At 44.1% G+C, this 144,179-nt stretch overlaps 4 protein-coding genes and 1 non-coding gene across 6 annotated transcripts; 3 read left to right on the forward strand and 2 right to left on the reverse strand.

Moving 5' to 3' along the window:
- Nucleotides 1–3,983: 3,983 nt before the first annotated feature.
- Nucleotides 3,984–14,526, reverse strand: LOC121536397 (centrosomal protein of 97 kDa). Of its 2 annotated transcripts, none has more exons than XM_041843661.2 (11): nucleotides 14,356–14,526; nucleotides 13,194–13,336; nucleotides 12,794–12,952; nucleotides 12,602–12,703; nucleotides 12,368–12,481; nucleotides 11,730–11,896; nucleotides 10,884–11,048; nucleotides 10,251–10,438; nucleotides 9,402–10,125; nucleotides 5,615–5,690; nucleotides 3,984–5,313 (listed from the first exon to the last, which is right to left on the reverse strand). In XM_041843661.2, the coding sequence occupies exons 1-11, from the start codon at nucleotides 14,411–14,413 to the stop codon at nucleotides 4,789–4,791; spliced, it is 2,421 nt and encodes an 806-aa protein (XP_041699595.2). In that variant the 5' UTR covers nucleotides 14,414–14,526; the 3' UTR covers nucleotides 3,984–4,788. The 2 variants fall into 2 exon arrangements, with proteins under 2 accessions (XP_041699595.2, XP_045062672.1); XM_045206737.1 differs by lacking the exon at nucleotides 14,356–14,526 and adding an exon at nucleotides 13,982–14,066.
- Nucleotides 14,527–14,597: 71 nt separating this feature from the next.
- Nucleotides 14,598–18,075, forward strand: LOC121536575 (60S ribosomal protein L24). The gene is made up of 6 exons (XM_041843955.2): nucleotides 14,598–14,662; nucleotides 14,789–14,864; nucleotides 15,179–15,289; nucleotides 15,873–16,009; nucleotides 16,382–16,445; nucleotides 17,949–18,075. Exons 1-6 carry the CDS (start codon nucleotides 14,658–14,660, stop codon nucleotides 18,027–18,029), a joined length of 474 nt encoding a protein of 157 aa, XP_041699889.1. The 5' UTR covers nucleotides 14,598–14,657; the 3' UTR covers nucleotides 18,030–18,075.
- LOC121537133 lies at nucleotides 15,423–15,602 on the forward strand. The gene has a single exon (XR_005994990.1). It is a non-coding gene; the product is annotated as a small nucleolar RNA SNORA23 (small nucleolar RNA).
- Nucleotides 18,076–23,678: 5,603 nt separating the features above from the next.
- Nucleotides 23,679–29,979, reverse strand: LOC121536576 (mitochondrial pyruvate carrier 2). Its single transcript, XM_041843957.2, has 5 exons — nucleotides 29,580–29,979; nucleotides 25,448–25,488; nucleotides 25,249–25,333; nucleotides 25,025–25,136; nucleotides 23,679–24,748 (listed from the first exon to the last, which is right to left on the reverse strand). The coding sequence occupies exons 1-5, from the start codon at nucleotides 29,671–29,673 to the stop codon at nucleotides 24,691–24,693; spliced, it is 390 nt and encodes a 129-aa protein (XP_041699891.1). The 5' UTR covers nucleotides 29,674–29,979; the 3' UTR covers nucleotides 23,679–24,690.
- Nucleotides 29,980–30,614: 635 nt separating this feature from the next.
- On the forward strand, nucleotides 30,615–98,120 carry LOC121536398 (DDB1- and CUL4-associated factor 6). Its single transcript, XM_041843662.2, has 20 exons — nucleotides 30,615–31,176; nucleotides 52,317–52,378; nucleotides 56,418–56,510; nucleotides 59,477–59,662; nucleotides 59,861–59,974; nucleotides 60,245–60,380; nucleotides 62,494–62,705; nucleotides 64,697–64,790; nucleotides 73,625–73,747; nucleotides 74,008–74,340; nucleotides 76,260–76,508; nucleotides 89,145–89,204; nucleotides 91,484–91,709; nucleotides 92,021–92,313; nucleotides 92,506–92,896; nucleotides 93,982–94,120; nucleotides 95,746–95,902; nucleotides 96,560–96,648; nucleotides 97,090–97,195; nucleotides 97,761–98,120. Exons 1-20 carry the CDS (start codon nucleotides 31,089–31,091, stop codon nucleotides 97,817–97,819), a joined length of 3,210 nt encoding a protein of 1,069 aa, XP_041699596.2. The 5' UTR covers nucleotides 30,615–31,088; the 3' UTR covers nucleotides 97,820–98,120.
- Nucleotides 98,121–144,179: the final 46,059 nt, after the last annotated feature.

Genomic DNA, 144,179 nt, shown 5'->3' on the forward strand with positions numbered 1-144,179 from the left:
GGGGCAATGGACGTTTAGGGTTTGGTGTTTAAGGGGTTTGGAATTGGCCTGAGGAGGGTTGTGGTTTGTGAAAGGGAGATAACATAAACACAGATGCATAAAGTGAGCATGACAGACAAGGAAGTGTCAGATGACCAAAGTTGGAGGGTCAAAAACCTGTGTAGGCATAGGGGTCGAAATAAATTAGGGTTAGGGTTAAGGTTAGATTAACGCCTCGATCACACCGACAGTGTCTTGCATTTTGGTACTCAGAAGTACATTCATTTCCAATGGAACGCTGCGTTTGCCTTGCAGCATTGCGTTGCAGAGGCAGTTGCAGTGCGTTCTGTGTGGTGCATATGTTGGGATTTTGGTAGCAGAAGGTGAATGTTGAACATTTGTTGCACACATATCCAGATGATGCCATTTACTGTACCATCGGTGTGATCGAGGCTTGTTAGGTTTAGGTATACAGTGCCTTCAGAAAGTATTCACACCCCTTAACTTTTTCCACATTTTGTTGTGTTACAGCCTGAATTTAAAATGGATTATATTGAGATTTTGTGTCACTGGCCAACACACAATACCCCATAATGTTAAAGTGGAATTATGTTTTTATACATTAATACAAAATGAAAAGCTGAAATGTCTTGAGTCAATAACTGTTTAACCCCTTTGTTATGGCAAGCCTAAATACGTTCATGAGTAAAAATGGGCTTAACAAGTCACATAATTTGCATGGACTCATTCTGTTTTAAATAATAGTGTTTAACATTATTTTTGAATGACTACCTCGTCTCTGTACCCCACACAATTACTTGTAAGGTCCCTCAGCTGTGTAGTGAATTTCAAACAGATTCAACGACAAAGACCAGGGAGGTTTTCCAAATGCTTCGCAAAGAAGGGCACCTATTGGTAGATGGGTAAAAAAAAAAAAATTAACCTTTGAGCGTGGTGAAGTTATCAATTACAATTTAGAATTCAAGGGGGGGGGGGGCAAAGTACGGCCCGCGCTGGGCACTTCAATCCGGCCCGCGAGACATTTTTTTAATGTAATAAATATTATTATATTTCAGTTACGATTTTTGGCCTAAATTTACTCATTCCATTATATACAAACAACCTCCAATAGATGGCGCTGTAGCCTGGCAGTGCGCTCTGAATTTGGGCCTAGTAGTCCGATTCAGAATGCGCTCAGTCATCATAGCCACTTCATTGCTTGATGACTTTGCCCCAACCAGGGGCTCTGACTTATATGACAGGGTGTCTGCCTGCTTGGAAAAAAATGAATATACCATGGAGCAAACTGACAAACGTCACAACAGATGGATCACCAAATCTAACCGGTAAAAACATTGGCCGAAAAGATTACATTTAAGTCATTTAGCAGACGCTCTTATCCAGAGCAACCTTACATTTAATGCATAATTTTTTTTTTCCTCATACCGGCACCCCGTGGGAATCGAACCCACAACCCTAGCGTTGCAATCGCCATGCTCTACCAACTGAGCTACAAGGGGCCAGTATGCAAAACAAGTAAAATTACAAGACAAAGTAAAAGAAGAAAGCCCTAACTCGTAGGAATTGATATTTCTTCACTGTATTATTCATCAGGAAGCCCTGTGTAAAGGTGTGTTAAAGCTGGAAAATGTTGTCAAAGTGGTTGTAAAACTTGTCAACTTAATACGGGCAAGGGGCTTAACCATTGTCAGTTCATTCAGCTGCTCAATGACACAGAGGCAGAGCACCAGGACTTGTTGTACCATTCAAATGTGTGCTGGCTTAGCTTGGGAAAAGTATTTAGCGGTGTGTGGGAACTGAGAGGGGAGATAGGTATGTTCCTTGATACGGTTGGTAAAGCTGACGACTTCTCAGACAGAGACTGGCGGGCAACTTTGCTTTCGGTGTGGACATATTGGGGCATCTGAACGATCTAAATGTGAAATTGCAGGGAAATTGTGTTTTTGTGCATTAACTTTGGCCGTGAAAGCATTCAAGGCCAAACTTATGTTGTTCTCCAGACAAATGAGCAGCCGGTCTCTAGCTCATTTTCCGACACTGCCCGCACTGAACGCGCCCACATCGCAGTCCCGCACTGAGACGTACAGTTGCACATCGACACCAGACTTTGATGCCCTTGCCAAGAGAGGTGACCAGACCCATTGTTCACATTAATAACCATGACTGGGGAAGGCAAGGATTATGCTTTTTCATGGTGATGGTTATGCAGTGAGAATTATCCAGCAATGCACTTGGATACAGGTAATAACTAATCAGTCAGATTTGGGCTGAGGTGATTGGATAACTGTAAATATGGCTCACAATGGAGACGAGAATTGTTCCTTAATATGCTTTCAAAAACAGACCATTCCAAATTAAATGGATGTTCTTACCATATGTTTCACTCAAATTTTAGAATAGTTTTTTTTTTACACATCTGCTGTTACATTTTGCATGTCTCCAGTCATATAATATATATCTATTTTTAAGTTTGCATATTGTGACTAAGTTTGATTGTACTTTACAAGAGTAGAGATGCAGGATCTGTGTGTGTGTTTGACTGTGTCTGTGATGTTATACGTTATATCCATTTTGTGAATTTGTTTTGAAAAATGAAAAAACAAGGGTAGAGATGGTACAAGGGTAGAATTGTTCTGCAGGCATATGTACACCTACAGTACACAAGTAGTGTGTCAATGTGAAAATGAATAAAGGCTTCACATGTTTTGTCACGCATATAGTATGTGGCCCTTCATTTGGTTTCAAAAACTCAATGTGGCCCTTGAGCCAAAAGGTTTGTCCACCCCTGCTTTAGATGGTGTATCAATTCACCCATTCACTACAAAGATACAGGCGTCCTTCCTAACTCAGTTGCCAGAGAGGAAGGAATTTCACCATGAGGCCAATGGTGACTTTAAAACAGTTACAAAGTTTAAGGAATGTGATAGGAGAAAACTGAGGATGGATCAACAACATTACTAACCTAAATGACACAGTGAAAAGAAGGAAGCTTGTACAGAATAAAAATACTCCAAAACATGCATCCTGTTTGCAACAAGGCACTAAAGTAATACTGCAAAAAATGTGGCAAAGCAATTCACTTTATGTCCTGAATACAAAGCGTTATGTTTGGGGCAAATCCAACACATGTAAAAGTGAGTCACCCAGTAAAATATTACTTGAGTAAAAGTCTAAAAGTATTTGGTTTTAAATATACTTAAGTATCAAAAGTAAATGGAATTGCTAAAATGTACTTATAATATGCCATTTAGCAGACGCTTTTATCCAAAGCGACTTACAGTCATGCGTGCATACATTTATTTGTGTATGGGTGGTCCCGGGGATCGAACCCACTACCTTGGCGTTACAAGCGCCGTGCTCTACCAGCTGAGCTACAGAGGACTTAAGTATCAAAAGTAAAAGTAAAATCAATTTCAAATTCCTTATATTAAGCAAACCATTGACGGATAGCCAGGGGCACACTCCAACACTTAGACATCATTTACAAACGAAGCATTTGTGTTTAGTGAGTCCGCCAGATCAGAGGCAGTAGGGATGACCAGGGATGTTCTCTTGGTAAGTGTGTGAATTGGACCATTTTCCTGTCATGCTAAGCATTCAAAATGTAACAGGTACTTTTGGGTGTCAGGGAAAGTGTATGGAGTAAAAAGTACATTATTTTCTTTAGGAATGTAGTGAAGTAAAAGTTGGCAAAATTATAAATAGTAAAGTACAGATATCCGAAAAAACTACTTAAGTACTTTACACCACTGTAAATGAGATATTTCTGTATTTCATTTTCAATACATTTGCAAAATAATTCTACAAACATGTTTTCACTTCGTCATTATGGGTTATTGTGTGTAGATGGGTGAGAAAAACAACATTGAGTCAATTTAGAATTCAGGCTGTAACAATAAAATGTGGAATAAGTCAAGGGGTCTGAATACTTTCTGAAGGCACTGTAGTTAGGGAAAGGCCATACTTAATTTAACGAACCAATGTTAAAGAAAACATTTTATTGTGTACACAAAGCACCAGATTTTTTTATTTTTACAATTTGCATTTGGCCTGGAGATACATTTCAGTGTCTAGTACAAACCATTCTTAGCAACTAAACTACCACCTCAGCAAGCTGTGATATTTACATTCACTCCAAATATCTAGTCCAGACCTGGTCCCCTCTCACTCACCTGCAGGAATACAAGGATAGATTGAGGCATTTAAATACAGGAGAAATTGGAATTACATTTGGAGCTGAGCTGTCTAGCCTGAACTGTCTAGCCAATCTGTTTCTACTTAAAGGTAACGTCACTTATATGTGAATTGTAGTTCTATCTGATACTCCTGGAGAATCTTGTCTTCCGACGTGCTACCACTTAACATCGGGACACACTGCGGATGACCATTAATCGCAGCAATATAAATTGCGTGTCGGCGTGTGGGGAAAAACCAGGGGTGTCGGGAGCTGCCGTTCCCGCGTCGCCCCAATGTAAGTGAAGCAAGCATTAGCCAAATTGACTGACAGATCATGACAATGAACAACGTAGCGTTGTTGAATGCAGGAACAGTCAGGTCTCCGGGCTAGCAGCAGTACAAGAGAATTAAAAGGGAGAAAAATCATCCGGGCTATACAAACATATCCACATCCTTGAGTCCATATACCACTACATATCATTACATGGATGGTAGTCAGTCAATTCTTAGAGGAGCTGTTAGAGCCATCAATAACATTCATCAGCACAGGTGGACTGATTTTATGGGCAGTCTCTTAGCCAATCCCAGAAGACCAGGAGAGGGACAGGCACTTCAGATTAGACCTCCCAGTGTGTGATGCTGCTTTGTGTCTTCGCTCTGGGCGGTGTTCTGAGTGTTGGAGTCAGGCTGTTCCATTTCAGCCGGTGAGAGGGGTGAGGGGGGCTGTGGTGTGCCTGTTCTGTCGCTGGCACCCCACTCCTCCGCCTCTCTCTGTTGCACAGAGGACAGGTACTGCTCCAGAAGACTGCAGTCCTGACTGTCCCCCCCACCACCAGGAGCCAGGGACCCCTCCACGGCCAGCGCCCGCACAGTCTCCAGAGAGTCGCCCGTCCCACAGCTCAGGAAGGAGTCTTCCTGCCCCGCCTGCTGTTCACCTGTGAACTGGAAGCCCGAGTCCGGAAAGGAGAGGTCTGTGCAGGCCGGGTCTGCAGTGCTGAAGGCAACATGCAGGGGGAGCCGAAGAGCTGGGGGGTCACAGAGCCCGGGGGTCAGGGCTGGAGCAGGAGATGACCCAGCCTGAGTCAAGCTGGCCAGCTGCCCCTCTACAGAACGTTGCCACTGCTGCATGGACTGAAGCTGCAGAGAGATGGGGAGAAGAGTGAGAAAGGTTGTGTGTGCATTAATCTAAATATGGTTGATACATTACCTTGTTTATCACTAATCTCAGTTAACCCAGAACTGAAGTTTTGAGTAATTGGTCAGATGCTTGATTAAGTTCTGGTTCCATCCATACGTGTGAGAAGAGATGAAGAGCTCCTCTGTCTTTGCAAGTTCATTTGTCCAACACGCATCCCGTTGTATCGTGACAGATCTACGGTACCATTTATGTTTCCATAGTTTCCATAGTCAGTCCATTGTGTATTACTGTATTACTGACCTGCCTCCATAGAAAGTTCACAGCCTCCTCCTGTACCAGTCTCTGTAACCTCTCCTCGTCATGCTGCTGATGCACCCTGTACACAAACAACAAAGTATTAGTTGGAAGTACTTTACGTATTCATTTGCCTGATATACACTACTGTTCAAAAGTTTGGGGTCACTTAGACATTTCCTTGTTTTCGATATATATATATATATTTTTTTGTCCATTAAAATAACATCAAATTGATCAGAAATACAGTGTAGACATTGTTAATGTTGTAAATGGCTATTGTAGCTGGAAATGGCTGATTTGTAATGGAATAGGCGTACAGAGGCCCATTATCAGCAACCATCGCGTTGTGTTTGCTAATCCAAGTTTATCATTATAAAACCCTTTTGCAATTATGTTAGCACAGCTTAAAACTGTTGTGAAGGAGGTAAAGGAGAAACGCTCACTAACAGGGAAGTAAACAAATTTGGGCACAACATTTGAGCGAAATTCGCTTTTTGTGGGTCTGGAAAATTTCTGGGATCTTTTATTTCAGCTCATGAAACATGGGACCAACACTTTACATGTTGCGTTTATACACTGCTCAAAAAAATAAAGGGAACACTTAAACAACACAATGTAACTCCAAGTCAATCACACTTCTGTGAAATCAAACTGTCCACTTAGGAAGCAACACTGATTGACAATAAATGTCACATGCTGTTGTGCAAATGGAATAGACAACAGGTGATTAGCAAGACACCCCCAATAAAGGACTGGTTTTGCAGGTGGTGACCACAGACCACTTCTCAGTTCCTATGCTTCCTGGCTGATGTTTTGGTCACTTTTGAATGCTGGCGGTGCTTTCACTCTAGTGGTAGCATGAGACGGAGTCTACAACCCACACAAGTGGCTCAGGTAGTGCAGCTCATCCAGGATGGCACATCAATGCGAGCTGTGGCAAGAAGGTTTGCTGTGTCTGTCAGCGTAGTGTCCAGAGCATGGAGGCGCTACCAGGAGACAGGCCAGTACATCAGGAGACGTGGAGGAGGCCGTAGGAGGGCAACAACCCAGCAGCAGGACCGCTACCTCCGCCTTTGTGCAAGGAGGAGCAGGAGGAGCACTGCCAGAGCCCTGCAAAATGACCTCCAGCAGGCCACAAATGTGCATGTGTCTGCTCAAATGGTCAGAAACAGACTCCATGAGGGTGGTATGAGGGCCCGACGTCCACAGGTGGGGGTTGTGCTTACAGCCCAACACCGTGCAGGACGTTTGGCATTTGCCAGAGAACACCAAGATTGGCAAATTCGCCACTGGCGCCCTGTGCTCTTCACAGATGAAAGCAGGTTCACACTGAGCACATGTGACAGACGTGACAGAGTCTGGAGACGCTGTGGAGAACGTTCTGCTGCCTGCAACATCCTCCAGCATGACCGGTTTGGCGGTGGGTCAGTCATGGTGTGGGGGTGGCATGTCTTTGGGGGCCGCACAGCCCTCCATGTGCTCGCCAGAGGTAGCCTAACTGCCATTAGGTACCGAGATGAGATCCTCAGACCCCTTGTGAGACCATATGCTGGTGCGGTTGGCCCTGGGTTCCTCCTAATGCAAGACAATGCTAGACCTCATGTGGCTGGAGTGTGTCAGCAGTTCCTGCAAGAGGAAGGCATTGATGCTATGGACTGGCCCGCCCGTTCCCCAGACCTGAATCCAATTGAGCACATCTGGGACATCATGTCTCGCTCCATCCACCAACGCCACGTTGCACCACAGACTGTCCAGGAGTTGGCGGATGCTTTAGTCCAGGTCTGGGAGGAGATCCCTCAGGAGACCATCCGCCACCTCATCAGGAGCATGCCCAGACATTGTAGGGAGATCATACAGGCACGTGGAGGCCACACACACTACTGAGCCTCATTTTGACTTGTTTTAAGGACATTACATCAAAGTTGGATCAGCCTGTAGTGTGGTTTTCCACTTTAATTTTAAGGGTGACTCCAAATCCAGACCTCCATGGGTTGATAAATTTGATTTCCATTGATAATTTTTGTGTGATTTTGTTGTCAGCACATTCAACTATGTAAAGAAAAAAGTATTTAATAAGATTATTTAATTCATTCAGATCTAGGATGTGTTATTTTAGTGTTCCCTTTATTTTTTTGAGCAGTGTATTTTTGTTCAGTATATATTCTGAAGCATGGCTAAAGACAAGGCTCTTTGTGCACTGCTTACAAAAGGCTAAATGTCTGCTCTTTCTCCTGACAATGGTTTTGTATGGAGATATATTTGCCAGTTTCTCTAGAAATCACAGGAGGTTGGGGAGGATAGCTCATGGTAATGGCTGGAGCGGAATAGGTGGAAGGGTATCATGGTTTACATATGTTTCCATATGTTTGATGCCATTCCATTTGCTCCATTCCAGCCATTATTATGGTCCGTCCTCCCCTCAGCAGCTTCCACTGCAAGAAACGTACTTCTCTAGCCTACCACCAAGTCTATAAACAAATCACCTAGTGACCATGCCTTCTAGTCAACAACATCCAGATATAGTAATGAACAACCATGAGCATATGACATTGTTTATACCACAAGCCATAGCCGCGGGAAGATGTTTGGGGGGCGCAGAAAATAGCCGCTACAGATCTCTATACCGGTCCGCTTATACAGGACGAGGCCCAGTGCAATACTTTTGTAAAAATACAAAAATAAAAATACAAAAATAAATATGTCTTATTATTCCGACTTTTCAGGGGGTGCTGCAGCACCCCTACTTCCCGCCTCAAGCAAGACTGGAGAACCCCAGGACTGGAGAACCCCAAGACTGGAGAACCCCAGGACTGGAGAACCCCAAGACTGGAGAACCCCAAGACTGGAGAACCCCAAGACTGGAGAACCCCAAGACTGGAGAACCCCAGGACTGGAGAACCCCAAGACTGGAGAACCCCAGGACTGGAGAACCCCAAGACTGGAGAACATTAAGACTGGAGAACCCCAGGACTGGAGAACCCCAAGACTGGAGAACCCCAGGACTGGAGAACCCCAGGACTGGAGAACCCCAAGACTGGAGAACCCCAAGACTGGAGAACCCCAGGACTGGAGAACCCCAAGACTGGAGAACCCCAGGACTGGAGAACCCCAGGACTGGAGAACCCCAAGACTGGAGAACCCCAGGACTGGAGAACCCCAAGACTGGAGAACCCCAAGACTGGAGAACCCCAGGACTGGAGAACCCCAAGACTGGAGAACCCCAGGACTGGAGAACCCCAGGACTGGAGAACCCCAAGACTGGAGAACCCCAGGACTGGAGAACCCCAAGACTGGAGAACCCCAAGACTGGAGAACCCCAGGACTGGAGAACCCCAAGACTGGAGCACCCCAGGACTGGAGAACCCCAGGACTGGAGAACACTGATGCGGTAGTCCGTGTCTACATTCCAATTCTCTACCCTTCTCGAGAAGTGTGCACTCGTACACTGGTCCTCTGTAGCTCAGCTGGTAGAGCACGGCGCTTGTAACGCCAAGGTAGTGGGTTCGATCCCCGGGACCACCCATACACAAAAATGTATGCACGCATGACTGTAAGTCGCTTTGGATAAAAGCGTCTGCTAAATGGCATATTATTATATTATTATACACGCCCCCTCATGTATTTAAAAGGAAAGGACTGGTGTGAGGAATATTGTGAAAACTCCCTCCAGCCATGTATGCACCAATCAAATGCTTTAAAATGCATGAGGGGGAGAGAACAAGTGCACACTTCTGGAGAAGGGCAGAGAATCGAAAAGCAGCCCTTGGATTGATTGGGGTCTCTTCCGTACCTCTCCAACTCTCCAGACAGGAAGACTATGTGCTCCTGCATCCTGCGCAGGCGGATCTCACACCGCACCTCTTTGGCCAGAGGGTGGCTACGCCGAGCCCACATTCCCCTCCACCATGCCTGGATCCTGACGGCTGCCCTGTCCGACTCACAGCGGCCCAGCCTATCACATCTCACCACCGCTTCCTCTTCCTGCTTAGATCTCAACCTCACCTCTGCAGCGCTGCAGTTTGAGTACGCTCCCTGGAGCGGAGCGCTGTCATTGGTCTGTGATTGGTCACCTGCCGTCACAGGTGGACTGGCGGTTGAGGTTAAGGTACAGGTGAGGTGGCTGTCAGCCGATACCCTTTCTCCCTTTGCCTCCTCCTCCTTCTCTCTATCCTCCTCCCACTCTCTCTCCCTCTCCCTCTCTCTTTCCAAGGGTGCGTGTTGGGTCTTTTCAGGAGGGGTCTTTTTGGGACGGATGGGGTGTTCAGGCGCCAGCGAGTCAGGCTCAAACGTCTCAGTTTCGTCCTCACTGTCGGAGCGGGCGGGGTCAGAGGTGACAGGTAGAAAGGTGGACTCAGAGGAGAGCAGGCTGCCGGTGATTTTATCTTCGTCCGTCTGGCTCTGGACGTCCTCCAGGTAAAGGCGCTCCTCCGTACCCCTGGGGCCACGGAGAGGAGGTGCGCCCGCCTGGGAGGGGTCGCAGCCCAGCCAGGTGTTTACCTGCAGGGTCACGGGCTCTGGACAAATGCACACACACAGAAGAGAGGAAAAGAGGAGATTTACACACCAGACACACACTGGGATTTATGGGCGTTACAGAAACAAAAAAAACACAAAACAGGTAGAGTTCATTATCTGCTACCTGTCTGTCTGGCTGGTGGGCCAGTCACAGGTGTCGTGGCTCTGTCTGCCTCTCTGGCTCCCCCTAGTGGGAGCACATGGCAGGGGCTGTGAGTCTCCACATCCAGCTGGGTGGGGCGGGGAGGGCTGGGGCGGGGAGGGCTGGGGGAACCCCCTTGGGTCTGCTGCTGGAGCTGCCTCTGGTGGAGCCTGGAGATATATACAGGACCCCTGGTTAAGTAATGGGATTCAAAGGAGAGAGGATCCCAATAAAAACAGTAATTTCAATGATTGTGCAAGCTGTGTCCAATCTGCTTAATATTTCTCATCTGCTTAAAATATACATTGCGGTTAAATTACCAAAACTAAGCAGAAAAGACTGCTTGATCCATTTTAGTGTCAGCTGGATTGTAACAATGGGGGTTGGATTTATAGCTAGAGCGATCACAGGGAGGAGAACACATCCACTGCCAGTGTGATAGCTGACCTCATCAAACAGCTGTTGGCATCACAGCCCAGTTGTAAATGTATTCTCCTCCCTCTGCCAGTTGTGAATGTATTCTCCTCCCTCTGCCAGTTGTGAATGTATTCTCCTACCTCTGCCAGTTGTGAATGTATTCTCCTCCCTCTGCCAGTTGTGAATGTATTCTCCTACCTCTGCTTGCTGAGGATCTTCTCCAGCTTGGCATCCTCGGCCGTCTCCAGGGCTGGCGTGGAGGTCAAAGGGCACACGGTGGCGAGGTACTGGACCAGCTGCACGTGCTGACCTGGCCGGTACGAGCGACCTTTGCCCTGGCTGTACAGCCACTCCGCCTTCAACCTGAGATCGCAGACAATATAGACATTATTGACCAGCAATGATAGTATTGAGTAATAATAATAATAATAATAATAATAATAATAATAATAATAATAATAATAATATGCCATTTAGCAGACGCTTTTATCCAAAGCGACTTACAGTCATGCGTGCATACATTTTTGTGTATGGGTGGTCCCGGGGATCGAACCCACTACCTTGGCGTTACAAGCGCCGTGCTCTACCAGCTGAGCTACAGAGGACCACATCGATGGTATATGATCACTTCGATGGTATAACTGCATAGTACGACACGGCAACCTTACAGTCACCAGTCCATTTCTCTACCCAGGGATTTACATTATGGTCTGAAAGGCACTCGCCATTTGGGCAAGTCAGGAGTAGATTTTGGTTGCCTGAAGATTATGATCACTTGCCCGAAAATGTAACAAGCTATTTTCACCTACACACAAGGGAGGAAACAGAAAGGCCAGACTACTGGAATTCTTTGCATTTTGTTTGTTACCAGTAAAATAAAATCACCTGCCCAATGGGGCAACCTCAGAGCTGGCTCAACATGCGCGACTGCTCAGATCACTTTCACCGGGCAATATGGCAAACCTTAATGTCAATCAATGCTACCCTCCTTCCCCTGCATAGTTAGCATTTTTAACTTCACCGGAGTTCTGGACCTGGTCTCACCCTTCTTTCTGTGACACCAAGTATCCGTCCAGGATCTTCAGGTTCAGGCACCAGCTCATGATGTACGGCCGGTAGTCGTATCCGGGCAACGAGGGGGTTGCCATGATGCAGGGGTTACTCATAATGGAGAGCTGTTCCAGGTCATGGAAGGGTGCCAGGTAGGAGACCTGTGGGAGGCAGGGAGAGAGAGAAAGAAATAGAGACAAGCAGGTGACAGAGAAGTAGGAGAGAGATTGTTGTTAAAAGCAGAGCAGGTGAGAGAGAAGTAGGAGAGAGATTGTTGTTAAAAGCAGAGCAGGTGACAGAGAAGTAGGAGAGAGATTGTTGTTAAAAGCAGAGCAGGTGAGAGAGAAGTAGGAGAGAAATTGTTGTTAAAAGCAGAGCAGGTGAGAGAGAAGTAGGAGAGAAATTGTTGTTAAAAGCAGAGCAGGTGAGAGAGAAGTAGGAGAGAGATTGTTGTTAAAAGCAGAGCAGTTGAGAGAGAAGTAGGAAAGAGATTGTTGTTAAAAGCAGAGCAGGTGAGAGAGAAGTAGGAAAGAGATTGTTGTTAAAAGCAGAGCAGGTGAGAGTACAAAGACAAAATGAGAGTAAAGAGAGAAATTAGAGAGTGCAAAGGGACAAAAAGGCGGGGTCTTTACCTCGTTGAGGTCTCTGATCTCATTCTCTGCCAGGGAGAGGATAGACAGATGGGGGGGCAAATGAGTGGGGACAGTCCGCAGCGTCGTAATGCTGTTACCATGAAGGAGAAGGGTCTGCAAGATAAATAGCAGCCTGTCAATCAACACCACAGAGAAACTGTCCTGCTTAATGCTCCTGAATTCTATCTGCATCCCCATAACTCTGAAAAGTCACGAGGCAAGACCTGTTCTCACCTTTAAGGATAACAGCTTGGTAAGATCACCAATGTTGGAGATGTTGTTTTCAGACAGGTCCAAGTGTTGGAGAGCCACACAGTTGTTGAGCTGCTCAATGACCTGAATGAAAAGTGGATATCCAAATGTCATGATCAGGAGCCAAAATGTACACATTATAGAGGGAGTACATTGTCCACTTTCTTCCCTCACCTTGATGTTGTTGCCTGCCAGGTTGAGCCACTCCAGGTGTGGCAGGTCTCTCAGACCTTCAATATAGCCAATACTGTTATTGGGCAGGTTCAGAACTCTCAGCTCGGTCAGACGACACACACCCATCATCCGCACCAGGCGGTTACCAGCAACTGATAGCTGCCCAGCACAGAACACAGGAAAGAGAGAGGCAGAATGAGACAGCAAGACAATATAGAGGGAACTAATCCAACCCAATGTGGTGCATTGCAAGTTTGCAACAACTAGTAAACGCCCATTTACAAATGATCTGAGGAATTCCACAATGTTCAACAATTAAGTTGACCTGATTCCATCAAATGTGCTTGGATGGAAAGGCAAATGTAGTCACACCACTGAGACCCAGTAAGAGGGAGTCTACCTGTTGGAGGCCTGGGCTCCTCTCCAGATGGTCCAGTTTCATGATGTGGTTCCGGTCCAGGATGAGTGTGTGTGTTTCATCAGAGCAGGTGAAACTGGGCTCCAGCTTCTGCAGACCCTGGGCTGACAGGTCCACCACTGGACCTAAAGGGGAAACAGAGAGAAACATAAAAACATGGGAGTGGATGGATGTAAAATATATTATGCACATGTTGGCAGTATCACCATGAACACGAACGATACATAGAACCAATATGAGTCATTCAGAGGAGGACAACGGCAACTAGGGAGGCTTATAAATCTACTATGTACATACTGTAGACACAGCCTCAAGCAAGATACAGAGAAGGATCCAACTGAAACATGGAAGCCATCTTGGAGAACTGCTGTTGATCACTATCATACAGTTTATTCATACTGGGCTGACTATTAGTCTGAAGGATGACGATGATTCATTCACCTTCACTCGGTTGATTGAGTAACTGATATAGCAGTGGGATTGTACATAAAGACATGCTGGGTGTGAAAATCCAGCATGGAATTTGGATTCTTGGTCAGACAGTGAAAACAATTTCACATTTGCAATACAGCATAGCTCTACTGAAAACAATCCAGTCCTCTACGCTTGACTCTGGACTATCAGATGATAACAGGATGGGTAGCTAGTTACAGTCAGTAGTTCCAACTAGCAAACGTAGGACAGAACCAATCATTGAAACATACGTATGTTCACAAAATCGTTGCCCTACAAAGTCGAACATCACACGAAGGGAGCTGTCATGCACTCACCAGTTGTGTCAAATGTCAAATCTGATACTCCCATTTCGCGCAAAATATACGAGGCTGCACCAAGCTCGCTACGCTAGCCTGCTTGCCAAAGCACAACTGTCTTGTCAGAGACCTCCGGCGAGTACAACAGAAAGAAGGCTAAGAATTGACCGGGATATGTAGTTCAAAAATGTCCGTTTGTCATTAAAGGACCACTATGCTTGGCTTTAAAAAAAACTACAATAAGCTTTACTGCAGTGCAGAGCGACACTGTTGATGATCCGGTGGGAAAGAGATCTCAAGATGTACACTTGATAGCAATCCCAATATGAAACAACAGAAAGCATGATGGTATTTTCAACGTGATCAAACATATCTATACAATTTTAAAATACCTTTATTTTGTTCAATTTGTTGATCGAATCCTTTGGCTTGACTTTCTATCATCGCCATACTTCCCGCTTGTGTCAACGCCAAGCAACCGATCTAGTTGCTGATTGGTCAAATACTTTTTTATGAACAAAATTCATATTTGAAAATCAAAATACTGATCCTGACTGGATGTAATGAAAAAAAGACATGCTGTGTAGATAAAAATCCGTGGATTTTTAAAAATAAATAATTAAGAAATCTTACCTATAACCTCGTTTCCGTTTCCGCTATCTTTCTTTCCGGTTTGGTGTCCCCCTCAGCAATCATGAAGTGAGTTTACGGAATAATATCTATTGCCATCAAATGTTTAAATTAACACTTTTACCAATAAAAATGTACTATTAAACACAAATACACGTTGATCTTCTATTCATGATTTATCTTAATCCGCTACAGGGTCGAGCTGTGCAGTTTCAGCGGGTACAAAATATACCCCGGCCATGGCGTCCGATACGCCAGGATAGACGGAAAGGTACGGGGATATGGCTACTCTAACTTCCTCTAATGCCATTTAGTAGTGTTTGGTTTCTCACGGTTGATCGCAATTAGCCGTGGCCGACATTGTGTTGAAATTGTTACAGTAGAACTGTTCATGGAGTGTTTGTACTCTGTTCTTGGCCTGTCCCGTGGACACTGACTATGCTATGTTTTCAGCTAGCTAGCTAACGTTAGCGTGCAAATCCGGCGTTATCCACGTCAGGTATAACGTTACAACTAGCTAGACATGTACATGTCAACGTTGCAAAATATGCTACACCTCACTAATGTGTAGTTTAACACCACCAGGTTTTCCAGTTCCTGAATGCAAAGTGTGAATCAGCCTTCCTGGCCAAGAGGAACCCCAGACAGATCAACTGGACTGTGCTCTACAGGCGCAAACACAAGAAGGGCCAGTCTGTAAGTACCTGGCTCGTTATTGTCAATCATTTCCCCCCCAAGCGCATAGAAGCAGTGGCTAGTGTGGTTACCTTTTGAATCACAATTATACAACCTTAGTTCTGACATGGTGTGCCTTTGTTTTTGGCTGAGGGTGTGACGGTGTGCGTGGTTGCAGTCTGCGTTATGTACTGTCGCCAGGCTGTGTTTTACAGCTTTTCGGCAGTGCTCACTCCACACACCTGCGGCCATAGAGCCACTGGAGATCATAGTACTGGCTCTGTGAAGTCTCTGACTCCTTACCACTGGTCAGCCTCCATACTCTCCTACAAACCTTATATGTGAGAAAGATGTTAGGGGTTTGCAGTAATGTGAATACATCTGTGTGATTGTTACTGTTCATTTTGCACAAAACGGTACTGTCAAGGAACATTCTTATAGGACTGGTTAATCTACACGAGTGACACTTACATTTCTGTGTTTTCTCCTATGTTGTGCCTATTGATATCTTAACAATCATCAACACTACCAAATTGCCCATACCTGATCCTGAATGTGGCCATGATGTTGCTGACTGCATGTTGTCCATTTCCTGTGCTAACAGGAAGAGGTGACGAAGAAGCGCACACGCCGTGCCGTGAAGTTCCAGAGGGCCATCACCGGCGCCTCCCTGGCTGAGATCATGGCCAAGAGGAACCAGAAGCCCGAGGTCCGCAAGGCCCAGCGTGAGCAGGCTATCAGGTAAGGGCCCGACTCAACCCCACCAGAACCATGCTTGACCAGAAACTTTGCTTTAGATGTAAAATGGCAGTGGCTGGCATGTTGGTGCCAAATAAGTGAACTGTGTACTGCTGTGGGGCATTGTTATTGTGTAGTGTTAAACAAATACGTTTCTGTCAAAGTTCTACATGTGAAGCACATGTAGCTGTTCACCCTGTGATGCTGTTTAAGATGGAAAGGTGAATTGTCAGTCTTGGGTTTTATTCACGAATAAAATGGATCATTAGTCTTTTTCACTCATCACTTGAGGTGTTATTTCTGCAGTCTGGACTCCTGTGTCTTGTTGTTTTGCATGTGTGGAATGGGCCTAATTTATATAGTTCTTGTCTCCAGAGCTGCCAAGGAGGCCAAGAAGGCAAAGCAGACAACCAAGAAGCCCTCTGCCGCTGGTGCTAAGGTAAGATTAATATAGCCATGTCCATATATATAATTTATGACTGTGTGAATCTGATTGGTCAGAAGCCGGTCAGAAAGCAAGAAACCTTTATGACCTGCGTTTATAAAACGCAGCAAGGTTCCCCTTTTTCCATTTATCTGTGAAAAATGCAGATTTCTACATTAAAGGGACAATCAGCAGTTGCTACATACATTTCTGGATTTATAATTGAAACGTTCTCATTGTTTCTTGAAGAATATCACTTATGTCTCATGAGCTTAGTTTAACTGTCGTTCCTAATAAAAACACAAAATAATACATTTTACTCCAATGTTTTGTAAACAAAGTATATGTAAAACAATATATAGCCTCAACATGGTTAACTATAATTGTAATATCATGGATGGTCAGTCCTTGCATCCAAAGCTCTGTGTATTGAGCTGCATTTCTTCAGCCCCATCCCTCAGCTTTTTACTGAAATGGGCAGGGGAGTAAGCGTTGTTTCAACTGCTCATTGCCCCTTTAAAGGTACACTCAGGCTTACAAAGTAAAAATTGGCAGTATTGGGTCGACTTCTGCAACAGAGCGTGTAGCAAGATGCTGCACATTCTCATCAGTTGTCACGTTGCAGAAGAGGGAAGGGGAAATGGCTCTTTAGGCACTCTCAATTGCATCCTCTTGCATCGCTCTTTGCAATATCTTTGGTTCACATTGCTGCTCTTGGCCACCTCGTATTACTGAGCCTCTGCCATAAATGGCACCCATGGTTTTAATTTATGCTTGGAATTCTAACGGTACCAAGTAGTTTATCAAGAGCTGTGATGAACTGCATAACCCTAGCACTCAGGTCCTCTCCCTCCCATCCCGGAGGACCTGAGCCCTAGGACCATGCCTCAGGACTACCTGGCCTGATGACTCCTTGCTGTCCCCAGTCCACCTGGTCATGCTGCTGCTCCAGTTTCCACTCTTCTGCCTGCGGCTAAGGAACCATGACCTGTTCACCGGACTTGCTACCTTGTCCCAGACCTGCTGTTTTCAACTCTCTCTCTACCGCACCTGCTATTTCAACCTCTAAATGCCCGGCTATGAAAAGCCAAGTGACATTAACTCCTGATGTACTGACCTGTTGCAACCTCTACAACCACTGTGATTATTATTTGACCCTGCTGGTCATCTATGAACGTTTGAACATCTTGGAGAAAAATCTGGCCTTAATGGCCATTTACTGTTATAATCTCCACCCGGCACAGCCAGAAGGGGACTGGCCACCCCTCAGAGCCTGGTTCCTCTCTAGGTTTCTTCCTAGGTTTCTGCCTTTCTAGGGAGTTTTTCTTAGCCACTGTGCTTCTACATCTGCATTGCCTGCTGTTTGAAGTTTTAGGCAGGGTTTCTGTATAGCACTTTGTGACATCTGCTGATGTAAAAAGGGCTTTATAAATAAAATGTGGTTGATTTAATTGGGATTCCAATGGTGGTTTAGTTTGTATTTTGTCTAATCTATCTGTACTTTGTCTCCCTCTGTAGGCCCCTGCCAAGGCTGCACCCAAACCCAAGGTGGCAAAGCAAATGAAGGTCAATGCACCTCGCGTTGGAGGAAAACGCTAACCCTTTTGGCTTCGTTGGTCATGAATAAACTTTCTTGGTAAACAAAGATGTTTGGTGTGTGATCATGTTTCAGTGCTTTTGTTTTCTATATTTATGTAATTGACAGTTGGCTGACCTGATTTGGTCATACACCCTAAACTGTCCTTCCTGACTTGTCCTTCCTTACTAGTGTTTAATGTTTTAATGTCACACAAATACAGTGAAAAGCCTTTCTTGCTAGCTCTAAAACCAACAATGCAGTTATCAATAACAATGTAATACTAAAAATAAGGTAGAACAAAAACACGAGACAAACAAATAAGGACACAAAGTAAGCAAACTATATTTATTTAACTAGGCAAGTCAGTTAAGAACTTATTTACAATGACTGCCTACCAAAGTGTCCTGCGAGGATGGGGGCTGGGATTTAAAAATATAGGACAAAACACACATCGCGACACCACAACACTACATAAAGAGAGACCTAAGACAACATAGCATAGCAGCAACACATGGCACAAACATTATTGGGCACAGACAACAGCAAGAAGGTAGAAACAATATATCACGCGAAGCAGCCACAACTGTCGGTAAGAGTGTCCATGATTGAGTCTGGATGGAGATAAAACTGTCCAGTTTGAGTGTTTTTATGCAGCTCGTTCCAGTCGCTAGCTGCAGAGAACTGAAAAGTGGTGGTCCTCTGTAGCTCAATTGGTAGAGCATGGCGCTTGTAACGCCAGGGTAGTGGGTTCGATACCCGGGACCACCCATACGTTAAAATGTATGCGCACATGACTGTAAGTCGCTTTGGATAAAAGCGTCTGCTAAATGGCATATTATTAAAAAAGGAGCGACCCAGGGATGTGTGTGCTTTGGGGACCTTCAACAGAATGGGACTGGCAGAACGGGTGTTGTATGTGGAGGATGAGGGCTGCAGTAGGTATCTCAGATAGGGGGGAGTGAGGCCTAAGAGGGTTTTGCGACGGGTTGCACAGAGATGAGCAATTTATAGAGTGCAGTGATGTGTCCTATAAGGAGCATTGGTGGCAAATCTGATGGCCGAATGGTAAAGAACATCTAGCCGCTCGAAAGCACCCTTGCCGATCTATGAATTACGTCTTCATAATCTAGTATGGGTAGGATGGTCATCTGAATCAGGGTTAGTTTGGCAGCTGGGGTGAAAGAGGAGCGATTACGTCTATATTTAATTTATAATGTGTAGGGATACTGGATCGATAAGAGGTAGATAGTGCCTTTAGAAAGTATTTAAACCCCTTGACTTATTCCACATTTTGTTACAGCCTGAATTCAAAATGTATTACATTTTTTTTCTCACCCATCTACACGCTACCCCATAATGACAAAGTGAAAACATGTTTTTATAAAAGTCTCTATGCTTTCTACAACTGGATTGTGCAACATTTGCCCATTCTTTTTTAAATTTTTTATCTTCAAGCGCTGTAAACTTGGTCTTGCCATAGATTTCCAAGTAGATTTAAGTAAAAACTGTAACTCGGCCACTCGTGAACATTCACTGTCTTCTTGGTAAGCATCTCAAGTGTAGATTTGGCCTTATTTTAGGTTATTGTCATTCTGAAAGGTGAATTCCTCTCCCAGTGTCTGGTGGAAAGAAGACAACCAGGTTTTCCTCTAGGATTTTGCCTGTGCTTAGCTCCATTCAGTTTATTTTTGTTTTATCTTGAAACTCACTAGTCCTTAACAATTATAAGCATACCCAGAACATGTTGCAAACAGGATCCATGTTTTGGAATATTTTTCCTTCCTTTTCACTCTGTCAGTTAGGTTAGTATTGTGGAGTAACTACAATGTTGAGCCATCCTCAGTTTTCTCCTATCACAGCCAATCAACTCTGTAACTGTTTTAAAGTAACTGTTGGCCTCATGGTGAAATCCCTGAGCGTTTTCCTTCTCCGGCAACTGAGTTAGGAAGGATGCCTGTATCTTTCTAGTGACTGGGTGTATTGATACACCATCCAAAGTGAAAGTAATAACTTCACCACGCTCAAAGGGATATTCAATGTCTGTTTTTTTTAGTTTTTTTACCCATCTACCAATTTGTGCCTTTCTTCGCGAGGCATTGGAAAACCTTCCTGGCCTTTGTGGTTAAATCTGTGCTCAACTGAGAAGACCGTACAGATAATTGTATGTGTGGGGTACAGAGGTGAGGTAATCATTCAAAAATCATGTTAAACATTATTATTCTATACTTATGCACATTTTTACTCCTGAACATTAGGCTTGCCATCAAAGGGATTCAATACAGCTTTTAATTTTCATAAATTTGTAAACATTTTGAAAAAAAAACATAGTTCCACTTTGACATTATGGGGTATTGTGTGTAGGCCAGTGACAAACAATCTACATTTAATCCATTTTAAATTTAGGCTGTAACACAACAAAACGTGGAAAAAGTCAAGGGGTGTGAATACTATCTGAAGGCACTGTATGTATAGGGGAAGGTGACTAGGCAGCAGCGTATATGATGATTGTATGTGAGTGGGTATGTGTGTGTAGAGTCAGTACAAATGTATGTGCATATTATGTGTGTGTGAGCAAATGATGGAGTGAGTGTGTGTGTGTTGGAGTATTAGTGTCCGTAGAGACTGCAAAAATAAAGATTACAATACAAAGGTCAATTTAGATAGTCCGTATAGACATTTGTTAGCTTTTTAGTTACAGTGCCTTGCAAAAGTATTCAGCCCCCTTGGTGTTTTTCCTATTTTGTTGCATTACAACCTGTAATTTAAATGGATTTTTATTTGGATTTCATATAATGGACATACACAAAATAGTCAAAATTGGTGAAGTGAAATGAAAAAAAAAAATAACGGAAAAGTGGCGCGTGCATATGTATTCACCCCCTTTGCTATGAAGCCCCTAAATAAGATCTGGTGCAACCAATTACCTTCAGAAGTTATATAATTAGTTAAATAAAGTCCACCTGTGTGCAATCTAAGTGTCACATGATCTGTCACATGATCTCAGTATATATACACCTGTTCTGAAAGGCCCCAGAGTCTGCAACACCACTAAGCAAGGGGCACCACCAAGCAAGTTGCACCATGAAGACCAAGGAGCTCTCAAAACAGGTCAGGGACAAAGTTGTGGAGAAGTACAGATCAGGGTTGGGAAACTTTGAACATCCCACGGAGCACCATTAAATCCATTATTTAAAAATGGATAGAATACGGCACCACAACAAACCTGCCAAGAGAGGGCCGCCCACCAAACTCACAGACCAGGCAAGGAGGGCATTAAAGAGACCAAAGATAACCCTGAAGGAGCTGCAAAGCTCCACAGCGGAGATTGGATTATCTGTCCATAGGACAACTTTAAGCCATACACTCCACAGAGCTGGGCTTTACGGAAGAGTGGCCAGAAAAAAGCCATTGCTTAAAGAAAAAAATAAGCAAACACGTTTGGTGTTCGCCAAAAGGCATGTGGGAGACTCCCCAAACATATGGAAGAAGGTACTCTGGTCAGATGAGACTAAAATTGAGCTTTTTGGCCATCAAGGAAAACGCTATGTCTGGCGCAAACCCAACACCTCTCATCACCCCGAGAACACCATCCCAACAGTGAAGCATGGTGGTGGCAGCATCCTGCTGTGGGGATGTTTTTCATCGGCAGGGACTGGGAAACTGGTCAGAATTGAAGGAATGATGGATGGTGCTAAATACAGGGAAATTCTTGAGGGAAACCTGTTTCAGTCTTCCAGAGATTTGAGACTGGGACAGCGGTTCACCTTCCAGCAGGACAATGACCCTAAGCATACTGCTAAAGCAACACTTGAGTGGTTTAAGGGGAAACGTTTAAATGTTTATCCAATTGAGAATCTGTGGTATGACTTAAAGATTGCTGTACACCAGCGGAACCCATCCAACTTGAAGGAGCTGGAGCAGTTTTGCCTTGAAGATTGGGCAAAAATCCCAGTGGCTAGATGTGGCAAGCTTATAGAGACATACCCCAAGAGACTTGCAGCTGTAATTGCTGCAAAAGGTGGCTCTACAAAGTATTTTTGAAAGAATAGTTATGCACGCTCAAGTTCTGTTTTTCTGTCTTATTTCTTGTTTGTTTCACCAATAAATTATTTTGCATCTTCGAAGTGGTAGGCATGTTGTGTAAATCAAATTATACAAACCCCCAAAAAATCCATTTTAATTCCAGGTTGTAAGGCAACAAAATAGGAAAAATGCCATGGGGGGTGAATACTTTCGCAAGCCACTGTAGGTATTTAGCAGTCTAATGGCATGGGGATAGAAGCTGTTCAGGAGCCTGTTGGTGTCAGACTTGATGCACCGGTAGCGCTTTCCGTGCGGAAGCAGAGAGAACAGTCTATGGCTTGGGTAGTTGGAATCTTTAACGATTTTCCGGGCCTTTCTTTCACACCACCTGATATAGTGGTCCTGGATGGCAGCGAGCTGGGCCCCAGTGGTGTACTGTGCTGTCAACACCATCCTCTGTAGCGCCATGTGATCGAGGGCGGTGCTATTGCCATACCAAGCAGTGATGCAGCCAGTCAAGGTGCTCTCAATGGTACAGCTGTATTAACTTTTTGATGGCCCATGCCAAACCTTTTCAATCTCCTGAGGGGAAATAGGCGTGTGGACCATTTTAAGTTCTTGGTGATTTGGACACTGAGGAACTTGAAGCTCTCAACTCTCTCCACTGCAGCCCCGTCGATGTGGATGGGGGCATGCTCGCCCCCCCATTTTCATGTAGCCCCCGTGTTGAGGGTCAGCGTGGCGGAGGTGATGCTGCCAACCCTCACCAGCTTGGGTCGGCCCATCAGGAAGTCCAGGATCCAGTTGCAGAGGGAAGTGTTCAGTCCCAGGGTCTTAAGCGTGGTGATGAGCTTGGAGGGGACAATGGTGTTGAACGCCGAGCTGTAGTCAACGAGCATTTTCACATTGGTATTCCTCTTATCTAGGTGGGTGAGGGCAGTGTGGAGAGCAATTGAGATTGCGTCGTCTATGGATCTGTTGGGGCGGTATGCAAATCGGAGTGGGTCTAAAGTGTCAACAGTCTGACTTAGTTGGTGTTAAGACTCAACTTCCACCTAGTACAGCCAGGGGAGTATGGGTCTCTCCTGAGTCTGGTTACACAAGGTTTCTTCCTTCTGGGGAGTTTTTCCTTGACACTCTGCTTCTACTGGCACTTTAGGTGTCTAGGTTACCGTAAAGCACAGGCTGCGTTTACACAAGCAGCCAAATTCTGATCTTTTTACTAATCAGATCAGCACTGAAAAAGATCTGATGTGAAAAGATCTGATGTGATCGGTCAGAAGACCAATTATTGGAAAAAATATCAGAATTGGGCTGTCTGTGTAAACGCAGCCTTAGTGACATGCTGATTAGGTGTTGTGTATACAAAGGTGGACCAATCAATGGTCAACTTTCTGTATTTTTCTTTTTGATCTAATCTTTAGCATGTAAAAGAGTTTTTCACAGTATAATAGTCTAGTTGGAAGACCAAGTAAAAACAGTAATTCATGTAGAGGCATGACTGTTTCAGTTTGTTCCACCCTTGTGGGACACTTATGCCAAGTCACATATCCAAACCTCAATTCACAAGTCAGGTCAAAACATATCTTCAACTCAAACAACCTATTTTTAACTATCATACACTTTCTGCCCAGGAATGAAACTGCTTCAGAATATGCCAAGATGTTTAATTCAACAGAACAAATATGGGCATATCCATTACATACAGACCTTTTTAAGATAGAACCTCTCCATACGTAAGTGCCTGTTCATGTTCCAGTGCATTATGGACCAATGAAATTTGCCAGTTATTGCTATAAAATCTCAGAGATCAATGAACAAAAGGACTTCTTAAATTCTCATCTAGTTACATTAACAGATTATGCGTCTCCCAACTACTGAGAACCAACTAATAGGAGACGAGGACCTTGACTACAGGGCCAATACAAGTTGTCCACGCTAGATTCATCCCCCAAGACTGCAACACATAGGACACATTACCAAGAAGTTCCTCCAAATGATCAGGGACAGAAAGGTGGTGATTTCATATTACTATTGGCAATTGAAAATCTACTGTTAAAAGCTATATGAAATGTTTTTTTAAACCTGATTTATTGGTTAAAGCATTTACAACACGTGGAAGGTTTAATCATCCTTGATGTACGGATATAGAAATTGTTACCAAAATGATTGATGAAAATAGTTGATGAATTAGCATATGGGATGAAAGTGACATCTAATTCAAAAATATTTTGGGAGACATTCTTTTAAACCACATTCAACACAGATCCAAGACCTTCATTGTTAGGAAACCACTCCATGAGGAATGATGATGACTACTCAAAGAAATTATGGAAAAAAGCAACACTTCCCAAAAAGTGCATGATAAATATGAATCATTAACAAATTAAATCAATTTAAGACCATACAAGTTGTTGCATGAAGTAAAACTTAAAAATACAACATCTTGTGCATAGATGACAAACATTTGAGTGTTTTGTAAGGGTTAATATTCCATTATAAACCTGAAGAAATCCAGACAAATTACATGATCTACAGCAAGGAAACATTGTTTTTTTCTACTGTAATATCGAATGAGGATGGAGGGGCTGAGAGGGACTGGGTTTGTGCCGGTGATTAACTCCCTTACGGTCCATGGAGATGGATTGGTGACAACACTCAAGACTCTGCAGGGGCAGCCTCCTCCTTTGCTAGTGCCTTCTTCCCTTGTTCATACCTGTAGTGTGAAAGGGGATAAGGGAAGAGAGGGGGAAAATAAACTTGAGGTTTATGTACATTTATTCAAATACATTTGCCCTTAAACTTCAAGGAATAAAAGCTAAATATTAAAAAAAGAAAACAAAGTAAAACAGAGTTTCTTATGAGCCTCCAGGTTGATTCCTAAAGAACTTACAAAAGGACAGAAAAAATGTACTGTGGCCGTTTAATGGCGAGCCAAATCTATAGGTCAGGTCTTCATTCTATTTCTGTGCTCTAAGAGAGGTTCACTTACTGGAAGATCCTGTAGAGCTGGGATATTCCAGCACTACCCACAAATAAATTGACAGCAAAGAGGTTCCAGTTCTTTGGAATGATGACCAAAGAGTATCTGGACCAGGTCAGACCTGAGAAAGTGGGAAAAGTGGTTAGTCAATGAGTGAAGTTGTTTATTTGACTGAAGGATTACATTTACACTATACCTGTCACTCACTGAATAATATAGGAACTCCACTATACCTGTGGCTGTCAGTACAGCAGACTGGGAAATGCTCAGTTTCTCGGCTGGTCGACTCATATCTGCCAGACCAGCCCCAACCAGCCCCTATAGAGATGAGGAGATGCATGTGACCTGAAATTTGTTTCATTAGACAATACCTTCCTACATGTTAACGTTTAGATAAAGCAATAGGTCAAGCAAAACAAATTCAGCCCTTACCCATTTGAACATTGGGGCCCAGAAGAAAATAGTCCTTGGACCTGGAATTAGAGAAGACACAATCCATGAGAAAATTGGTTACAGAACAGATGATGAAATATCATACGATTCTCAGCAAAAAAGTAACTTGTGTTGTCACAACAACATCATAACATCTGATAATCTTTCATGAATCGCTATTTGACCACTACCATAGACTTGTTTAACGGACATAACCACAGTGCTTACATCCTGACCAAGAGTTCTGTCAGTTGCACACTGAATGAAACATTATGGGACAGCGCTGACTATTCCTTTGACTGTGTTTAATTCAATGCAGGGAAATCTTAGACATTTAATACTTCATATGACTGATGCTTGTGGATGGGTAGGCCTAAACTATTTTCATTGTTCTGCTATCTATCCCATTGGTAACCAAATAAGGCTAAATGACCTCTCCTAAGTAACATCTCACACTCCATGAATAAGATGATACTCAAAGATTTATGCTGTTTTTTTTTGTTTTGTTTTTAAACACCTGTAACTGCAATTTCCTGCAATCTAGAGCAAAAAATGGCCTTAAATTATAACAAATAACGTTTTTTACATAGTGGTACAGCCAGTCCACAAGGTGGCACAGCGCCCTTCTTTGGGGAGGACAAAAAGCTTCCACATGCAATACGGTAAGAACACCACTGTCTGCTCTGAATCTAATCTACCAGTCTCCATCAGGAAACACTTGGCTCCGGCTGCACACTAAGGAGGAGGGAAGAGAACTCTGTTTTAGCCAATCATCTTGCAGGGAGTTGGGCTTAGGGCACCACCCCTCATGTGGTCAAAACGTTATTCCTTGGTAGCTGTGTTCTGTTCTCCAATAGCAATGATAGAGTGCTGACAACTTTAGTCTGAACTTTAGTCTGAATTGAAAGATAAACATTATTGACTATACAGGAAGAGTTCATGTAGTGATAAGTCAACACAACAAGAATCAAACAGAGAAAATCAGGGCATTAGTCCTCCTAGCCAGCAATCATTGTTTTACACCAATTTAAGTTACATTTCAAGCATTGGGCTAATTGTTTTTTTCTCCACATATATATTTTTACCAACAAGAATAGATGTAAAAAGCAAGGGTTGGCTGTGTCGGCTAGAGCCCTAATCTAAAGCCATGTTTACATTAGCAGTTTGAAGTGACTCAAGTCCTATTTTTTGGCATATCCAATTCTAAAATGTGTTATTTTTCCTGCAGTCTGAACAGCCAAAAAGCACATGGAATATGATAATTCAAGCCACATTTCAAAACCACCTTCGTAGTGGTTTTGATACAAATCTGATTCCTGGCCACACGACTTGTGTCTGAACGGTCAAATCCGATTTATTTGCCCTCAAGTGGTTTTTAGACTTATTTGGCATATCTTGTTGCTTGCAGCTCTGTTGACAGTTTGACAAGAATGTGGTAGCTAACTAGCTTGTTAATTGTTCACAAACAAATTAGTGAATGTGCTAGAAAGCTAAACAGCTACCTTAGGAGCTAGAAACAGAGCTGCCATGTCTATTGGTGCCATCTTGTACCTAGCTAGCAAGTTGACTGCTGTGGCTAGCTAAAACATACTTGTTTTGAAAGTTAGATTATCTTATCATTTGAGGCTATAAAAAAAAGTGTTTTTACACTATGGTTTTAACAATTCAAAGCAACTGGGAAACGTCCATTGCAGGCATTGTTGTCACCTTAGCTTGCTACATAACTTCTGAGTGATAGGAAGCACGAGCACCACCAATCAGCCTACACCACTGCGCACACACCCGTCATTACTATGACAACTAGCGTAGCCATGTCAGCAAATGACTGCTGTCTGAACACACACAAATCCGATTTGGTCACTTGTAAATTGCTGTTTGGACAGTCAGTATTCCCCCCCAAAAAAATATGAAGATTTGAGCATTAAGGCCTGCAGTGTGAACAAGGCTTAAGTATGCTTGCATCATGATCAAGCCATGTCAGGCTGTCACAATAAAGTCCTGATAATGCGAAATATTTTTAAATATAATTGAAAGGTTACCCCTTCCTATAAACATTTACATTTACATTTTAGTCATTTAGTAGACGCTCTTATCCAGAGCGACTTACAGGAGCAATTAGGGTTAAGTGCCTTGCTCAAGGGCACATTAACGTCATTTAGCAGACGCTCTTAGCCAGAGCGACTCACAAATTGGTGCGTTCACCCTATAGCCAGTGGGATAACCACTTTACAATTTGGGGGGGTTAGAAGGATTACTTTATCCTATCCCAGGTATTCCTTAAAGAGGTGGGGTTTCAAATGTCTCCGGAAGGTGGTGAGTGACTCCGCTGTCCTGGCGTCGTGAGGGAGCTTGTTCCACCATTGGGGTGCCAGAGCAGCGAACAGTTTTGACTGGGCTGAGCGGGAGCTATGCTTCCGCAGAGGAAGGGGAGCCAGCAGGCCAGAGGTGGATGAACGAGCATATAAACAAAATGTAACATTGGCAGCATTCAACTATTAGTGATAACCACAACAGAGCAGCATGCAGTTCAGCAAAAGATACACAGCATATACAGGTAACTGGCAAAATAAAGGAAACATCCACAAAGTGTCTTTAATAGGGTGTTGGGCCACCACGAGCCACCAGAACAGCTTCAATGCACCTTGGCATAGATTCTACAAGTGTCTGGAACTCTATTGGAGGGATGCGACACCATTCAAGAAATGCCATCATTTGCTTTTTTGTTGATGGTGGTGGAAAACGCTGTCTCAGGCGCCGCTCCAGAATCTCCAATAAGTGTTCAATTGGGTTGAGATCTGGTGGCTGAGACAGACAGACACACACTTTCAGACCAATTAGTGAGAAAAAAAGATCGGAATTGGGTTGCCTGTCTAAACGCAGCCAAAATAATGGGCATCTGGGCATTATTATACATGACCCAAAGCATGATGGGATGTTAATTTCTTAATTAACTCAGGAACCACACCTGTGTTGAAGCACCTGCTTTCAATATACTTTGTATCCTTCATTTACTCAAGTGTTTCCTTTATTTTGGCAGTTACATGTAGGCCTACATAGGATGCTATGCAACAGGTTTGACCAGTGTTACAGGTTTGGCCAATCATATAATTTTTCTGCCAAAGGCACATACAGGTAACTGCCAAAATAAAGGAAACACCAACAAAGTGTCTTAATAGGGGCCGCCACGAGCTGCCAGAACAGCTTCAATTTCTATTTAACTAGGCAAGTCAGTTAAGAACAAATTCTTATTTACAACGACAGCCTACCCCGGACGACGCTGGGCCTATGATGGTGGTGTAAAACACTCTCTCAGGCGCTGCTCTAGAATCTCCCATAAGTGTTCAATTGGATTGAGATCTGGTGACCGACAGACACACACACTTTAAACCCCCTATGCTCCTTTGAGACCCCTCTTTCAAAGTCACTGAGATCTCTTCTTCTAGCCATGATAGCAACTGGGCATTTTTATACATGACAATAAGCATGAAGGGATGTTTTATTTTCTTAATTACCTAGTTAACAGCTGTAGCTAAATTTACTGGTGTAGGACTGTTAAAAGACTGCAAATGTTGACAAGCAGTTTGCTCTCAACTTCTTCCTTCCATGTAGGGCATCACATTGATTTCCAAAAACATGCAACTACTCATTCTGTAAGGAACCATGCCAATGCTGAACATGCTATGCTTAGCTTCCATTCGCTTTGGTATTGCATTCCAGACAATCCTCTCATTCACACAAAGCTCCACGCGACCATCTGCAACCAATGATGTCTATGCCTGCAACCACACTCATTTAGCCAGTTACTGTGTACCATTGACTGCACAGTACTCAATGGGATAACTAATCTGCAAAACTGTTGGCATCGCTTTACAGATTTAGAGGCACCGCCATGACACATTTGTTTGGGTTTAAAACACTAAGAGCAGCGACATTAGATAGGATATTGGTTGCACACATCAAAATATTTAGCAAGGGATTCTTGACATCAATCACTAAGTAAGCCAAGGCCACTTCAGCAACAACAGCGGTCATTAGTGTGTACCGTCCTCAAGGGGTCTAGACGCACGCCAGTTGCTAATGATAATCTATGGCTAACGCTGGCTGTCACAGTGTCTAATAACATTTAAATTACCTGCAGGGTGATTGTAGAGAGGTCTCAGTTTTGCTGGCAACATTAGCCCGATCTTGTCTAGTAGTTTGTGATAAGAAGCTCTCATCGCAGCCATGTTTGCAAAAGGCTAATGTTGCTGTCTAACGTTAGCTACACTTGACCTAGCAAGCTAGCTAGCTTGCTAAATACGTAGCTACGAAGGAAAATTAGTTCGACTTTGACACTCTTGAGTATTGGTATTGCCCTATATCTCAAATTTACAGCAATGTTTTGTAGTCATAAAACGGTTCGGAAAAATCTCAAAGGCGCTGTCCTACTTTCGACCTTCTAATGCAAACCTATTGCAATGCAGCTAGCCTGCTATACTACAACAGTACTCATTCCTGGTTGCCTTGATTTGAGCGATTTCACAAGGTGGTGACTTTTCTTCACCGCGCAACCTATCTAGCACAGTACCGCAACAAGCCCATCCTAATTCCTATTGGTGTAGTGGGCCAATCCTCCTAACGTGATTGGTGTACCAGAGTCCAGGGCCATTCATTGAGCTACGGCAGATAGAGAAGAGCGGCACGCTCTACCATTTGTTCATCTATCTAAATAATCCAATATTAATATGATGCCACTTTACTACAGCATTGCGCAATTATAACTATATGATATATAATAGCCTCAACTGGATTTTCAACTAATTGTTAGAGACTGGAGTTTCTAAACCCAGAGGCGCAACATCGCGAGATTTCCGGGAACGTTTGCGAAACAGACCAAAAAGTCCAGGTCGGGGTTTGGGGTTTGAGAAGGAAACGAGAGAAGTGAAGAATTCTTCCTTAGATGTTTAATTTTCTCGAAATCGAAAGGCACAACCTAGATTCGAGCCAATGTCTTAAGTAGTTAAACATGTTATTACTCCAACTTCGTGAAAGTGACAAACTGACTCGTTTTAATTAGTCAAAAACAAACTTTATATCGAAGGAGTGCCTTTGATTTGACGGCCTGCACATGCGCAGTTGGCGCGAGACGATCGTTATACCGATGACGTACTTCTGCGCATGTGCTTAGTTAGCCAACGTCGCCTACAAGTGTGAGTGGCGATTTCTATTGGAGAGCCGTTTCTGTCTGTCTTCATACTGTACTGACTTTGTCTACTCCTTGCGGGCTGCGTCATACTGCTGCAATGTTGACGGTCTCGATTAATGGTCTCGAGCATAGAAATAGAACGTATAGAACGGCCCGCACACAATTGAGGAACCGCTTTATCGCGTTGTTTCAAGCAGGGAGTTCGACACAACAAGAGAGAGAAATAGAGCCACCCAAATAACAAACAGCATCAGAGGAATAAAGCGACCGAAGAGGGGGCGATAAGCAAAGCTGGATATAGCTTAGCACGCATGCTAACGTTGGCTTCTAGTTAGCTAGCTACGTCGCAACGGCCAAACGACCCCGCAGAGAACAACATCCAAAGGCGATAGTCAGAAGGCAGGGTTTACAACTGAATTTCAATGGTATTTTTAAATAAAAGCAGGTTCGAGCATTATGTCCTGCTCTGGTAACCTGGTTTGGGATGTTAACAAGCGCTCCATTGGATATAATGACCCGAATGCTGTCAGGATCAACTACTTAGGTAAGAGCTCCTGCCTGTGTCCAAAATCATTTGCAACAACACAGACACGGCTACAGTTAACGTCGGTCAGTTAGTTAGTTAGCTAGCTATGTTTTCGATTAGATTACTAACATGTGAAATACAAGCTGACAACAATGCAACAACATTGCAGCTAACTTGTTTCCCCAGTTTAGACACTAGTGGCGTTGATTTGTTTCATTGTAATGATAGCTTGCTATTTTGTAACAATACCCCTCCGCTTGCCACAGCTAGCTAGCTATGCCTTTTTAGGTAGCTATAGCTAACTAGCTAAGATGCACCATTGCTTATGTGCCAGTTCCCTTAGGTGAAAGTGGAGGTTGTTAAAATAACTAAGGTTACATTTAATTTGTGAATTTAAATATCCTCTTTTTATATTGATGTTTGATTGACCAATGCTTTCCTCACATAGGTTACACAAGTTGTAGCTGGAGGAAATGTATATATGCACCTGCTGTCTAGTGTCTACCCTTTGTCCTTACAAAATCAAGAATAATGACTGGTTATTTGAAGGTGTTTCTGCAGAATATAGAGAACGATTCTCAGGCCTAACGTTAGTCATTCGAAGTATTGATTATTGCAATTTGCCCAATTGCTAATCAAATTAGCAGAGCTGCCAACTCTCACGCATTGGCCTAGAGACACACATTTGAGCCTCTTCTCACGCTCACTCTTATCTCACGCATCGAGAAGTACTGGTTTTATTTTTCTAATTAATCAAGTGCATTAACTTTTCAACTGTGCTCCAAATCGTTTAGAAATCGGAGCATCGGCAACTGCAATTTAATAACATCACGAGCGGAACCTCATCATTATTGGCCTGTCTTGCCACAGCACTGTGAACCGCGGCACATTAAACCATATGATTGGTCTAGTTATGTAATGAATCAAGGTGATTGGATGCGCGTTTTAAAGAAAAGCCCCTCATGGGGGAGATGGATGCGCGTTTTATAGAAAAGCCCCTCATGGGGAGAGAGAGGGAGAGGGAGAGAGATCGATCGATCTCCGCTGAGTTTATAAAACTTTAGAAGGAGCAGCACGCTGTTTTATGTACAATGTCAACAAAATTAGTTTGCTGTTACTCCCTTCCCTATTGCAGAATGCAGCCTTTTCACAGCATGTACTAAAGTCGATTTAATCTACAGTTACATTAGTCCACTTAATTTTGTGTTTTGGCTGTGACAATGAAAAGGCAGCAGACAGACATACAGTATGTTTTAGCAGAGAAGTTTGGTAGGGTCAGTGGCGACCCGTCATTCAGGGCATGTGGGGCAGAGCTAAATGTTTATTTTTTTGTTGTTGCCTGTTTTGAATGTTATTTTGACATTAATACGTGTTGCATATCAGTTTGCAAACAATGTAAAACAATTTTTTTGAGTTAATAAAGCCGCATAAGAACATGGTGTCTTTTTTGCTTTCTTGAGTAAGGCCACTCCAAAATGCAGGTGTTTCAGCCTAGCTCAGTGCTTTCTGTGGTGGTGGAGCAGCCAGCGGAAAATATGAAGCGTAGGGGTTGGTAATGTTCTCTAGTTGCGCCGTGATTGGCTCAGTGTTGTGTCACTCATGGGGACACTATGTCACCGCAAAATATACAGGGAGAGCTAAAAAATTCAAGCCTCTTGGGTACTGCCATAGAGTTACATAGTGCCCATCCAAGAAGGCTCAAGGTCATTGGCCACAGATAAGATGACGTCAAATGACGTTATATCTACCGTTGCTTTGATTGGACTGGTCATGTCAACATCATACTTTCAAAATTTTAGCTAGCAAGCTAGCAGTCATCATCATCATGAATCAAGTAAACAATCTACTGGCCAATACTTTTTAAATCCTTGTCATATTTACATTTACGTAATTTAGCAGACGCTCTTATCCAGAGCGACTTACAAATTGTTGCATTCACCTTATAGCCAGTGGGATAACCACATTACAATGTTTTTTTTTTTGGGGGGGGGGGTGGGGTAAGGGGGGTAGAAGGATTACTTTATCCTATCCCAGGTATTCCTTAAAGAGGTGGGGTTTCAAATGTCTCCGGAAGGTGGTGAGTGACTCTGCTATCCTGGCGTCGTGAGGGAGCTTGTTCCACCATTGGGGTGCCAGAGCAGCGAACAGTTTTGACTGGGCTGAGCGGGAACTGTGCTTCCGCAGAGGTAGGGGAGCCAGCAGGCCAGAGGTGGATGAACGCAATGCCCTCGTTTGGGTGTAGGGACTGATCAGAGCCTGAAGGCACGGAGGTGCCGTTCCCCTCACAGCTCCGTAGGCAAGCACCATGGTTCAACTGGAAGCCAGTGGAGTGTGCGGAGGAGCGGGGTGACGTGAGAGAACTTGGGAAGGTTGAACACCAGACGGGCTGCGGGATTCTGGATGAGTTGTAGGGGTTTAATGGCACAGGCAGGGAGCCCAGCCAACAGCGAGTTGCAGTAATCCAGACGGGAGATGACAAGTGCCTGGATTAGGACCTGTGCCGCTTCCTGTGTCAGGCAGGGTCGTACTCTCCGAATGTTGTAGAGCATGAACTTACAGGATCGGGTCACCGCCTTGATGTTAGCGGAGAACAACAGGGTGTTGTCCAGGGTCACGCCAAGGCTCTTCGCACTCTGGGAGGAGGACACAACGGAGTTGTCAACCGTGATGGCGAGATCATGGAACGGGCAGTCCTTCCCCGGGAGGAAGAGCAGCTCCGTCTTGCCAAGGTTCAGCTTGAGGTGGTGATCCGTCATCCATACTGATATGTCTGGCAGAGATGCAATTCGCCACCTGGTTATCAGAAGGGGGAAAGGAGAAGATTAGTTGTGTGTCGTCTGCGTAGCAATGATAGGAGAGGCCATGTGAGGATATGACAGAGCCAAGTGACTTGGTGTATAGCGAGAGTGTATTGTGTATTATAGTTCAAACGTATCGGTGCTCATCGGCCATTGGACATAAACATTACACAACAAGTTGGAAATTGCAAATTCAACAATGAGTTGTTTTGGAAGGAATCGGTGACAGTGGCTAACTACAAGTATTGCAAAGCAATCACTAGCCTACTATTCAGTGGAGTGGGTGTGTGGTCCAAGTCTAGGTTTAAGGGTATTTTTTCCAAGCTGAAAAGGATAAACATTCAACATTGGCCATGCTGTCAATCCAGCATGACATCTGTCGCGTTCAAAACAACTGGAAACTCTGAACTGGGAAATCTCAGACTTCAGTGAGTTCAAGACAACTGGGAACTCGGGAAAAAAAGGAGCTCCGACTGGGGAAAATACTTTTGAACGGTCATCCAATTCGGAATTCCAAGTCAGGAACCTGGGCCTCTTTCTAGAGCTCTGACCTGAAGATCACTGACGTCATGATTCAACCTTGTTTTTTTTCCCGATTTCCCTGTTGTCTTGAAAGCACCATAAATCCAGAGAATGCCAGAATTTGATGACAAAATTTGCCCACGAAGGACCGCCGCGCCACCTTCCTGTTCAAGTGAGCACAACAAGGTGAGTCTAAACATTTATTGTATGCTGCTGCATAAATTATGTAATATGCCAGGGAGTTATGTATACTGTAGCTAAGGAATACTAAGTGTATGTTGTGTAGTAAGCTGTTAGTAGCCCATGTGCCTCACCCTCATAATTTAGCCTACTGTTCTGACTTGGTGGTGCACATGTAGCCTATAGCCTGTTTTTAGAGAAATGTCATCATCAAATATTGTAAGAGCTTTCATTGTCTGCTTATATGCCCCCTTTTATTTATCCTACGGTTCTGACTTGGTGTACAGGGAGAACACTGTATGAAAGGCCCATGTTCTGAATTCTGGTCGCTGTACATTTCAAAAGTGCTGAACAAATAGTTATATTGTCTATGTCCGTTTTAGCTCGCTCATTCATGTCTTAATCGAAATTACGGATTGCCTCTTATCCGCTCATCGTTCCCTTTTGCCATAGTTTGTACATCTCAATTGTCATCAGAAACCACATTTGTTTAAGAAAGTCAGCCATATCAGCTATGTTTTTTAAAAAGGCAGTAAATGAGGCTGAATTAACTGTTTTGCTGCCAGACAAGGCTCCGATGATAGCCAGGTGTAGCGGTGGTAAGGAATTCAGTCCATGGTGCTGAAAAGAAAGCTCTGATTTTGTGACATCTTTATGTTTATATCAGCCTCCTGTAGCTCAGTTGGTAGAGCATGGCGCTTGCAACGCCAGGGTTGTGGGTTCGATTCCCACGGGGGGCCAGTATGAAAAATGTATGCACTCACTAACTGTAAGTCGCTCTGGATAAGAGCATCTGCTAAATGACAAAAAAAAAAAGTTTGTGGGAACTGTTTGTCACAGTTATAGTGCAATTAATGTATTATTTAGTGTTGTGTTGTGTTGTGTAGTTGCTGTACTGGCATGCATCTAAAACAAATTTTTTTTTGGTGTACAGGGAGAATACTGTAAGAAAGGCCCATGTTCTGAATTCTGCTCGCTCTACATTTCAAAAGTGCTGAACAAATAGTTATATTGACTACGTCCGTCCTATCTCGCTCAATAATGTCTTAATCTAAATTACAGATTACCTCTTAAACGCTTGTCGTCCCCTTATGGCATAGTTTGTACATCTCAATTGTCAGTAGAAACCACATTTGTTTAAGCAAGTCAGCCATATCAGCTATGTTTTTTAAAAAGGCAGTAAATGAGGCTGAATTAACTGTTTTGCTGCCAGACAAGGCTCTGCTGATAGCCAGGTGTAGCAGTGGTAAGGATTCACTCCATGGAGCTGAAAAGAAAGCTCTGCTGTTGGGACAGCTTTATGTAGGCCCTAACAGTTTGTGGTCACCGTTATAGTGCAATTAATGAATTGTTTAGTGTTGTGTAGTGGCTTTGCTGGCATGCATCCCAATTTTTTGGGCGTCTTGTCTAAAGGACATTTGATTATCTATTTACTTTATTTACCAGATCAGTGGAACAATTCTCATTCTTAACAATGGGCTAAAATATAGGGTAATTAGTGTACTTGTCACCAAGAACACTACTATTATTCCCCACACTTATTTTATTCTGCTTCTTCCCAATTTTGCCAGTGTAATCACGTTTGAAATCTGATATGCCTAATTGTCTTTCAAAATGAATTGTATGAGGCTATGGACAGTTTTGAATAAGTCATACAAATAAGCATTGGATTTTAAATGCTCCAGGCCTCTCAAATAATTTTTGAATATTGTGCACATGCTAGGCAGAGATTGTAGGGGGACTCACAACTCATAAATGCATCATATCTTGTCTATGCAGAGTAAGATTTAGTCAAGGATCTTCAACTAGTAAAACACCTGAATATTGATATTCATTAGATTTTTCTAGAAAGTTGGGTGATTTGAGAAATTAATTGCTATAACAAGAACATTTTCAAACACCCAGCACTTGGGAAACATAGATCGGGGTGGCCAACCCTTCAAGAGAGCAAGCAGGATTTTCTTCCATCTCTATTTTAAAGAGTTCATCAAATTACAAAATACAAAATGTTTGTGTCCTTACCTTGAAAGCAGTCTATGGACAAGCAGACTGCAATCTATGATTTGGTTACCCACTGCCATCAACCATTCATATCCTGTACAGAGCCTTGGTGTAGTGGTAATACTCCCCGGCACGTGTCGCATACAACTTTTCACCTGAGAACAGGGATCAGTCCCTGCTTCCAACCTTCCCACTGTTTCTAGCATTTGTCTGTCTTCCTTAGCAGATGTTATTGCGAGTGTAGCGAAATGCTTGTGCTTCTAGTTCCGACAGTGCAGTAATATCTAGCAAGTAATATCTAACAGTTCCACAACAAATATCTAATACACACAAATCTAAGTAAAAGGAATGGAATAAGAATCTATAAATATATGGATGAGCAATGTCATTGTCAGAGCGGTGTAGGCTAAGATGCAATAGATAGTATAGAATACAGGATATACATATGAGATGGGTAATTACGATAGTATAGAATACAGTATACACATATGAGACGAGTAATGCAAGATATGTAAACATTATTAAAGTGGCATTATTAAAGTGACTAGTGTTCCATTTATTAAAGTGGCCAGTGATTTTCAAGTCTGTATGTAGGCAGCAGCCTCTCTGTGCTAGTGATGGCTGTTTAACAGTCTGATGGCCTTGAGATAGAAGCTGTTTTTCAGTCTCTCGATCCCAGCTTTGATGCACCTGTACTGACCTCGCCGTCTGGATGATAGCGGGGTGAACAGGCAGTGGCTCTGGTGGTAGTTGTCCTTGATGATCTTTTTGGCCTTCCTGTGACATCGGGTGCTGTAGGAGGATGGGCGATTCTAAAGAATTTATGCTCATGTTTAAAGTCAGTTTGAAGTAACTGAAAAGATTGTCATATCCTTAATGAATGAGGAAGACCCCATACAGCCAGAGCATAGGGTCCATGGTGTCTTGTGTATTTTCAAACCCCTCTTTTTTTGGGGGGGGTGGGGGGGTCGGAAGCGCTCAGTCTAGTCTAATTGACGTATACAGATAGAACATTCAACACATGCAGTAGACCCCCATACACATTAGCTCTCCCTCCTACCCAGCCAGTTCTCTGCGTATAGAGCGGTGGTGTGTGTGGGACGGGGCCAGGAGTTGAATAATTGATCATAATCCTTGACACCCTGCTGGATTTCAAAGAACTACAGCACAAAAATCATCATCGCTTTCTTCCGCCCACACACAGCTCTCCATTCATCTCAGTTAGGTTTCATGGGGGACAGATTTAATTGGGACACAACATGAGCACAGATTTGAGGATTCTGTAAGAAAAGCCCACAACCAAAGCTTTAAAGTCGGAGTGAGTGTTCAAAGGCACTGGCAATGCTGTTTGTTTTCCTTGACTCACAGGGAAAGAATCCGTTGATTCGGGGCAAATGGGCTACTCACAATATAACTCAGAGACTCTGAAATGAATCTGCTGGCAGGGGACAACTTTTGTGATAGCAAATTCATCAGGGACCCCCTCAAAATCAGAACACAACTCCGACTTTTTAGAGTGTGATTTTAAAAATGGCATACAAGGAGTTTAACAATGACTAACCAAGTCTCGGGCCCTGAGAAATAACATTTTAAGGCCCCCCCTCTTTGCATCAGAGAGGAAATGTTATAGTGTTCAATGTAATTTCTTGCAATTCTACACAATTTGCCAATTTGGGACAGAGAGACAATTCTGCAGTTTTAAACCTTCAATTAAAGTGCATTTATGTTAAAAAAAAATTTATTTGAGGGAATACAAGAAGTATTGAGTTGACAACTGGATAATTGATGGAGTACGGTGGATCCCTGTGAGCCTCCCTGTTGTTGTATCTAAGGGTAGTTAATATTGTAGATAAATAATATTACATTGCATTATATTGCACCCTCTAAACTTGTTCCGCGGACTCCTTGGCCAATTTGTTGAATCTGTTTTTACTAGCATATCTATCTATAAAATATATATATACACAGTGAGGGAAAAAAGTATTTGATCCCCTGCTGATTTTGTACGTTTGCCCACTGACAAAGAAATGATCAGTCTATAATTTTAATGGTAGGTTTATTTGAACAGTGAGAGACAGAATAACAACAACAAAATCCAGAAAAACGCATGTCAAAAATGTTATAAATTGATTTGCATTTTAATGAGGGAAATAAGTATTTGACCCCCTCTCAATCAGAAAGATTTCTGGCTCCCAGGTGTCTTTTATACAGGTAACGAGCTGAGATTAGGAGCACACTCTTAAAGGGAGTGCTCCTAATCTCAGTTTGTTACCTGTATAAAAGACACCTGTCCACAGAAGCAATCAATCAATCAGATTCCAAACTCTCCACCATGGCCAAGACCAAAGAGTTCTCCAAGGATGTCAGGGACAAGATTGTAGACCTACACAAGGCTGGAATGGGCTACAAGACCATCGCCAAGCAGCTTGGTGAGAAGGTGACAACAGTTGGTGCGATTATTCGCAAATGGAAGAAACACAAAAGAACTGTCAATCTCCCTCGGCCTGGGGCTCCATGCAAGATCTCACCTCGTGGAGTTGAGCAGGAGAACGGTGAGGAATCAGCCCAGAACTACATGGTAGGATCTTGTCAATGATCTCAAGGCAGCTGGGACCATAGTCACCAAGAAAACAATTGGTAACACACTACGCCGTGAAGGACTGAAATCCTGCAGCGCCCGCAAGGTCCCCCTGCTCAAGAAAGCACATATACAGGCCCATCTGAAGTTTGCCAATGAACATCTGAATGATTCAGAGGAGAACTGGTTGAAAGTGTTGTGGTCAGATGAGACCAAAATTGAGCTCTTTGGCATCAACTCAACTCGCCGTGTTTGGAGGAGGAGGAATGCTGCCAATGACCCCAAGAACACCATCCCCACCGTCAAACATGGAGGTGGAAACATTATGCTTTGGGGGTGTTTTTCTGCTAAGGGGACAGGACAACTTCACCGCATCAAAGGGACGATGGACGGGGCCATGTACCGTCAAATCTTGGGTGAGAACCTCATTCCCTCAGCCAGGGCATTGAAAATGGGTCATGGATGGGTATTCCAGCATGACAATGACCCAAAACACATGGCCAAGGCAACAAAGGAGTGGCTCAAGAAGAAGCACATTAAGGTCCTGGAGTGGCCTTCCCAGTCTCCAGACCTTAATCCCATAGAAAATCTGTGGAGGGAGTTGAAGGTTCGAGTTGCCAAACGTCAGGCTCGAAACCTTAATAACTTGGAGAAGATCTGCAAAGAGGAGTGGGACAAAATCCCTCCTGAGATGTGTGCAAACCTGGTGGCCAACTACAATAATATAATAATATGCCATTTAGCAGACGCTTTTATCCAAAGCGACTTAGGGTCATGCGTGCATAATTTTATTTTTTTGTGTGTATGGGTAGTCCCGGGGATCAAACCCACTACCTTGGCGTTACAAGCGCCGTGCTCTACCAGCTGAGCTACAGAGGACCACAAGAAAACGTCTGACCTCAGTACTTGGTGGCAAAACCCTTGTTGGCAATCACAAAGTCATATTATGCAGAGGGGTCAAATACTTATTTCCCTCATTAAAATGCAAATCAATTTATAACATTTTTGACATGCGTTTTTCTGGATTTTTTGTTTGTTATTCTGTCTCTCACTGTTCAAATAAACCTACCATTAAAATTATAGACTGATCATGTCTTTGTCAGTGGGCAAACGTACAAAATCAGCAGGGGATCAAATACTTTTTTCCCTCACTATATATATATATATATATATATATATATATACACAGACAGCTCTGGAAAAAATTGAGACCACTGCACATTTTTCTTAAATCAACATCTCTACATGTATGACAGCCATTCCATTCCAGTGTCTGTTGAATTCCAACACAGGCACACGTCATTCTACTGAATTAGGTACTGATTAGGTGATCACCTGAACCAAATCTTATTTAACGGGGAAAAGTATAAAAACCACTGCTGTGGTCATCACTATCCTCTTGCAATAGGACCAGCTGGATGGCAAAAACAGTGCTAATAGTACCTCAAAAGTAATATTAATCAAAAAATAACTATTGCCCATTCCAAAAAAGTTGCAAAGGAAAGTTTTGAGTGAGGAAAAGAAAGGTTCAATTCTGGCTTTACTGGCAGAGGTATACAGTGAGCGTCAGGTTGCTTCCATCCTTAAAATGTCAAAGACGGTGGTTCATAAGAACAAGGTCAAGCAGCAGACATTGGGGACAACAAAACGACAGAACAGCAGAGGGCGAAAACAACTCTACTGACCGGGATGACTGCCAACTCATTCGAATGTCACTCAACAACCGTAGGATGACATCAAGTGACCTACAAAAAGAATGGCAAACGGCAGCTGGGGTGAAGTGCACGGCGAGGACGGTTCGAAACAGGCTCCTAGGGGCAGGGCTGAAGTCGTGCAAAGCTAGAAAAAAGCCCTTCATCAATGAGAAGCAAAGAAGAGCCAGGCTGAGGTTTGTAAAAGACAATAAGGATTGGACCGTAGAGGACTGGAGTAAGGTCATCTTCTCTGATGAGTCCAATTTTCAGCTTTGCCCAACACCTGGTCGTCTAATGTTTAGACGGAGACCTGGAGAGGCCTACAAGCCACAGTGTCTCGCACCCACTGTGAAATTTGGTGAAGGATCGGTGATGATCTGGGGGTGCTTCAGCAAGGCTGGAATCGGGCAGATTTGTCTTTGTGAAGGACGCATGAATCAAGCCACGTACAAGGTTGTCCTGGAAGAAAACTTGCTTCCTTTTGCTCTGACATTGTTCTCCAACTCTGAGGATTGGTTTTTCCAGCAGGACAATGTGCCATGCCACACAGCTAGGTCAATCAAGGTGTGGATGGAGGACCACCAGATCAAGACCCTGTCATGGCCAGCCCAATCTCCAGACCTGAACCCCATTGAAAACTTCTGGAATGAACATGGTACCTTCAGGCGTTTGGAAATTGCTCCCAAGGATGAACCAGACTTGTGGAGGTCAACAATTTTTTTCTGAGGTCTTGGCTGTTTTCTTTTGATTTTTCCCATGATGTCAAGCAAAGAGACACTGAGTTTGAAGGTAGGCCTTGAAATACCTCCACAGGTACACCTCCAAATGACTATCAGAAGCTTCTAAAGCCATGACATAATTTTCTGGAATTTTCCAAGCTGTTTAAAGGCACAGTCAACTTAGTGTATGTAAACTTCTGACCCACTGGAATTGTGATACAGTGAATTATAAGTGAAATAATCTGTCTGTAAACAATTGTTGGAAAAATTACTTGTCATGCACAAAGTAGATGTCCTAACCGACTTGCCAAAACTATAGTTTGTTAACAAGAAATGTGTGGAGTGGTTGAAAAACAAGTTTTAATGACTCCAACCTTAGTGTATGTAAACTTCCGACTTCAACTGTATATATACTACCGTTCAAACGTTTGGGGTCACTTAGACATTTCCTTGTTTTTCCATGAAAACATACATGAAATGAGTTTGAATAGGAAATATAGCAAAATGCATAGGAAATGTAGTCATTGACAAGGTTAGAAATAATGATTTTGAATATAAATAATAATTGTGTCCAAACTTTGCTTTCATCAAAGAATCCTCCATTTGCAGCTATTACAGCCCTGCAGACCTTTGGCATTCTAGTTGTCAATTTGTTGAGGTAATCTGAAGAGATTTCACCCCATGCTTCCTGAAGCACCTCCTACAAGTTGGATTGGCTTGATGGGCACTTCTTACGTACCATACGGTCAAGCTGCTCCCACAACAGCTCAATAGGGTTTAGATCCGGTGACTGTGCTGGCCACTCCATTATAGACAGAATACCAGCTGACTGCTTCTTCCCTAAATAGTTATTGCATAGTTTGGAGCTGTGCTTTGTGTCATTGTCCTGTTGTAGGAGGAAATTGGCTCATATCAAGCGCTGTCCACAGGGTAGGGTATGGCATGGCGTTGCAAAATGGAGTGTTAGCCTACCTTCTTCAAGATCCCTTTTACCCTGTACAAATCTCCCACTTTACCACCACCAAAGCACCCCCAGACCATCACATTGCCTCCATCATGCTTGACAGATGGCATCAAGAACTCCTCCAGCATCTTTTCATTTGGTCTGCGTCTCACAAATGTTCTACTTTGTGATCCGAACACCTCAAACTTCGGTTCATCTGTCCATAACACTTTTTTCCCAATCTTCCTCTGTCCAGTGTCTGTGTTCTTTTGCCCATCTTAATATTTTATTTTTATTGGCCAGTTTGAGATATGGCTTTTTCTTTGCAGCTCTGCCTAGAAGGTCAGCATCCCGGAGTCGCCTCTTCACTGTTGACGTTGAGACTGGTGTTTTGCAGGTACTATTTAATGAAGCTGCCAGTTGAGGACCTGTGAGGCGCCTGTTTCTCAAACTAGACACACTAATGTATTTGTCAGTTGTGCACCGGGGCCTCCCACTCCTCTTTCTATTCTGGTTAGAGCCAGTTTGCTCTGTTCTGTGAAGGGAGTAGTACACAGCGTTGGATGAGATCTTCAGTTTCTTGGCAATCTCTAGCATGGAATAGCCTTCATTTCTCAGAACAAGAATAGACTGACGAGTTTCAGAAGAAAGTTATTTGTTTCTGGCCATTTTGAGCCTGTAATAAAACCCACAATTGCTGATGCTCCAGATACTCAACTAGTCTCAAGAAGGCCAGATTTATTGCTTCTTTAATCAGCACAAAATTTTTCAGCTGTGCTAACATAATTGCAAAAGGGTTTTATAATGATAAACTTGGATTAGCAAACACAACGTGCCATTGGAACACAGGACTGATGGTTGCTGATAATGGGCCTCTGTACGCCTATGTAGATATTCCATTAAAAATCTTCCATTTCCAGCTACAATAGCCATTTACAACATTAACAATGTCAACACTGTATTTCTGATCAATTTGATGTTCTTTTAATGGACCAAAAAATTGCTTTTCTTTCGAAACAAGGACATTTCTAAGTGACCCCAAAGTTTTGAATGGTAGTGTTTATATATGTATGTGTATGTATGTATGTATGTATGTATAACCTCAGCAAAATAAGAAATGTCCTCTCACTGTCAAATGCGTTTATTTTCAGCAAACTTAACATGTGTAAATATTTGTATGAACATAACAAGATTCAACAACTAAGACATAAACTGAACAAGTTCCACAGACATGTGACTAACAGAAATTGAGTAATGTGTCCCTGAACAAAGTGGGGGTCAAAATCAAAAGTAACAGTCAGTATCTGGTGTGGCCACCAGCTGCATTAAGGACTGCAGTGCATTTCCGCATGGACTGCAACATCTTTGCCAGATGTTATCCCACTCTTCCACCAAGGCACCTGCAAGTTCCCAGACATTTCTGGGGGGAATGGCCCTAGCCCTCACCCTCCAATCCAACAGGTCCCAGACGTGCTCAATGGGATTGATATCTGGGCTCTTCGCTGGCCATGGCAGAACACTGACATTCCTGTCTTGCAGGAAATCACGCACAGAACGAGCAGTATGGCTGGTGGCATTGTCATGCTGGAGGGTCATGTCAGGATGAGCCTGCAGGAAGGGTACCACATGAGGGAGGAGGATCTCTTCCCTGTAACGCACAGCGTTGAGATTGCCTGCAATGACAACAAGCTCAGTTCGATGATGACCATGACGGACCCTCCACCTCCAAATCGATCCCGCTCCAGAGTACAGGCCTCGGTGTAACGCTCATTCCTTCGACAATAAACGCGAATCCGACCGTCACCCCTGGTGAGACAAAACCGTGACTCGTCAGTGAAGAGCACTTTTTGCCAGTTCTGTCTGGTCCAGCAACGGTGGGTTTGTGCCCATAGGTGACGTTGTTGCCGGTGATGTCTGGTGAGGACCTGCCTTACAACAGGCCTACAAGTCCTCAGTCCAGCCTCTCTCAGCCTATTGCGGACTGTCTGAGTACTGATGGAGGGATTGTGCGTTCCTGCTGTCCCGCAGGTGTGATGTTCGGATGTACCGATCCTATGCAGGTGTTGTTACACGTGGTCTGCCACTGCGAGGACGATCAGCTGTCCGTCCTGTCTCCCTGTAGCACTGTCTTAGGCATCTCACAGTACGGACATTGTAATTTATTGCCCTGGCCACATCTGCAGTCCTCATGCCTCCTTGCAGCTTGCCTAAGGCACGTTCATGCAGATGAGCAGGGACCCTTGGCATCTTTCTTTTGGTGTTTTTCAGAGTCAGTAGAAAGGCCTCTTTAGTGTCCTAAGTTTTCATAACTGTGACCTTAATTGCCTACCGTCTGTAAGCTGTTAGTGTCTTAACGACCGTTCCACAGGTGCATGTTCATTAATTGTTAATGGTTAATTGAACAAGCATGGGAAACAGTGTTTAAACCCTTTACAATGAAGATCTGTGAAGTTATTTGGATTTTTACGAATTATCTTTGAAAGACAGGGTCCTGAAAAAGGGACGTTTTTTATATATATACATACATACATACATACATACATACATACATACATACATACATACATACATACATACATACATACATACATACATACATACATACATACATACATACATACATACATACATACATACATACATACATACATACATACATACAGTGGGGAGAACAAGTATTTGATACACTGCCGATTTTGCAGGTTTTCCTACTTACAAAGCATGTAGAGGTCTGTAATTTTTATCATAGGTACACTTCAACTGTGAGAGACGGAATCTAAAACAAAAATCCAGAAAATCACATTGTATGATTTTTAAGTAATTCATTTGCATTTTATTGCATGACATAAGTATTTGATACATCAGAAAAGCAGAACTTAATATTTGGTACAGAAACCTTTGTTTGCAATTACAGAGATCATACGTTTCCTGTAGGTGTTGACCAGGTTTGCACACACTGCAGCAGGGATTTTGGCCTACTCCTCCATACAGACCTTCTCCAGATCCTTCAGGTGTCGGGGCTGTCGCTGGGCAATACGGACTTTCAGCTCCCTCCAAAGATTTTCCATTGGGTTCAGGTCCGGAGACTGGCTAGGCCACTCCAGGACCTTGAGATGCTTCTTACGGAGCCACTCCTTAGTTGCCCTGGCTGTGTGTTTCGGGTCGTTGTCATGCTGGAAGACCCAGCCATGACCCATCTTCAATGCTCTTACTGAGGGAAGGAGGTTGTTGGCCAAGATCTCACGATACATGGCCCCATCCATCCTCCCCTCAATACAGTGCAGTCGTCCTGTCCCCTTTGCAGAAAAGCATCCCCAAAGAATGATGTTTCCACCTCCATGCTTCATGGTTGGGATGGTGTTCTTGGGGTTGTACTCATCCTCCGTCTTCCTCCAAACACGGCGAGTGGAGTTTAGACCAAAAAGCTCTATTTTTGTCTCATCAGACCACATGACCTTCTCCCATTCCTCCTCTGGATCATCCAGATGGTCACTGGCAAACTTCAGACGGGACTGGACATGCGCTGGCTTGAGCAGGGGGACCTTGCATGCGCTGCAGGATTTTAATCCATGACGGCGTAGTGTGTTACTAATGGTTTTCTTTGAGACTGTGGTCCCAGCTCTCTTCAGGTCATTGACCAGGTCCTGCCATGTAGTTCTGGGCTGATCCCTCACCTTCCTCATGATCATTGATGCCCCACGAGGTGAGATCTTGCATGGAGCCCCAGACCAAGGGTGATTGACCGTCATCCATTTTCTAATAATTGCGCCAACAGTTGTTGCCTTCTCACCAAGCTGCTTGCCTATTGTCCTGTAGCCCATCCCAGCCTTGTGCAGGTCTACAATTTGATCCCTGATGTCCTTACACAGCTCTCTGGTCTTGGCCATTGTGGAGAGGTTGGAGTCTGTTTGATTGAGTGTGTGGACAGGTGTCTTTTATACAGGTAACGAGTTAAAACAGGTGCAGTTAATACAAGTAATGAGTGGAGAACAGGAGGGCTTCTTAAAGAAAAACGAACAGGTCTGTGAGAGCCGGAATTCTTACTGGTTGGTAGGTGATCAAATACTTATGTCATGCAATAAAATGCAAATTAATTACTTAAAAATCATACAATGTGATTTTCTGGATTTTTGTTTTATATTCAGTCTCTCACAGTTGAAGTGTACCTATGATAAAAATTACAGACCTCTACATGCTTTGTAAGTAGGAAACCCTGCAAATTTGGCAGTGTATCAAATACTTGTTCTCCCCACTGTGTGTATATATATATATTCCCCTGCAGTACCCCATTTTGGGAACCACTGGTCTAGAGAAGCTAGCCTAGTCTCTTTCAACAGCTGCAGTGTCTGCAAGGAACAGAGTCCTATGAGTGTGGTACACCAGACTCCATGATCTTAGAGTAAACAGTAGGCGTATGACAGAGGAGGCTACAGTTCAGTTATGGGATCTGCAAAGTCAAAATGACCATAACAATCCACTCTTGCTATAACGACAACATGTATTGGGTTACTTCATCCCTTTTCCTCCTGATATTTCTTCATTGCCTGCAGCTCCGTAGTGGTTGTTTACAAACCTTCAGCTGTCTTCTCATGCACCCCAATCTTCCTGGGGTTGGCTCTCCATTACACTGACTGGCTTCCCAAGTGCGTGGACCAGGACTACACTGGTGTTTCTCTGGTAGTTTTGAGTTACTGGTTATGTGCGCTTAACTCAGACGACACTAACTTGAAACTGCTCAAGGCTTTTCCTTGAGCACCATTCACAAAAAGCTATGATGCCATGATTAAAACATTCTGTTATTTTTATATGCCTAGGCCATTTTCTCAATAGAAAATCTAATTCAATGTTTTCAATATTCTGTGCTTATGGTAGGCTGTGATTCCCATCTGTTGTGTTGCCCTCAGCTAACATGGATTTCAACAATGGGCCCCGTGTAGGTCAGTTGGTAGAGCATGGCGCTTGCAATACCAGGGTTTTTGGTTCGATTCCCACGGGGGGGGGGCCAGTATGAAAAAAAAAATATATATAAAAAAATATGTATGCACTAACTGTAAGTGGCTCTGGATAAGAGCGTCTGCTAAATGACTAAAATGTAAACATGTGCCCTTTTATCCCGTTTCATTGTGTGATGTCACACTTGCTGGTGGAAAAGAATCATCAGGTTCCATAGAATCTTACTGCCATTTGTTATTCACCCTTAAAGAGGATGATGAAATACTGTGCATTTGATCCTTGGACGTACAACGTCGTTTCTCATGTCGGATCATGTTGGCCTAAGCTCTACTAGGCTGACTGACATGTTGAAGAATCAGGGAGTTGTCCCTGTGAGGACTGAGGAGTGCACTGCCTCCTTCCAATTACTTTACTAATGCGCGCAGATTTGGTTATGTTGACATTGCCTTTTGAGACATCGTGCTTAGGCTGATCTAGTATACATCTGATCTCAGTGAGTCAGTAGTGAGGAAGTTGCTTTAAGAGCCATTGAGAGGAGTGATCTTATGCAGGTTTCACATCCTCATTTCCCCAAAGATATATATATATATAACAATTAGGCCAACTACATGCTTGAAAAGCTACAGTATCAACCATCATGCAGTGTGTAGCAACAAAGCTATGTCCATGGTATCCTTTGTGATATTGACTCAAAGATGCCTCTGCTCTCATAAACGTAATGGAATTGACAGACACTAAGTGCTGACCAGGCCATTCAGGATATCGACCATCTTCAAACAGCCCCAGACAGTCTCAGTTACTAATGGGATGCAAATATTAGCAGACATCTCCAGCTACAGCAGTGGTTTAAGCAGAGACTGTAGAGAAAGCGAAACATTCCACTCCCTCATTTTTTATTTCTTCTGTTCTACTTATTGCCCCTGCCCTGCGGAGGGGTTCCCCAGGGCGAGACTTCTCACTGGCAATTTTTTTTCTGGTCAGGAAGGGTGGGGCGAGTGGGAGGGGACAATAAGTAGGCCGGAGCCAGCTGTTCCGTCTCTCGCATGAGCATTCCAGATACTATGGAGGAACCGTGAGCTCATGTGGGAAAAGCACGCTCACGCGAGAGGAAACGCAAGGTAGGAAGCTACGTTGTAGTTAATTGCAGTCACCTGGTGTCCGAGGGCTGAATCAGTCCCTGATTAGAAGGAGAGGATGAAAACCAGAAGTGTTTATACCCCCCAGGACTGACGTTGAACAGCCCTGCTATATGCCATGCATGCTTTCTAGAGCTACTGGTATGCTAAATTAGCCTTTTCTATCTGTGGCCAAGTTAACCTAACTAATTTGTATTGAGTTGCATTTGAGTGAGGATCAGCAGGCCCAGGTGTGGGTCAGGTGGCTTATGGATTGGGATAGCCTAGCACTGCATTTAGCTTAGCACTGCAGTTAGCTTGACTAGGCTGGGTGTGTTGGTAGAGCTGTCATTGTCAATCGACAGGAGAGACCCTAGCATATAATCACACTAGTAAGAGGCTAAGTTTTGCACTGTGGAAGGGGGGCTAGCATTCCATTTGTGGAATATCAATCTCAACAAATGCCAGAAATATACTTCAAGGGAGAGGTAGGCCTAATCATAGTCTTAAAATGTTAAATTTTGCACAGTCCTCTTCACCCATGAGATTTAGTGAGATCAAATTACATGGTTTCAGCTAAATATGCTAATTCAAACATCATCATCACATGTTACTTTCTCATGACCAAGGCCTATCAGCAAATGAAAGAGACATTTTGGTCAGTTGTTTTTCCCTTTTTGGACGTTTGACTTTAAATATGGGAAGGTTGAAAGACAAAGGAGGGAAAATGGATACAATGGAGACATCTCTGCCTATTTTGTTGTATTGATATTTTGAGCAGTCTTCTCAAGTCTTCAATATTCCACTTCTCCAATGGTGAAAAATCTTTATATTGCTGCAGACGAAGCTGTTACTTCCAGAAAGTGTGACAGTCGAATGGCCAGCTTTCAGGCTTGTTTTGAGGACATCACTGACCTGGGAAGAGCTCTGTTGCCTTCCATGTTCTCTTATTGATTGAATCTATTCCTCAACACTCTCAAAATGGATTGGCTGTGAAAAGAATATGTCAGAGGGGTGTGGGTGTGTATGGCAACCTGGAATATTGATCTTGTCAGGCACGAACAACTTTGTTTTGATTTGAACAGCAATGCAGCAGCAATGCACTAGAACCCAATGCACTGGGGCGTTATTAGATTCTAGACTGTCATCGCTCTACCTGACAGGGTCAAATTGCATGAATTCTCTCCCAATGTTTTTTCCATACTATTTTAAAGCAAGTTTAATGTAAGGTGATGTATTTTAGAACCTGGATCTAGCCTAATACCGTTTAGGTTTGGGAGCAAGTTGACTCATAAAATAGCCTACTGCCAAACCTTTTTTAATGACTGTCTATTTGATGACAGGATACAGTCAGTGGAGGCAGCCTGCTCATTTGGTCCCTATCCCTGTAATGGTGACATCAGATGCGAGGGATGCTTCCTCAATATGAGTAATGCATTATAAGCTATGGGAAGACTGACTACAACGATTCTAACGTGTTAGTTCTTTCCCTGCTCCCTCTTTTTAAATACTAAGAGGAGTGGCAAGAAAACAAACTATTGCAAAACAAAACGGACTCTTACAAATGGTTCCAAAACTTCTGCTGTAGGTTATTGCCCATATAATTAGGAATTAGAATACTAGAATGGACTTGAAGCTTCTTATGATGGTCAGCCATGTTGGTCAGGGAGTTGGCCAACCATGGTTTGCCTGCCAATGTCGTGATAAGATATTGTGTAAAACAATGAATGTGAAGAATTAATCTGTACTGTATGTGTGTTAGCCAGCCAGTTTTAGAGGAATGATTCCATATATCTTTCAAATTAACTGCCAATATGCCAACATTCCACAGCCATACACTGGCCCAAATCAGTTGATGATAGGACTTAGACAAGTTGTAAATGCAACAAGTAGTGATATTGTATCATATAATAGCACTCACAGCTTTACAAGGAAACATTTTTCGAGTCATTTATGGTCTGTTTACATATATTTATACATAATTATATGACAGTATTTTAGGTTGACTATAATTCCATTAAACATATGTCTGATACATCACATGCCCAATTTACGTTTCCTGCATAAGTAAAAGCAGGAAATGCATCACTTATGCCTCTACTGCCATTCATTCCAATTAGACTGGTTTTGGATTTCTCCCTGACCAAGATGGCTGCTATTTTCGCCCCATTACTGAACTTTGAGGGTTAATGACAGAACCCCTCTAGTAATTTAATAGGAACTCTACCCTAGTTGATGATGCCCTTGTTGTTGAATTTCATTAATAAGTTTGAATGCTGACTGAAGTAGTCCAATGTTGTATGAAAGTCCTCTGTAGCTCAGCTGGTAGAGCACGGCGCTTGTAACGCCAAGGTAGTGGGTTCGATCCCCGGGACCACCCATACACAAAAAATGTATGCACGCATGACTGTAAGTCGCTTTGGATAAAAGCGTCTGCTAAATGGCATATTATTATTATTATTATTATGATTATTATATTATATTATATTATAAAGTAACATATCGTCCCATATAGATTGCAAAATAGTTGGGAAGAGATTTTTGACGTATCGATCCCATGGCATAGTGTTTATGAACTGATACGCAAAACGACACCGGATTCAAAACTTAGAATCTTTCAATTTTAAATTATTATATAAAATTCTTGCTACCATTAGAATGTTATTTATAAGGGGGTTACAATCTTCCCAGCTCTGCAGATTTTGCTGCGAAGAGACAGAATCATTAGATCATTTGTTTTGGTACTGTCCATTTGTAGCTTGTTTTTGGACACAGGTCCAGGAATGGCTAAAGGATTGCAATATTTACCTGGAGCTTACCTTGCAGATAGCATTACTGGGTGATCTGAAAAGTCATAGTCAATCGATCAATAATATAATAATACTTTTAGCAAAAATGTTTATTTTCAATTCACAATCTGTAGAAACAATGAGAATAGAAAGGTTCAGAACTTTTGTAAAACATCACAGTACAGTGGAAAAATATATGGCAAATAGAAATCCTATATGGATGGTGTTAAGAGATAGATGGGAGGTGTTGAATGGAGTTGAAGGATGGGACTAATAACAACTAACAACAAATAATAACAAGATAACTAATAATGTAAGCATACTGTGTCCATAATAAGTATATAGGTTGTAGGTTGGGAGCTTTTGTAAAAGAGCACAGTTAGAAAGATATGGCATATAGAAGCAAACCGGATGGACATCATGAAAATGATCAGAGAGGTTGAGAGTAGAAGAAGTTCAGGAGAAAAATAAACAAAATATAATTATTGTAAAATTGACTGTGTCCATAAAATGTAGATAGTAAGTATAAGCTGTAAGTAGAGGCCTAAGCATTGTCGTTCACTAGTTTACTCCAAGTAGGGAAAGGGTGGTGGGGTTGGAAAGTAATAAAGGGGAATATATATTTTTTTAAGGATATGTATGTATGTATGTATGTATGTATGTATGTATGTATGTATGTATGTATGTATGTATGTATGTATAAATATACATGGGGGATTGGAAGTGATGCAGACAATTACATAGATTGTAACTCTCATCAATCTGCAATATTAAGCTGATCTACCCAAAAAACAACAACAACAAAAAACATATCGTGGTAACAATTATGTTCTTGCTAATAAGGTCTTTCTTCTGTTTCTGCACAGGGAGAAGAGAATTTGTCCAGCGGCTGAAACTCGAAGCGACGCTCAATGTTCACGATGGCTGTGTGAGTACACATTACCCACCGTGTGTGGCTGTGGTGTACTCTGTGCACATAACTGTCCCTCCTTGTATCTTTAGAGCACGTCACTCTCCCCGCTCTGTCTGTCTGTCAGTCAGTGTGTGAAACCCTGTGTCAGACAGACAGAAAGTAGAGCTCAGCCAGGCACTGCTGTGACTGTGAGTGTTGAGCTATGGTCAGACTGTTGATACTCTGTAAACCTGAGGCATCCATATGGCCAGTCACCCGTCCTGTCACACTGTCACCCTGCCAATCACTCCTTCTACCACTGCACAACAACTTCAAACAGCCTGATGCTGGTTTGGGTCAAGGATTCTGTCCTTCTCATCCTGTCTGTTCAGTTGGTCGGAGGAAAATAAAGAGAAACGATAAAGGATTGATGAAACTTCTGAAATAGTACAAACAAAATGTCTGCCATACGGAATCCCCTCGTACAACTTGCTGCCACATTCCCGGATTGTAGGCTACATACACATAATCGTTCAGTTAAATTGCGTTGACTTTATTCTCTCAAACCAGTAGCTCAGAAGAGTTTATGCCATATCGCTCCCACCTACCAAGTCCTTATCAGTGCATATGAAGGATGCGAAGGAGACTTAAAGAAGCCATTTATTTTTTTACCGTCTGTCCGCTTACTGAATCGCGAGGACCTGTCTGTCTCCGCGAGGACCTGTCTGTCTCCGCGAGGACCTGTCTGTCTCTCGTCTTGGATACCTGAAGCCACTTGAGCTGTCAACCCCTGTCTCCCATCAACAGTGACGGAGGAAGAAGGGACCTCCAACGTGTGTTACTGGCGCCATTCTGACTCACAACCCCTATTAGGCCGGTACGAGTGACATGAGGGTGTGTTGATGCTGGTGGCCATCACTTTTCAGTTTCTCAAATCCCAGCACGACCTCTACTGCAGGAGATGTTTAAAGACTTAAGTTGGAAGAGATACATGTAGGCTAAATCTACTCTGTAGATAACATTACTGTACTGAAGTACTGGATCACAGTAGTAGCATAATGTATTGTCATGTCGGCTGTTATTACACTTGACTTGACTAAAATACCCAGTTCTTAATCAGCCCCTTTCCCCTTGTTTCTACTATTCAGATCTGAATTTCTAAAGTGGATTTAGGGGGAGCTTGTGCCATATTGCTGCGCACACCTATCCACTTTCTATAGATCTGCATCACAGGGGCACAACAGGGGCACAACAGGGGCACAACAGGGGCACAACAGGGGCACAACAGGGGCACAACAGGGGCACAACAGGGGCATCACAGGGGCACAACAGGGGCACACTGAGTGGTCTTGGTGGCATAAGGACTCTGACCTAGACACAGACACACAGTATTCCTACAGAGTGCCATCAAGTAGTATCAGTATTACAACACAACGGACAAAATAATGAGTGCTGCATGTGATGTGATAGGTCAATTTTAGGTTTAAGCTACAGTCTGCTTGAACAGAAAGATGGCGGTTGTTGTCATAGTGATGATGACGATGATCTCCTCAAGTTCATGTTAGCAACAACCTTCACTCACCACATAATGCTAGGCCAGAAGAAATGGAATATGCAAGATAAGAAATATGAAAAACATCTCCCACCACCAATGATATTAACGGCAACAGGTTTTTTTTCAGTGTGTAGCTTATTTATTACCCAATCTAGGCCAACATTTTTACAATACTTTTCTGAAACATCAAATGTTGTCCTTTTTCTAAGGGGATACCGGTGAACAGCAGTGTAGTCTTTCCTAGCATGCCTGTGTTGTCCTGGCAACTACTGAAACACAGTATTTACCCCTTTGGGAGAGACTTTAGCGTTCTTTATCAGTAACCTATAATCTGTCTGTTTCCAATGCATGCATCATGACATATCCCACATTTAGAGTGACCTGCCTTTTGTGTCTGTCTCTTTCTAATATAAACCATCCACCATAGCTCTAATTACAGCACGTGTGTTATTTTAGCACGAAACACACCACTCTTATTCAGCTAATGTATTTTCTCAGACAGTGCTGCGAGCAGTTTCTCTGAAAATGACAGCCGTTCTGTGAAAATGCAATAACATTTACAGTGGTTTGAAAGCTGTTCGACAAGGGAAGGACAGTAAAACATGACCGGGGATCAAATGGGGATTAAATCACCCAGAAATACTATTTGGGAATGGCAAGGTAGGGGGAGGAGGGGTCCAGTTGGGTTTGGCAATGAAGAGGGATTGTGTGACCAACCTTGTTGCACACTGATGGGGCTTGCCCTAGAAATAGAGGTAAGAGAGTGTATCAAACTCTGCTGGAGAACTTAATTAATTATTGATCTACGGTCGCGAAGACACGACGCCTAGAGAAGGCATGGATTGTGTGCTCTGTGTTGCAGATGTAGAATGTTCCATTATACGCTGAAGAAAAATATAAACGCAACATGCAACAATTTCAAAGATCTTACTGAGTTACAGTTCATATAAGGAAATCAGTCAATTGAAATCAATTCACTGACTGGGAATACAGATATGCATCTGTTGGTCACAGATACCTTAAAAAAAGGTAGGGGCGTGGATCAGAAAACCAGTCAGTATCTGGTGTGACCACCATTTACCTCGTGCAGTGCGTCACATCTTCACATAGAGTTGATCAGGCTGTTGATTGTGGCCCGTGGAATGTTGTCCCACTCCTCTTCAATGCTTGTGCGAAGTTGCTGGATGTTGGCGGGAAGTGGAACACACTATTCTACACCGATCTAGAGCATCCCAAACATGCTCAATGGGTGTCATGTCTGGTGAGTATGCAGGCCAGATTTTCATGCTAGCAGGAATTGTGTTTAGGTCCTTGTGACATGGGGCTGTGCATTATCATGCTGAAACATGAGGTGATGCCTGCAGATGAATGGCACGACAATGGGCCTCAGGATCTCGTCACAGTATCTCTGTGCATTCAAATTGCCATCGATTTAAAATGCAATTGTGTTCGTTGTCCGTAGCTTATGCTTGCCCATACCATAACCGCACCGCCTCCGTGGGGCACTCTGTTCACAACGTTGACATCAGCAAACCGCTCGCCCACATGACGCCATACACGCTGAATGCCATCTGCCCGGTACAGTTGAAACCGGGATTCATCCGTGAAGACCACACTTCTCCAGCGTGCCAGTGGCCATCAAAGGTGAGCATTTTCCCACTGAAGTCTTATGACGCCAAACTGCATTCAGGTCAAGACCCTGTTGAGGACGACAAGCACGCAGATGAGCTTCCCTGAGACGGTTTCTGACAGTTTGTGCAGAAATTCTTCGGTTGTGCAAACCCACAGTTTCATCAGGCATGTCCGGGTGGCTGGTCTCCGACGATCCCGCAGGTGAAGAAGCCGGATGTGGAGGTCCTGGGCTGGCGTGGTTACACGGCATCTGTGATTGTGAGGCAGGTTGGACGTACTGCCAAATTCCCCAAAACGACGTTGGAGGTGGCTTATGGTAGAGGAATTAACATTACATTCTCTAGCAACAGCTCTGGGGGACATTCCTGCAGTCAGCATGCCAATTGCACACTCCCTCAACTTGAGACATCGTGGCATTGTGTTGTGTGACAAAACTGGACATTTTAAAGTGGCCTTTTGTCCCCAGCGCAAGGTGCACCTGTGTAATGATCATGCTGTTTAATCAGCTTCTTGATATGCCACACCTGTCAGGTGGGTGGATTATCTTGGCAAAGGAGAAATGCTCACTAACAGGGATGTAAACAAATTTGTGCAAAAATCTGCAAGAAATAAGCTTTTTGTGCACATGAAACATTTCTGGGATCTTTTATTTCAGCTCATAAAACATGCGACCAACACTTTACATGTTGCGTTTTATATTTTTGTTCAGAATAGTTTGTTTCTCATCTGAACGTTCACCTGGTTTCTATGTGATCGAGGGACAGTGACGCATTGATGTTCCACCTTAGATTGGGTTAGGAATTCCACAGTTGTAGACAAAGTTGTTTTCAGTATTATTATGTGTGTAGGCCAAGAGTGAACTCACACAGTGTATTTTGTCCCAATCAGGTCAATACCATATCCTGGAACGACACTGGAGAGTACATCCTGTCAGGGTCGGACGATACCAACCTGGTCATCACAAACCCATACAACAGAAAGGTAAGGAGTTACTCTGATTTTAGTTCAGTTTATTTATTTACACAAAAAAGACAAGTGAAAATTAAACAGTGCAGGTAAAAAAACAAGATGGAGAAAGAAAAGTGTGCAGGTTAGGTTGGAAACACAAGAGGGCTTATATGAAAACCAGAGAAAAAACCAATATATACAAAACAGATTATTCAATCAAACATAAACAAATGTACTGTATGCAGATAAACCTTATATGACCTTACATCGCCACATCCTGTTATTACACAGTTACATGATCGACCTGGGGTGAAATTATCCTGTTATTACAGTTACATGGTCGACCTGGGGTGAAATGATAATGGATTGGATTGATAGATAGTGCTTTACTAGGTGCTCATTATATGGAGGAGAGCTCACCTACTGAAAGATATTTATCGCTGATAAAGATGGACAGAGAAAAAAACTGACTGAGTAGATATAAACCTCCCATCAGCTTAACCAACAGTCAAAGAAATTGGCTGGCGAGTGATTCTGAAAATCATAAGTAACAATTGCTGATCTAACCTATGTCTCTTGTGTTGATATGGAACATGACCTTGGCCAATTGGGTGCTTTGGAATCTCGTTTGATTCTTTCAGTGCCCGGCTATGCATCATGTATACCCGCTTCTATTTTACAATATTTTCCAATCACTTACACTACCGGTCAAAAGTTTTAGAACACCTACTCATTCAAGTGTTTTTATTTATTTTTACTATTTTCTACATTGTAGAATAATAGTGAAGACATCAAAACTATGAAATAACACATATGGAATCATGTAGTAACCAAAAAAGTGTTAAACAAATCAAAATATGTTTTATATTTGAAATTCTTCAAATACACACCCCTTGCCTTGATGACAGCTTTGCACACTCTTTGCATTCTCTCAACCAGCTTCATGAGGTAGTCATCTGGAATGCATTTCAATTAACAGGTGTGCCTTCTTAAATGTTAATTTGTGGAATTTCTTTCCTTAATGTGTTTGAGCCAATCAGTTGTGTTGTGACAAGGGAGGGGGGGGGGGGGGTATACAGAAGATAGCCCTATTTGGTAAAAGACCAAGTCCATATTATGGAAAGAACAGCTCAAATAAGCAAAGAGAAATGACAGTCCATCATTACTTTAAGACATGAAGGTCAGTCAATACGGAACATTTCAAGAACTTTGAAAGTTTCTTCAAGTGAAGTCGCAAAAAACATCAAGCGCTACGATGAAACTGGCTCTCATAAGGACCGCCACAGGAATGGAAGTCCCGGAGTTACCTCTGCTGCAGAGGATACGTTCATTCGAGTTGCCAGCCTCAGAAATTGCAGCCCAAATAAAAGCTTCACAGAGTACAAGTAACAGACACATCTCAACATCAACTGTTCATTCGAGACTGTGTGAATCAGGCCTTCATTGTCGAATTGCTGCAAAGAAACCACTACTAAAGGACACCAATAATAAGAAGAGACTTGCTTGGGCCAAGAAACACGAGCAATAGACATTAGACCGGTGGAAATTTGTCCTTTGGTCTGGAGTCCAAATTGGAGATTTTTGGTTCCAACTGCCATGTCTTTGTGAGACGCGGTGTGGGTGAACGGATGATCTCCGCATGTGTGGTTCCCACCGTAAAGCATGGAGGAGGAGGTGTTATGGTGTGGGGGTGCTTTGCTGGTGACACTGTCTGTGATTTATTTAGAATTCAAGGCACACTTAACCAGCATGGCTACCACAGCATTCTGCAACGATGCACCATCCCATCTGGTTTTGGGTTAGTGGGACTATCATTTGTTTTTCAACAGGACAATGACCCAACACACCTCCAGGCTGTGTAAGGGCTATTTTACCAAGAAGAAGAGTGATTGAGTGCTGCATCAGATGACCTGGCCTCCACAATCACCCGACCTCAACCCAATTGAGATGGTTTGGGATGAGTTGGAAAAGCAGCCAACAAGTGCTCAGCATATGTGGGAACTCCTTGAAGAGTGTTGGAAAAGCATTCCAGGTGAAGCTGGTTGAGAGAATGCCAAGGGTGTGCAAAGCTGTCATCAAGGAAAAGGGTGGCTATTTGAAGAATTTGTTTCACACTTTTTTGGTTACTACATGATTCCATATGTATTATTTCATAGTTTTGATGTCTTCACTATTATTCTACAATGTAGAAAATAGTAAAAATAAAGAAAAAACATTTTTTTGGAATTTAGCCAGGACACCAGGGTTAATGAGTAGGTGTGCTAGGTGTTCTAAAACTTTTGACGGTAGTGTATATTTGGTAAGCATCTCAGTCAGCAGCATACCACCCTGCATCCCGCTGCTGGCTTGCCTCTGAAGCTAAGCAGGGTTGGTCCTAGATGGAATACTGGGTGCTGCTGTAAGTGGTGTTGGAGGGCCAGCAGGAGGCACTCTTTCAGGGCAGTGATTGGGGACATTGCCCTGTGTAGGGTGCAGTCTTTCGGATGGGACGTTAAACCGGTGTCCTGACTCTGTGGTCAGTAAAGATCCCATGGCACATCGTAAGAGTAGGGGTGTTAACCCTGGTGTCCATACCATCATGGCCACCTAATCATCCCCAGCTTCCAATTGGCTCATTGATCTCCTCTCACCTGTAACTATTCCCCTGGTCGTTGCTGTAAATGAGAATGCTCTCAGTCAATTTACCTGGTAAAATAAGGGCAAAAAAAGAACAAGTCGGACACAGATCAACTGACCAGAATGTTTTTTCGGGATTGAGTTGACGAAGCATGGGAGAGTAGAACCAAGGTCTCCCTTTTTAGTCAGAAGAGGGAGCAACTCATCCCAGTAGTCTTCAATGCAGATGAGGAGGATACCAGGAGAGGGAGCCACTTTAGACTATTGGGACGCACCTATAGAACCGAGCCAACCCACACACACACACACACACACACACACTCTCACACACATACACACCACTGCAACTTGCTACACGCTCTCCTCTCTGAAACTCTCCTCAGGTCAAGGCAACCATACGGTCGGGTCACCGGGCGAACATCTTCAGTGCCAAGTTCATGCCTCAGACCAGTGACCAGCAGATCATCTCGTGCTCTGGGGACGGTATCATCTACTACACCCACACAGAGAAGAGCCCTGACATCAACAGGCAGTGCCAGTTCACCTGCCACTACGGAACAGCCTACGAGGTACTGTACACAAGGGTTTCTCAACTTGTTGGAACTATATTTTTTTGTGTGGCAGGTGAAATAAGTTGAGGGGAGCTACCCAAATGTTAATTTCTTTCACATTTTCCTTTTTCACCTTCTCCCTCCCTTTTCATTTCCTCTGCCACCGCCCTTTTTCCCTTCACCTCGTGCTGCTCCTTCCTCCTGTTCTCCTTATAGATTATGACGGTACCCAACGACCCCTACACGTTCCTGTCGTGTGGGGAGGACGGCACCGTGCGCTGGTTCGACCTGCGCACGAAGACCAGCTGTACTAAAGAGGACTGCAAAGACGTAAGGAAGGAGAGAAATAAATCAACGTTTTATTTTTCTAAATCTACATTTGTATTTGATTTTGAACATAGAACCTTCAAACAAAGAACAACAATCAAGACTTTTCTCTTACTTTTGATCTATTATTTGGCCTCTTGTGTTTAATGTCAGCATATTCTGCTTATTTTATATTCTTGTTTTTAAATCATATATCACACCTCTTTCCAGATCTCCAGATTATTCTTATTTTTGCCCACGGTGGTGGTGTTTACTGTCTCTCCCTCTCACCAGGACATCCTGATTAACTGTCGACGGGCGGCGACGTCTATTTCCATCAGTCCGCTGGTGCCCTATTACCTGGCGGTGGGCTGCTCCGACAGTTCCGTACGCATCTACGACAGACGCATGCTGGGCACCAGGGCTACGGGTAACAACCATCTCTGTCCTCTCATGGAGCTCTCCCACTCTGTTTACCGCTCTGCGTGTCTGTCTGTCATCTCTGTCCTCTCATGGAGCTCTCCCACTCTGTTTACCGCTCTGCGTGTCTGTCTGTCATCTCTGTCCTCTCATGTAGCTCTCCCACTCTGTTTACCGCTCTGCGTGTCTGTCTGTCATCTCTGTCCTCTCATGGAGCTCTCCCACTCTGTTTACCGCTCTGCGTGTCTGTCTGTCATCTCTGTCCTCTCATGTAGCTCTCCCACTCTGTTTACCGCTCTGCGTGTCTGTCTGTCATCTCTGTCCTCTCATGTAGCTCTCCCACTCTGTTTACCGCTCTGCGTGTCTGTCTGTCTTTGTTGTCCATCTCTGTCCTCTCATGTAGCTCTCCCACTCTGTTTACCGCTCTGCGTGTCTGTCTGTCTTTGTTGTCCATCTCTGTCTGTCTGAATTCCGATCAGTAGATATAGTGGTCTCCAGAAGTATTGGGACAGTGCCACATTTTTTGTTTTGGCTCTGTACTCCAGCACTTTGGATTTGAAATTATATTAATGACTATGAGGTTAAAGTGCAGACTGTCAGCTTTAATTTGAGGGTATTGTCATCCATATCGGGTGAATGTTTAGACATTTTGTACATAGTCCCTACGTTTTAGGGGACCAAAAGTATTGGGACAAATTCACTTGTGTGTGTTAAAATAGTCAAAATTGTAGTATTTGGTCCCATATTCCTAGCACGCAATGATTACATCAAGCTTGAGACTCTACAAAGTTGTTGGATGCATTTGCTGTTTTATTTGGTTGTGTTTCAGATTATTTTGTGCCCAATAGAAATTAATGGTAAATAATGTATTGAGCCATTTTGGAGTCACTTTTATTGTAAATAAGAAAACAATATGTTTCTAAACACTTCTACATTAATGTGGATGCTACCATGAATACAGACCGTCCTGGATGAATCATGAATAATGAAGAGTGAGAAAGTTAGACTCATAATTATCATACCCCCCAAAAAATGTTAGCCTCCCCTGTTATTGTAATGTTGAGAGGTTAGCATGTCATGGGGGTATGATATTTGTGCGTCTCTAACTTTCTCGCTCATCATTATTGACACTTCATTCAGGACTATCCGTAATCATGGTAGCATCCACATTAATGTAGAAGTGTTTAGAAACATATTCTATTCTTATTTACAATACAATTGACTCCAAAATGACACAATACATTATTTACCGTTCATTTCTATTGGGCACAAAATAATCTGAAAAACAACCAAAACAAACAGCAAATTCATCCAACATATTTGTAGAGTCACAAGCTTGATGTAGTCATTGTGTGCTATGAATATGGGACAAAATACTTAACTTTTTACTACTTTAATGCACATAAGTGAATTTGTCCCAATACGTTTGGTCCCCATTTTTAGGGGACTATGTACAAAAAGTGCTGTAATTTCTAAACGGTTCACTCGATAGAAATGTGTCACTGTCCCAATACTTTTGGAGCTCGCTGTATTTGATGGACTGGAAGATCAGTTAGTCGACAGGAAGAAATCCCCTGTCGTTATGTATTCTTCTCTCAATGCATCCATGCTCCTATCCACTCTGCTGTTAGGAATGTGCAATGAGCCATACTACTGGACAGTACTATCCGTCCATCGCCTGCCGCTGCTGTTCACTTGCCCCTATTCCAGAGAGCATCAGGACTCTGTGGCAGCCGGGTCTTTGGGTTGACAGACCAGGGCAATGAACCAGATGCTGTCCTCTTCGTCTGTCTCTAGTCTCTGTGCTGCCATCGCCCTGTGGGCCAGAGAAAGATGAATGTCTGTTCCATTAAACCCCCGACAGAGTCTATAGACAGTCTAGATGGCTGGGCTGTATCTGTCCGACATCATTGTGGAAGACAGACAGGATCTAGGATCAGTTCGTCCTACCCAAGCTCTGAACATAACCATTGGGGAAGAATAATGCAAAACTGACCTTGGATCAGAGTCTGGAGAGTTACGCCACTACTGACATCGTGTTTCACTTAACTCTGCTCCATGTCATTCCCCATTGCTTGCCTTTGACTGTCTCACTAAATTCTTTCCCCCCACCCCTCCCTCAGGGAACTACATGGGCCGTGGAACGACGGGCATGTGTGTGCGCTTCGTTCCGGCCCACCTGTCCAACAAGTCGTGTCGTGTGACGTCGCTGTGCTACAGCGGGGATGGGCAGGAGGTGCTGGTCAGCTACTCTTCAGACTATGTCTACCTGTTTGACCCCAATAATGACCAGGCCCGAGAGCTGAAGGGTCCGTCCGAGGAGAGGAGGGAGGAGGTGAGGAGAGGGCGGAAGAGGCGCCGCCATTTTGATTTGAGCTAATTATGAGGTGTATGTTTCTTTATGCAAATTGAATTTAGCAATTTGGTTTGGACAGTTCTCCATAAACAAAATAGATTTACACTGTTGTGTGCATATCATCAATTATCCTTGTCATTGTGCATAATTGCAGTGTCGGGCCTGAGTATAGCTGGTTGAGTCTGTTACTGTTAGTTGGGTACCATCTGTGATGCGGTACAGTGAAACGGACGGCAGGCAGGCAGGGTGAGGGCTGGGCACTGAGAGCCACACAGAGATCCACACTGCTGCAGTGCGAACAGGCTTCAGGGGATCACAGGGAGAAGACTACTGCACACACAGTCAGGCTAGGATACGTGTGTGTGCGCTGTGTATGCCCCTCTGTGAAAGTCTGTGTATACCAGGGGAGAACGACTGCCCCCTCTCATTGAAGCCGCGGAAGATCAAGGCCAACCGCAGTACTCAGGCATTTTTAGCAGATAACAGGACCCCCCATTATAGTGAATGGTGGTCTTCGTGGTCAATCTTGGTGTAAATAAAACAACGTTTTGAAGACAATCATGGTACCAATAATTGCTTCTAATACACCAGATGTATGTCCTTGAACCGATTTATCGCACACATAATAAGTTATAAGGATAATTTAGTTGATAGTGGCAGCCTGCAGTACCTCGGTTGGCCTTCAAATTAGTTACTCAATGAGAAGGGGGCAGCACTGAGCTATCCTGCAACGTCACTTCCTGGAGAAGCTCAAATTATAGCTCCGTGAGCTCAAACTTAACTGACTTCATTTGGCTTAAGTGAGCTATTGAGTCTTCATAGGAATGAATGGTGTCACGTGAGCAATGGCTTTGTCCATTCAAATATACAATCATTGGTGTATATGTACTTCAGTGTTTTTCCACACTCTGTGTGTATTAAAAACATTAAAGGTCCATTACATGAGTGATTGTGGGATTTTATCATGGTACCATGTTTATTGTCCATATGGGACTTTGCTGGGAGCATAAACACACAGATGGCCAGACAGAAATACACTCTCAAGCCAAGGGGATGTTGATTGTAAACAGACAGAGCTGGCTTTGTGTTGAGCGGCTCTCACAACTAAAGTGCTCTCAGGGCATCTCCTGTTAAAGCGTTGTGTGGTGGAAGCGCTCTCAGGGCATCTCCTGTTAAAGCGTTGTGTGGTGGAAGCGCTCTCAGGGCATATCCTGTTAAAGGGAGGGGGGTGTGTAAGAAATGTGCTGGATCACCTCAGCTGTTGGATAGTGTGTTCAGCTGTGCCTGGATTCACCCAGCTCTGTCTCCCACATGCCTTTCCAAATACAGTGCCCGGCGCAGGCAATTTTCCACCACCCACCCCACCAAAATAGACCAGGACGGGGACTGTAGGGCCTGCCAAGGAGTTTACCTCTTTCTCTCTCTCTTCTGGACCCTCCCTCGCTCTCACCCATCTCTCTTCCTCCTTTAACCATCATCTTGTTACTCCTGCGACCCTACTTGAGCTCGGTTCGCGTTCCCCTTCAGCCCTCTCACCATCTCACCTTGCTTTTTCTCTCTCTCCTTAGCTCCCCTCTGCTTTTTACCCTCTCACCTCCACCTGTCTCTCTCTCCATGCAGTTGTCATTTTCTATCTCTGGTCTCAGTGGAAGTTGTTCTCATTCTGTTCCACATTCTCACTCTCTCTCTCGCCACTGAAGCTGGCTGTCCCCCTCTCTCTCTGTCCCCAGGGGAGGAGCAGAGGCACCTGTGTTGGGTGACCAGGTCCCTGGCTCTAGGCCTGTTGTCCTGTGTGTTGGAGACGGCCAGAGGAAAGTGAATCCCCCACCTGTAGTGCAGAGAGAGGAGTGTTTGGGGGGGTCTAAGTAGGACAGTAACAGGTACTGTGCCATGTTTTGCTTGGCAGTGGGGCTATTTTTAACTGTGCTTAGACTTGACTGCATGTTCATGTTTTGTGTGTATGTCCTCAGCTGCGTCAACCCCCAGTGAAGCGTCTTCGTCTACGAGGTGACTGGTCTGACACCGGTCCCCGAGCTCGCCCTGAGAGCGAGAGAGAGCGGGACGGTAAGAGTACACAGAATCACGCTTACAACACACACACACACACACACACACACACACACACACACACACACACACACATTTTCTCTCTTACTCCCTTCTCTATCGCCTCCTGTCTCTCTCCCTCTCCTTCCAAATGCCAATTTCAATTCCATTAGGCTTTATTGGTATGAACACATAAGAAAAACAATAACACACACTCTCGCTCATGCTCTCTCACACTCACGCTTTCACTCACTCACTCACTCACTCACTCACACACACACACACACACACATATATATATTGTGATGTCACGAGAGGCTGTGTCCTGGAGGGACGTTACATCCCCCTGAGGTGGCTGCAAACCCAGACAGCTATGGCTCCATCTGCTGGTATGGTCGGCAACTCCACCCCTCTATGGCCAATCTTCCCACGCAGCTGAAACCAATCAGGGGCTGATGAGCTGAAGGTTTGTTGAAGGGAAGAGACACGGTCTCCAAGCTGGGCTCTCTGGAGGACAAGAGTGCTGCACGTCCACTTCCATGAGGAATATAAGGATTTGGAGATACTTACCTTTGGGAAATACTCACCTTTGGATATATGCACCTGTGGAAATACGTGTGGGAGATTTGGAAGGACGTTTTGCTGGGTTGGCCACTAGCTGCAACGTGGAATACAGTAAGACTGGGGAAAAGTTATTTGAGCGAGGGAGAGTTATGATTTTGGATGTGGAAGAGACATCCCTGAACTGTTAACCCTTAAGAGCCACCAGAGAACAGAATTGTGTTATACTTTCGTTAGTTTCCCAAGACCTTTAATAAAATCCTTGTTTTGGTTGAACCTGGTCTCCTTGCACTACTTGAGCAATCCCGCTGAAAGCTGTGTAGCCTCTCGTGACGTCACAGATGGTGGAGAATACAGGCACGCTCAGCGTTAATAGTGCATGTCAGAGGAGGATACCGAAGGTTTGATCACCCAGTTTTCCAAGTTGGCCGTAGGCTCCCCGCCGACTGAAATGGAGGACATATTGAAAGCCCTTGTTGCTGGCCAGCAAGCCCAGATGCAAGTAAACGTGGCTCTCTTGGAGGAGCAAAAGAAAGCCAACCTTCTGAAGGCAGAGGAATTGCAGTTGCAGAGACAGAGGGTGGTCCAAAATACCCGCCCAATAAAGGCAAGTGACTTTATATCTAAGATGGGAGCTACCGATGACATTGAGGCATACCTGCATGCATTTGAGGCCACGGCCACTAGGGAAGCCTGGCCCAAGCAACAGTGGGTTGGTCTGTTAGCCCCCTTTCTAACCGGGGGAATCGCTGAATGCTGTCCGGGGACCTGGGCCCTGACCAGGTTACTGACTATGATGCCCTGAAGTCTGAGATCCTCAGCAGATATGGACTCACAAAGTTTGGTATGGCCCAGCGCTTTCACAGCTGGACCTTCCAACCAGACCAACCTCCTCGGGCGCAGATGCATGAACTTGTCCGAATCGCAAGGAAATGGCTGGATCCGCAGAGGAATACAGCAGCGGCGGTGGTGGAGGCCGTTGTGGTGGATCGTTACCTCACGCGCCCTGCCTTATGAGGCAAAACGGTTCATCAGTCAACAGGCCTTGACCACGGCTGATCTGACCGTGGACGCTGTGGAAAAGTACCAGGCCACAGCGGAGATGCTGAATGCTTCCCGAAAAGACCCCAGGAGTGCGGCCCCACCACAAATGGGGAAAACCCGTCCAAAGGACCCCAAGGTCTCGAACCCCGCCGCGTCAGGACTTATCCCGGCTCCAGGGGGAGCCAGAAACCAGGCGGGTCCAAGAAGAGTACACCAGGAGGGGGGAAACTTCGACAGTGTTACCGGTGTGGGGAGATGGGACATATCTCCTGGCAGTGTGGGAAACCAGCCGATGAACCTATGCCCACTGCGGAGTCCTCCAGCTCAGCACCCACACACCGCTTTTGCCTCGCTCTTGGGAGTCGTAGATGGCGGCCCAGATCGACCCCCCACCTGCCCGGTAACTGTGAATCACCATGATGTGGAGGCCTTACTGGATTCTGGTAGCCGGGCCACCCTGGTGCGTAAGGATTTGGTGGGCCCAACGTGTCTGACCCCGGGGAAAGTCATCCCAGTTTCCTGTGTCCATGGGGACACCAGAGAATACCCCATTACTGAACTTACAATGACCAGCACACGGGGAACCATACACACGACGGCGGGGTGGTTGATTCCCTCCCCGTCCCTGTCCTAATTGGACGAGACTGCCCAGCCTTTTACCCACTCTGGAGAGAGTCTCAGGAGAGGATAACCCGAGTACCTCGGAAACGGAGAGGCAAGACTCATCCTGGGAAGGCTCCGGTGCAATCCTCCGAGTTACTCACTCCCGCCCGGGCTCTGATAGGGATGGCAGGTGCCCAGACCGACACAGAGACGGAGCTACAGAATCTGGACAAAGAACTGTCTGGTCTGAAGGGGACCGCTGAGAGGTATCGTTTGTTAAAGCAACAGTTAGACATGAAGACAGAAGAGTTAGATATCCTCCAGGCTAAACTCCAACAGAGCTCCTTCCCTAAGCAACAGGAGGAGCTGGAGAGGCTGCGCAGGACCATCGAGGAGTGTGAGGAGACCCTGCGCAGGGAGTAAGGAGGTCCAGAAGAAGGCAGAGGAGAAGTACAAGGTGTTGGAGAACAAGATGAAGAATGCGGAGGCAGAGAGAGAGAAGGAACTGAAAGCTGCTCAACAGAAGCTAAACTCTGCTAAAACCAAGGCTGATGCGTTTCAGTAAGAAACTCAAGGAGAGACAACAGGAGGCTGAGTCCCTGGTCCTAGAGTTGGAGGAGTTGAAGAGAGAGCAGTCTGGCAAGCACCACGGCAATGCGGACGCCCTCTCCCGGCGTGATGCCTTCTTCGCTGCCTTTACCCCGACGAGGACGTCGGTCCCGAGGAGGGGGATGTGTGATGTCACGAGAGGCTGTGTCCTGGAGGGACGTTACATCCCCTGAGGTGGCTGCAAACCCAGACAGCTATGGCTCCATCTGCTGGTATGGTCGGCAACTCCACCCCTCTATGGCCAATCTTCCCACGCAGCTGAAACCAATCAGGGGCTGATGAGCTGAAGGTTTGTTGAAGGAAGAGACACGGTCTCCAAGCTGGGCTCTCTGGAGGACAAGAGTGCTGCACGTCCACTTCCATGAGGAATATAAGGATTTGGAGATACTTACCTTTGGGAAATACTCACCTTTGGATATATGCACCTGTGGAAATACGTGTGGGAGATTTGGAAGGACGTTTTTGCTGGGTTGGCCACTAGCTGCAACGTGGAATACAGTAAGACTGGGGAAAAGTTATTTGAGCGAGGGAGAGTTATGATTTTGGATGTGGAAGAGACATCCCTGAACTGTTAACCCTTAAGAGCCACCAGAGAACAGAATTGTGTTATACTTTCGTTAGTTTCCCAAGACCTTTAATAAAATCCTTGTTTTGGTTGAACCTGGTCTCCTTGCACTACTTGAGCAATCCCGCTGAAAGCTGTGTAGCCTCTCGTGACGTCACAATATATATATATATATATATTTTTTTTGTTCAAAAATTCAAGCAGCTCGGCTTTGTTTGATGGCTTGTGACCATCCATCTTCCTCTTGATCACATTCCAGAAGTTTTCAATGGGGTTCAGGTCTGGAGATTGGGCTGGCCATGACAGGGTCTTGATCTGGTGGTCCTCCATCCACACCTTGATTGACCTGGCTGTGTGGCATGGCACATTGTCCTGCTGGAAAAACCAATCCTCAGAGTTGGAACAATGTCAGAGCAAAAGGAAGCAAGTTTTGGCTTGATTCATGCGTCCTTCACAAATACAAATCTGCCCGATTCCAGCCTTGCTGAAGCACCCCCAGATCATCACCGATCCTCCACTAAATTTCACAGTGGGTGCGAGACACTGTGGCTTGTAGGCCTCTCCAGGTCTCCGTCTAAACATTAGACGACCAGGTGTTGGGCAAAGCTGAAAATTGGACTCATCAGAGAAGATGACCTTCCTCCAGTCCTCTACGGTCCAATCCTTATGGTCTTTTGCAAACCTCAGCCTGGCTCTTCTTTGCTTCTCATTGATGAAGGGCTTTTTTCTAGCTTTGCACGACTTCAGCCCTGCCCCTAGGAGCCTGTTTCGAACCGTCCTCGCCGTGCACTTCACCCCAGCTGCCGTTTGCCATTCTTTTTGTAGGTCACTTGATGTCATCCTACGGTTGTTGAGTGACATTCGAATGAGTTGGCGGTCATCCCGGTCAGTAGAGAGTCGTTTTCGCCCTCTGCCGGTCTGTAGCTTTGTTGTCCCCAATGTCTGCTGGTTGACCTTGTTCTTATGAACCGCTGTCTTTGACATTTTAAGGATGGAAGCAACCTGACGCTCACTGTATCCCTCTGCCAGTAAAGCCAGAATTGAACCCTTCTTTTCCTCAATCAAAACTTTCCTTTTCAACTCTTGGGCAATTGTTATTTTTTTGATTAATATTACTTTTGAGGTACTATTAGCACTGTTTTTGCCATCCTGCTGGTCCTATTGCAAGAAGATAGTGATGACCACAGCACTGGTTTTTATACTTTTCCTCGTTAAATAAGATTTGGTTCATGTGATCACCTAATCAGTACCTAATTCAGTAGAATGAGGTGTGCCTGTGTTGGAATTCAACAGACACTGGAATGGAATGGCTGTCATACATGTAGAGATGCTGATTTAAGAACAATTTGCAGCGGTCTCTTAATTTTTTCCACGTGTGTGTGTGTGTGTGTGTGAGAGAGAGCGTGTGTTATTGTTCCAACTTCAACTATCTTAATATATATATATATATATATATATATATATATATATATATATATATATATATATATATATATATATATATACACACACACACAGTTGAAGTTGGAAGTTTACATACACTTAGGTTGGAGTCATTAAAACTCATTTGTCAACCACACTTTAGTTTTTGTAAATCGGTTATGACATCTACTTTGTGCATGACACAAGTAATTTTTCCAACAATTGTTTACGGACAGATTATTTCACTTATAATTCACTATCATATAATTCCAGTAGGTCAGAAGTTTACATGCACAAAGTTGACTGTGCCTTTAAACAGCTTGGAAAATTCCTGAAAATTATGTCATGGCTTTAGAAGCTTATGATAGGCTAATTTACATAATTTGAGTCAATTGGAGGTGTACCTGTGGATGTAGTTCAAGGCCTACCTTCAAACTCCTTTGCTTGACATCATGGGAAAATCAAAAGAAATCAGCCAAAGAAAAAGCCATATCTCAGACTGGCCAATAAAAAGAAAAGATAATGTATTTTTCTTTGCAACTCTGCCTAGAAGGTCAGCATCCCAGAGTCGCCTCTTCACTGTTGACGTTGAGACTGGTGTTTTGCGGGTACTATTTAATGAAGCTGCCAGTTGAGGACCTGTAAGGCGCCTGTTTCTCAAACTAGACACTAATGTATTTGTCCTCTTGCTCAGTTGTGCCTCCTACTCCTCTTTCTATTCTGATTAGAGCCAGTTTGCGCTGTTCTGTGAAGTGAGTAGTACACAGCGTTGGATGAGATCTTCAGTTTCTTGGCAATTTCTCGCATAGAATAGCCTTCATTTCTCAGAACAAGAATAGACTGACGAGTTTCAGAAGAAAGTTATTTGTTTCTGGCCATTTTGAGCCTGTAATAAAACCCACAATTGCTGATGCTCCAGATACTCAACTAGTCTCAAGAAGGCCAGTTTTATTGCTTCTTTAATCAGCACAACCGTTTTCAGCTGTGCTAACATAATTGCAAAAGGGTTTTATAATGATAAACTTGGATTAGCAAACACAACGTGCCATTGGAACACAGGACTGATGGTTGCTGATAATGGGCCTCTGTACGCCTATGTAGATATTCCATTAAAAATAAGCCGTTTCCAGCTACAATAGCCATTTACGACATTAACAATGTCTGCACTGTATTTCTGATCAATTTGGAGAAAAAAAAGTTTTTCTTTCGAAAACAAGGAAATTTCTAAGTGACCCCAAACTTTTGAACGGTAGTGTACATACATACACACACTCTCACACTCACTACTGGTCAAAAGTTTTAGAACACCTACTCATTCAAGGTTTTTTCTTTTATGTTGACTATTTTCTACATTGTAGAATAATAGTGAAAACATCAAAACTATGAAATAACACATATAGAATCATTTACATTTACGTCATTTAGCAGACACTCTTATCCAGAGCGACTTACATGTAGTAACCAAAAAAGTGTTAAACAAATCAAAATATATTTTGTATTTGAGGTTCTTCAAATTGCCACCCTTTGCCTTGATGACAGCTTTGCACACTCTTGTCATTCTCTCAACCAGCTTCATGAGGTAGTCACCTGGAATGCATTTCAATTAACAGGTGTGCCTTCTTAAAAGTTAATTTGTGGAATTTCTTTCCTTCTTAATGCGTTTGAACCAATCAGTTGTGTTGTGACAAGGTAGGGGGGGTATACAGAAGATAACTCTATTTGGTAAAAGACCAAGTCCATATTATGGCAAGAACAGCTCAAATAAGCAAAGAGAAACGACAGTCCATCATTACTTTAAGACATGAAGGTCAGTCAATACGGAACATTTCAAGAACTTAGAAAGTTTCTTCAAGTGAAGTCGCAAAAAACATCAAGCGCTTTGATGAAACTGGCTCTCATGAGGACCGCCACAGGAATGGAAGACCCAGAGTTACCTCTGCTGCAGAGGATAATTTCATTAGAGTTACCAGCCTCAGAAATTGCAGCCCAAATAAATTCTTCACAGAGTTCAAGTAACAGACACATCTCAACATCAACTGTTCAGTGGAGGCTGTGTGAATCAGGCCTTCATGGTCGAATTGCTGCAAAGAAACCACTACTAAAGGACACCAATAATAAGAAGAGACTTGCTTGGGCCAAGACACACGAGCAATGGACATTAGACCGGTGGAAATGTGTCCTTTGGTCTGGAGTCCAAATTGGAGATCTCTGCATGTTTTTCAACAGGACAATGACCCACCACACCTCCAGGCTGTGTAAGGGCTATTTTACCAAGAAGGAGAGTGATGGAGTGCTGCATCAGATGATCTGGCCTCCACGATCACCCAACCTCAACCCAATTGAGATGGTTTGGGATGAGTTGGACCGCAGCGTGAAGGAAAAGCAGCCAACAAGTGCTCAGCATATGTGGGAACTCAAGACTGTTGGAAAAGCATTCCAGGTGAAGCTGGTTGAGAGAATGCCAAGAGTGTGCAAAACTGTCATCAAGGCAAAGGGTGGCTACTTTGAAGAATCTCAAATGTAACATATATTTTGATTTGTTTAACACTTTTTTGGTTACTACATGATTCCACACTGATAACTCTCCACGTCTCCTCCATCTCCTCTAACTGAGAGCTCTAATCTCTCCCCCAGAGCCCTGCCACTGCCTCTCATTGCTAACGGGGCCCATCTCTGTCCATGGGGATCTCGTTAGCTTGAGCTCTCACTGACTCACAGCTTATACCGGGCCCAGTTGAGACTGTGATGAAGCTGCCGCTTGCTATCACAGACTTTTTATAGACGTTAGGGTAATGTAGATGTTAGTGTATTGTATAGGTAGAGTAAGGAGAAGGGAACTTTTTCCCCACTAGGTCAGCAGTTTTAATGTCTGGATGATGCAGTGGATTGGTAGTCCGCTGTTGGCTATTGAAGGACTTATGCATTATACGTCAAGCTATACCCTGATACCATTAACTCATTCTGGCCCAGGCAGCACTGTTCATACTGTCAGGGGTGGGACACAAGGATTCTCTAGACCAGGGGTCTCCAAACTTTTCTAGCATGAGAGTTACTTAAAAGAATTCAACATTACGAGGTACTAAGCACACTCTTCTCTTCTCCCCTTCAACTCTTCCCCGGGAGAAAGTAGTGCACTATGTGTTCTGTCAATATACCTGGTCAAATAATGGTTACAAAATAAAACTCTAAAGGGGGGTCCTATAAAATCTAAAATAATTCTCCCAAATTATGTTTTCTATTTTCCCAAATTATTTTTTCTCAGTTTTATTTTTCCAGGTTTTAGATATGTTTTGCTTTTCACACTGAAATTACAATAGTTCATAGAAAAACAACGAAATTGGATGTTCTGAGTCCATGTCAATGCTTAAATCACATCAGAAGACACTTATTTTTAAGGAAGAAAACGAACACATTTAGATTTTCGAGTGTAATTCCCCCTTTTAACTGCACAACTAGAGTGAGGAATGTGCCGGTCTAGCAATGCTGCTGATGCTGCTAATTTCATAGCAATGTCTGCAAATAACTAATAATACATACAAATGTATATACTTACTCATGATATACTTCTGCCAGGTAAGCCTACTTTGCAGTTAACATTTAATTGAGAAGGTTTTGGGGGATGTATTTCTGTCAAACCTCATGATTATCACTTCAACTGGCTACACACGGAGTGATCGACAAATGCACGCACCACACAGACAGACGTGCAGTATTGGCAGATATTGTGTTAGGTTTGGCTTTGTGTGGGAGCTTGCTGTGTCTGATACTTGTGAGATTTGTTTATGATAGTTTGCAGTGGAACACGTGGAAAATTGCATGTACTTTCAGAATAGTTTGGCGAGGAACTCATAGGTGGTCTGCGAGCTACTGGTATCTGGGGATCAACCTGTTGGAGACCCCTGCCCTAGACAGATAGTAAAGGGGGCAACAACAACAGTAACTTTGTGGGTTTTCAATGGAATGTTGTGCTGAGAAATGCAAGCCAGTCATGTCTCATTCATGCTAACTCGGTCTCTGACCTTTGACCCCCCCCGCCCCCACCCTCCAGGAGAGCAGAGCCGCAACGTGTCGCTGATGCAGAGGATGTCGGACATGTTGTCCCGCTGGTTCGAGGAGGCCAGTGAAGCCCAGGTGGGCCGGGGGACCACGCGCCCTCAGACACGCCCTAGAGGTGAGATACTGGGACAGGGTAGTGGTTGGCCTGATGCCACAGATCTATGATCTTATTTATTTATTTGGCCCTTTATTTCTGGAGCCGGGTTTGCACCAATGTTTTGTTTGAAGTGGGAAATTATAAAATGGAATCGAATGCAATCGAATGCAATGAATACAATTCGATACAACAGAATATAACTTTATGAAAAGACATGCTTCAGAAAAATCCCTCAGAAAATGTATGACAAAAAAACATATTTCATGCATCTCCTCCAGGCACTCTTCCTCGCATAGAGGGGACTTCTACAACCCCCACCATTCCAACGCTCCCTACAACACCCCCTCCACAAGAAGCCAGAGCCCCAGAGGGCTCCGTGGAAATGGAGGCCCCTGCCATCACCACTGTATCTGTACTCCTTCCCAAGTCCACCTGCTCCTCAGGGTCATCGTCTACGGTTACAGCACCTCCACCGTCAACCTCCTCACCCATGGAGGGCTCGGTGCCTCCCTCATCCGCCCTCACCTCCTCCCCAGACTCAGAGCAGGGGAGTCAGGCAGACACGGCTGTGACTCCGACGCCAACACCCACCACAGAGGCTGCTCTGTCTGGTAAGTGTCGCATAAAGAGATCACACACACACTGAGTACTTCAACCAAAACTGCCATTTTAGCTCTCCAGTCCGGTAAGATGTAATTTTTCCCATAAGAGGGCAGAGTCATCATATTTGATTTGAGGAGAGCCAACAGCTGACTCACAGTTAGGGTTGCAAAGGGAGGGTATATTACTGGAAACTTTATACGTTTACCAGTAAACTACCAGAATGTTAAATAGAAATTACCAAAGTTAGATTAGATTGTCATGGATTTTCTGTTAATTACCTAAATTCCTTTAAATTACCGGTAGCTTTCCAACCCTTCTCACAGTAAACTGGCACAAGCAGACCATATCACTGTGTGTGTGTGTGTGTGTGTGTGTGTGTGTATACAGTCTATAGGAGTGTGTGTGGGAGCTGCCTTACCCTCTCCTTCTACTGTTTCCATTATTTTCCTTTATTGCCTCTCGCCGATTACCCCTCCTCCTCTTCCTCCTCCTCCTTTCTTTCTCATCTCTCCACCTCTATACCCCTCGTCTCCCACCTCTCTATCCCTCGTCTCTCCACCTCTCTATCCCCCTCGTCTCTCCACCTCTCTATCCCTCTCGTCTCTCCACCTCTCTATCCCTCTCGTCTCTCCACCTCTCTATCCCTCTCGTCTCTCCACCTCTCTATCCCTCTCGTCTCTCCACCTCTCTATCCCTCTCGTCTCTCCACCTCTCTATCCCCCTCGTCTCTCCACCTCTCTATCCCTCTCGTCTCTCCACCTCTCTATCCCTCTCGTCTCTCATCTCTCCACCTCTCTATCCCCCTCGTCTCTCCACCTCTCTATCCCTCTCCTCTCTCCACCTCTATCCCCTCGTCTCTCCACCTCTCTATCCCTCTCGTCTCTCATCTCTCCACCGCTCTATCCCTCATCTCTCCACCGCTCTATCCCTCGTCTCTCCACCTCTCTATCCCTCTCGTCTCTCCACCTCTCTATCCCTCTCATCTCTCCACCTCTCTATCCCTCTCGTCTCTCATCTCTCCACCGCTCTATCCCTCATCTCTCCACCGCTCTATCCCTCGTCTCTCATCTCTCCACCTCTCTATCCCTCATCTCTCCACCGCTCTATCCCTCGTCTCTCCACCTCTCTATCCCTCTCGTCTCTCATCTCTCCACCGCTCTATCCCTCGTCTCTCCACCTCTATCCCCCTCGTCTCTCCACCTCTATCCCTCTCGTCTCTCCACCTCTCTATCCCTCTCGTCTCTCATCTCTCCACCTCTCTATCCCCCTCGTCTCTCCACCTCTCTATCCCTCTCGTCTCTCCACCTCTCTATCCCTCTCGTCTCTCATCTCTCCACCTCTCTATCCCCCTCGTCTCTCCACCTCTCTATCCCTCTCCTCTCTCCACCTCTATCCCCCTCGTCTCTCCACCTCTCTATCCCTCTCGTCTCTCATCTCTCCACCGCTCTATCCCTCATCTCTCCACCGCTCTATCCCTCGTCTCTCCACCTCTCTATCCCTCTCGTCTCTCCACCTCTCTATCCCTCTCGTCTCTCCACCTCTCTATCCATCTCGTCTCTCCACCTCTCTATCCCCCTCGTCTCTCCACCTCTCTATCCCTCTCGTCTCTCCACCGCTCTATCCCTCTCGTCTCTCCACCTCTCTATCCCTCTCGTCTCTCTATCCCTCGTCTCTCCACCTCTCTATCCCTCTCGTCTCTCCACCTCTCTATCCCTCTCGTCTCTCCACCTCTCTATCCCCCTCGTCTCTCCACCTCTCTATCCCTCGTCTCTCCACCTCTCTATCCCTCTCGTCTCTCCACCTCTCTATCCCTCGTCTCTCCACCTCTCTATCCCTCTCGTCTCTCCACCTCTCTATCCCTCTCGTCTCTCCACCTCTCTATCCCCCTCGTCTCTCCACCTCTCTATCCCTCATCTCTCCACCTCTCTATCCCCCTCGTCTCTCCACCGCTCTATCCCTCTCGTCTCTCTACTGCTCTATCCCTCTCGTCTCTCCACCTCTCTGTCAGAGTACAGCCCTCACCGGCTGCCGGTAAGTTTAGTGTGTAGGCGCTTGCAGCGGCTGCTCATGTTGGCCGACCCACCAGGACAGAGCCAATCCCCTTCCTCCACCGCAGCCACTGAGAGCCAATCACAGGGGGCTGTTGCTGCTGCCACCAAGACGGCCCCCCATACAGGTTACAGTCACTCTCCCATTGCTGACTACAAATGTATCTATAACTGGGCTAATAACTCACTAACTAGCAAAGGATATGAACAAATGTGCACACGTCGCTACATGTAGCTCTCGCTTTGATCTCAAAACAAGTGCATCTACTCACGACCGCTCATGCTGTAAAAACAGTCCAGTTCAAAGTGAATGGCACAGATCCATATATGGCAATGGTCTATTTGCATATAGGCCTACTGCAGCTCTGATTGGTTATGCCGCACCGGTTTGTGTAGAGTACGGGCTGAATCGTGCATGTCAATGGAATCATACTCTGATGCGTTCTACCTACAACAGTTTTGCATACGAACTCTTGCATAGTTAGTTTTGTTTTGGTATGTTGCATTGAAAATGACTAATATTGCGTTGATTCGATCACAATTCCCACAGAAAAGGAAAACGTTGATCGTGTTCATTGAACTTTCTAGAGTTTACCCTGTTAAGTTCATTCTCGTGCTTCTCTGCGCGGGCTGATATTTCTTCTGCGCGGCAGTACCAGGGGGAGCTGCGCGCCCGCTCATGCACGCAGCTTAGAGGGAACATTGCTCCTGTCCCCACACCCATACTCCCTTTTACCTCTTCTACCCAGCTCACCACTCCCTCTACCCAAAATTCCATATGCCCCTCAGACTTTTTAAATGTACTACAAACTCCACTCCGTTGATCTACGTGCGCGTGGGTGGAGTGGGATTTTTGGAGGAGCGGACATCTTTTGGTAACATGATATCCTCACCGGTCCCACTCCCATTCAAAGTCTCTTATTTTTTTTACTTTTCATTTTGTGTAAACCTTCCCTTGCTAGTAGTAGATAGCTGGCAACCTGGCTAGCTGGCTTTAGCCTGGCTAAAAACGTCAAGCTACAGTGCCTTCAGAAAGTATTCACACGCCTTGACTTTTTTCACATTTTGTTACAAAGTGGGATTAAAATGGATTTAATTGTTATTTTTTGTCAACGATCGACACAATACTCTGTCAAAGTGGAAGAAAAACTCTAACTTTAAAAAATAATTATTGCTGGAAAATAAAACACGAATATATCTTGATTAGATAGGTATTCAACCCCATGAGTCAATACATGTTAGAATCAACTTTTGGCAGCAATTACAGCTGTGAGTCTTTCTGGGTAATCTCTAAGAGTTTTGCAAACCTGGATTGTACATTATTTGCATATTCTTTAAAAAATTAATCAAGCTTGGCCTTGTGTTTTAGGTGATTGTCCTGCTGAAAGGTGGGTTTGTCTCCCAGTTTCTGTTGGAAAGCTGACTGAAACAGGTTTACCTCTAGGATTCTGCCTGTGCTTAGCTCTATTCCTTTTATTTTTATACTATAAAACGTCCTAGTCCTTGCCGATGACAAGCATAACATGATGTATCAATCACCATGCTTGAAAATATAAAGAGTGGTACTCGGTGATGTGTTGAATTTGCCCCAAACATAACCCTTTGTATTCAGGACAAAAGGTTAATTTCTTACCCTCTTTTTTTTTCAGTATTACTTTAGTGCCTAATTGCAAACAGGATGCATGTTTTGGAATATTTTTATTCTGTACAGGCTTCCTTCTTTTGACTCCGTCATTTAGGTTAGTATTGTGGAGTAACTACAATGTTGTTGATCCATCCTCAGTTATCTCCTATCACAGCCATTAAACTCTTTAACTGGTTTAAAATCACCATTGGCCTTAAGGTGAAATCCCTGAGCGGTTTCCTTCCTCTCCATCAACTGAGTTAGGAAGGATGCCTGTATCTTTGTAGTGACTGGGTGTATTGATACACCATCCGAAGTGTAATTAATAACTTCACCATACTCAAAGGTTATAATCAGTGTCTGTTTATTTGATATATAGTTTTTTTATCCATCTACCAATAGGTGCCCTTGGTGAGGCATTGGAAAACCTCCCTCCCTGGTCTTTGTCGTTGAATCTGTCCTTCAAATTCACTGCTCGATTGAGGAACCCTACAGATAGTTGTGTGTGTGGGGTACAGAGATGGGGTAGTCATTCAAAAGTCATGTTAAACACCATTATTGCAAATAGAGTTATTCTATGCAACTTATTATGTGACATGTTAAGCACATTTTTACTCATTTTTTTATTAATTTGTAAACATCTCTAAAACATAATTCCACTTTGACATTATGGGGTATTGTGTGTAGATCAGTGACACAAAATCTAAATTTAATCAATTTGAAAAGTTATGCTGTAACACAACAAAGTGGGAAAAAGTAAAGGGGTGTGAATATTTTCTGAAGGTACTGTAGCTAGCCTTTTTAGCTTCCTACATTGCCATATGAAATCAGATTTATAATTAAATATATATACAGTGGGGAGAACAAGTATTTGATACACTGCCGATTTTGCAGGTTGTCCTACTTACAAAGCATGTAGAGGTCTGTCATTTTTATCATAGGTACACTTTAACTGTGAGAGACGGAATCTAAAACAAAAATCCAGAAAATCACATTGTTTTGATTTTTAAGTAATTAATTTGCATTTTATTGCATGATATAAGTATTTGATCACCTACCAACCAGTAAGAATTCCGGCTCTCACAGACCTGTTAGTTTTTCTTTAAGAAGCCCTCCTGTTCTCCACTCATTACCTGTATTAACGGCACCTGTTTGAACTCGTTACCTGTGTAAAAGATACCTGTCCACACACTCAATCAAACAGACTCCAACCTCTCCACAATGGCCAAGACCAGAGAGCTGTGTAAGGACATCAGGGATAAAATGGTAGACCTGCACAAGGCTGGGATGGGCTACAGGACAATAGGCAAGCAGCTTGGTGAGAAGGCAACAACTGTTGGCGCAATTATTAGAAAATGGAAGAAGTTCAAGATGACGGTCAATCACCCTCGGTCTGGGGCTCCATGCAAGATCTCACCTCGTGAGGCATTAATGATAATAATAATAATAATATGCCATTTAGCAGTCTAAACTCCACTCGCCGTGATCATGAGGAAGGTAAGTGATCAGCCCAGAACTACACGGCAGGACCTGGTCAATGACCTGAAGAGAGCTGGGACCACAGTCTCAAAGAAAACCATTAGTAACACACTACGCCGTCATGGATTAAAATCCTGCAGCGCACGCAAGGCCCCCCTGCTCAAGCCAGCGCATGTCCAGGCCGTCTGAAGTTTGGCAATGACCATCTGGATGATCCAGAGGAGGAATGGGAGAAGGTTATGTGGTCTGATGAGACAAAAATATAGCTTTTTGGTCTAAACTCCACTCGCCGTGTTTGGAGGAAGAAGAAGGATGAGTACAACCCCAAGAACACCATCCCAACCGTGAAGCATGGAGGTGGAAACATCATTCTTTGGGGATGCTTTTCTGCAAAGGGGACAGAACGACTGCACCGTATTGAGAAGAGGATGGATGGGGCCATGTATCGCGAGATCTTGGCCAACAACCTCCTTCCCTCAGTAAGAGCATTGAAGATGGGTCGTAGCTGGGTCTTCCAGCATGACAACGACCCGAAACACACAGCCAGGGCAACTAAGGAGTGGCTCCGTAAGAAGCATCTCAAGGTCCTGGAGTGGCCTAGCCAGTCTCCAGACCTGAATCCAATAGAAAATCTTTGGAGGGAGCTGAAAGTCCGTATTGCCCAGCGACAGCCCCGAAACCTGAAGGATCTGGAGAAGGTCTGTATGGAGGAGTGGGCCAAAATCCCTGCTGCAGTGTGTGCAAACCTGGTCAAGACCTACAGGAAACGTATGATCTCTGTAATTGCAAACAAAGGTTTCTGTACCAAATATTAAGTTATGCTTTTCTGATGTATCAAATACTGATGTCATGCAATAAAATGCAAATTAATTACTTAAAAATCATACAATGTGATTTTCTGGATTTTTGTTTTAGATTCCGTCTCTCACAGTTAAAGTGTACCTATGATAAAAATTACAGACCTCTACATGCTTTGTAAGTAGGACAACCTGCAAAATCGGCAGTGTGTAACTAGGCAAGTCAGTTAAGAACATTCTTATTTACAATGACGGCCTACCAAGAGGCAAAAAGCCTACTACGGGGACTGGGATTAAAAATAAGATCAATAATATGCAGTGGCAAACATGATTATACTCGACGTGTAACCTACAACGTTATCCCAGTTTAATATGCTACTTGAATGTATTCACTCCCATATCAGCTAAAAATAGAATGTCATCATGTTTTGGTCATGGAGAATAAGCACAGATCTCGCAGCTGTTTTTACCAGTAGCCTTGAATCTCTAGTTATTACTTCTAAACAAAATACATTTTAGGGGGGATTATTGTTTGAACAGTCGCTGAGATTATATTAGTTTATCAATACAAAATAGGCTACTTTGATGCATAGCCTATAGATCAGATCAAGGAACCAAGCAAGCTTAATTGCCTACACAACACTGCCCCCACGGCTACGGAAGGAATGATATGGATATTAGAGTTTTCATGTGGCATGGGGGTACGTTGAATGTCGGGGGACACTATAAGGAGCCGCCCGCCCCTCTTGTGACGATAAACAACATTGCGACACTGTGTTCTCCTCTTTACCTCTCACACACCCAAACCCCCTCCCACCAAACATACACCCCCTGTATGGTGTGGCAGTGAGGTATTTGGCACCCTCTGGCTGTGCAACACTGCTTCTGCACATTTGGCACCCTCTGGCTGTGCAGCACTGCTTCTGCACCTCCTTGGCATCAACCGCAGTATGAAGGGGTTGTCTATGTAAAATATTGAAGACTATGACTATGGATGGTTAAGATTAAGATCTGATCAGCCAAGTGTATTTCTACAGATCTTCTAGGAGCTGATGTAATGACTGATGCAGACACGGTCTGTTAATGTTGTCCTAAGCTTCTTCACTCACTCTGATACACATCATGCTGTTATCTACTTGATCTCCCATATTTCCACCTCCAAACCCCATCCGTGGTGTCTGCACTAAGAGTGTGCAAAGCTGTTATCAAGGGTGGCTATTTGAAGAATCTAAAATATATTTTGATTTGTTTAACACTTTTTTTGGTTACTACATGATTGCATGTGTTATTTCATAGTTTTGACGTCTTCACTATTATTCTACAATGAAAAACCCTTGAATGAGTAGGTGTGTCCAAACTTTTGACTGGTAGTGTACATACATACAGACACAACCGTTCAAAAGTTTGGGGTCAGTTAGAAATGTCCTTGTTTTCGAAAGAAAAGCAAAATGTTTTGTTAATGTTGTAAATGGCTATTGTAGCTGGAAACTGCTGATTTTTAATGGAATATCTACATAGACGTACAGAGGCCCATTATCAGCAACCATCAGTCCTGTGTTCCAATGGCACGTTGTGTTTGCTAATCCACGCTTATCATTAGTGAGGGAGACACTATGGCCTATTTATTGCCTTACCTCCATAACTTACTATATTTGCACACACTGTATATAGATTTTCTATTGTGTTATTGACTGAACGTTTTGTTTATTCCATATGTAACTCTGTGTTGTTGTTGTTTTTATCGCACTGCTTTGCTTTATCTTGGCCAGGTCGCAGTTGTAAATGAGAATTTGTTCTCAACTGGCTTACCTGGTTAAATAAAGGTGAAATAAAAAATAAAACAGTAAAAGGCTAATTGAGCATTAGAAAACCCTTTTGCAATTATGTTAGCACAGCTGAAAACTGTTGTGCTGATTAAAGAAGCAATAAAACTGGCCTTCTTGAGACTAGTTGAGTATCTGGAGCATCAGCAATTGTGTGTTTGATTACAGGAATTAAAGGAATAGTACACAGCATTGTACGAGATCTTAAGTTTCTTGGCAATTTCTCGCATGGAATAGCCTTCATTTCTCAGAACAAGAATAGACTGACGAGTTTCAGAAGAAAGTTATTTGTTTCTGGCCATTTTGAGCCTGTAATCGAACCCACAATTGCTGATGCTCCAGATACTCAACTAGTCTCAAGAAGGCCAGTTTTATTGCTTCTTTAATCAGCACAACAGTTTTCAGCTGTGCTAACATAATTGCAAAGGGTTTTCTAATGATCAATTAGCCTTTTAGAATGATAAACTTGGATTAGCAAACACAACGTGCCATTGGAACACAGGACTGATGGTTGCTGATAATGGGCCTCTGTACGCCTACGTAGATATTCCATTAAAATTCAGTCGTTTCCAGCTACAAAAGCCATTTACAACATTAACAATGTCTACACTGTATTTCTGATCAATTTGAAGTTATTTTAATGGGCAAAAAAATTGCTTTTCTTTCGAAAACAAGGACATTTCTATGTGACCCCAAACTTTTGAACGGTAGTGTACATACAGTGGGGAGAACATGTATTTGATACACTGCCGATTTTGCAGGTTTTCCTACTTACAAAGCATGTAGAGGTCTGTAATTTTTATCATAGGTACACTTCAACTGTGAGAGACTGAATCTAAAACAAAAATCCAGAAAATCACATTGTATGATTTTTAAGTAATTAATTTGCATTTTATTGCATGACATAAGTATTTGATCACCTACCAACCAGTAAGAATTCCGGCTCTCACAGACCTGTTAGTTTTTCTTTAAGAAGCCCTCCTGTTCTCCACTCATTACTTGTATTAACTGCACCTGTTTTAACTCGTTACCTGTATAAAAGACACCTGTCCACACACTCAATCAAACAGACTCCAACCTCTCCACAATGGCCAAGACCAGAGAGCTGTGTAAGGACATCAGGGATACAATTGTAGACCTGCACAAGGCTGGGATGGGCTACAGGACAATAGGCAAGCAGCTTGGTGAGAAGGCAACAACTGTTGGCGCAATTATTAGAAAATGGAAGAAGTTCAAGATGATGGTCAATCACCCTCGGTCTGGGGCTCCATGCAAGATCTCACCTCGTGGGGCATCAATGATCATGAGGAAGGTGAGGGATCAGCCCAGAACTACACGGCAGGACCTGGTCAATGACCTGAAGAGAGCTGGGACCACAGTCTCAAAGAAAACCATTAGTAACACACTATGCCGTCATGGATTAAAATCACGCAAGGTCCCCCTGCTCAAGCCAGCGCATGTCCAGGCCCGTCTGAAGTTTGCCAATGACCATCTGGATGATCCAGAGGAGGAATGGGAGAAGGTCATGTGGTCTGATGAGACAAAAATATAACTTTTTGGTCTAATCTCCACTCGCCGTGTTTGGAGGAAGAAGAGGGATGAGTACAACCCCAAGAACACCATCCCAACCGTGAAGCATGGAGGTGGAAACATCATTCTTTGGGGATGCTTTTCTGCAAATGGGACAGGAAGACTGCACCATATTGAGGGGAGGATGGATGGGGCCATGTATCGCGAGATCTTGGCCAACAACCTCCTTCCCTCAGTAAGAGCATTGAAGATGGGTCGTGGCTGGATCTTCCAGCATGACAACGACCCGAAACACACAGCCAGGGCAACTAAGGAGTGGCTCCGTAAGAAGCATCTCAAGGTCCTGGAGTGGCCTAGCCAGTCTCCAGACCTGAACCCAATAGAACATCTTTGGAGGGAGCTGAAAGTCTGTATTGCCCAGCGACAGCCCCGAAACCTGAAGGATCTGGAGAAGGTCTGTATGGAGGAGTGGGCCAAAATCCCTGCTGCAGTGTGTGCAAACCTGGTCAAGACCTACAGGAAACGTATGATCTCTGTAATTGCAAACAAAGGTTTCTGTACCAAATATTAAGTTCTGCTTTTCTGATGTTTCAAATACTTATGTCATGCAATAAAATGCAAATTAATTACTTAAAAATCATACAATGTGATTTTCTGGATTTTCTCACAGTTGAAGTGTACCTATGATAAAAATGACAGACCTCTACATGCTTTGTAAGTAGGAAAACCTGCAAAATCGGCAGTGTATCAAATAATTGTTCTCCCCACTGTACATACATACATGCATGCATGCATACGGTGCATTCGGAAAGTACTCAGACCCCTTCACCTTTTCCACATTTTGTTACATTACAGCCTTATTCTAAAATTGATTAAATAGTTTTTTTCCCCCTCTCAATCTACACACAATACCCTATAATGACAAAGCAGAAACAGGTTTTTAGAAGTGTTTGCAAATGTATTAAACATTTAAAACTGATATCACATTTACATAAGTATTCAGACTGTTTACTCAATACTTTGTTGAAGCACTTCTGGCAACGATTCAATAAAATTTCAATCAAATTCTATTTATAAAGCCATTTTTACATCAGCAGATGTCACAAAGTGCTATACAGAAACCAAGCCTAAAACCCCAAACAGCAAGCAATGCAGATGTAGAAGCACGGTGGCTAGGAAAAACTCCCTAGAAAGGCAGAAACGTAGGAAGAAACCTAGAGAGGAACCAGGCTCTGAGGGGTGGCCAATCCCCTTCTGGCTGTGCCGGGTGGAGATTATAACAGTTAATGGCCATTAAGGCCAGATTTTTCTCCAAGATGTTCAAACGTTCATAGATGACCAGCAGGGTCAAATAATAATCACAGTGGTTGTAGAGGTTGCAACATGTCAGTACATCAGGAGTAATTGTCACTTGGCTTTTCATAGCCGGGCATTTAGAGGTTGAAATGGCAGGTGCGAGAGAGCCAGTTGAAAACAACAGGTCTGGGACAAGGTAGCAAGTTCGGTGAACAGGTCAGGGTTCCCTACTCCCGAGTGGCGCAGTGGTCTAAGGCACTGCATCGCAGTGCTAGCTGTGCCACTAGAGATCCTGGTTAGAATCCAGGCTCTGTCGTAGCCGGCCGCGACCGGGAGACCCATGGGGCGGCGCACAATTAGCCTAGCGTCGTCCAGGGTAGGGGAGGGAATGGCCGGCAGGGATGTAGCTCAGTTGGTAGAGCATGGCGTTTGCAACGCCAGGGTTGTGTGTTCGATTCCCACGGGGGGCCAGTATGAAAAATTTAAAAAAAGAATGTATGCACTCACTAACTGTAAGTCGCTCTGGATAAGAGCTTCTGCTAAATGACTAAACTGTAAATGTAAAATGTTCCATAGCCGCAGGCAGAAGAGTTGAAACTGGAGCAGCAGCACGACCAGGTGGACTGGGGACAGCAAGGAGTCATCAGGCCAGGTAGTCATGAGGCATGGTCCAGGCTCAGGTCCTCCGGGAGGGGAGGGAGGGAGGGAGGGAGAGAGCGAGGGAGAGAGAGAGAGAATTAGAGGGAGCATACTTAAATTCACACAGGACACCAGATAAGACAGGAGAATAACACCAGATATAACAGACTGACCCTAGCCCCCCGGCACATAAACAATTGCAGCATAGATACTGGGGGGTCGGGAGACACTGTCTTCTTGGGTATGACGCTACAAGCTTGGCACACCTGTATTTGTGGAGTTTCTCCCATTCTTCTCTGCAGATCCTCTCAAGTTCTGTCAGGTTGGACGGGGAGCGTCGCTGCACAGATATTTTAAGGTCTCTCCAGAGATGTTCGATCGGGTTCAAGTCCGGGCTCTGGCTGGGCCACTCAATGACTTTCAGAGACTTGTGCCAATGCCACTCTTGCGTTGTCTTGGCTGTGTGCTTAGGGTTGTTGTCCTGTTGGAAGGTGAACCTTCCAACAGGACAACAAGGTCCTGAGTGCTCTGGAGCAGGTTTTCATCAAGGATCTCTCTGTATTTTGTGCCGTTAATCTTTCCCTCGATCCTGACTAGTCTCCCAGTCCCTGCTGCTGAAAAACATCCCCACTGCATGATGCTGCCACCACTATGCTTCACTGTAGGGATGGGGCCAGGTTTCCTCTAGATGTGACGCTTGTCATTCAGGCCAAACAGTTCAATCTTTGTTTAATCAGACCAGAGAATCGTATTTCTGATGGTCAGAGTCCTTTAGGTGCCTTTTGGCAAACTCCAAGCAGGCTGTCATGTGCCTTTTACTGAGGAGTGGCTTCCATCTGGCCACTCTACCATAAAGGCCTGATTGGTGGAGTGCTGCAGAGATGGTCGCCACAGAGGATCTCTGGAGCTCTGTCAGAGTGACCATCGGGTTCTTGGTCAACTCCCTGACCAAGGCCCTTCTCCCCTGATTGCTCAGTTTGGCCGGGCGGCCAGCTCTAGAAAGAGTCTTGGTGGTTCCAAACTTCTTCCATTTAAGAATGATGGAGGCCACTGTGTTCTTGGGGACCTTCAATGCTGCAGACATTTTTTGGTACCCTTCCCCAGATCTGTGCATCGACACAATCCTGTCTCGGAGCTCTACGGACAATTCCTTCAACCTCATGGCTTGGTCAACTGTGGGACCTTTATATAGACAGTTATGTGTCTTTCCATGTCCAATCAATTGAATTTACCACAGGTGGACTCCAAGTTTTAGAAACATCTCAAGGATGATCAAAGGAAACAGGATGCACCTGAGCTCAATTATCGAGTCTCATAGCAAAGGGTCAAAATACTTATGTAAATAAAGTATTTCTGTTTTTTATTTTTAATAAATTTGCTAAAAAATTGAAAAACCTGTTTTCACTTTGTCATTATGGGGTATTTGATGAGGAAAACAATTAATTTTTATCCATTTTAGAATAAGGCTGTAACGTAAGGGGTCTGAATACTTTCCGAATGCACTGTACATGCATACAGTGCTGTGAAAAGTATTTGCCACTTTCAGATTTTCTGTATTTTTGAGAAAAAAAATGTATACTGAATGTTATCAGATCTTCAAGCAAAACCTACTATTAGATAAAGGAAACCTGAGTTTACAAATAATACAAAATTATACTTCTTTTTATTTAATTAACAAAGTTATGCAACACCCAATTCCCCTTTGTGAAAAAGTAATTGCCCCCTTACACTCAGTAACTGGTTGTGCCACCTTTAGCTGCAATGACTGCAACCAAATGCTTCCACTCTTGCATGCAGAACTGCTTTAACTCAGCGACATTTGTGGGTTTTCAAGCATGAACTGCTCGTTTCAAGATCTCAATTGGGATTAGGTCTGGACTTTGACTAGGCCATTCCAAAACTTCAAATTTGTTGTTGTTAACCGTTTTCATGTAGACTTGATTATATGTTTTGGATCATTGTCATACCGTTGGTATGACGTTCTTACTGTGGAATGCAGTGTTTGGTTTTCGCCAGACAAAATGGGACCCATCTCGTCCAAAAGGTTAACTCAAGTTTGCCAAAAAGTATCTAGAAGTACCTGGATGATCATCAAGACTCTTGGAATAATTTTCTATGGACAGATGAGTCAAAAGTATAACTTTTTGGACGACATGGGTCCCATTATGCCTAGAGAAAACCAAACACTGCATTCCACAGTAAGAACCTCATACCAACGGTCAAGCATAATAATAATAATATGCCATTTAGCAGACGCTTTTATCCAAAGCGACTTACAGTCATGCGTGCATACATTTCTACGTATGGGTGGTCCCGGGGATCGAACCCACTACCCTGGCGTTACAAGCGCCATGCTCTACCAATTGAGCTACAGAGGACCACAAAGGTCAAGCATGGTGGTGGTGGTGTGATGGTTTGGGGATGCTTTGCTGCCTCAGGACCTGGACGACTTGCCTTAATAGAAGGAATCATAAATTCTGCTCTGCATCAGAGAATTCTACAGGAGAATGTCAGTCCATTCGTCTGTGAGCTGAAGCTGAAGCGCAGCTGGGTCATACAGCAAGACAATGATCCAAAACACACAATCAAGTCTACATGAAAATGGCTAAAAAAGCAACACATTTGAAGTTTTGGAATGGCCTAGTCAAAGTCCAGACGTAATACCAATTGAGATGATGTGGCAGGACTTGAAACGAGCAGTTCTGCATTGAAGAATTCAAAATTCCTCCACAGCGACCAGTTATTGAGGGGGCAATTACTTTTTCACATGGACTTTGGGTGTTGCATAACTTTGTTTTATGAAATACATTAAATAAGTATGTAATTATTGTGTTATTTGTTCACTCAGGTTCCCTTTATCTAATATTAGGTTTTGGTTGAAGATCTAATCAAAACATTCAGTATCAAAAATATGCAAAAGTAGAGAAAATTAGAAAGAGGGCAAATACCTTTTAACAGCACTGTACAGACACACAGACATCATGTATGTGGCTACAATGATTCAGTTTTGTCTGTAGTCAAAGTGTTGCCCGTAGCCAGTTTTGTATGTAGTCTCCCATTTTATATGTATTGTTTGTACCTGAACATTTGAGCTTCAGTATTGGAGCGAGGCGTATTACTATGAGGTCCATCCTTATTCCACCACTTATTCCATGACTTACTCTCAAAAGGCTGATTGAGACAACTTGAGATGCCTGAAAAACTTGAACTACTGTGTAAATCTTCCATTGATATCAAACTATGAATCTCATGTGGGATATCTTTTGTGTTTTAGCACTGTACATGTGGCGCTAAGTACAGTATGTGTTCCATCTCCCACAAGCTTTCTGTAGTGAAATGGCTGTTCTATTCCCGTATCAATATCAACCTTGAGATGTTCTTCTCAGCGTTACACCAAACATCACCATCTGTTCATTTGGCTGTGTTTAACTCTTCTTCCTGCTTGGCCTTGGTCCACTTTAAGCTTTGTTTGACCTGAGCTTTGAACTTTTGTCCTCTGTGTGACCTGAGCATGATCGTATGAACCCTGGTGTGACCTCTGTGCCCGTTTTTTAGTGAGTCTTATTTGTGTTCCAGATTCTCCCTCGTCTGTGGTTAACAAACAGCTGGGATCCATGACTCTGGATGAGCAGCAGGGTGCGTCTCCTCTCCTCCCTTCTCTCTCTCTCTCCTTTTTCTTTTTTTGTATCTCTGTCTTCCTCCGGCCTTTCTCTCTGTCGTCTGTGTGGCATAACAAAAATATATAATAATTTGCATGAGCCTTCTGGCGTGCCCTCTTGCCCCGCCACCATCTTTACCATGAGACTTCCGGTGTGCCCCTTGCCCCTCCACCAGCTTTACCTGAGTGCATGTTCACTAGGCATGCATTCTAGTCCCTTTTGTCCAACCGAGTCCCCAGGGCAGAGACTGGTGTTAGCTATCTTCTCCGAGGCTCTCTTGTTGCGACTGTAGCTTGAGCTAATGTTAGGTCATTCCTCAGCCGTTAAGTATTGTTTTTATTTTGAACTGGTAACATAATCCAGAGCCGTATTTACGAACGGGCACACAGGGCACGTGCGCCTGGGCTCCAAACCTGGCCCTGACACAATCTTGCTCTCCTTCTGGCTTTTCACTCAGTCACAGCCGTGCTGTAGATCATCTCATGCTCAAACTGTTCCCTCTCAATGCGATCATCTCCTGTGTTGGCTTTTTTTTTACAGAATAATATAATAGGCCCTAGGATGACATTGACATTCCAAACTCATTTCTGATGAAATTTTGCGTGTGGTTGTAGTTTGAGAGGCTTGCATTTGATCCCTTATATTTCTGGTGTTCCCCTCTCACCTGTGTGATGTTTTGGTTCAGATCTGGGTCAAACACTGGCAAATACTTGAGGTGCGCTTGATTTAGCTTCACTGGCATACAGGGTGATCACTCTCCCATTTTCTTCTATTGTCACCATTGTGATGGTCAAGTTAAATCTAACCAAGTGCACCTCACGTTTTTTGAAAGTATATGAATCACCGTTATGTATTGCTGCTGTGGATTGATGGATAGCATTCCTCTCTACCTCCTATGTATGGAATGAAACTTGAAACGTTCTTGTGTAACAGACGGTCAGTAGGAGGTGTGTGTATAATGCAGCACTGCGGAGTACAGCCTTTTTTGCATTGCCATTGACCTACCTAAAATAACAACGCTGCATGTTGCCATCGCATGATATTGTCCTGTATATTAAAAAAACTAAACCGTGTCCCTGTCTTGTAAAATATCATCTAGTTGACATGTTTTTAACTAGCATAACTACAGACTGCATTATGCGAAGTGCTAACACTGAAATGGAATACAAAGTGGTATTATCTATTATTAGTCTCTACACAGTAGTTCAAAAGCAACTACCGGTAATCAATGTTGTTTTATCCCCAAGTCTGAAATGTATTGTAACACCTAACATGTAAACACAACGATGAATAACTCATGACATTTTTTATTTTAGTTATTTATATATATTTTATTATTATTATTTTGGGGGTATTTTACCCCCTTTTTCTCCCCAATTTCGTGGTATCCTATTGGTAGTTACAGTCTTGTCCCATCGCTGCAACTCCCGTACGGACTCGGGAGAGGCGATGGTCGAGAGTCGTGCGTCCTCCGAAACAACCCAACCGAGCCGCACTGCTTCTTGCAGTGCGGCTCTTCTTCCCGGAAGCCAGCCGCACCAATGTGTCGGAGGAAACACCGTACACCTGGCGACCGAGTCAGCGTGCACTGCGCCCGGCCTGCCACAGGAGTCGCTAGTGCGCGATGGGACAAGAACATCCCTGCCGGCCAAACCTTCCCCTACCCTGGACGACGCTGGGCCAATTGGTCTCCCGGTTGTGGTCGGCTGCGACAGAGCCTGGACTCAAACCAGGATCTCTAGTGGCACAGTTAGCACTGCGATGCAGTGCCTTAGACCACTGCACCACTCTGTTGAAAATGTATCGTTGCTAGTAGGGTTGCAAAATTCCAGGAACTTTAAATAAATTCCCTGGTTTTCCGGAAATTCTGGTCTGAGGTTTCCGGATTTCCTGCTTATTGCCTCCTGATTCCGGGATACTTTCAACCGGGATCTCGGAAACACCAGGGAATTTATTGAAAGTTCCTGGAATTTTGCAACCCTAATTGCTATAGTGGCTTTTATTTTGGTAACCAGGAGCCATCCAGAGGCAAAACTATTGTCATATACGGTATATTATGCAATAATCTCTCTCTCTGTCTCTCTCTCTCTCTCTCTCTCCCTCTCGCTGTCTCTCTGTGTCTCTCGCTGTCTGTCTCTCTCGCTGTCTGTGTCTCTCAATCTCTGTCTCTCTCACTGTCTGTGTCTCTCAATCTCTGTCTCTCTCGCTCTCTGTCTCTCTCTTTCTCTCTGTGTGTGTGTGTGTTCTCCCTCTCAGGAGCATCAGAAGCTGTGAGTGTAAGTGCTGGAGCGAGTTCAGTCAAAGTGAAAACTCTGTCTGGGTCTGCCAGTTTAACTGGAACTTCGTCTGGGTCCGGGGCACCCAGCAGCAGTACTGGACCTGGAGGTAGCCGAGCCAGCACGGCAGAACCCGTCCTGAGTCTACACTACAGCACTGAGGGAACCACCACCAGCACCATCAAACTGGACTTCACTGACGAGTGGTGAGCGTGCGACTCAGACTACACTGCTTAGAAAGCCAGAAGCAAAACTTCACACTATTCAAACTTTAGGAGGTGATTTTACAGACCCAGATTAAGCCTACTGCTGGACTAAAAGGCACACTCAATGGAGATTCTTAATGGAGAGCAGAATACTGAACATCGAGGGAAACTGACTGTTGATGTTCCCTGATTTTTACTCATCAAATTAATATTCACAAATTTAAATCAAGTGTCTCATCTTGGTGACGGAATGTTGTTCTTTGAGACCGACTCTTACCCTCTCTCCTTTGCCCACCCCCTGTTCTCTACAGGAGCCGCATAGCCTCCAGTTCCAGGGGCAGCGGAGCCTCCAGTTCCAGGGGCAGCGGAGCCTCCAGTTCCAGGGGCAGCGGAGCCTCCAGTTCCAGGGGCAGCGGAGCCTCCAGTTCCAGGGGCAGCGGAGCCTCCAGTTCCAGGGGCAGCGGAGCCTCCAGTTCCAGGGGCAGCGGAGCCTCCAGTTCCAGGGGCAGCGGAGCCTCCAGTGGAGAGCCCAAACTGTCAGAGGCAGCAGGGGCCTTCCAGACCAGAGAAGGGCCTTTGGCAGAGAGCTCTGCCTCTGAGTATGGTGAGGACTGGAGTGGCCTAGTGGCCATGATTGTTAGTGTTACTGTCCTCTACGGGATTCCATGTGTAGCACTGATCAGGAAAACTGCATTAGTTCCACTAGTTCTGCCATATTGCTCCCACCTAGACAACTGAGCCTCATATTGACCCTTTCTTCCTCTCCCCTCCTTCCTCTCCCCTCCTTCAATACCAGTGGCTGTGTCGGAGCCCCCCGACCAGAGCAGGTCTGCTGCTTCCCACTCAGACCCAGAGTGTGAGGCTGGGGGTGCCTCCTTCTCCAGCATCCAGGGCTCCACGCTGGCCCAGGCCCCAGCACAAGCCTCCTCTGTGGGGGATAGTGTGACTGCCACGCCCCTGGAGAGGAGCCAGGGTGTGGGTGCAGAGGACACCACTGGGGGGTGCAGGAGAGAGGAGCCTGCGGGGGAGGGGGGGCATGGGGGTCCGACAGGGCCAGGGGGGCAGGGGGTTCCAACGGGACCAGGAGGGCAGGGTCAACCCTCCCGTAGCAACCAGGACTCAGACGACAGCGATGACGACCCAATTCTTATCCCCTCTGCGAGGTACAGAGGAGGACAAGGACAGAGGTACGGACAACAACACACACACAGTATTTTGATATGTTGTTGTGGAGTATCACATTTAATGTCACGTCCTCTGTATATTGTCGTGAGGACACCTTTTCTCATTCTATGTGGTTATCTACTGTTAATGATTCTGATATAAACATAGGTCTAATTTCAGAGGATCAGCGGTAGGAGATAGGATGATCAGGTAACGTCTGTGTGCCCACAACTAAAACATCTAACCTGCAAGGAGTGCAGTGCTCATTGAAAAACTTTTACCTCCAAAACTACAGCTCCCATGAGTCCAAGCAAACCCCCCTGAGACACTACTGTAGTCTACAGGACATGGTGTTTGTAGTTTTCACCAGCAGGATTAAGCCTTGTTTGTGTGATGGGCACTTTTGTGAAACACTAATCGTGTGAGCATGCATATGCATGTGTGTACCACCATCATTCACTAAGAGGACAGCTATTAGCTACATTATCCCTGTTAGGTACATAGTGATGTCACAAGGGTAACAGCCAACACCAGAGATGCAACAACCAATGAATGAATGGAGCCCTACATACAGTGGGAAGAACAAGTATTTGATACACTGCCGATTTTGCATGTTTTCCTACTTACAAAGCATGTAGAGGTCTGTAATTTTTTATCATAGGTACACTTCAACTGTGAGAGACAGAATCTAAAACAAAAATCCAGAAAATCACATTGTATGATTTTTAAGTAATTCATTACTTAAATCCCCACTGTACCCTGGAGAAAACTGTAGTACCTGGCCTACTCATTGTTTGCTCACAACAAGAGTGATAAGAGAAGAAGAGAGAGAGGAGATAGATATTGGCTACAGTGTGAAGTGAAATAAGCACATTGTCACCTCTACAGTATGTGTAGGGTTGTAGAGTACTGGTGACGGTCAGTTAGCGTGGCATGTGAGGTAGTATTTGCTGCTTTTTTTTGCTGATTCTTTTCCCATGTGCTGTTTTGGTCGCTTCAGCGTCATCGAGGGGTGAATCAGCATGACGCTCAGAATTCACTTTCTTCTCTGCAGTGATAGAAATATATTTACTGTCAATACTGTGTATAACGTGTGTATGTGTCACAGACGCTCAGCTGCGGCCCGTATCCAGGAACTGTTTCGTCGGAGGAAGGAGAGGAGAGAGATGGAGGAGAGTGAGACCCAGAATATCAGGAGACCCTCAGTCAAAATGGTCTACAAGGGCCACCGCAACTCCAGGACTATGGTACGCTAATTTTCACTTCCTGACTTCGGTTACTTCTGGTTGCTCATTTCCAGCTGATTCTAGATCAGCTTCCCCCTTCACCAACCCCTACTGAAAACATAATGCGAAGAGCAACAAACTGACCCTGGGCCAGATGTAGAGAGGGATCCCAGCTGCTGAGCGAACTATCCTCCTGGTTTAATAGAATTAGATAAATAAATAAATATATACAGGACAAGTCAAAAGTTTGGACACACCTACTCATTCAAGGGACTTGCTTTATTTTTACTATTTTCTACATTGTAGAATAATAGTGAAGATATCAAAACTATGAAATAACACATATGGAATCATGTAGTAACCAAAAAAGTGTTAAACAAATCAAAATATTTGCGCACACTTGGCATTCTCTCAACCAGCTTCACCTGGAATGCTTTTCCAACAGTCTTGAAGGAGTTCCCACATATGCTGAGCACTTGTTGGCTGCTTTTCCTTCACTCTGCGGTCCAACTCATCCCAAACCATCTCAATTGGGTTGAGGTCGGGTGATCGTGGAGGCCAGGTCATCTGATGCAGCACTCCATCACTCTCCTTCTTGGTAAAATAGCCCTTACACAGCCTGGAGGTGTGTTGGGTCATTGTCCTGTTGAAAAACAAATGATAGTCCCACTAAGCGCAAACCAGATGGGATGGCGTATCGCTGCAGAATGCTGTGGTAGCCATTCTGGTTAAGTGTGCCTTGAATTCTAAATAAATCACAGACCGTGTCACCAGCAAAGCACCCCCACGCCATCACACCTCCTCCTCAATGCTTCACGGTGGGAACCACACATTCGGAGATCATCGATTCACCTACTCTGCGTCTCACAAGGACACGGCGGTTGGAACCAAAAATCTCAAATGTGGACGCATCAGACCAAAGGACAGATTTCCACCGGTCTAATGTCCATTGCTCATGTTTCTTGGCCCAAGCAAGTCTCTTCTTCTTATTGGTGTCCTAGTAGTGGTTTCTTTGCAGAAATTCGACCATGAAGGCCTGATTCACACAGTCTCCTCTGAACACTTGATGTTGAGATGTGTCTGTTACTTGAACTCTGTGAAGCATTTATTAGGGCTGCCATTTCTGAGGCTGGTAACTCTAATGAAATTATCCTCTGCAGCAGAGGTAACTCTGGGTCTTCCTTTCCTGTGGCGGTCCTCATGAGAGCCAGTTTCATCATAGCGCTTGATGGTTTTTGCGATGGTTCTTGAAATGTTCCGTATTGACTGACCTTCATGTCTTAAAGTAATGATGGACTGTCGTTTCTCTTTGCTTATTTGAGCTGTTCTTGCCATAATATGGACTTGGTCTTTTACCAAATAGGGCTATCTTCTGTATACCCCCACTACATTGTCACAACACAACTGATTGGCTCAAACGCATTAAGAAGGAAAGGCACACCTGTTAATTGAAATGCATTCCAAGTGACTACCTCATGAAGCTGGTTGAGAGAATGCCAAGAGTGTGCAAAGCTGTCATCAAGGGTGGCTATTTGAAGAATCTCAAATATAAAATATATTTTGATTTGTTTAACACTTTTCGAGATGCTTTGAAAGCATTTATAGTTCCTTTGCCTCCTCCAATTATTTATGTGTGTTGTCTGTAGATCAAGGAGTCGTGTTTCTGGGGGAACAACTTTGTGATGAGCGGTTCAGACTGTGGCCACATCTTCATCTGGGACAGACACACGGGCGAGCACCTGATGCTGCTGGAGGCCGACAATCATGTAGTCAACTGTCTCCAGCCACACCCCTATGACCCCAGTGAGTTACAGTACACCCCATACACCTTCAACCACGCCCCTACACCCCTTACAGCCGCACCCCTACGACCCCAGTGAGTTACAGTACACCCCATACACCTTCAACCACGCCCCTACACCCATTACAGCCGCACCCCTACGACCCCAGTGAGTTACAGTACACCCCATACACCTTCAACCACGCCCCTACACCCATTACAGCCGCACCCCTACGACCCCAGTGAGTTACAGTACACCCCATACACCTTCAACCACGCCCCTACACCCATTACAGCCGCACCCCTACGACCCCAGTGAGTTACACTTCTATATCTAGAGCCACACCTACAGTATACACCCACACCTCTGTAACCCCAGTGAGTAACACACACCTACCCTAGTCTCACCCCTACACCTCAACCACACCCCGGTGAGTAACACACCCCTACCCTAGTCTCACCCCTACCCTAGTCTCACCCCTACCCTAGTCTCACCCCTACACCCCTACCCTAGTCTCACCCCTACACCCCTACCCTAGTCTCACCCCTACACCCCAACCACACCCCGGTGAGTTCCCTAGCTACATCTTCAGCCTTGTATAAAGAGGCGATTATGTCACACCCCTTACCCCTTAACTGTCGTACCCTATTGCCAACAGTTTGTCTTCTGTCTGTTCCAGTTCTTGCCTCGTCAGGGATCGACTACAATATTAAAATCTGGTCACCGTTGGAGGCGTCGCCGTCCTTTAACAGAGTCCTAGCTGACGAGGTATGTTTGGTAAACGATTGATTCAACCTTAGTGACAGACAGCGGGTAGACTTGGGTTCACTTCTGTCTCATCCAGTAGAGGGGGTGGATTCCCCACTGTGTGAGACTTTCCCCATAGAGTCTCTGGTCCTCTACAAGAGCTCTAACAACAGCTGACTGGAGACGCCTTGCCCCAGGAGGCTTACCTATCCCTCCCTGTACCCTCCCTCATTACCCACCTCTGTTCTCTCACCTCCCTTTTTTTCTCCCCTCCCTATTAGCTTTTCTGTTCCCACTCCCACGTTACCCCTTCTCCGCCCTCCCTTACCATTCAACTGCTCTCACCAGTCCCACTCCCAACTTCAGAGGATGATAGAAATCACATTATCTTTTGATGTTTCTGATTTACTGGTAGCATTTGCTTTCTTTTACCTTCTCTCCATCTCCCTCTTTCCCTTTCAGGTGATCACGCGTAATGAGTTGATGCTAGAGGAGACCAGGAACACCATCACAGTCCCCGCCTCCTTCATGCTGCGAATGCTGGCCTCCCTTAATCACATAAGAACGGGTAGAGGCTTACTCAGTTAAATTTTGCTAGTAGTTTTTGTTATATTAACTTTCTCTTTCGTGAATTGATTCTACGGTGTTTTGGAAATCAGTTGACTAATAAACCAATAGAAAGTGCATGTGGAAGTATTTATGTACTTCTTGATGTACTTTTGGACCCTTGAGCCCGGGCTGAGTAAGCTTCTTACCGCTGAGATTTACTGGTTCACCCACTCAATTACTAGCCAGGTTGCCCGTCTCTGTTCAGCTATTACATTCCACTCCTTGTACTCTGTAATTCGCACAAAATCCAGCTGTATATTGAACGTTGAGATTACCAAAAGGCCAGTCCCTTTGGCAAAAGGAGTGGAATGTTACGAACTAGTACCCAGACTACTCAATTACCAGCAACCAGTTATGAAACTTCCACTGCAGTCCCCACAAGCTAGGTACAGTAGGAAATAGGTTTAGGGTTGCGTTCATCAGGCACAAAATGGAAGAAAACTGACTGAAATAGGGGGGGAACTACCTGGACTTGTCCAATAAGAAATGGGTTTTTTTCACACACTCACTTTGTTTTTCCTCAGATCGCTTGGAGGGTGACCGCTCAGAAGGTTCTGGACAGGAGAACGAGGGTGAGCAGTAGCTGCCCGGACACCATTTTATTTGAAAAAGAAAACAATTTTTTTCTTTTGCTCTAAAAAGCACTTGAAGATCTTGAGATTTGTACAAGTATTATGTAGAATATTTCCTTATCTGAGCATTAGTTACATTTTTAGCTCTTCTTTTTTAAGATGACTTTCTTACTGGTGTGTCTGTATGAGAACTGCATGTGAGGAAAAGTGTGTGAATGCAAGCGCAAAGCCAGACTCATATATGTATATGTATGTATGTATGTGTGTACAGTTGAAGTCGGAAGTTTACATACATTAGGTTGGAGTCATTAAAACTCGTTTTTCAACCACTCCACAAATGTCTTGTTAACAAACTATAGTTTTGGCAAGTCGGTTAGGACATCTACTTTGTGCATGAAACAAGTAATTTTTCCAACAATTGTTTACAGACAGATTATTTAACTTATAATTCACTGTATCACAATTCCAGTGGGTCAGAAGTTTACATACACTAAGTTGACTGTGCCTTTAAACAGCTTGGAAAATTCCAAGGAAAATCAAAAGAAATCAGCCAAGACCTCAGAAAAATTATTGTAGACCTCCACAAGTCTGGTTTATACTTGGGAGCAATTTCCAAATGCCTGAAGGTACCACGAATACTAATTGAGTGTATGTAAACTTCTGACCCACTGGGAATGTGATGAAAGAAATAAAAGCTGAAATAAATAATTATCTCTACTATTATTCTGACAATTCACATTGTTAAAATAAAGTGATGATCCTAACTGACCTAAAACAGGGAATTTTTACTAGGATTAAATGTCAGGAATTGTGAAAAACTGAGTTTAAATGTATTTGGCTAAGGTTCATGTAAACTTCCGACTTCAACTGTATGTGTGTGTGTGTGTGTGTAGCGATATGCCATCCCTATATATGTATGTATGTATGTATGTGTGTGTATATATATATAGAATATATATATATATATATATATATATATATATATATATATATATATATATATATATATATATATATATATATATATATATACACTTATATATATACTTATATATATATATACTTATATATATACTTATATATATATATACTTATATATATACTTATATATATACTTATATACTACCGGTCAAAAGTTTTAGAACACCTACTCATTCCAAGGTTTTTCTTTATTTTTTACTATTTTCTACATTGTAGAATAATCAAAACTATGAAATAACACATATGGAATCATGTAGTAACCAAAAAAGTGTGAAATTCTTAAAATAGCCACCCTTTGCCTTGATGACAGCTTTGCACACTCTTGGCATTCTCTCAACCAGCTTCACCTGGAATGCTTTTCCAACACTCTTCAAGGAGTTCCCACATATGCTGAGCACTTGTTGGCTGCTTTTCCTTAACTCTGTGGTCCAACTCATCCCAAACCATCTCAATTGGTTTGAGGTCGGGTGATTGTGGAGGCCAGGTAATCTGATACAGCACTCCATTGCTCGTGTTTCTTGGCCCAAGCAAGTCTCTTCTTATTATTGGTGTCCTTTAGTAATTGTTTCTTTGCAGCAATTCGACCATGAAGGCCTGATTCACACAGTCTCCTCTGAACAGTTGTTGTTGAGATGTGTCTGTTATTTGAAAACTGAAGCATTTATTTGGGCTGCAATTTCTGAGGCTGGTAACTAATGATCTTATCCTCTGCAGCAGAGGTAACTCTGGGTCTTCCATTCCTGTGGCGGTCCTCATGAGAGCCTGTTTCATCATAGCGCTTGATGGTTTATTTGAGCTGTTCTTGCCATAATATGGACTTGGTCTTTTACCAAATAGGGCTATCTTCTGTATACCCCCCCTACCTTGTCACAACACAACTGATTGGCTCAAACACATTAAGAAGGAAATAAATTCCACAAATTAACTTTTAAGAAGGCATACCAGTTAATAGAAATGCATTCCAGGTGACTACCTCATGAAGCTGGTTGAGAGAATGCCAAGAGTGTGCAAAGCTGTCATCAAGGCAAAGGGTGGCTATTTGAAGAATCTCATATAACATTTATTTTGATTTGTTTAACACCTTTTTGGTTACTACATGATTCCATATGTGTTATTTCATAGTTTTGATTTCTTCACAATTAATCTACAATGTAGAAAATAGTAAAAATAAAGAAAAACCTTGGAATGAGTAGGTGTGTCCAAACTTTTGACTGGTAGTGTGTGTGTGTGTGTGTGTGTGGGAATATTATTTAGATGATTTGTGTGTGAGAACGTTTAAAAGTGCAATATTATTTTTGTCAGGAGCAAATGAGCTTTGATCAGTGTTAAGGTGTGATTTATTGTTTGTAGCGCAAGGCTGAGAACTCAAATGTTTATACTTTACTTGCAGTTATGCATGTAAACATAATTATGCTTTAAGTAAACCATTTTGTTGTTGAAAAGGTAGTTCCTCTTTTTGCTGGGTCTGTAAGTATGTCTGTCTCAAAGGTATATGTAGGTCTTGTGATGACAGTTATTACACAAGACAGAACTCTGATCTCAGCACTGTTGAAGGATCCATCCAACAGTTTAGGGATCCTGAATGTCGCCCAGGTCACAGGACAGATTGCTTGTTTTGGTAGCTGTTGGCTGAAGCATTAACACGGTATGGCCCCTGTTTACTGTATAATGCGACCCTTCCTTCTCTACACTCACACACACACATACTGACACACGTCCCTACCATGGCATTCTAAGAGATTTAATTGGTTGCGGAGGATTGCAAGACATGGACATGATTCAACTGAATTTGGGAGGCATGTCAAACATTGTTTCCCAGCAATCTAAAACACAGAAGGCTTCTGGTATGTATAATTTAAAAAAAATAATACAACAGTACAAAAAGTCTGTAGAAATTACAAGTTGACAATGCCTCAAATTCTGGAGTATTGCTTTGCTCTTACGATGTAGTACCATACTCGGACAGTGACGCACAGACAAACACATACAGTGGGGAAAAAAAGTATTTAGTCAGCCACCAATTGTGCAAGTTCTCCCACTTAAAAAGATGAGAGAGGCCTGTAATTTTCATCATAGGTACACGTCAACTATGACAGACAAAATGAGAAAAAAACATTCTTACTGGTTGGTAGGTGATCAAATACTTATGTCATGCAATAAAATGCAAATGAATTACTTAAAAATAATACAAAGTGATTTTCTGGACTTTTGTTTTAGATTCCGTCTCTCACAGTTGAAGTGTACCTATGATAAAAATTACAGACCTCTACATGCTTTGTAAGTAGGAAAACCTGCAAAATCGGCAGTGTATTAAATACTTGTTCTCCCCACTGTATACAGTTGAAGTCGGACGTTTACATACACCTTTGCCAAAAACAAATTCCCTGTCTTAGGTCAGTTAGGATCACCACTTTATTTTAAGAATGTGAAATGTCAGAATAATATTAGAGAGAATGATTTATTTCAGATTTTATTTATTTAATCACATTCCCAGTGGGTCAGAAGTTTACATACACTCAATTAGTATTTGGTAGCATTGCCTTTAAATTGTTTAACTTGGGTTAAACGTTTAGGGTAGCCTTCCACAAGCTTCCCACAATAAGTTGGGTGAATTTTGGCCCATTCCTCCTGACAGAGCTGTTGTAACTGAGTGAGGTTTGTAGGCCTCCTTGCTCACACACACTTTTTCAGTTCTGCCCACAAATGTTCTATAGGATTGAGGTCAGGGCTTTGTGATACCTTGACTTTGTTGTCCTTAAGCCCTTTTGCCACAACTTTGGAAGTATGTTTGGGGTCATTGTTCATTTGGAAGACCCATTTGCAACCAAGCTTTAACTTCCTGACTGATGTCTTGAGATGTTGCTTCAATATATCCACATAATTTTCCTTCCTCATGATGCCATCTATTTTGTGAAGTGCACCAGTCCCTCCTGCAGCAAAGCACCCCCACAGCATGATGCTGCCACCCCCGTGCTTCACGGTTGGGATGGTGTTCTTCGGCTTGCAAGCAACCCCCTTTTTCCACCAAACATAACGATGGTCATTATGGCCAAACAGTTATATTTTTGTTTCATCAGACCAGAGGACATTTCTCCAAAAAGTATGATCTTTGTCCCCATGTGCAGTTGCAAATCGTAGTCTGTCTTTTTTATGGCGGTTTTGGAACAGTGGCTTCTTCCTTGCTGAGCGGCCTTTCAGGTTATGTCAATATAGGACTCGTTTTACTGTGGATATAGATACTTTTGTACCCGTTTCCTCCAACATCTTCACAAGGTCCCTTGCTGTTGTTCTGGGGTTGATTTGCACTTTTCGCACCAAAGTACGTTCATCTCTAGGAGACAGAACGCGTCTCCTTCCTGAGCGGTATGACGGCTGCGTGGTCCCATGGTGTTTATACTTGCGTACTATTGTTTGTACAGATGAACGTACCTTCAGGCGTTTGGAAATTGCTCCCAAGGATGAACCAGACTTGTGGAGGTCTACAATTCTTTTTCTGAGGTCTTGGCTTATTTCTTTTGATTTTCCCATGATGTCAAGCAAAGAGGCACTGAGTTTGAAGGTAGGCCTTGAAATACATCCACAGGTACACCTCCAATTAACTAAAATGATGTCAATTAGCCTATCAGAAGCTTCTAAAGCCATGACATCATTTTCTGGAATTTTCCAAGCTGTTTTAAAAGCACAGTCAACTTTGTGTATGTAAACTTCTGACCCGCTGGAATTGTGATACAGTGAAATAATCTGTCTGTAAACAATTGTTGGAAAAATTACTTGTGTCATGTACAAAGTAGATGTCCTAACCGACTTGCCAAAACGATAGTTTGTTAACAAGAAATTTGTGGAGTGGTTGAAAAACAAGTTTTAATGACTCCAATCTAAGTGTACGTAAACTTCCGACTTCAACTGTAACTCAGTTCGGAGGTAAAACATACCAATACACATTAGCTAACAGGATCCACCGTTATTCTCTCAGGGTGAGAACTGGTGGTCTAATTAATTGATTAAGAACGTATAACGTGTTCGATATGTGATAACCACAAGGTTTGAATACGGGACGGTAACCACTGGTCTCTGATCAGTTTGTGCTTGAAAGCACACAGAGTTGACTAAAGCAGCACTTACAGATTTGGGATCAGGCTAGGTGGACCTCTCTACAGGGACATAGAGAGCCCACATGTAACTGAAAGGTTGCTTGTTCGAATCCTCGAGCCAACTAGGTGAAAAATCTGTCTGTGCCCTTGAGCAAGGCACTGAACCCTAATTGCTCCTGTAAGTAGCTGTGGATAAGAGTGTCTGCTAAATGACTAAAATGTCAAATGTAATGATTGAAGAATACATTAAGTGGTTTCATGGTGTCCTGTTATGTGCTTGAGTTTTTGTCAGGGTGATAAAATGCCACAGTCCTACAAAGCCTGCAGCTCACCCACACCAGGACCTTTATAGAGTAACACTGGCAAGAGATACTTGATAACTCGCCTCTTTCCAAAACAGTAGACCGGTTAGCTGACAACGTCACGAAAATGAGGTGCGCACTTCAAGGGGGCCGAAGGCTGTGTGTTGTAATTCTGGATGGCCAGATAGCTAGAAACAATGACAAGAAGCTACCATGTGGAGAATCGTTAAGTGGCTAGTTTCAGCTAGTTTGATCTTGTTCTTGATACCATGTCTTGTTTTGACTGATGTCATGTCTATGCTAATATGGCTCAAATTTGCTAGCTAGCTAATCAATAACTGTAAAGATGTATGATTGACAAGTAATCATTGTGCAAATTTGTTTTCAATAAACATTGGAGACTAAATATAGTTTACATGTTATCAACAATCTAAGCCAACCCCGTCTGTTTTGCCCCATAGTTGCGCTCACGTCGTTTTTGTTGCTAAACAACCAACCTGTCTATATACACAGAAGAGGAAGGATTCAGACACTGGGTACTGCATTATTCAAGTGCAATCATATGTACATCTACCTAGGGCATGTTTTCACATGAAATACTGTAAATTGTTGGGAAGTATACAGGAATTTGGTCCTTGGACCACAACGAAGGCATTACAGCGACTGAGAACCGAGAGTTCTCCTCCCGGCAGTACCTGGCCGCGTTCAGTAGGCAAACCTCGTGGAACGTTGCATATAGAAATGTCATGAATAGAGTTGACGTGATCCCCTTACTCAACATGTCGGAGAGGCATGTTTGTTCTCCTCAACATATTTCTACCGGAACGTTCCACCACGTCGTTCCCCTCGTCTAATACTACGCAACAGACCTATCTGTTCACACCAACAAGAGGCAGTCTTTATGTAAGGCAAGAAAAGGAGGTATAACTGGCTCGTGATATTATCATAGACAACAAAAAACGTTAATGAAATTACAAACATTGAACTGCTAGGATACAGCTGTTAAGGCCTCCTATTTATCAGAGGTGTATAGTACAACTAGCAAGGCACTCAATTATACGGCACACACTTGGTCCAACAATCTCCTTAGTATGTCTATTGCTTTTTAAGATTTCAACGTATGAACAGGTGGGTTATTGTGCCCAGCTGTTGAGAAGTACCTATTCACAGGAGAATAGGACAAACACAAAAGTGTGATTCTAGGCATGCACTGAACAAGGTCAGTACAGTATTTGACAGAAGAAGCCTTGCATTGTTATCCATGTCTATTTTGCAAATATACACACTGCATACTTTTTAACTCCTCAGTACGCACAATGCCCAATGTACCCACCATAAACTCTTCGGTACTTAAAATAAGAAAAGGAACATTTGTACTATGCAGACAACTCTTCGTCATCAACTCTCTCTTGGACGTCTCTGACGATTCCTTCATCGATGCTCTCCAGCCTCAGTCTCTGGCCGTCCTGGTATCAGGGTCTTGGTGCCCCCCACGTCGCAGCCGCAAACTGCGCCCCGGGTAGGGGTGTGTCCACGCCAAAGAGGGTGAGTTTGGCATCGCTCTCGATGGCCCTGGCCAGACAGGAGGCGAAGGTGTCCAGAGACTTGTGGATCTCTGCTTGGACCTGGACAGTAGAAGGGATGGTGGTGCACTCTGCAGCTGAGAGAAAAGGAACAGAGATTGAGTTGTATTGTCCTTGCATTAAATCTACACAGTGGAATAGTTACAACACTATCACAATGAATGGTGATGAAGACGTGATGTGAAACTGCTCTTATTAATATTGAACAACACGTTTACAGAAGTCTGTTTACTAAATTGTCTAGGTGGGACGTATGTTCTCGTACAACTCATAAGGAGGAAGAGGTGAAGATGTTTGCAAAAGTAAAACAAACCTGTATAAAAATGCATAACATGTATAACAAAAATGTATAAGACTTGACAACGTGTGGAAAAACCCTGTCTTCCCTAGAACCTAAATCAGGGCTCTCCAACCCAGTTCCTGGAGCGCTACCCTCCTGTAGGTTTTCGCTCCAACCCCAGTTGTAACTAATATGACTCAGCTTATCAACCAGCTAATTATTGGAATTAACCTACAGGATGGTCGCTCTCCATGAACAGGGTTGGAGTTAACCTACAGGATGGTAGCTCTCCAGGAACAGGGTTGGAGTTAACCTACAGGACGGTAGCTCTCCATGAACAGGGTTGGAGTGAAAACCTACAGGACGGTCGCTCTCCAGGAACAGGGTTGGAGTTAAAACCTACAGGAGGGTAGCTCTCCAGGAACAGGGTTGGAGTGAAAACCTACAGGACGGTAGCTCTCCAGGAACAGGGTTGGAGTTAAAACCTACAGGACGGTAGCTCTCCATGAACAGAGTTGGAGTGAAAACCTACAGGACGGTCGCTCTCCATGAACAGGGTTGGAGTGAGAACCTACAGGACGGTCGCTCTCCAGGAACAGGGTTGGAGTGTGAACCTACAGGACGGTCGCTCTCCAGGAACAGGGTTGGAGTGTGAACCTACAGGACGGTCGCTCTCCAGGAACAGGGTTGGAGTGTGAACCTACAGGACGGTCGCTCTCCAGGAACAGGGTTGGAGTGTGAACCTACAGGACGGTCGCTCTCCAGGAACAGGGTTGGAGTGTGAACCTACAGGACGGTCGCTCTCCAGGAACAGGGTTGGAGTGTGAACCTACAGGACGGTCGCTCTCCAGGAACAGGGTTGGAGTGTGAACCTACAGGACGGTCGCTCTCCAGGAACAGGGTTGGAGTGTGAACCTACAGGACGGTCGCTTTCCAGGAACAGGGTTGGAGTGTGAACCTACAGGACGGTCGCTCTCCAGGAACAGGGTTGGAGTGTGAACCTACAGGACGGTAGCCCTACTCTAGACCCTCTCTAGTCTACCCCAGCCCTTTCATCTCCAGGTGAGAACGGACAGGTACCTTTGGAATGCTGCTGCTGCTCGTCTTCAAAGGTGACCGAGCTCCGCCTCTTCACGGCCAGGCGTCCATGGTGGGAGGAGCCATCTGTGGAGAAGTTGTCCAACAGCATCACGTCTGTACCTGCATGGGGAGGGGAGGGGCACTTGCCTTCAGTATTTTCTAGTGTATTTCTAGTGTAGTATTTCAGTAGAGATGAAGGAGCTGAAAGATGCATTGCAGCCTGACACTAAATAACATTGCTCCTATTGTACTTCCAATGTGTGCCTTCTCTAATCGAATCCCAAAGACTGAAAAAGGTATTATCAGGTTACTATGTAAGAACCATTTTACATTGTCAGACTCATTACTAAGTGAATACCAAGTACATGGGGGACTGTAAAATAAAGCATAACAAAAATGTCTCCACATCCTCTCAAACCACCATACAGCCATACGGTTTAGTACCATTAAGATCAGCTATATCTATACTGCTCAGTACATTCAAGGCCAGCTATATACTGTTCAGTATTTTCAAGGCCAGCTATATACTGTTCAGTACATTAAAGGCCAGCTATATCTATCCTGTTCAGTACATTAAAGGCCAGCTATATACTGTTCAGTATATTCAAGACCAGCTATATCTATACTGTTCAGTACATTCAAGGCCAGCTATATAATGTTCAGTATATTCAAGACCAGCTATATCTATACTGCTCAGTACATTCAAGGCCAGCTATATAATGTTCAGTATATTCAAGACCAGCTATATCTATACTGCTCAGTACATTTACACTGTATTTCAACTGGGACATAAAGGCCTTGCTTGAATCGTTTTACGGAAACAATGTTGTGTCAGCTTCCTGTGTGCCGCCACTCACATGAGTCCTGAGTGAAACTGAAGCTGGTGTCTCCAGTGCTGCTGCCAGGGACCAGGAGCTGCCCTCCCACCAACATGGCCGTCAGGTAAGGGGACATGCCCAGGTCTGCAGGAAGGAACGCAACAGCAGCAGGGTTAGCCAAACCATACAACATCGGACAACACCATACAACACAACACCATACAGCACAGACCATACAACACCACACCATACAACACCATACAACACCGGACAACACCATACAGCACAACACCATACCATACAACACCGGACAACACCATACAACACAACACCATACAACACAAGACCATACAACACCACACCATACGAGTAAGTATTCACCCCCCTTTGCATTTTTCCTACTTTGTTGCCTTACAACCTGGAATAAAAATGGATTTGGGGTTTGTATAATTTGATTTTCACAACATGCCTACCACTTTGAAGATGCAAAATATTATTTCTTGTGAAACAAACAAGAAGACAAAAAAACAGAACTTGAGCGTGCATAACTATTCACCCCCCCAAAGTCAATACTTTGTAGAGCCACCTTTTGCAGCAATTACAGCTGCAAGTCTCTTGGGGTATGTCTCTATAAGCTTGGCACATCTAGCCACTGGGATTTTTGCCCATTCTTCAAGGCAAAACTGCTCCAGCTCCTCCAAGTTGGATGGGTTCCGCTGGTGTACAGCAATCTTTTAAGTCATACCACAGATTCTCAATTGGATTGAGGTCTGGGCTTTGACTAGGCCATTCCAAGACATTTAAATGTTTCCCCTTAAACCAATCGAGTGTTGCTTTAGCAGCATGCTTAGGGTCATTGTCCTGCTGGAAGGTGAACCTCCGTCCCAGTCTCAATTCTCTGGAAGACTGAAACAGGTTTCCCTCAAGAATTTCCCTGTATTTAGCACCATCCATCATTCCTTCAATTCTGACCAGTTTCCCAGTCCCTGCCAATGGAAAAACATCCCCACATGGGGGATGGTGTTCTCGGGGTGATGAGAGGTGTTGGGTTTGCGCCAGACATGGCGTTTTCCTTGATGGCCAAAAAGTCTCATCTGATTAGAGTACCTTCTTCCATATGTTTGTGGTGTCTCCCACATGCCTTTTGGCGAGCACCAAATGTGTTTGCTTATTTTTTTCTTTAAGCAATGGCTTTTTTCTGGCCACTCTTCCGTAAAGCCCAGCTCTGTGGAGTGTACGGTTTAAAGTGGTCCTATGGACAGATACTCCAATCTCCGCTGTTGAGCTTTGCAGCTCCTTCAGGGTTATCTTTGGTCTCTTTGTTGCCTCTCTGATTAATGCCCTCCTTGCCTGGTCTGTGAGTTTTGGTGGGCGGCCCTCTCTTGGCAGGTTTGTTGTGGTGCTATATTCTTTCAATTTTTTAATAATGGATTTAATGGTGCTCCGTGGGATGTTCAAAGTTTTGGATATTTTTTTATAACCCAACCCTGATCTGTACTTCTCCACAACTTTGTCCCTGACCTGTTTGGAGAGCTCCTTGGTCTTCATGGTGCTGCTTGCTTGGTGGTGCTCCTTGCTTAGTGGTGTTGCAGACTCTTGCGCCTTTCAGAACAGGTGTATATATACTGAGATCATGTGACAGATCATGTGACACTTAGATTGCACACAGGTGGACTTTATTTAACTAATTATGTGACTTCTGAAGGTAATTGGTTGCACCAGATCTTATTTAGGGGCTTCATAGCAAAGGGGGTGAATACATATGCACACACCACTTTTCCGTTATTTATTTTTTTGAAAGACAGACTGTGTTTTCAACACACAAAACCAGTCCAAACCTCACCCATTCTCAGCCTCATTAATCTAACAGCAGTACCACCCTCACTAATCTAACCGCAGTACCACCCTCACTAATCTAACCACAGTACCACCCTCACTAATCTAACCGCAGTACCACCCTCACTAATCTAACCGCAGTACCACCCTCATTAATCTAACCGCAGTACCACCCTCATTAATCTAACCGCAGTACCACCCTCACTAATCTAACCGCAGTACCACCCTCATTAATCTAACCGCAGTACCACCCTCATTAATCTAACCGCAGTACCACCCTCATTAATCTAACCGCAGTACCACCCTCATTAATCTAACCGCAGTACCACCCTCATTAATCTAACCGCAGTACCACCCTCATTGATCTAACAGTGGCACCCTCATTAGTCCCACCAGGACTGGAGCTGAACCCGTGTGTCTTGTGCGCTTCTGTAATTTTTTTTGAAAGTGTTCTTGTTATAGTGTAATGTTTTGATATAGTTAGCAAGTTACTTGGCTATATAAACGCTTTTCGCTTATTGGAGAAAGCAAACCGATACAGTGAGGGAAAAAAGTATTTGATCCCCTGCTGATTTTGTACGTTTGCCCACTGACAAAGAAATTATCAGTCTATAATTTTAATGGTAGGTTTATTTGAACAGTGAGAGACAGAATAACAACAAAAAAATCCAGAAAAACGCATGTCAAAAATGTTATAAATTGATTTGCATTTTAATGAGGGAAATAAGTATTTGACCCCATCTCAATCAGAAAGATTTCTGGCTCCCAGGTGTCTTTTATACAGGTAACCAGCTGAGATTAGGAGCACAATCTTAAAGGGAGTAATCCTAATCTCAGTTTATTACCTGTATAAAAGACACCTGTCCACAGGAGCAATCAATCAGATTCCAAACTCTCCACCATGGCCAAGACCAAAGAGCTCTCCAAGGATGTCAGGGACAAGATTGTAGACCTACACAAGGCTGGAATGGGCTACAAGACCATCGAGCAAAGCAGCTTGGTGAGAAGGTGACAACAGTTGGTGCGATTATTCGCAAATGGAAGAAACACAAAATAACTGTCAATCTCCCTCGGCCTGGGGCTCCATGCAAGATCTCACCTCGTGGAGTTGCAATGATCATGAGAACGGTGAGGAATCAGCCCAGAACTACACGGTAGGATCTTGTCAATGATCTCAAGGCAGCTGGGACCATAGTCACCAAGAAAACAATTGGTAACACACTACGCCGTGAAGGACTGAAATCCTGCAGCGCCCGCAAGGTCCCCCTGCTCAAGAAAGCACATACAGTGCTATGAAAAAGTATTTGCCCCCTTTCTAATTTTCTCTACTTATGCATATTTGTGATATTGAATGTTATCAGATCTTCAACCAAAACCTAATATTAGATAAAGGGAACATAAGTGAACAAATAACACAACAATTACATATTTCTTTCATTTATTTCATAAAGAAAGTTATGCAACACCCAATTCCCCTGTGTATCAGAGAATTCTACAGGAGAATGTCAGACCATCCGTCTGTGAGCTGAAGCTGAAGCGCAGCTGGGTCATGCAGCAAGACAATGATCCAAAACACAAAATCAAGTCTACAAGAAAATTGCTAAAAATCAACAAATTTGAAGTTTTGGAATGGCCTAGTCAAAGTCCAGACCTAATCCCAATTGAGATGTTGTGGCAGGACTTGAAACGAGCAGTTCATGCTTGAAAACCCACACGCCACTGAGTTAAAGCAGTTCTGCATGGAAGAGTGGGCCAAAATTCCTCCACAGCGACGTGAGAGACTGATCAACAACTACAGGAAGCATTTGGTTGGAGTCCTTGCACTTAAAGGTGGCACAGCCAGTTATTGAGTGTAAGGGGGCAATTTCTTTTTCACACAGGGGAATTGGGTGTTGCATAACTTTCTTTATGAAATAAATGAAAGAAATATGTAATTGTGTTATTTGTTCACTTATGTTCCCTTTATCTAATATTAGGTTTTGGTTGAAGATCTGATAACATTCAGTATCACAAATATGCAAAAGTAGAGAAAATTAGAAAGGGGGCAAATACTTTTTCATAGCACTGTATACAGGCCCGTCTGAAGTTTGCCAATGAACATCTGAATGATTCAGAGGAGAACTGGTTGAAAGTGTTGTGGTCAGATGAGACAAAAATCGAGCTCTTTGGCATCAACTCAACTCGCCGTGTTTGGAGGAGGAGGAATGCTGCCTATGACCCCAAGAACACCATCCCCACTGTCAAAAATGGAGGTGGAAACATTATGCTTTGGGGGTGTTTTTCTGCTAAGGGGACAGGACAACTTCACCTCATCAAAGGGACGATGGACGGGGCATGTACCGTCAAATCTTGGGTGAGAACCTCCTTCCCTCAGCCAGGGCATTGAAAATGGGTTGTGGATGGGTATTCCAGCATGGCAATGACCCAAAACACACGGCCAAGGCAACAAAGGAGTGGCTCAAGAAGAAGCACATTAAGGTCCTGGAGTGGCCTAGCCAGTCTCCAGACCTTAATCCCATAGAAAATCTGTGGAGGGGAGCTGAAGGTTCGAGTTGCCAAACGTCAGGCTCGAAACCTTAATGACTTGGAGAAGATCTGCAAAGAGGAGTGGGACAAAATCCCTCCTGAGATGTGTGCAAACCTAGTGGCCAACTACAAGAAACGTCTGACCTCTGTGATTGCCAACAAGGGTTTTGCCACCAAGTACTAAGTCATGTTTTGCAGAGAGGTCAAATACTTATTTCCCTCATTAAAATGCAAATCAATTTATAACATTTTCGACATGCGTTTTTCTGGATTTTTTTGATGTTATTCTGTCTCCCTGTTTATTTACATTTTAAATGTTCGTCATTTAGCAGACGCTCTTATCCAGAGCGACTTAAAAATTGGTGCATTCACCTTATGATAGCCAGTGGGACAACCACTTTACAATATTTTTTATATATTAATTTTTTTGGGGGGTGGGGTAAGGGTGGGTAGAAGGATTACTTTATCCTATCCCAGGTATTCCTTAAAGAGGTGGGGTTTCAAGTGTCTCCGGAAGGTGGTGAGTGACTCCGCTGTCCTGGCGTCGTGAGGGAGCTTGTTCCACCATTGGGGTGCCAGAGCAGCGAACAGTTTTGACTGAGTTGAGCGGGAACTGTGCTTCCGCAGAGGTAGGGGGGCCAGCAGTCCAGAGGTGGATGAACGCAATGCCCTCGTTTGGATGTAGGGACTGATCAGAGCCTGAAGGTACGGAGGTGCCGTTCCCCTCACAGCTCCGTAGGCAAGCACCATGGTATTGTAGCAGATGCGAGCTTCAACTGGAAGCCAGTGGAGTGTGCGGAGGAGCGGGGTGACGTGAGAGAACTTGGGAAGGTTGAACACCAGACGGGCTGCGGCATTCTGGATGAGTTGTAGGGGTTTAATGGCACAGGCAGGGAGCCCAGCCAACAGCAAGTTGCAGTAATCCAGACGGGAGATGACAAGTGCCTGGATTAGGACCTGTGCCGCTTCCTGTGTAAGGCAGGGTCGTACTCTGCGAATGTTGTAGAGCATGAACCTACAGGATCGAGTCACCGCCTTGATGTTAGCGGAGAACGACAGGGTGTTATGATGAGTTTCTCAGGTATCAAAGAATCAAGGATGCAAGGATATACTTAGACATTCTGTGGAGATTTCATACCAAGTATTTATTGAATCACGAGCTCGTGGGTTCATCTAACCAATGGACATGGCTTTGCCCTTCGTCAGTTGAACCACTTGAACAAAGGAGATACTCTACCTTATATTCCCTTGGTTCTCATTCCTTTCACATACATCTGGAAACCATCATAGGCCTCCCTGTCTCTGTTGTTATTAACATTTGCCCCCAGGTCACTACATCCTGTCAATCAATCACACTACCCTAAACATCAGTAATCTACTTTGACACAAGGAATGTAGACTTCATGGCCCCAAACTAATTATCCCAGTAACTCTACCTCTGTCCACACAATACTATGACATGACATTATTATACCATAAAAACTTTATCAATCCACTTTTTTTTTCTTACCATGTGGTAAGTAAGATCACTTAACCCCCATAAGTTCATATATAACTTAGTGTAAAATACATTATTCTCCAATCAGTAGTACATATACAGTGGGGAGAACAAGTATTTGATACAGTGCCGATTTTGCAGGTTTTCCTACTTACAAAGGATGTAGAGGTCTGTAATTTTTATCATAGGTACACTTCAACTGTGAGAGACAGAATCTAAAACAAAAATCCAAAAAATCTAATTGTATGATTTTTAAGTAATTAATTTGCATTTTATTGCATGACATAAGTATTTGATCACCTACCAACCATTAAGAATTCTGGCTCTCACAGACCTGTTAGTTTTTCTTTAAGAAGCCCTCCTGTTCTCCACTCATTACCTGTATTAACTGCACCTGTTTGAACTCGTTACCTGTCCACACACTCAATGTCCACACACTCAATCAAACAGACTCCAACCTCTCCACAATGGCCAAGACCAGAGAGCTGTGTAAGGACATCAGGGATAAAATTGTAGACCTGCACAAGGCTGGGATGGGCTACAGGACAATAGGCAAGCAGCTTGGTGAGAAGGCAACAACTGTTGGCGCAATTATTAGAAAATGGAAGAAGTTCAAGATGACGGTCAATCACCCTCGGTCTGGGGCTCCATGCAAGATCTCACCTAGTGGGGCATCAATGATTGTTAGGGATCAGCCCAGAACTACACGGCAGGACGTGGTCAATGACCTGAAGAGAGCTGGGACCACAGTCTCAAAGAAAACCATTAGTAACACACTACGCCGTCATGGATTAAAAATCCTGCAGCGCATGCAAGGTCCCCCTGCTCAAGCCAGCGCATGTCCAGGCCCGTCTGAAGTTTGCCAATGACCATCTGGATGATCCAGTGGAGGAATGGGAGAAGGTCATGTGGTCTGATGAGACAAAAATATAGCTTTTTGGTCTAAACTCCACTCGCCCTGTTTGGAGGAAGAAGAAGGATGAGTACAACCCCAAGAACACCATCCCAACCGTGAAGCATGGAGGTGGAAGCATCATTCTTTGAGGATGCTTTTCTGCAAAGGGGACAGGACAACTGCACCGTATTGAGGGGAGGATGGATGTGGCCATGTATCGCGAGATCTTGGCCAACAACCTCCTTCCCTCAGTAAGAGCATTGAAGATGGGTCGTGGCTGGGTCTTCCAGCATGACAACGACCCAAAACAAACAGCCAGGGCAACTAAGGAGTGGCTCCGTAAGAATCATCTCAAGGTCCTGGAGTGGCCTAGCCAGTCTCCAGACCTGAACCCAATAGAAAATCTTTGGAGGGAGCTGAAAGTCCGTATTGCCCAGCGACAGCCCCGAAACCTGAAGGATCTGGAGAAGGTCTGTATGGAGGAGTGGGCCAAAATCCCTGCTGCAGTGTGTGCAAACCTGGTCAAGACCTACAGGAAACGTATGATCTCTGTAATTGCAAACAAAGGTTTCTGTACCAAATATTAAGTTATGCTTTTCTGATGTATCAAATACTTATGTCATGCAATAAAATGCAAATTAATTACTTAAAAATCATACAATGTGATTTTCTGGATTTTTGTTTTAGATTCCGTCTCTCACAGTTGAAGTGTACCTATGATAAAAATGACAGACCTCTACATGCTTTGTAAGTAGGAAAACCTGCAACATCGGCAGTGTATCAAGTACTTGTTCTCCCCACTGTATCTCTGACTATATCCTAAACTATGCTAGATAACTGAGAATTGATCCCTTCAACCTTTCTATACCTGAATCCAACTTGATTCTCCATTTATTTAATCAATGTAGTATCTGAACATTTATAGCTTTGGCTGAGGTTTTCATATTGTTGGTTAAATGAACTTTGCTCTGCTGTGCTGAACCATCTGGAAAGTGTTACTATAGGGGCCCCCTAAAACAGTGGATATGGGGATATGTGGAGGCCAGGGATTGGTCTATTCAAAACACGCCATTTTATGTTACATAGGATATATACCATGTTTGAACAAAGGGACGAGGAGAGTGATCATATTTGAGATTGGGTTTGTTGCTCTCCAGATTCTGCAGAAGTCTGTAAATTGATGCTGAAATCCTTTGATATAATAAACCTTTATAATCAAAGTACAGTGTCAGCGGATTTCTTGTCAACACAGCATCTCAGCAGCATTGTTCGGCCACCACATCAACAAAGGTATAAATTCTCAGTCATCTATCTTATGTGATATCAAACCTCTCAAACCTCTATAAACTCAGTCTGAGTAAAAGATAAACACATAATTAACTACTATATATTCATGCTCATAATCTATGTAGTCAAAACCTTATTTTTCATATATTTACATTTTAGTCATTTAGCAGACGCTCTTATCCAGAGCGACTTACAGTTAATTTATTTTCATACTGGCCCCCCTTGGGAATCAAACCCACAACCATGGCGTTGCAAACGCCATGCTCTACCAACTGAGCTACATCCCTGCCAGCCATTCCCTCCCCTACCCTGGACGACGCTGGGCCAATTGTGCGCCGCCCCATGGGTCTCCCGGTCGCGGCCGGCTACGACAGAGCCTGGATTCGAACCAGGATCTCTAGTGGCACAGCTAGCACTGCGATGCAGCGCCTTAGACCACTGCACCACTCGGGAGACATACAGTGAGGGAAAAAAGTATTTGATCCCCTGCTGATTTTGTACGTTTGCCCACTGACAAAGAAATGATCAGTCTATAATTTTAATGGTAGGTTTATTTGAACAGTGAGAGACAGAATAACAAAAAAAAATATATATAAAAAACACGTCAAAAATGTTATAAATTGATTTGCATTTTAATGAGGGAAATAAGTATTTTACCCCCTCTCAATCAGAAAGATTTCTGGCTCCCAGGTGTCTTTTATACAGGTAGCGAGCTGAGATTAGGAGCACACTCTTATAGGGAGCAAGATTTCTGGCTCTCACAGACCTGTAACTTCTTCTTAAGAGGCTCCTCTGTCCTCCACTCGTTACCTGTATTAATGGCACCTGTTTGAACTTGTTATCAGTATAAAATACACCTGTCCACAACTTCAAACAGTCACACTCCAAACTCCACTATGGCCAAGACCAAAGAGCTGTCAAAGGACACCAGAAACAAAATTGTAGACCTGCACCAGGCTGGGAAGACTGAATCTGCAATAGGTAAGCAGCTTGGTTTGAAGAAATCAACTGTGGGAGCAATTATTAGGAAATGGAAGACAACAAGACCACTGATAATCTCCCTCGATCTGGGGCTCCACGCAAGATCTCACCCCGTGGGGTCAAAATGATCACAAGAACGGTGAGCAAAAATCCCAGAACCACCGGGGGGACCTAGTGAATGACCTGCAGAGAGTTGGGACCAAAGTAACAAAGCCTACCATCAGTAACACACTACGCCGCCAGGGACTCAAATCCTGCAGTGCAAGACGTGTCCCCCTGCTTAAGCCAGTACATGTCCAGGCCCATCTGAAGTGCATTTGGATGATCCAGAAGAGGATTGGGGAGAATGTCATATGGTCAGATGAAACCAAAATAGAACTTTTGGTAAAACTCAACTCGTCATGTTTGGAGGACAAAGAATGCTGAGTTGCATCCAAAGAACACCATACCTACTGTGAAGCATGGGGTGGAAACATCATGCTTTGGGGCTGTTTTTCTGCAAAGGCACCAGGACGACTGATCCGTGTAAAGGAAAGAATGAATGGGGCCATGTATCGTGAGATTTTGAGTGAAAACCTCCTTCCATCAGCAAGGGCATTGAAGATGAAACGTGGCTGAGTCTTTCAGCATGACAATGATCCCAAACACACCGCCCGGGCAACGAAGGAGTGGCTTCGTAAGAAGCATTTCAAGGTCCTGGAGTGGCCTAGCCAGTCTCCAGATCTCAATCCCATAGAAAATCTTTGGAGGGAGTTGAAAGTCCGTGTTGCCCAGCGACAGCCTCAAAACATCACTGCTCTAGAGGAGATCTGCATGGAGGAATATACAGTGGGGAAAAAAAGTATTTAGTCAGCCACCAATTGTGCAAGTTCTCCCACTTAAAAAGATGAGAGAGGCCTGTAATTTTCATCATAGGTAAACGTCAACTATGACAGACAAAATGAGAAAAGAAAATCCAGAAAATCACATTGTAGGATTTTTTATGAATTTATTGGCATATGATGGTGGAAAATAAGTATTTGGTCAATGACAAAAGTTTCTCAATACTTTGTTATATACCCTTTGTTGGCAATGACACAGGTCAAACGTTTTCTGTAAGTCTTCACAAGGTTTTCACACACTGTTGCTGGTATTTTGGCCCATTCCTCCATGCAGATCTCCTCTAGAGCAGTGATGTTTTGGGGCTGTCGCTGGGCAACACAGACTTTCAACTCCCTCCAAAGATTTTCTATGGGGTTGAGATCTGGAGACTGGCTAGGCCACTCCAGGACCTTGAAATGCTTCTTACGAAGCCACTCCTTCGTTGCCCGGGCGGTGTGTTTGGGATCATTGTCATGCTGAAAGACCCAGCCACGTTTCATCTTCAATGCCCTTGCTGATGGAAGGAGGGTTTCACTCAAAATCTCACGATACATGGCCCCATTCATTCTTTCCTTTACACGGATCAGTCGTCCTGGTCCCTTTGCAGAAAAACAGCCCCAAAGCATGATGTTTCCAACCCCATGCTTCACAGTAGGTATGGTGTTCTTTGGATGCAACTCAGCATTCTTTGTCCTCCAAACATGACGAGTTGAGTTTTTACCAAAAGTTATATTTTGGTTTCATCTGACCATATGACATTCTCCCAATCCTCTTCTGGATCATCCAAATGCACTTCAGACGGGCCTGGACATGTACTGGCTTAAGCAGGGGGGACACGTCTCGCACTGCAGGATTTGAGTCCCTGGCGGCGTAGTGTGTTACTGATGGTAGGCTTTGTTACTTTGGTCCCAGCTCTCTGCAGGTCATTCACTAGGTCCCCCCGTGTGGTTCTGGGATTTTTGCTCACCGTTCTTGTGATCATTTTGACCCCACGGGTGAGATCTTGCGTGGAGCCCCAGATCGAGGGAGATTATCAGTGGTCTTGTATGTCTTCCATTTCCTAATAATTGCTCCCACAGTTGATTTCTTCAAACCAAGCTGCTTACCTATTGCAGATTCAGTCTTCCCAGCCTGGTGCAGGTCTACAATTTTGTTTTTGGTGTCCTTTGACAGCTCTTTGGTCTTGGCCATTGTGGAGTTTGGAGTGTGACTGTTTGAGGTTGTGGACAGGTGTCTTTTATACTGATAACAAGTTCAAACAGGTGCCATTAATACAGGTAACGAGTGGAGGACAGAGGAGCCTCTTAAAGAAGAAGTTACAGGTCTGTGAGAGCCAGAAATCTTGCTTGTTTGTAGGTGACCAAATACTTATTTTCCACCATAATTTGCAAATAAATTCATAAAAAATCCTACAATGGGATTTTCTGGATTTTTTTTTCTCAATTTGTCTGTCATAGTTGACGTGTACCTATGATGAAAATTACAGGCCTCTCTCATCTTTTTAAGTGGGAGAACTTGCACAATTGGTGGCTGACTAAATACTTTTTTTCCCCACTGTACACATTACTATAAAAATAACAAAAACGTCCATCTTCCATGCGCTGTCAGAGGAACCCCAAGTTTCATCTGTCCACATCTTCTTCCTCTAACCCTTAATTCCATGGTATACAATTCCAACTTAACATTCCTTGTCCCCAATCAACATTATCAATTGAATCTAAACTGGAACAACCTGACAAAGAAGAATAATTATTCCTTTCCCTCCTTGCATTAACATTAACTGATACATCTCTAACTGTAATCACAGGCATGTTAATAATCGTTTGTACAGATCTTAAAATCAATCCCCGAAAATTTTGAAAACAACCCCCATAACTATTCCTACTTTAATAATTCTACCAAATTCAGATCATATGAAAATGTCATAACACCATGATAATAACCAATTAAGTATTTGCTAATCCACCTAGATATTTACCACTCTAAACATCCATATCAATATCATCCAATACTTCAAATCTATATCATTACTAATATGTTAATACTTTAACCAAATTAATCAACATATTCATCATTTCATTCACAATCCTCACCTTAACTTCCCATTACAACTTTCACAATGTATACTTATATTATCATACATTATAAACATCCATAATTCAATTATGACCTTCCTCATCCTGATAATAAATACAGATCATTATCTCAATGGATTCTTTATACTATCAATTTAGCAGTGTATATACCTACTACCCAACTTATCAAATTTAGATAAATCCAATTGTATTATCAACAAGCAACCCCTTTATTCCTCCCGGCACTTAAATCTTCTGGCGTCTCTTCATTATGTTCTTCAGACATCTTCATATTTCAAAATGACTTGCCCATTACCATGTCACAACTACACTGTCTCATTCGATTCACCACCAACTCCACAACTTCAATGCCTTGTCCATTTGTCAACCATTATACCAACAACATGAGAAATGTTGCATTTGAACAGATCTTTCTCCATTCTCACTCAATGGTGGACTCCTTTCCCACTCCTTCGATATAAAAACATGAGAAAATCCTTTGATATCTTCGATTGGTTGTTGTAGACCAGTTGCATGTAGAAATTGTATTTTACAAAAACGTCTTCAACGCCTCTGATATTCATCTTCAGCCGGTTCATAGTTTGTTACTTTTACTTATTTATATAGGTACACACCATTCTATGCCAAATTATCCCTTATTATGCATCAAGATACCACCTGTATTTACCTCACTAGAAGACAAAAAACACAACAGTTTAATTGATTTCATTCCTAAACCAATAAATCCATACAAACATTCATCATATGACAAATTATTATGCTTTAACAATTATTCCTAATACCAATTCCCAATATACTTCCCAATATCTATTATATAAACCCTTTAAATACATATAACCGAATGGAATAGCCAGTTGATTCCTGGAAATCTGGAAAATCTTGAAATAATTGGAGGTCTATAGCTCTGTTCCTCCACTGAGGTAATCATCCATAACCCACATCTCATCATTATCATTCCTCAAACATCGTCCTCTGTCACCTGATAATTGTCATCAACAGCATCCTCATCTCTAGATCATCAGTTTCCTCGTAGCAATCCGTTGCATTGGTTGACATGATACCTGTTCAATCTCCCCTCTATCCATACCTCCTTTGGTGTAGACCAGGGGTGTCAAACTCATTTTAGCTCAGGGGCCACATGGAGGAAAATCTATTCCCAAGTGGGCCGGACCGGAAAAATCATGGTATATATAACTTAAAAACAACAACTTCAGATTGTTTTCTTTGTTTTAATACGATCAACATACAACATAAAGCTGGAGCCTGAGGACAGTGTGTCCAAAATAGTACAAGCACAACATCACTATTAATCATAAAACACGTCAAGTTTATTTGAAAATTCTAAAGAAAAAGAACACACAAACACACAATGCCTCAGTGATTAACAGAACTGTTTCACAGATCACAGAACTATATCAGGGTGTCATTTCTCAGGCAGAAATGTAGATAAAAATAATGAAATCCTGTTCCCCAAACAAGTGCAAGAACCACAGAGTCAAGAATAGGTTAAATATACAAATAAAATAAAATCAATTAAAAACAATAGCACATCAACATAAAAACATATAAACATAAATCTGAAAGCGTTGCTCAAACTCCCGTAACAGTCCAGTTATTTTATCTTTGAACCGCTTCATGTCTGCCACATGTTGGGTCGCGCACACATTTTTCAGACAGGGGAAGTGAGCTGCATCACCACCGGCAAGTTGCGTCTCCCACAATGACAGCTTCAACTTGAAAGAACGTATGCTGTCATAATACTGCGTGACAACCAGCTGTTTGTTCAAGTTATTCAGGTGCTCTGTAACATCCACCATAAATGCAAGGTCCGGCATCCATTCTGCGGAATGAAATTCTAACACTGGTTTGCCCTTTTCTTCCATGAACTGTTCAATTTCTTCTCGTAAATCAAAGAAACGCCTCAGCACAGCACCTCGGCTTAACCATCTTACCTCAGTGTGGTATGGCAGGCCATAGATGTGGTCTTTCTCTCTGAGAAGGCTGTCAAACTGACGGTGATTCAGGCTTCTGGATCGGATGAAATTAACAGTTTGGATGACCACCTTCATGACGTTATACCATCTTTAATGACTTGCAACACAAAGCCTCCTGGTGCAAAATACAGTGAAAAGTCAAAAAATCACGTCCTCCATTTGCAGATTGCACTTTCTCTCTGAACTTTGTCACAACGCCTGCTTTTTTCCCGATCATTGAGGGCGCACCATCTGTAGCCAGGCTGACAGCGCGGGACCAGTCCACTCCGACCCTGTCCAGCGGCGCCCGACGAAGTGCGGTAAAAATATCAGCTGCTGTCGTTGTATCTGTCATCGGCACCAACTGCACGAACTCCTCGGTGACGGTCAATGTGTCATCAACTCCGCGGATGAAAAAATGGCCAGTTGTGCAACATCTGTAATGTCCGTGCTTTCATCAATTGCAACCGAAAACGCAATAAATGACTTTACTTTTTGCTTCAACTGGCTGTCCATATCCACTGAAAGATCGGAAATCCTGTCTGCAACTGTGTTTCTTGTCGCTTTTCAGGGCACACAATCTCCGCTGCCTTCATCATGCATGTTTTTACAAATTCACCCTCACTAAATGGTTTTGAAGCCACTGCGATTTCATTAGCAATGAGGTAGCTAGCTTTCACTGCAGCGTCACTGATGTCTCGGCTGTGAGTAAACACAGACTGCTGTTTCTTCAGACCCGCCAACAGTTCATTCACCTTCTCTCATCTCCGCTGTCCTTGAAAGTTGTCATATTTGTCGGCATGAAGACTCACATAGTGGCGACGAAGGTTATATTCTTTCAGCACTGCAACATGCTCTGAACACACCAAACATACAGCTTTCCCATTCAATTCCGTGATTAAATAGGATGACCATTTTTCTTGGAACACTCTGCACTCTGCGTCCACTTTTCTCTTTTTTGACAGAGACATATTGGGGCAATGAGGGTGCCAAAGCACATAATGTTAAAAGTAGAAGCCGTAATAAATATCGCGGGCAAAACAAAGTAGCTCATTGGCTGCACGTGCTTGACCTACTTGCTCTGCCCCGGTATAAACAGTTTGCTTGCTTAACACAATTGCTATTGCGCCATCCAGTGGACTCAATTGGAACAGCAGTTTATTTTATTGAAAAATTGCAGCGCATTTTTATACTTTTTTTCTTTCAAAATCATCTCGCGGGCCGGATTAAACCCGTTTGCGGGCCTGATCCGGCCCGCGGGCCGTATGTTTGACACCCCTGGTGTAGACTGTATGATGATGCATGAACCATCTTCCTTCACTAGTTCTCTGTGTAGTGTGTCCTTCTATCAGCGTACCAATAGTCTCTGCTTCCAAAAACACACAAACAAAACAAAACAATGCTCTGCCAAAGCAGTGCCATCTTCCTCCTTTGGGTTGTGGGGATCTAGATGTGATGCCTAGTTTAGAAAGAATGATTAAACATAATAGGTTTGTACTGCACTGATATAAATTGTTTCACATAACAAACTGTGATTCATGTGAGGAATGTTAGGGAGTAGGGTGAGACAGACTTGTATTTCTCACAGACACATGCACACTGCCTCTTTGTTAAACCGCGCTCAAGGACGTGTACTGCAAAAAGGTGCTGACTCTACAGGTTGTGATGATAACAACTTATGCCTGGCAACAATGTGCAACGGTAAAGCGCCAAGGGGCTGGGACCAGCCTGTGCGCCAACGATTGGCTGAGTAGGTCTAAACCACGCTCAGTCTCTACTCTGATTGGCCAGCAGGGAGCGGGAACTATCTCTGTCAGAGTATTTGAAGAAGAACTTAGAACAATGGATCAGTTCTCTGAGTGCCCTGCGTGGTATTTCAGTGGACCCGTATATACGAACATCATATTTACCATTGAAGTGGTGTGCATTAATTAAAATACTAGTCTATTTTAGAAGACGTGTCTTGAACTCTTTTGTTCCTAATACCAGATTTGAATTGACGCAAGTTAACAATTGGTGACCAGCGACTGTGATCTAGTAGAAGGGACTTCGCTGGGTCATTGTCATTGGACGGTGTGTTTCACAAAGAGTCCGAACTACTAAAAACAGGTAAGCAGACACCTATTGTTATATAACTAAAGTTCTGCACATTGGCTTTATCCAAATACATTTTGTGAAACACCTGTTTGATGTAAGTGAACTAAATTATGAAATTATTATGAGTAGATAAGCACCATATTGTGACATGTAAACCTGTGGTGAATGTGATGTTAAACCTTGGTACCATAGAGTATTGTTTCACCGGCACGTACCAGAAGGCTAGGTATGGCTAGGATCGGGAAATAATACTGAAATCCCCAGGCTAGGACCACCAGGGGTGGGAACTGGGGGTACAGGGAATTATTGGCTTAAAAGTGTTGCGCTATTGACACGTATGAGAAGGCTAGATACGGCTAGGATCATAGGGGCGCTTAAATTTTAGTCGACTCCAGGCTAGGATCACAAGTGGTGAGAACTGGAGGTGTAGGGAATTATTGTTAAAAGTGTTGCGCTATTGACACGTATCAGAAGGCTAGATATGGCTAGGATCATAGGGGCACTTAAATTTTAGTCGACTCCAGGCTAGGATCACAAGTGGTGAGAACTGGAGGCGTAGGGAATTATTGGTTAAAAGTGTTGCGCTATTGACACGTATCAGAAGGCTAGATACGGCTAGGATCATAGGGGCACTTAAATTTTAGTAGACTCCAGGCTAGGATCACAAGTGGTGAGAACTGGAGGCGTAGGGAATTATTGGTTAAAAGTGTTGCGCTATTGACACGTATCAGAAGGCTAGATACGGCTAGGATCATAGGGACACTTACATTTTAGATAGTGTTGCACTACTGACACGTATCAGAGGGCTAGATACGGCTAAGATCAGAGGGGCACTTTAAAGTATAGGGTGTCGTATGAATGAGGGTGCGAATGATCCCAGACAAAATAAAAGAGTGAATACGGGTTATTAAAATTAATAAACCTGTATACCTTGATAGAAAACTAATTAGGAATTAAAGACGTCTGTGGCTGTCCAAACTGTATAATTTGTGAATAACTATTGGGTTTGTGGTTGCTTAAACCGTATAACCCGTTAATAACAATTGGGAACATAAAGGTAAAATAATGAATAACTAGTATGACTAAACTGAAACGTTTGAACTGATATGATTGAACTGTAACGTTTGATGTTTGACCCTGCAAAATACTGGTTAAATAATTAGACTGAAATAATTCGGTTTATTGTTGAAATATAAATATGCACCGACTTTAACTAATTAGGTGGGAATAATTTGATTTAAATAAATAGACTAACGTACTTTAAATAACGGCAGAATATTGGAAACGCTAAAACGAAAAGCAGACAAAGCCTGTTCCGACTGGACACAGGAGGGGAGGGGCTGGAGACAGCGAGAGTGTGGCTTTTGGAGAAGTCAGGAGAGACTGGGGGGCGCCACCACGGGGCGATTGTTTGAGAGGTACCTATACATTTCTAACGATATATACGTATGAACTTGCTCACCCGAACGTAGACCTACATCATGGGTGAGAAAGTAGAGAATATTTACATTTGCATTTTTGGTCATTTGGCAGACGCTCTGGTCCAGAGCGACTTATGGGAGCGATTGGGGTTGAGTGCCTTGCTCAGGGGCACATCGGCAGATTTTTCGCCTGGTCGGCTCGGGGATTGGAACCGGCGACCTCTCGGTTGTTGGCGCGGCGCTATTGGTCACTAAGCTGCCTGCCGCCCCATATGAGTTTAAGGTTGTGCCGTTGTTTGATCATGTGATAAGGTTTAATGGGTAATCGGACCATAACTAATGTGGGTATGGAAGTAATGTATAAACAGTGGAGAGCCAATAGGGGGCTCCATTGAACTATTATGTTTTGCTGGGCATTTCGGTGGCATGAGGTGAAATCTGTATGTATGAGGGGAATTCGATTATGTATTATTATAGTATTATGGACACTCCGTAATAAATAAACTGAACCAAACAAGACGTTACTACAGCAATAGAGGATGGTTAATGTTGTTACGTTAGTTTTTAAACCCGATGATAGAGGTAAATGCAGAACGCTGTTTGAGAGTGTGTTTTATTTTTGCTACTAGGGTGTTTGAGATGAAAGGGCTGGCTAGTCGGGAGTGATGACGTGGCTGGTTGTGCGACATGGAAGTTGTTGTTTGGCGTACTTTGAAAGCATCGCGAAATGTGTGGGGTGACTGGCAATGTATGGAGAGGGTCCCTGGTTCGAACACATGTAGGGACAGTGGGTAAAGCTTTCGCATTGGGGCTATAGACCTAGATTACTATGTGGATTGAGAAATGTGAAAGGTTGAATTAGATAGCTTAAGTAGAAGTATTCTAGAAAGGTCTATGAAAATATGTTACAAGGTCCCCGCGCCCCGTAGTTCAAAAATGATAGGGATATGAATTAAATGTGTGCTGGTAAATTATAGCAAGTATTTGTTTTATTAATTAGGGCCTAATCAGAGAGAACAGTTAAAGAAATTGAATAGTGAACTGAAATGGCGATAGAGCTGTGAAAGTTGAGTTGAGGACAAAGGAGAGTAATTTATGGCTCTGGTTAGCGAAAAATAAATAAATAGAGACAGTCAAGCGAGTTAGATTGAGCTGTGGGATTTCAAGTGGAGGTCTGAATGCTTGACTGGAAGGCAGTGCTTTGATACATTCTAATTGTTATTACTTTATTTGATAGGTTGCTTAACACCAGTGGTGTATACAAATAAGTTGGTAAATTGTAGAACAATAATTTATTTTCATTACGGGGACCAGGGGATGCAAGTGGCTTTGGCTGTTGTGCTGGGGGAATAGCGCCAGCCTGTGGTGGGTTCTGGATTTGTTAAATAAACAAACTTATATTTTAAACTATAGTAATGCAATAGGCTACAATTATAACATTATCACAAAAAGGCACAATTTAATGTGAAATAGTTATTGCAATTATTATTAATAGTTATTACAGTTATTATCATTGATCCAGTAATGATAGAAGGATAGTAGAGGAAAGGCAAGGGATTAAATCTCATTTAGGGAAAGAAGAAGAGTATGAAGATATATTAGGGAGAAAATACCATTAACTGAGGGATATAAAACGTTTAGCTGAAAAACGCAACAGGAATAATTTACCTTACAACCTAATATAGACATTGCATTATATTTGATGTAACCGTGATTGTATTGGCTAAAAAATGAAATATGACAGAGACAGATTTTCCTAGGGGGTTGATCAAATAATTGATAATGGATCATTTGAGATGAGATCACATGTAGCAGAGTTAGGGTAATCAATTAAATAATCATTGTATACTCTGGGAATTTTGAGTGGTTTTATGGATTAGTTATGAGGAATTAGATTGATACAAACAATTATTGATGGGTTAGGACTGGGGATATCTGTATCATGTTTTGTGTGTACTACCATCTTTAGATTACTGATGGTAATTGAAGGTTAACAAAAATTATAACCAGGAGAAAGAGAATTAGCTTATCTCATTGGAATGTTGCCCAGGGCTAGGGGGAGCAGTAGTGAAGTTAGGCAGTATTTACAGTGGGGAGAAAAAGTATTTAGTCAGCCACCAATTGTGCAAGTTCTCCCACTTAAAAAGATGAGAGAGGCCTGTAATTTTCATCATAGGTACACATCAACTATGACAGACAAAATGAGATTTTTTTTCTCCAGAAAATCACATTGTAGGATTTTTAATGATTTTATTTGCAAATTATTTGGTCACCTACAAACAAGCAAGATTTCTGGCTCTCACAGACCTGTAACTTCTTCTTTAAGAGGCTCCTCTGTCCTCCACTCGTTACCTGTATTAATGGCACCTGTTTGAACTTGTTATCAGTATAAAAGACACCTGTCTACAACCTCAAACAGTCACACTCCAAACTCCACTATGGCCAAGACCAAAGAGCTGTCAAAGGACACCAGAAACAAAATTGTAGACCTGCACCAGGCTGGGAAGACTGAATCTGCAATAGGTAAGCAGCTTGGTTTGAAGAAATCAACTGTGGGAGCAATTATTAGGAAATGGAAGACATACAAGACCACTGATAATCTCCCTCGATCTGGGGCTCCACGCAAGATCTCACCCCGTGGGGTCAAAATGATCACAAGAATGGTGAGCAAAAATCCCAGAACCACACGGGGGGACCTAGTGAATGACCTGCAGAGAGCTGGGACCAAAGTAACAAAGCCTACCATCAGTAACACACTACGCTGCCAGGGACTCAAATCCTGCAGTGCCAGATGTGTCCCCCTGCTTAAGCCAGTACATGTCCAGGCCCGTCTGAAGTTTGCTAGAGTGCATTTGGATGATCCAGAAGAGGATTGGGAGAATGTCATATGGTCAGATGAAACCAAAATAGAACTTTTTGGTAAAAACTCAACTCGTCATGTTTGGAGGACAAAGAATGCTGAGTTGCATCCAAAGAACACCATACCTACTGTGAAGCATGGGGGTGGAAACATCATGCTTTGGGGCTGTTTTTCTGCAAAGGGACCAGGACGACTGATCCGTGTAAAGGAAAGAATGAATGGGGCCATGTATCGTGAGATTTTGAGTGAAACCCTCCTTCCATCAGCAAGGGCATTGAAGATGAAACGTGGCTGGGTCTTTCAGCATGACAATGATCCCAAACACACCGCCCGGGCAACGAAGGAGTGGCTTCGTAAGAAGCATTTCAAGGTCCTGGAGTGGCCTAGCCAGTCTCCAGATCTCAACCCCATAGAAAATCTTTGGAGGGAGTTGAAAGTCCGTGTTGCCCAGCGACAGCCCCAAAACATCACTGCTCTAGAGGAGATCTGCATGGAGGAATGGGCCAAAATACCAGCAACAGTGTGTGAAAACCTTGTGAAGACTTACAGAAAACGTTTGACCTGTGTCATGCCAACAAAGAGTATATAACAAAGTATTGAGAAACTTTTGTTATTGACCAAATACTTATTTTCCACCATAATTTGCAAATAAATTCATTAAAAATCCTACAATGTGATTTTCTGGATTTTTTTTCTCCTTTTGTCTGTCATAGTTGACGTGTACCTATGATGAAAATTACAGGCCTCTCTCATCTTTTTAAGTGGGAGAACTTGCACAATTGGTGGCTGACTAAATACTTTTTCCCCCCACTGTAGGTCATAAAAGTGAGCTACCAAATTAAGTGAGGCCTGGCTATTTGTGGTTGTTGTTTTTCAAATTGGGTTTTTCAAACAAAAAACAACACACCTAGTATGATGTTTATAAAGCCTTGTTGTTTCAATTTTGGGGGTTTTTCAGCAGGTCAAGGGTGATAGGTCTTGGAGGAGCACGCACAGTGAATTTTATGGAGTTTTTCGGTTTTGCCTGAGTTTGGGGTATATATGATTTCTTATGAGAATGAATGTCATGAGGACTTAATGAACACTTTATGTCAATCTCCATACACTTAATGAACACAATATGTCAATCTCCATACACAGTTTAAGGACAGGTGTAGTATTGTGAAAGTAGGGAATTACCAGAAATGGCAGTGCGACCCATATAAGGGTAGGTACTGTCTGAAAGTCTGAATTACGCTAAAACAGGTTACAGACCTGACAAGTGAGATATCCTCTTCAACTGGGGCACCCTATAGAGTAAACCTCTCTGAGGGAGGTAGTGAGACCGGGGCTGTGGTGAAGATAGTGCAAACTATAGACCTGAAGGAAGTAGTACAGGTGGAGACGGGGTATAGAGATCCTAACCTGTGGTTGGAATGGATTCAGTATACGGCAAGAACTATGTCTAAAGAGGACTGTTATGCCTGTGGGACAGCCAAACCAAGGTTAACAACTACTCCGTTCCCCTTGACAGGCTTTGACTCTCCGTCAGGTTTATCCTCCATGATTAAATTGTTCAAGCCACCTGGGAATGTGGTGAAGGAGTCTTGTAGTAACTTGCACTATCTGTATCCCCCGATAACAAAGTCACCCCGACCTAGGTTGCCTCCGTTTGAAGTCTCAGGGGATTCTTATTATTGTTTTTCTAGGACTAATAAGATAGGATACAGGGTAGGGCATCTTAGCTCCTGCTCCCACACAGAGAATATCACAACTAAAGAGACCATGACTAATCTCTCCTCTTTGTTGCAGCCAGAGGATTTTAGGAACCAAAACCAGGCCCGTGCTGACATCTGATGGTTGTGTGGTGATAACAGATTGTGAACTCACCTACATACGCAAACAATCAGACGTGTCAGAGACTGGTGAGTTGTCACGTAGAAAGTGGGACCTCCTCCCGGGATCCTTTGATGAAAGGATATATATTGATGGGATAGGAGTACCTCGAGGGGTTCCAGAAGAATTCAAAGCTAGGAATCAGATCGCAGCTGGGTTTGAATCAAGTATTTTCTGGTGGTCAACAATTAATAAAAATGTAGATTGGATAAATTATATTTACTATAACCAGCAAAGATTTATAAACCACACTCGTGATGCAATAAAGGGATTAGCTGAGCAGACAGCGACAACTAGCTTAATGGCATGGCAGAATAGAATAGCTTTAGATATGCTTTTGGCTGAGCGGGGCGGAGTTTGTGTTCTGTTTGGATCTATGTGCTGTACTTTCATCCCCAACAATACAGCACCGGACGGGTCCGTGACCAAAGCGCTTCAGGGACTCACCACGCTGGCAAACGAACTGGCTGAGAACTCTGGTATTGATAGCTCCCTAAACAGTTGGTTTGATAACATATTTGTAAATGGAAAACTATTGTTGTAACTATTCTGGGTGAAGTTATAGCTTCTATGGGTATACTTGTTCTTTGTGGATGTTGTCTTATTCCCTGTGTCCGAGGGTTGGTGGGAAAGGCGATGGAGAAGGTGGTTTCCCAACAGATGATGAGATACGGCCCAATCCCGGACTCCGACCTAAGGAATGAAGGATATGACCTACCAGGATTGGTGGAGTGACACCCTAGAGGGTGTCTAAAGGGGGCCAAAATGTACTTCCCTGTTTGTGTTTTATGTTTTAATAATCTTGTGTTTTGTGTTATTAATCCTGTGTTTTATGCTTTGTTAATCAAGTTAACCATTGTGAATGTTTGTCTTTCCTTATGTGAAGGTTTGAAGTTCCTGGGTGGCTGGTAGCCAATCTAGTACAAGTTAGGTGTAGATGGAAGGACTGAAGGCCTTTTTATTATCATTATTGCCTATTAATAAAAGTGTGATTCTTTTTGTTTGTATTGTATTTTAATGAGTGACACCCTAGAGGGTGTCAATAGGGGGAATCCTACATTTCCCTGAAATTTCTTATTTTGGGTTTTCTTATTTTAGGTTCACACCCAGTGGGTGTGAAAAGGGGGATTGTGGTGATCTAGATGTGATGCCTAGTTTAGAAAGAATGCATTAATGATTAAACATAATAGGTTTGTACTGTACTGATATAAATAGTTTCACATAACAAGCTGTGATTCATGTGAGGAATGTTAGGGAGTAGGGTGAGACAGACTTGTATTTCTCACAGACACATACACACTGCCTCTTTGTTAAACCGCGCTCAAGGACGTGTACTGCAAAAAGGTGCTGACTCTACAGGTTGTGATGATAACAACTTATGCCTGGCAACAATGTGCAACGGTAAAGCGCCAAGGGGCTCGGACCAGCCTGTGCGCCAACGATTGGCTGAGTAAGTCTAAACCACGCTCAGTCTCTACTCTGATTGGCCAGCAGGGAGCGGGAACTATCTCTGTCAGAGTATTTGAAGAAGAACTTAAAACAATGGATCAGTTCTCTGAGTGCCCTGCGTGGTATTTCAGTGGACCCGTATATACGAACATCATATTTACCATTGAAGTGGTTTGCATTAATTAAAATACTAGTCTATTTTACAAGACGTGTATTGAGCTCTTGTTCCTAATACCAGATTTGAATTGACGCAACTTAACAGGGTTAGAAAAGTCCTACAATGGTACATATAGATCTAGGAATCTCTCTCTCTTACTTACCACTCCATCAAGGTAGCCATCAACACTATTACTAACCTTCCCACTTGGGTGTTGTCCATCTCTGACTTCCTTAATCCTTTACCACCACATATTCTCCAAATCGCAGAAAATGTTCAGATTCTCCTGGTAGTTCTGGCAGACAAACCTTCACCTTTTCAAAAGAAAGTCTGCATAACATTGTTATTTGAGACACAGCATGCTACTTCATCCTGTCTTCTTCTCAGTCCTGATAAGCCTTTTACATTAGGAATTGCACATTCTTGCAGCTTGTTGCAGTCTACTAATATCATAGAAAGGCCTCCTCTAAATTCTTCCTTCTACCACAAATACATTTTCCCCTAAAACATTTAATCTAACCCATAACACATTACTTACTACTGCTCAAATTCTTACTATGATATGCAAATATACCAATAAATCCTCATACCATCATTACTACCCCCTTTTTTGAACACATGAGTCACAACGTGATTCATGCTTTCAAAAACAAAACACCAACATTGTTTATTAAATCATAATAAAAATTAAATTAAAAAGACAACCTTTGATAATACCTCAATTTACTTCTATCCCGTAAAGTAATCCACGATTAGTATAATTAACTATCAACTGGTATCCCTCATTCAGGATAGCTCTCTCTCTCCCTTGTTATTATATAGCCCAAATCATATATATCAAAATCAAATTATAAACCACTTCACAATAGTCCGTTTTAATAAATTACCCTCAACTCAGTAAAATGAATTATCTTAAATTCCTCACCCGTTTCTAGGATTACTAGTGTGGATGATCAGATCACACCAGAAAGTCAGAACAGAGTTCAGAGGTCATTGAAATCATTCAACGAATTGTTCCATCAAATAGTATACTAATCATTACCAACATTCAAAACATCTAATAAATGTTATGTACCCCAAGTGTACATTAAATCCTCCTGACATTCATTCTCATAAGAAATCATGTATACCCAAAACTCAGTCAAAAAATAAAAACTTCATAAAATTCACTGTGTGTGCTCCTTTAAGACATATCACATTTGACCTGTTGAAAACCCCCTTAAATCAAAATAACAACATTTTATAACATCATACTAGGTGTGTTGTGTGTTTATTTGAAAAACCCATTTGAAAAACAAATAAAACAAACATGGCCAGGCCTTATTTAATTTAGTAGCTCCCTATGATAACCTAAAAATAAGACTACTTAATTTTACTAACTAGTCCACCTAGCCTACAGACTTTTTAAACATCCCAATGAGATATAAAGAAATCCCCATGTTCCTGGAAGAGAAAGTATACATTCCGTTAACATATAATCCACAATCCAAAGATAGTAATTACACACAAAACATGATCCCACTTAGAAGACACTAGATAATAACACTTTCATTAAGTTAACTACACCTTCCACTATAAACCTATAACCCCTTTCTAGTAATTTAATCATTGCAAACTGTTGCATTGATGCTTTTTAAAATATAAACCTATTGTTTTATAATCCAAAACCCACAAAAAGATGTCTACTTAATCCATCAGGCCAACAGCAACAACTATCTCCCATCGTTCAACGTACTATTGTCACGCTCTGGCTCCGGGACTCTGTATATTGAGCCAGGGTGTGTTTATTCATTGGGTGTATTTCTATGTTGGTATTTCTGTTGGGTTCATTTCTATGTTTGAGATAATGACTCCCAATCAGGGGCAACGAGTGTCAGCTGTGGGCTGGTTGTCTCTGATTGGGAGCCATATTTAATCTGTATGTTTTCCTTTGGGCGTTGTGGGTTTTTGTTCCTTGTCAGTCATTTGTACTGTGGACTTTACGAATCGTCTATTGTTTTGGTTTTGGCACTTTAATTAATAAAGTCTATCATGTTCGCTCAACACGCTGCGTATTGGTCTGCTCCTTTGGAAGACGATCGTGACAACTATAAACAGATTATCGTTATCAGAAGTAATGAACCGTCTGCATAACTCACTGTTGTTTAAACAAACGATATAATGTAATAATAATAATTACCAATGATCAAATAACGTTCCATATTCAACTATCTAGACATGTGCTCACCATTACCCTCTGCGTCCCGTCCATCTCAAAATAACCCAACTAGCACCACTTTCTTTTTCATCCTCTTACCAAATTATGTCATTAGTAAATTCCATCCACAAACCACTACTACTAATAAACATATTTTCATTCACCTAACTAGAAAGCATTATTTTAATACCACTCTACTCAAACCATCCAATTCAACATTTCTCATCTCCCAATTAACCTACATCCCTTCTTCAAAACAATCCAATTCAACATTTCTCATCTCCCACTTAACCTACTTTCCTTGTCTTCAACCAATTAAATTCAACCTTTCAACATGTCTCATCACCAAATGAACTTACTTCCTTTGTAAACCCTCTACAATACCTATCATATTATATCGTTAACTTTCCACATAACGGTACCTCAACAGATGAGAAATTATTTTAAATTTATGGTCAAAACCAATAAAACATCAAATTCAAACCTATGCAACTTTAATTACTATATTATCCTATCTGACATTGATTGGTAGGACAACATCTTTCCTATAATATTATCAATGAAACCAGTAATTCACGTCAATAGCATCAATGTAAAATATTTGCTTTCTGTCCCTTACTGGGCTCGAACCAGGGACCCTCTATACATATCGACAACATTCACCATCGACACACTATACCAAATCCGCGATTCTTGCAAAGCAACTACTTCCAGTTCATAGAGCAAGTGACGTCACCTAATGAAAACCGCACTAGCTCTCACCGCTAACTAGCTAGCCATTTCCAGCCGATAATATTCAACCCCCTATGACTTCCTACAAAATACGCGATCCTTGTACACCTAACGTAACCCATAATGTCCCTTACAGCGCTCTCATGTTTCAGCAAGCCCCAATGGTTAACACCCGCAGACAAAAATGGAAATTCTTCCATTTTTACTAGCAGACCTAATAAAACACACTTTCAAACAGCGTTCTGCATTTACCTATATCTGTCACGCCCTGACTCTGGGGACTCGTATATGTTGAGTCAGGGTGTGTATGTTCTATGTTGTGTATTTCTATGTTGGTGTTCTATTATGTGTAGATCTATGTTGGCCGGTGTGGTTCCCAATCAGAGGCAGCTGTAGCTCGTTGTCTCTGATTGGGGACCATACTTAGGCAGCCTATTGGCACTAGTGGGTTGTGGGATCTTGTAGATCTTGTAGAAGGTATGTTGTTTGTGTCTACCTTGGACTTCACGTTTTGTTTCGTTTATTGTGTTGTCGTTGTGTTTATTCAATTTAAATAAACATGTATGCATATCACGCTGCGCCTTGGTCTGACCCGTCGATGAACGAACGTGACAGAAGATCCCACCAAACGAGGACCAAGCAGCGTGTCCAGGAGCAGACAGCCTGGACATGGGAGGAGATCCTGGAAGGAAAGGGTTCCTGGACATGGGAGGAGATTCAGGCCGGGATGGATCGCCGTCCTTGGGAGGAGACAGTGGAGGCACAGTATAGAGAGGAGCAGCGGCAACGCAGAGGACGCTGGTCTCAGAGGAAGCCCGAGAGACAGCCCCAAGAAAACTTTTTTGGGGGGCTAAAAGGGTGGTTGGCGGAGCCTAGCGTTAGAGCAGAGCCAACTCCCCGTACTCACGCGAGGAGGCGTGTGACTGGGCAGGCTCCGTGTTATGCGGAGCTACGTACTGTGTCGCCAGTGTGCCGGCACAGTCGTCCTGTGCTAGCACCACGCACGTGCCGTGCGATGATGGGCATCCAGCCAGGACAGGGTGTGCCGGCTCAATGCTCCTGGTCTCCAGTACGCCTCCGCGGTCCCGCATATCCTGCGCCGGTTCTACGAGCTGTATCGCCAGTACGCGTGCACAGCCCAGTGCGTCCTGTGCCAGCGTCCCGCACGTGTAGTGCGAAAGTGGGTAGCCAGCCAGGACGGGTTGTGCCAGCTCTCCGCTCCAGACCTCCAGTCCGCCTTCGCAGTCCGGTCCGGCCCGTTCCTGCTCCTCGCACCATGCCAGTAGTGCGCGTCGCCAGCCCGGCCCGGCCCGTTCCTGCTCCTCGCACCAAGCCAGTGGTGCGCGTCGCCAGCCCGGCCTGGCCTGTTCCTGCCCCTCGCACCAAGCCAGTGGTGCGCGTCGCCAGCCCGGCCCGGCCTGTTCCTGCCCCTCGCACCAAGCCAGTGAGGCGCGTCGCCAGCCCGGCCCGGCCTGTTCCTGCCCCTCCCACCAAGCCAGTGGTGCGCGTCGCCAGCCCGGCCCGGCCTGTTCCTGACCCTCGCACCAAGCCAGTGGTGCACGGCGCCAGCCCGGCCCGGCCTGTTCCTCGCACCAAGCCAGTGGTGCGCGTCGCCAGCCCGGCCCGGCCTGTTCCTGCCCCTCGCACCAAGCCAGTGGTGCGCGTCGCCAGCCCGGCCCGGCCTGTTCCTGCCCCTCGCACCAAGCCAGTGGTGCGCGTCGCCAGCCCGGCCCGGCCTGTTCCTGCTTCTTGCACCAAGCCAGTGGTGCGTGTCGCCAGTCCGGCCCGGCCTGTTCCTAATCCTAGCACCAAGCCAGTGGTGCATGTTCCTAGTCCGGTTCGGCCCGTGCCTGCTCCTCGCACCAGACCAGTGGTGAGTGTGTCCAGTCCGGCACGGCCCGTGCCCGTTCCACCGGTGCCTGGTCCGGCACCAGTCAGCAGCTCCAGTCCGGAGCCAGAGCAGTCCGCTCCACCAGTGCCTGATCCAGCTCCGGTAAGCTGCTCCAGTCCGGAGCCAGAGTAGTCCGCTCCACCGGTGCCTGATCCAGCTCTGGTCAGCTGCTCCACTCCGGAGCCAGAGCTGTCCACTCCACCGGGGTCTAGTCCAGCTCCGGTCAGCGGCTCCACTCCGGAGCCAGAGCAGTCCGCTCCACCTGTGCCTGATCCAGCTCTGGTCAGCGGCTCCACTCCAGAGCCAGAGCAGTACGCTCCACCGGGGTCCAGTCCAGATCCGGTCAGCGGCTCTACTCCGGAGCCAGAGCAGTCCACTCCACCGGTGCCCAGTCCAGCTCCGGTCAGCGGCTCCAGTCCGGAGCCTGAGCAGTCCGCTCCACCGGTGCCCGGTCCAGCTCCGGTCAGCGGCTCCAGTCCAGACCCAGACGTCAGCCCCTCTCCAGGTTCGGGGTCTCCCACACCAGGGTCCAGACAGGGCTTGGAGTATAGTGGGAGGAAGGAGAGGGGAAGCAGCGCGCCGAGATCCAGACCAGACCAGGGGCGCAACAGGGAGGCAGAGAATAAGTGGTGGTCACGCCCGGAGCCGGATCCGCCTCCGAGGCAGAATGCCCACCCGGCCCCTACCCTGTTAAGTAAAGGTTGTGCGGTCGGAGTCCGCACCTTTGGGGGGGGGGGGTACTGTCACGCCCTGACTCTGGGGACTCGTATATGTTGAGTCAGGGTGTGTATGTTCTATGTTGTGTATTTCTATGTTGGTGTTCTATTATGTGTAGATCTATGTTGGCCGGTGTGGTTCCCAATCAGAGGCAGCTGTAGCTCGTTGTCTCTGATTGGGGACCATACTTAGGCAGCCTATTGGCACTAGTGGGTTGTGGGATCTTGTTCCGTGAAAGGTATGTTGTTTGTGTCTACCTTGGACTTCACGTTTCGTTTCGTTTATTGTGTTGTCGTTGTGTTTATTCGATTTAAATAAACATGTATGCATATCACGCTGCGCCTTGGTCTGACCCGTCGATGAACGAACGTGACACTATCATAGGGTTTAAAAACGAACTTAACAACATTAACCATCCTAAATTGCCGTAGTAACGTCATGTTTGGTTCAGTTTATCTATTACGATATAAGACATTCACTTCTCCATGCGTCGTAAACTATATCCTATTTCTCTTGTAATCAACTAAAATCATAGCCACCCAATGAAACCATCATTCTGCCATTATCAGAATGAATGAGATCTAGTCAACTACCCTTCCTAAGTAGGCTACAAGTAACACCAAACACTTGCTGTAGTTTACCATCACATATTGAAATCATCCATTTATCACGATCCAATTTATTTATAGATATATTCCACCATTCTCACTTGTTTAATCTAGCAAAACCTTATTCAATGCCCCAAAAAATGACTACCATGCACTCTTCTCTCCATACCCGTTAACATTTTTACATTTTAGTCATTTAGCAGACGCACCTATCCCGAGCGACCCACAATTAGTGAACTCATACATTTTTTATAGTTATACTAGCTCCCCTTGGGAATCGACCACACAACCCTGGCGTTGCAAGCACCATTCTCCACCAACCGAGATACAAGAGTCCTGCTATTTAAACCACACACGCTTCAAATCACACATTCAACATCACCAAACCAAATACTCCGTCGTACCCAGTCAATCAACACATCAGCAGTGGAATTTACACTCATAAATTCAGATTGTTACTCCATGCCTTGAAATGATAAATAGATTCCACAAATAGCGCCATTACAATGATTTCTCATCTTAACTGATATAAAATGAAGTTCCATCACTTTACTACATTAGCTCAACCATGATAATTAGTTCAATTGAACCCTATATTGGCGTTGTACTATATTATACATTACGTCTAAAACAACATTACTTATGGTCAGTTTATTCCACTATCACATGATCCAACAATGGTGTAAACTTAGAAAACCCATATTAATTACTTTCCCACCCATTACGTACGTCTACGTTTGGGTGAGCAAGCCAATATATAATTATTATTCCAATTATTATTTTATGAAACCTCTAATAATCACCTACCCATACGTAAAATGGATCATATCTTCACATTTGTCACAAACTCCATATAGACTGTTAGAAACGTATAGATACTCACATCAAATAATCCTTTAATTAGTTTAACAATCCTCATTCAACCCGAATCAGCCTCTCCTTCATTCTCTCAGCGGAACCAAAAAACATACTGTAATTTCCAAGGACACTGCCATGCCTGTCCCAGAAAACACAGACTCTTCCACTACTTTCTACAATAACATCAAGCTCTATTTACCCCTTATAAATACTCTCCTGAGGATATTCATTATCACCCATGCAATGTTAGTAACATTCAATGTTAGTAATTAAATACTTGCATAAAATATCCACTTCTGATAATGTATTAAAATGTAGTTCCTATTTGTCGTTTTTGGTGCTATGATTCAATATGTTACTTGTCATTGGCTCCCTCTCCTAGCCATTTTGAGTAATTCATTTGTCTAATTATCTTCTTATTTAATGATGTTTTTACCACATCAAAAAGGTCCGTAATCTATTTCTCTCTTTACCTATTTACTCCTATGATGATACAACACATCAGAGCTTCTCTAATTTACTCCTATGATGATACAGTGGGGAAAAAAGTATTTAGTCAGCCACCAATTGTGCAAGTTCTCCCACTTAAAAAGATGAGAGAGGCCTGTGATTTTCATCATAGGTACACATCAACTATGACAGACAAATTGAGAAGAAAAAAAATCCAGAAAATCACATTGTAGGATTTTTAATGAATTTATTTGCAAATTATGGTGGAAAATAAGTATTTGGTCACCTACAAACAAGCAAGATTTCTGGCTCTCACAGACCTGTAACTTCTTCTTTAAGAGGCTCCTCTGTCCTCCACTCATTACCTGTATTAATGGCACCTGTTTGAACTTGTTATCAGTATAAAAGACACCTGTCCACAACCTCAAACAGTCACACTCCAAACTCCACTATGGCCAAGACCAAAGAGTTGTCAAAGGACACCAGAAACAAAATTGTAGACCTGCACCAGGCTGGGAAGACTGAATCTGCAATAGGTAAGCAGCTTGGTTTGAAGAAATCAACTGTGGGAGCAATTATTAGGAAATGGAAGACATACAAGACCACTGATAATCTTCCTCGATCTGGGGCTCCACGCAAGATCTCACCCCGTGGGGTCAAAATGATCACAAGAACGGTGAGCAAAAATCCCAGAACCACACGGGGGGACCTAGTGAATGACCTGCAGAGAGCTGGGACCAAAGTAAAAAAGCCTACCATCAGTAACACACTACGCCGCCAGGGACTCAAATCCTGCAGTGCCAGACGTGTCCCCCTGCTTAAGCCAGTACATGTCCAGGCCCATCTGAAGTTTGCTAGAGTGCATTTGGATGATGATCCAGAAGAGGATTGGGAGAATGTCATATGGTCAGATGAAACCAAAATATAACTTTTTGGTAAAAACTCAACTCGTCGTGTTTGGAGGACAAAGAATGCTTAGTTGCATCCAAAGAACACCATACCTACTGTGAAGCATGGGGGTGGAAATATCATTATTTGGGGCTGGTTTTCTGCAAAGGGACCAGGACGACTGATCCGTGTAAAGGAAAGAATGAATGGGGCCATGTATCGTGAGATTTTGAGTGAAAACCTCCTTCCATCAGCAAGGGCATTGAAGATGAAACGTGGCTGGGTCTTTCAGCATGACAATGATCCCAAACACACCGCCCGGGCAACGAAGGAGTGACTTCATAAGAAGCATTTCAAGGTCCTGGAGTGGCCTAGCCAGTCTCCAGATCTCAACCCCATAGAAAATCTTTGGAGGGAGTTGAAAGTCCGTGTTTGTCAAGGGGTGCTGAAGGTGGGTGTGGTGCAGGAATCAAGCGCAGAACGCAGAAGCTCAGTCCAAAAGACTTTAGTGAAATTTTCACGGAGTAAATGAGCACAATAAGCCCGGAGGCGAAATAACGGCGCACACAGGCGTCAAATAAACGGCGCACTAACATGTGCGAAAACCTCTCCAAACACTGGAGGGAAGTACGTAGCTCAAACACCAAAACAGAAGAGCAATCACACACAAACACAGACACACACAACGAGACTTAAATAGGACACTAACGAGGACTAACTAGACACAGGTGTACAACATCAAGACAAAACCAAACGAACATGAAACATAGATCGGTGGCAGCTAGTACTCCGGGGATGACGACCGCCGAAGCCTGCCCGAACCAGGAGGAGCAGCAGCCTCGGCCGAAACCGTGACAGTACCCCCTCCTTGACGCGCGGCTCCAGCCGTGCGCCGACCCCGGCCTCGGGGACGACCAGGAGGACGCGGAGCAGGGCGCGCGGGATGGTCCCGGTGGAACTCCGACAGGAGAGATGGGTCTAGGATGTCCCTCCGCGGCACCCATCAGGGCGCGCGGGATGGTCCCGGTGGAACTCCGACAGGAGAGATGGGTCTAGGATGTCCCTCCGTGGCACCCAGCACCGCTCCTCCGGGCCGTACCCCTCCCACTCCACGAGATACTGGAGACCCCCCATCCGGCGCCTTGAGTCCAAGATGGACCGAACGGTGTGCGCCGGAGCCCCTCGATGTCCAGTGGGGGGCGGAGGAGTCTCTCCTATCTCACCTTCCTGGAGTGGACCAGCTACCACCCGGCCTGAGAAGAGACACATGGAACGAGGGGTTAATATTCTTATATGCAACAGGTAGATAACCTATAACACACCTCGTTCAATCTTCTCAGGACTTTAAAAGGCCCCACAAACCGCCGACCCAGCTTCCGGCAGGGCAGGCGGGGGGTAGGTTTCTGGTAGAGAGCCAGACTCGATCTCGGGTGCGTACACCGGCCCCTCACTGCGGTGGAGATCGGCGCTCGCCTTGTGACGACGGATGGCCCGCTGCAGGTGGGCGTGGGCAGCGTTCCACGTCTCCTCCGAGCGCCTCATCCAATCATTCACCGCAGGGGGCCTCGATCTGGCTCTGCTGCCAAGGTGCCAGAACCGGCTGGTAACCTAACACACATTGGAAGGGGGTTAGGTTGGTAGAGGAGTGGCGGAGAGAGTTCTGGGCCATCTCGGCCCAGGGAATGTATCGAGCCCACTCCTCAGGCCGGTCCTGGCAATACGACCTCAGAAACCTACCCACATCCTGGTTGACACGTTCTACCTGCCCGTTACTCTCCGGGTGGTACCCTGAGGTAAGGCTAACCGAGACCCCCAAACGCTCCATGAACGCTCTCCAAACTCGGGAGGTAAACTGGGGGCCTCGATCAGACACTATATCCTCGGGTACCCCGTAATGCCGGAAGACGTGGGTAAATAGGGCCTCTGCGGTTTGTAGGGCAGTAGGCAGACCCGACATAGGGAGAAGACGACAGGCCTTAGAGAACCGGTCCACAACGACCAGGATGGTGTTATTCCCCTGAGAGAGGGAAGGTCTGTCACAAAATCCACCGAGAGGTGGGACCATGGTCGTTGTGGAACGGGCAGGGGTTGTAACTTACCCCTGGGCAGGTGTCTGGGCGCCTTACACTGGGCACACACCGAGCAGGAGGAGACATAAACCCTCACATCCCTGGCTAACGTGGGCCACCAGTATTTAGTGCTAAGACAATGCACTGTCCGGCCAATACCCGGATGTCCAGAGGAGGGTGACGTGTGAGCCCAGTAAATGAGTCGATCCCGAATCTCGAGCGGAACGTACTTCCGACCCTCAGGACACTGTGGAGGGCTGGGGTCGATGCATGCACGCTCGCTCAATTTCGGCATCGACCTCCCCACACCACCGGTGCCACAAGACAAGACTCCGGTAGTATGGGAGTAGGCTCAACGGACCTCTCCTCCGTGTCATACCGCCGGGACAGCGCATCTGCCTTACCATTCTGGGACCCAGGGATGTACGTGATTTTAAATACGAACCTGGTGAGAAACATACTCCATCGAGCCTGGCGAGGGTTCAGTCTCCTCGCTGCCCGGATGTACTCCAGGTTCCGATGGTCAGTCAAAATGAGGAAAGGGTGTTGAGCCCCCTCAAGCCAATGCCTCCACACCTTAAGGGCCTGAACTACAGCTAACAGCTCCCTGTCCCCAACGTCATAATTACGCTCCGCCGGGCTGAGCTTTTTGAGTAAAAAGCACAGGGGCGGAGTTTAGGTGGCGTGCCGGACCGTTGAGAGAGAACGGCCCCTATACCAGCCTCAGACACGTCCACCTCAACCTGAAAGGGTAACGGGGATCCGGATGCGCCAGCACCGGGCGGCGTAAACAGGTCCTTCAGTTTCCTAAAGGCCCTGTCCGCATCAGCTGACCACTGCAGGCGCACCGGACCCCCCTTTCAGAAGGGACGTGATGGGAGCTGCCACCTGTCCAAAACCCCGGATAAACCTCCGGTAGTAATTCGCAAAACCCAAGAACTGCTGCACCTCTTTGACAGTGGTTGGGGTTTGCCAATTACACACAGCGGACACACGATCCACCTCCATTCTCACCCCTGACACGGACAACCGATAACCCAAAAAGGAGACCGACTCCTGGAAAAACAGACATTTCTCTGCCTTGACATATAGGTCGTGCTCCAACAGCCTCCCTCAATACACGACGCACCAGGGTTATATGCTCGGCTCGGGTAGATGAGTACACCAGAATGTCATCAATGTACACGACCACCCCCTTGCCCCTGCATATCCCGGAAAATGTCATCTACGAAGGATTGGAAGACTGATGGAGCATTCATCAACCCATATGGCATGACGAGATACTCGAAATGACCTGACGTGGTACTAAACGCTGTTTTCCATTCGTCGCCCTCCCTAATGCGCACCAAGTTATACGCGCTCCTGAGATCCAGTTTTGTGAAAAACCGCGCTCCATGCAATGACTCCGTCATGGTTGCAATCAGAGGGAGTGGATAACTGTATTTCACAGTAATCTGATTGAAACCACGGTAATCAATGCACGGGCGCAACCCTCCATCTTTTTTCTTCACAAAAAAGAAGCTCGAGGAGGCGGGAGAAGTGGAGGGCCGGATGTATCCCTGTCTCAAAGATTTGGCTATGTAAGTCTCCATAGCTTTTCTCTCCTCTTGAGACAAAGGATACACGTGGCTCCGTGGGAGCGCTGCTCCTGGCTGGAGATCAATCGCACAATCCCCCTGTCTATGAGGAGGCAACTGCGTCGCCCTAGTCTTACTAAACACGAGAGCTAAATCCCCATATTCAGGCGGAATGTGCAGTGCGGGCACTTGGTTTGGTCTTTCCACCGAAGTCGCCCCCACGGAAACACCCAGACATCGCCCCTCGCACTGAGCAGACCACCCACCGAGAGCCCTCTGTTGCCACGAAATAGCAGGGTTATGGGTGCTTAACCAGGGAATACCCAGCACCACTGGGTACGCAGGAGAGTCGATCAGATACAGCTGTATAGTCTCTTCATGACCCCCCTGCGCACACATCCTAAGTGGTGCTGTGATCTCCCTAATCAACCCCGACCCCAACGGGCGGCTATCTAAGGCATGAACGGGAAAAGGTTTGTCAACAGGTAGGAGAGGGATCCCTAAATCTAAACAAAACTTCCGATCAACAAAATTCCCAGCTGCGCCTGAATCTACTAGCGCCTTATGCTGGGAATGAGGTGAAACCCTGTGGAAAACAAACAGGTATACAAAAGTGCGCAACAGAGAGCTCTGGGTAAGTGGGGCGTCTACTCACCTGGGAGGGCTCCCCAGTGCGTGGCCTGTTGTCTTCTCCCCGGAGAACCCTCCCCAGCACCTGGCCGCAGTGTGCCCTCCACGACCGCACTTGGTGCAGGAGACAGGCCCCCTCGGGCTCCTCCTCCTCCTTTCTCTAGCGCCGGCACCCCCGAGCTCCATAGGGCTTGGCTCGGAGGTGCCGGAGGGCGGAATGGACGGACCCCCCTCGGGACGTCCACGGGTGGCCAGCAGGGTGTCCAGATGGATGGACATATCGACCAACTGGTCGAAGGTGAGATTGGTATCCCTGCAGGCCAACTCGCGTTGAACGTCCTCCCGTAGGCTACATCGAAAATGGTCGATGAGGGCCCGTTCATTCCACCCTGCGTCCGCCGCTAGAGTCCGGAACTCCAGCGCAAACGCCTGTGCGCTCCTCCTCCCCTGTCTCAGGTGGACTAGACGCTCCCCCGCCGCTTTGCCCTCAGGTGGATGGTCGAACACGGCCTTGAAGCGACAGGAGAACTCGGCGTAGGAGATGGTGGTGGCGTCCATCTTCCTCCACTCGGCGTTGGCCCATTCCAATGCCTTGCCCGTGAGACAGGAGATGAGGGCGGAAACGCTCTCGTGTCCCGAGGGCACCGGGTGTACAGTGGCCAGGTAGAGCTCCACCTGCAGGAGGAACCCCTGACACCCGGCAGCTGTTCCGTCATACGCCCTCGGGAGGCGAGCCGAATCCCCTGGGTTCCGGACCTGGGACTGGTGGACCGGCCGATGGGGTTGGCAGGGTAGGTGGAGGTGTGG

The sequence above is a fragment of the Coregonus clupeaformis genome, chromosome 23 (genome assembly GCF_020615455.1).
Source record: "Coregonus clupeaformis isolate EN_2021a chromosome 23, ASM2061545v1, whole genome shotgun sequence".
NCBI lineage: Eukaryota > Metazoa > Chordata > Actinopteri > Salmoniformes > Salmonidae > Coregonus > Coregonus clupeaformis.

Bases quoted from the DNA above. Each gene is read 5' to 3' on its own strand.
- LOC121536576 (XM_041843957.2), bottom strand. From the start codon at position 29,673: ATGGCTGCGATGAGAGCTTCTTATCACAAACTACTAGACAAGATCGGG. The intron at 25,334-25,447 runs GTAAGGGCTGAA...TCATCTCTATAG, and splicing joins GGGCCCCAATGTTCAAATGG to GGGCTGGTTGGGGCTGGTCT. The intron at 25,137-25,248 runs GTATAGTGGAGT...CCACTTTCTCAG, and splicing joins TGCTGTACTGACAGCCACAG to GTCTGACCTGGTCCAGATAC.
- LOC121536397 (XM_041843661.2), bottom strand. From the start codon at position 14,413: ATGGCGATGATAGAAAGTCAAGCCAAAGGATTCGATCAACAAATTGAA. The intron at 12,704-12,793 runs GTGAGGGAAGAA...CTTTTCATTCAG, and splicing joins TGGCAGGCAACAACATCAAG to GTCATTGAGCAGCTCAACAA. The intron at 5,691-9,401 runs GTACGGAAGAGA...GTTTGTGTACAG, and splicing joins CTGTCTGGAGAGTTGGAGAG to GGTGCATCAGCAGCATGACG.
- LOC121536575 (XM_041843955.2), top strand. The intron at 14,865-15,178 runs GTACGGGGATAT...TAACACCACCAG, and splicing joins ACGCCAGGATAGACGGAAAG to GTTTTCCAGTTCCTGAATGC. The intron at 16,446-17,948 runs GTAAGATTAATA...CTCCCTCTGTAG, and splicing joins CCTCTGCCGCTGGTGCTAAG to GCCCCTGCCAAGGCTGCACC.
- LOC121536398 (XM_041843662.2), top strand. From the start codon at position 31,089: ATGTCCTGCTCTGGTAACCTGGTTTGGGATGTTAACAAGCGCTCCATT. The intron at 59,975-60,244 runs GTAAGGAAGGAG...CCCTCTCACCAG, and splicing joins CTAAAGAGGACTGCAAAGAC to GACATCCTGATTAACTGTCG. The intron at 62,706-64,696 runs GTGAGGAGAGGG...GTATGTCCTCAG, and splicing joins CCGAGGAGAGGAGGGAGGAG to CTGCGTCAACCCCCAGTGAA.